At 34.7% G+C, this 144,179-nt stretch overlaps 1 protein-coding gene across 8 annotated transcripts; it reads right to left on the bottom strand.

The window, feature by feature from the left end:
- Nucleotides 1–34,599: 34,599 nt before the first annotated feature.
- Nucleotides 34,600–124,706, bottom strand: PKIA (cAMP-dependent protein kinase inhibitor alpha). Of its 8 annotated transcripts, none has more exons than XM_036998259.2 (4): nt 124,230–124,391; nt 65,252–65,381; nt 38,071–38,248; nt 34,600–35,199 (listed from the first exon to the last, which is right to left on the bottom strand). In XM_036998259.2, exons 3-4 carry the CDS (start codon nt 38,219–38,221, stop codon nt 35,120–35,122), a joined length of 231 nt encoding a protein of 76 aa, XP_036854154.2. In that variant the 5' UTR covers nt 38,222–38,248; nt 65,252–65,381; nt 124,230–124,391; the 3' UTR covers nt 34,600–35,119. The 8 variants fall into 8 exon arrangements, 3 of the variants coding, with proteins under 3 accessions (XP_036854154.2, XP_017518809.3, XP_073085841.1); XR_012128275.1 differs by lacking the exons at nt 34,600–35,199; nt 38,071–38,248 and adding exons at nt 114,866–114,938; nt 124,006–124,149 and having other exon boundaries at nt 65,258–65,381; nt 124,230–124,632; XR_012128276.1 differs by lacking the exons at nt 34,600–35,199; nt 38,071–38,248; nt 65,252–65,381 and adding exons at nt 111,510–114,396; nt 114,866–114,938; nt 124,006–124,149 and having other exon boundaries at nt 124,230–124,632.
- Nucleotides 124,707–144,179: the final 19,473 nt, after the last annotated feature.

Below are 144,179 nucleotides of genomic sequence, written 5' to 3'. Positions count from 1 at the left end.
TAGAACTGGGAGAATAAAGCCAAGATTAGTCAACATAAAAAACATGGTGAAACTCAAGAAATTGCAAAGGGAAAGTCACTAAATAGACACCAACTCTGAGACAACCAGAATTTGAAAATAATCGAAGGCTTGAAAGCAGCTACTATAAACATGCCCTCAAAACTAAGGAAAAGTACTGTTGAATAGAAAGACAGAAAGTCTCAGTAGAGAGATAGACACTATAGAAAATAATCAAATGGGCATTTTATAAGAGAAAAATGAAATAAATCATAATCAGACTGCTGAAAACTAGACTTTTAAGAAAGAATCTTGAAAGCAGCCAGAGAAAAAGAACTGCATATAGGAGAATAATAATTTGAATGACAGTGAATTTCTTATCACTGCATAAATCATGGCAGTCATAAGGCAGAAGAAAACAATTTAAAAAGTGCTAAAAGAAGTGACCTTTCAACCTAAAATTCTATATTCAACAAAAGTAATCTATTCAGGAGCAAAGGAAAAGTAAAAACATTCATAAGTAAAGGGAAACTAAGAGAATTTGTTGCCAACAGACCTGGTCTAAAAGAGATGCTAAAGGAAGTTTTTGGGTGGAAGAAAAAGATATCAGAAAGAAAGTTGAAAGATCAAGAATGCATAAAAAGCAATAGATGAGATAAGTACCTGGGTAAATATAATAGAGCAATTTTCTTCTCTTAATTAAAGTATATATAATGATAAGAACCAAAAAAATTTGACAGGGTCTTCAATGTTTATAGGTGTAATTCATTTGACAACCACAAAATAAAGTGGGTAAGAGTTAAGGGATTCTATAAGTGGTAAGATTTTTACATTCTACTTGAAATTAAAATATTAATTTGAAGTATAATTCCAAAAAGTAAGTATATACATTATTATTCTTAGAAAAACAACTAAAATAACTATACAAATAGTAATAGTCAAACCCAAGGATAAATTAAAATCGATTTCCAAAAAATATTCAAGTAATCCAAAAGAAAGCAGGAAATGGAAAACAGAGGAGACAAATGTAAAATAAATAATATAATTTGTTTTGGACATAAATCCCAACATAATCACATTAAATGGAAATGGTTTCAACACACCAATTAAAAGACTTAAAATCGATTAAAAAAAGAGAATGAACTATATGCTGCTTATAAGAAATCCACTTTAATTATAATGATGGGTAGTTTAAAAGTAGATGGATGGGAAAAGATAAACCATGCCAACACATACTTGAGTGCTTTGTTAATAACAGGCAAAACAAACTTCACTGTAGAAAAATTACAAGGAATTGAGTGACATATATAATTGACATGCATATTGAGTGACTTTACATAATTATTAAGTCAGTTCACCAAGAAGACATAACAATTAGCTTGTGTAACCAACAACAGAGCTTCAAAATGCATGAAGCAAATACTGATAGAACTGAAAGAGGAAATACAGATAAATTAAAAATTAGAGCTTGAGATTTCAACTTTCTTCTGCTAATTAATAGAACAGGTAAACAAAACAATCATCAAATATGTTAAAAAATTAAATAATCATCAATTGAATCAGTCAACTGCAACTAATTGACATTTGTAGACACTCAACAATAGCAGAAATACAACTTCTTTTCAAGGTAGATGGAGCATTCACCAAGACAGATGACAGCATTAAGAAATTTAAAAGAATTAAAGTCATCAAAATGTATGTCTGACCATAATGAGATTAAATTAAAAATCAATAAAGAAAGGTACATGGAAAAATCTCCCCAAGTTGGAAATTTAACAACACATTTCTGAATAGTCCATGGAGCAAATGCATATAAAACCAGAGTGAGATTACTACATAATATTGTGTATCTCTTAGAATGCCTAAAAACAAAAACAAATAAAACAAGACACAGTACCAAGGGCTGACATGAATACAAAACTACTGAAAGTCTCATATTTGGTTGATGTAAATGCAAAATGCTATAGCCACTCTAAAACACAGTTTGACAGTCTCTTATAATTTTGAATACAGATTTAACCATTTGATGTAGCAATTCCACTCCTAAGTATTTCTGCTTGATAAATGAAAACTTATATTCTCTTGAAACTCTGTACATGAGTTTTAGAGCAGTTTTATTTATAATTGCCAAAAACTGGAAACAACTCAAAAGTCCTTCAACAGTCGAGAAGATCAAGAAACAATGACACATCCTTACAATGGAATACTACTCAGCAACACAAAAGAACAAGTATTGGTACACTCAACAACATGAGTGAATCTCAAAGGCATTATGCTTAGTGCAAAAAGCCAGTTTCAAAGGTTGCATTCTATATTATTTCATTTATGTGACAGAAAAGGCAAGCCTGCAGGGAGAGAGGATGGATTAGTGGTTGCTAGGGAGTAAAGGTGGAAGGGGAAAAGTATATGACTATAAAGGGTTAGCATAAGGGAGGTACTATGTTCTGTATCCTGATTTTTATGGTGGTTACATGGGTCTATACAAAGAACCATACATCAAAAAAAAAAAAGTTTTGACTGCATGTAACTTTAAAAAAATTATGATGGCAAACCAATATGCCAGTTTGTTATTTATTTACTGCATTAATTAGACAAGCAATAACTGGGAAACAGGCAGAGAAAAGATCAAAGATGAACTTGTTTCTTCAAGCAGGATGACAGACCTGTTTTGTTGGCCATTTGACAAAATGTTGGAATTAAGAATGCATTTTTTAAATGGTAGTGGTAAATCTGAAGACAAAAAAAAGTGAATAACGATAACATTTTTCTCTCTAGTGGTCACATTTGAGGCCTTTTGGTACATATGCTTTTCCCCTGTAACTGACATTATTTTATTAAAAATTTAGTAAGAATTTCTTTATAAATTCAAGGTTCCTTCCATAATAGTTTGGACTTGACTTTTTTAAAAATGTATGTCAGGAGGTTTAACATGAGTGATTTTGTTCCTTGTGAATTCTAGTACTTCTAGTTCAAGTTATGTCAGTTAAGTAGCCATGTAATTCTTGAACTGATCAATGAACATCTCTGCTTTCAGTTTCTTCTTTCATAGAACAAGGATTTTATACTAATTCTAGGACCCATTGCATATGCAAATATCAACATTTTGTGATTCTGGTAGTATTCTTTAGCTATTTACGTAAAGAATAGCTCTGGGTAGGTTTTGCTCCAACCAAAAATGTCTTGTTAAAGACCTACCTATCCATTGTCTGATTTATTGCTACATCAGGCGGTACAGAGCCATTCTCAAGTATTATCAGTAATACCCTGAATCTGACTCTTGAAACTGTTAAAGTAGGGAAGATTATCTACTTAAAATAGCCATTTTGATGAAATACTAAGTCTCTGGACAAGGACAGATCCATGTTAGAATCATAATCCTATTTCCTATCTCCATTGACTTTTGACAACTTCATTCAATCTCTCCATCTGTAAGCAGAGGTAGTAATAGCTCTTCAAAAGGTGCCATAAAGATTAAATAAAATAATAAATGAACATGCCTACCAGAATGCCTGGAACATAATAACTTACTATTATTAGACTCTTGTAAACTCCAATTTCTATTTTTTCTTGATATTAAGTAATTGAGATCTCAGAACAGTACTCTGTATTTTCAAAACATAGGAAAGATGAGCATAGCATACAAAGTTCATCAGGAAACACATGTACCACCACTGCTACATGTGCGGGAAGAGGGAACCTGGGCAAATGTATCTGTTAGAAATGTGATGGAACTGAGAAAAAGCAAGTGAACAAATCAACTGTCTTAAGTTGTGAAACTTAAGTCACAGTTCTGTCTGTTCTGCAGCTCAAACAGTGGACATAAAATTTAGAAGCACTTTGAGAAACTCAGCTGTCACTGGTACTTCAATTAGGTGATCTCTGTCCAACTGCAAAATTTTGCATTACTTAAGACATACATTTTTTTTTACATAAATCTTTCAGTTTCCTAGCTATAATCACTTATGTATTCTTTCTTGGAACTGTGATGATTGAAAGGAAGTCTCTCTGTATTAATTTCCTAGGGCTGCTGTAAAAGTTACCAGAAACTGAGTGGTTTACTACAACAGAAATTTAATTTTTTCCCCTTACAATAAAACATTTATATAATGTTATTATCTAAATAATATTGGTAACTAGAGCAAGAGAAGAAAAGGAAATGATGCTTGGTCACCCCCTAGTGGTTTTTCATTAGGAATAAGCTATGAGAAGCTGTACTAACATGGGTACCATGCAAAAAAGAAAAATACAATTTATATTTATATTTACTTGTATAAACAAATATTTATGTCAATTACATATATGTGTATAGACATGTGTAAAATGGTTACATTATATCTGCATCATATTCTGCAGGGATATCAGTAAATCACTGTAAAAACAGATAATCAGAACTTGAAAATTTGTCAAAAATAATTAAAATTTTCCTTTTAGAAAATAAAATACTTAACAGCTGCTCATAAAATGACATAATCTTATTCTAAACTTACAATTATTAGGGGATGTTTTACTTTACTTTTCTTATTAACTGTATACTTAGGATTTGCTATTTATATTTTAATAATGTAACCATTGTTAGTAGTGTCATTATTTCCTGAATCTGATTTTTTCATGAAAAAATATTTAATTTTCAGTGTAATTTTTTTTTTTACAGACCAACTTTGCATTTTAACTTTAACTTAAACATACAAATGTAATTCTTTACCCAACCTTTAAAATTTAGAATCAAGGTCTTTTTATTTATTTATTTATTTTTATTTTTATTTTATTTTATTTTTTTTTGAGAGGGCATCTCTCATATTTATTGATCAAATGGTTGTAAACAACAATAAAATTCTGTATAGGGGGGGTCAATGCTCAATGCACAATCATTAATCCATCTCAAGCCTAATTCTCGTCAGTCTCCAATCTTCTGAAGCATAACGAACAAGTTCTTACATGGTGAACGAATTCTTACATAGTGAATAAATTCTTACATGGTGAACAGTACAAGAGCATTCATCACAGAAACTTTCGGTTTTGATCACGCATTATGAACTATAAACAATCAGGTCAAATATGAATATTCATTTAATTTTTGTACTTGATTTATATGTTGATCCCACATTTCTCCCTTTATTATTATTATTATTTTTATTTTTAGTAAAATGCTGAAGTGGTAGGTAGATGCAAGATAAAGGTAGAAAACATAGTTTAGTGCTGTAAGAGGGCAAATGTAGATGATCAGATGATCAGGTGTGTGCCTATGGACTAAGTATTAATCCAAGCTAGACAAGGGCAGCAAAACATCCACGGATGCAGAAGATTTCTCTCAAAGCAGGGGGGGTGAGGTTCTGAGCCTCACCTCTGTTGATCCCCAAATTCTCACCTGATGGCCCCCCTGCGACTGTGCCTGTCTTAGGTTGTTCCTCCCTTGAGGAATCTTACCCGTCTCTGGCTAACCAGTCATCTTCTGGGGCCATACAGGGAAATGTAAAGTTGGTAAGTGAGAGAGAAGCCATATTGTTTGAAAAGGTTAGCTTTTTACTTCTTTGCAGATTTATGCCCTGTGGCTTCTATGCCCAGCACTTGTCTCAAGGTATCTTTACCACCTGGAGGAATTATGATACTCGGTAAATTTGATATGAGGCATGAATTCTGTTTAAGGGTTGTAATTAGGAAGGAAGAAGAAAAGCTATAGAGGTAGCATATGGAAGAAAACATGGGAGGATTGATTATTTCTTTGACATATCTTCTTGTAGAGTACCTTAAGTATGTATAGGTTTTAAACTACTAACTAATTTGCACACACATATTAACATAATAGGAATGCGGTGACATAAACAAAGCAAATCTATAATTACCATCCATCTCCAGTGAAGCCAAGAAAACCATTTAGGCACCCTAGGCATTTGTGAAAATTTGTCTATGATGTGATGGATATTGTCCAACTGTACTTGAACAGTCTGAGAGAAATCAGACAAATTAAAGCAACCCATTTCTGGGATCTGTTCACATCCCATATGTTCTTTTAACCGTAGATAGTCTATAGTCATAAGATTTTGGAGTCCTACAACTTGCACCCCTCCCAACTCCTGGTTGAGTTCCAACAATACAGATCCGGTCAAATTCGTTGTCTCACTGTATGCACATACCAGCCTAGACATCTCCCTCCTCATTCCAAGGGCAAGTCCAGGAAACGGTGGGGTAGATGCAGCCACAACCGCAGCATCATCCGATCCCTGTGGAGGCTTTTTGATGATCATCCCCCCGGCACAAGTCCTCCAGAGAGTGCTGATGCCGGAAGCTCCTCCTCATATCGTATCTTAGTTCATTTTCTGAGTATCCAAGCTAGGCCTTGATCTTCTGCATAGAAACAAACAGACCCTTTGCCCACACTTTGACATGCCCTCTATACCATTGTGTAGAACTCATTGGAGGTCAGCCCACAGGAACTGCTTTTTTTTTTTTTTATTAAGAGAAAGGAATATTATCAGAAAAGAGTACCTCCACAGCTGATCATCTGAGACCCTTTAAGTGATCAACATTAAGGATGTTTAAAGCATGTGTTGATCTTTGATTTACCAATAGTTTTATCCTATCAATTCAGTGTCATTTTATATGTATAAAATTTGAATTTCACACATCTTACATTTCCCATGTTTCTAATCAAAATATAAAACATAGCTAAAATAAATTTTTGTTTGAAAATGAAGTAAAAGCTATAGATGGCAATATGTATCTACTTAATATATTTATAACTATTGTATCTTCTAAGATGCAATACTTACATTTATCTATCACTTTATAGTTTCTGATAGGTTCACTTTATAGTTTCTGATTTTTGTGTGACAGTTAAAAGTAAGTTTGATTTTTAAATCTTGTTTTAGCTATTTACCAACATGCTTTGAGACAACTCTACTATATCTCTCTGTCTGTGTTCTCATCTGTGAAACAAAAATGCATCTCTTTAAGGAGAAGCAGATATAATAAAGGTCAAGTCTAGTACCTTGTACCTACCAGGTGCTCAAAAGATAATATTAATATTTTTTTCCTGAGTGTATTTCTTCCCATATTAGCATGAGCTTAGTTGTTTTTTTTTTAAAGCAAAGAGGTTTGTTTTGTTCTTAGAAGTCTTTAATTTTTTGATCTTCATTTTTTTTTTTAGAAGAGCAGGGTACAGGCTTTTATTTAGAAATAAAGTGGGAGGAAAGAGCTCCTGGCTCATGCCAGGAGGGGACAAGAGAGCCCCTTGATCTTTATTTTTAATTAGTATTATTTAGCCCACACCCAGAAAGGCATATGTATATGGATGAAAGACATATATAAAGTCAGCTTGTATTCTGCTACGATTTAGTTTCCAAGGTCCTTCAAGAATACTCTGTTGTTTCAAAGTCTGAGAACCAGCTATGAAATGAGTTGTTTTTGGGGTTTTATTTTTTGAGTGTTTGACGAAGAGTGGAGAATTACAGATGTCAGGAAAAGGTGGTAGAAATAGTATGTAACCTTTGCCAATATTTGTAATAAAATAAGGAAGGTGGGAAAGTGACTTAAATGCTCTGGTTAGAGCATTATTTTATTTGTTTTTGTTTACTTTAGAGCAAGAAAATTTGAGCATAGGGTTACCAAGAACATCGATAGATCTTGAAAAATATATTTCTGTACTTTATTTTTAGTACTGTAGAAATCCACTGGTGATACAGAAAATATTTAAGAAGTACAGTCTTTCAAACTTTACATATGCCCTGTATGTAAAGAGTAATCATAATACCAACATAGTTGTTAACAGAGCTCTGGGCATTCCCATTTCTGATGGCCTGTGGGACATTTTCTCTTGAATATTTTTTCTGATCCTAACAAAAAAGCACTTAAAATTAAGTGCACTGAGGACCCCCAAAAGTCTTTCTTCTTTCAGAGCTTCCCAGATTTCTGTGAGTGATTGGTTAATTCTTCAGGGCTAAAGGCCACAATCAACTTTGATACATTTTTTTTTTAACTTGTGGTAAAATTATTTTGAAAATAGCATTTCAAATTTTTGAAGGGTTTTGATTATGTGTTTTAAAAGTCCTACTTGACATAAACTTGCATTTATAACAAAAAGACCATTTGATTAAAAAAACATGTATAGCTGATCCTGTATGTGACATGGTTATTAGTAATAATTCAAGTTTCTAAGTAAATCAGTTTGAATTGCTAGGAAACACTATAACTAGCAGGAAAATTCATACTGGTAAAGGAAAGTTGCTTTTTCTACAGAGATAGTCAGTTACTATGTTAAAATTTTTTAAATAAAATTCCTAATTATGTTTCCATAATCCCTTTCTCCAAATGCATGGAGGAAAAACAGCAGGGCAGCATCATTTAGAATAATACAACAGAATTACAGCTTTTCCTCCCTACTGAAGTTTTCCCTCCCTTAATCATATATGCCATAAGCACGGCTCAGAGGATGCTTTCAAAAACTTTAATTCAAAGACATACCAGAAAAACTGAGTGGATTTGGGAGGTTCAATCTGAAAAGCCTAAGCAAGAGAAAGAAACAAAAAACCAAGGGCTGTGTTGGTAAAAGGGCTGTACAAAGGTATGAAAGGGCACACAGTATAGCTTCTAGGAGATTTTGATAAGGACAATAATGCTAATTTGAGTTCAGTTGCTTACATTTTAATATTTGCTTTATCCATAATATCTTTGGATAAAAATACCATTATTTTTTTGTCATTACATACAAGAAGTGAAGGTAAATCTGGCCCCTTGGTATATTTTATATGTGTGCGTGTATGTCAAAAGCAAAGTCTATAGTAACAATTTGATTTTGAAAATCAAATTTCATGTATCAATATGATGAAGAGAGATTTACTGTTCTAGGCTTAGACTAATAGCTAGTTTAGAGGCTCTTACTGTTTTTTAATGTACAGTCAGAACACATGAATATTCCTTGCATTATTCAGACCCCATTTCTTGTTGTGCTACAGAACCATCTCTTCACTTTCTTTATTGTCAAATGTGTCATTCTTGGGTAATGTCATATCTTCCATCACACACACAAAAAAATGTAATTGTTACAACAATGCCATGGCTCTTTGGAAACTACTGGAAAAATAATAGGTCTTCTTGCCTATGCTTTCCAAACACAATTTTAAAACAGCTACATCATTATTCATGGTGCTGCATCATCCAGTATGCTGCCCGTGAATGAATATTGGCTTCCCATATCTCTAATTTTGTTGCTATGCTTCATAGACAATGATACAAATTCAAGGCTTAATCAAAATATACAGGAAAATGCAAACAGGAAAATGCAAACCATATTCACATTCTGCTCACATTAAATTTACTCTTTTTAATTTTATATAATATATGCTGAACATCATGTCTTCCAACTCTTAAACTCTTCCGACTGAAATCACTGCATTCCTAGGATACAATCACTTTCAGTGTTGACCATACCTCTGCCTTCCAGTGGTGAACATGTTCAGATTTAGAAAAGCATTTTCATTTGAACACACAAAAAAGATCCATCCTTTTTCTGTCAGGGCTTGAGAACAAGTATGATGTCACATACTTGTCAGAGACAACAGAGGACATCAAAATGAGTAGAAAGTTTTCTTCAGTCCATATGTTACAGTCATTAAAATATGTATAAAGCTCACTTTCAAAACTGGAAGCAATAGAAACAAATACTAAATCATATTAGCTTTTCAAAGAGGGCTATTCCTGTAGTCTTACTGAATCAAATTAGATAAGTAAACATTAAAAGTAACATATATATGTGTGATTTTATATGTATATTTATTTACTTATATATGCCAAGTTTTTTTTTTTTCCCAGAAGAATACAAAATTAGATATAACAGTTGCTGCCTTCAAGGAAACTTACAGTTTGGGAAATGGATGTATATATAAATACATAAAGGAATAAACACATGGTAACAGCAGGAAGTGGAAGGAAGAGAAGAGAGTTTTAGTGGGGCTTTTTCCTATTATGCTTTAGACTATTAAAGCAAGATATATTAGCTATAAAAATCTGAATTCTTCATGGATAAGAAATAGATCATAAATTTGATATTATGTTAGTTTCCTATAGTCAGAATTATTGTTCTTTATGTCATGCTTAATCGTTCTCCTGGGATCTCTTGTTATTGGGGCTGTTATGAGACTTATGAAGGAATTGAGTTGAAACAATAACGATGCTAAAATAAACCTGATGTTTGTGCAACCATTATACCAAGGGTAGGGATAGCTGTTTTATGCCTTTCTTTGGAGCATGTGGAAGAATATTTCTAACAGAATGAACTGAATTTGAACTTGCACTAGGCCTTTGTTGTTGATAGTTTTGGAAGAAAGAGCTAATTTCTATGCAATTTAGTCTCCTCCAAAATGGAAGGGGATAAGACCATTGAACACTGGAGGCTGCTGTGAGGACCAGGTGCAGAGACCTTTAACACATTTGCCCTCCCCATGCTTCCTCACTTCTTAAATTTTGTTTTTAAAAGTTTTATTTTCTTAAAGTTGTCCTTGATGTTCCATTTTAGCCTAACTTTATCTGCATAATTTTAGAGGCTAAGAAGAGCATGCCCCATAATTTGTACAGCAACATACAGTGGACTGCAATTCTTAGAGCCAAATTTTACAGTCCAGAAAACTTGGGAAATATTTAATCTATGACAGTTTCAGAGCAGTATTTCAGGGTAAATTCAACCCCAATTGAAATAAAAATAATTGCCTTCAGACCTTTAATATTATTTTATCCCATATCCTCAGGATAGTAAATCTTTGGAGGCAACTGTAGATATGAGTTAATTTTCTAGGGGTAATGTTCTCTGTGGATTTGTAACAGAAGCTTCTTTACTAAAACTTACATTATTCTCAATCATGTGGTTTTTTTTTTTATGAAATAAATGTAGTCATTCTCAACTACAGTTAGGAAAGAATAGTAATTCTATTATTCTTTAAATTAAGCTGCTTTCTATTTGCAAAGCAAATAGCTTGTCTTAATAGGCAATCTGGGACATAAAGGGCCGTTTGGTGGTTTGTTTAACAAAGACAACTACAGGACAGCCAGGAGACAAATTGAAATTCTGTTAAGAATACCGGGAAGTACGTTGGTTCTCAGCAGTATAGTACTACTTGTGGTTTTGTTGAGCACACAAGGCAAGTCAGCTCAAGCCTGTGGATTTTTGGGTGAATGGAAACAACTCCTTTCTGTCCTTATTCTTCACTGGAATGCTGACATGTGCAATGCTTGAAAATTCAGATCATGTGTCAGAATCAGCCAGAGTTTACCCTGGCACTTGAAACGTTAAAGCTATTTCAATAGTACAGCGGTGTCCATTTTCATGTTAGCACATGCATATAATAATATTCAGAAATGTGAGATTTGCTGGTTAAGCTTTTAGGGAGACATAGTATAGTAGGGAAGGTGAAAAGAAGAGAAATCATGGTTAACTTCTATTTCTTAAACTTGGCAGAAATGATAGACAACAACAATCAAGAAACATTATCACTTGTATTAAAATTCTAGACTGTAGAGAACTTAACAGTCATTACGACTTTTCATACATTTCACTAGTACTCCACAAATCGGATCCTTTCCAATTCTGTGACTATGAATATGGTTTGGTCTTTGAAATGCTTATGGTTTCTATTTGTGTTGGCTCCATAGACACAAATGTTACCCATTGAAAAATCAAGTGGAAAAAGGATGTATAATTGGCAGAAAGATAAGAATAGAAAAGTATTGAGCACCCAGAAAGTGCTAAACAACTTACATTTAATCAGAATAGGGTTAGGGTCCATGGAAGACACTAAGCAGAATTGTGAATCCCACTCTAGAATCTCATTAGGGAAAGAAGTTGAATGTTGGAGTGAGAGGGGGTTACTTCTCAGAGAGGCTCCTTGAGCTCCACAGGTCTGTTTCGTTCTGCATGACTCACTGGTTTATTGCTACTGTGTTTTGTTTTGTTCAAAACCTGTGTCTTACTTATGTCTCAGGCTAGATTTTCCAGGAAGCAGGTACTATATTTTATTGTTTTGAGAAAATGTATACTTTCTGACTTCACATTAACTTTTAGAGGAATTTATTCTATAGGCCTATGTATGGGGACATTGCCTAATACTTTCAACTATGATTTTAGATAAAAGCATAAGAACATTTTTATTGTGATTGATTTCTTACACTGTTTTCTCAATGCCGAGAATTTAAAGACAATCCTAACTCTGAGAGGGCATTAAAAAAAATTGGTTCCAATATGTTGCATATTGAATATTAAATTTCACAAGCAGCCAAAGCTGTGTGTTCATAGGGAATGACTGTTTCAGTGAGGCCATGAAGCTGCCTATCCTGTATGCCTTATTTTTCAAGGAGGCTTTTCTCAAATGTTGAATCGTAATTTATTATTAATATACATTTATATTTGTGAAATGTGAAACACCAATATTCTTTAGAGTTTGAAATTGGATTTTTAGCTTTCCAAAACCAGTACCCCTGGAAGCAAAGTCTGGACACTGGAATCTTTCTCAAAACTGGAGGTGGGTAGGAAATTTTTCATATCAAAATCACTTGTCATCAAGGAAATGCAATTTATAAGAATAGTGAGGTAGAACTACACACCTATTGGAATGAGATTTCAAAAAACCCAATACCAAATGCTGGCGAGGCTGCAGGGCATCAGGAACTCTCATTCATTGCTGTTGGGAAGGCAAAATGGAGCAACCACTTTGAAGATAGTTTGGCAATTTCTTAGAAAGCTAGGCAGGGTCTTATATGTTTAGCCATATAATCTGACATTTAAGCTCTTAGGTATTTACCCAATTGAGATGAAAATTTCTGTCTATACAAAACCTGCCATAAATGTTTACAGGAATTTTATTCATAACTGTCAAAAATTGGAAGCAACCAAGATGTCCTTCAATAACTGAATGGATAAACTGGTACAAACATATGATAGAATTTTTTCAGTTATAAAAATAAATGAGCTACTTAGTCATGAAAAGGTGTGGATAAATGCTTAAATGCATATTGCTAAGTGAAAGAAGCCAGTCTGAAAAGTCTATATACTGTATAATTTCAGTTATCTATTATCCTGGAAAAGGCAAAACTATGGATACAGTGAAAACTTCAGTGGCTGTTTGGGGTTGGGGACTTGATAGATAAATTAGAGGTGATTTTTTACGTGGCAAACTATTCTCTATGATATTGTAAGAATGCATATATGACTTGATGTATTTGTAAAATTCCATAGAACTTTGTAGCACAAAAATTGAACTTTAATGTATGCAAATTTAAAACATATTACAAAGTTAGGTGATCCCAGGAAAGAATGCAGATCATGATAAAAGAATCTAGCTATATTAAAAATGTAGAAACAATCTCATGAAAGGTGGTGGATGAAATGGTGCTGACCTTAGTAACCTTGGAAATAAATGGAGTCTGTAAGACCAAAGGCAAAAGGAATTGCACATATAAGCACTATATTCTAGTTTATAAATGTGTATCCTATCCAAGTACTGGTTAACAATTCTGATACAGTTATACATGTAAACTGGAATGCAACAATTAAATAAATGGTAGGAGGTAGGTTTCTTACTTCTGAAATGGGAATTTAAGCCATGCGAGTAGACCAGAATGACTCATGTGGTACTATATTAGTTGGAGATATCAGTATGAACTAACATTTAATGAAATATACATACAGATGATTCCATATAGAAACATTCATAGATATGTATATATATATGCAGGTCAATACACACACACACACACACACACACACACACACACACACACACACACACATATTTCTTTGCTGTGTCAGCTGAGAAGGCTTAAAATAAATGAGACTCCAGTAACAATGAGTACTTTTAGCATCCAGATCTTGATTTTTAAACCTGTTCTCCAGTAAAGGAACCATGGTTCCTTGGAGAAATGGCTAATTCTTGCAACTGGGCAGAAAATATACAATATACTCCTAGATTATCTTGTAGCACCAGACAGTAAGAAAGTGCTCAAAAAAAAAATCCATAGGTGGGAATAAGTCAAAGGGGCACAGGAGCCAACTTGGGAGGCCCAATGGCCAAACCTAGAACTATTGGAGTAACAAAATAAAAAAGTAGTATTGTTTTGGAGTATAAATTCTATGTGGCACTGGACCATAAGTCAGAGTATAAAATAAATATATATGATTCATAAGTGACTGAATAACTATGTAAATGGGGAAAGAGACAAATCTCCATGAAGAGTTCCAAGTAAATTATGTAGTCACTCCACCCTTTAGCAGGGTTTGTTGCATAATTCTCCAGTCCTTAGTGAGGGCTGTGCATTACTTCTTCTTTCTAAAGGGTACAGTATGAAAAAGGAAAGAAAAATAATAATTTTACAAGGGAGAAACCTGAAAAAAAAACTTCTAAAAGATCAAGGTCAACATCAATATATACATCACTTGATTGTATGTATCTCTGATATGATGTGATGAAAATTGCACTTTACCTTTGCAGTCTTCTTCCCCAAAACCCATAACCTAGTCTAATCCTGAGAAAAACACCAGATAAATTTCAATTTAAGGATATTTTACAAAATTTCTGACCTAATACTCATAAAAACTATTAAGTCATTAAAAACAAAGAAATTCTGAAAAACTGACACAGGCAAGAAAAGCCTAAGGAGACATGATAATATATATATATATATACACACACACACATAATGTGATATCCTAAACAGAGAAAGGACATTAGGTAAAAACTAGGAAATCTGAATAAGAGATGAACTTTACTTAGCAATAATATATCAATATTAGATTATCAGTTCTAAAAAACGTACCATGAAAGTATAAGATGTTAATAATAAGGAGTAACTGTGCAAGTTGCATGTGGGATCTGCCTGTACTATCTGCTCAATTAATCTACAAATCTAAAACTGTTCTAAATAAGTATATTAATGAAAAATATAACAGACTTAATAATTATAGTTCATGGACCTATTATGAATCTAGATTCAAACCAACTGACTATAGAGTCATTTGTAAGACAATCATAAACTGAAACAGCAACTAAATATTTGATAATGACATTAGTTTTTTTCTTTAGTTGTGACAGTGCTACTGTGATAATATATAAAACAGTCTTTATCTTTTAGAGGTACAAACTGAAGTATTTAAAGTTAAAATGTTACAACATCTGGGCTTTCCTCAAAATAGTCTAGTAGGGATGTGGAATATAGAAGTGTAGATGAGACCAATTCCCCAAGAACTGATACTGTTGAAGCTGGATAATGACTGGATGGGAATTCATCTTACTGCTTTTTACTTGTATATGTTTTAAAATTTCTATTAATATTTTTAAATTAAAATTCATATTTGAGAGCCATAATAAGTGAACTAATGTTTGTCCTTTGTAGTGAAATAAATGATTTCTTCTTAGGAATTAATTGTTTCTTCAATTGTGTAAAAGGGCATTCAATGATAATACAACCCTTATTTTCAAACCAATAGTTAGAAAAAGACGTTTCTGAAGTTTAAAAAATATTTAACATGGATTCAAGATGGCGGTGTGAGAGGTGAGACAAAGAACTCCTCCCAAAACCACATATAATATGAAAATATAGTTAATACAATTAATTCTAAAAGAGGAACAGGAAAGAAGGCTGCACTAGACTGCATACACCTGGAGAACAGAGCAGACCTCATGAAATAGGGTAACATATCAAAGTCTTGATCCAGCGGGACCCAAGCCCATCTCCCACCCCAGCTCACCGGTGGAAGGAAGAGAAAAGGAGCAGGGGAGGGGGTGGAAGCCTAGTACTGCTGAACACTCAGCCCTAGAGATCTGCTTTGGGAGCACAAATGTACATTGAATGGTTCTCTGGAGATTAATGGGATTGGAAAGCTAAGACAGGTGGAATACTTGGAGAGACTAAGATTCCAGCCATTTGTGGAGGAAAGGGATCCTGCTGCTCTGGGACAAAGGAAAGGTGGGCAGTCTGAGAGATTTCCTAGCAGCTGAAGGGGCGGAGTTTGCATGGAGCTTGCTAAGTGGGAGAAGGGACAAGGTTGTCTGGGCCTGCTCTGCCCAGCAGGTTGGGAACTTTCAGGAGCTTCAGGTACTCCATCTCTATGGCTGGCTACTCAGCTCCAAGGCACCCCACTGTGATATGCAGCCTGCTGCGCCTTCCTCCTGGCCTGACAGCACCAGCATGCAAACTGACAGTCTCTGCCCTGGCATCAGCTCAGCTAGAGGGAGGCCCCATCTACAGTAGCTACAAACACAAAGCACAGAGGCTTACACCTGTGTGCTTGGCCCACTGGTTCTGAGAGTGGAGACAGGCACTGCAGCCAGGAAGCAGGAAGCAGCTCTTTCCTCCCCCCAGGCACTGCTCCCCTGCCATCCCCTACATCACTCCGGGGCTAAGCAGCTCCAGAGACTAGAGCTTCTGGGCACTAAAGGGCACCACATACAAATATGAAATATGAAAGGAACCTGGTTCAAACAAAAATTTCACAAACACCAGAAGAAGGACCAAATGAAACTGAACTCACCAATATTCTGGAAAGAGAGTTCAAAATAAAAATCATAAACATGCTCATGGAGGTACAGAAAAATATTCAAGAACTCAGGGATGAATTTGGAAGGAGATTCAATCATTAAGAAATTACGTATCTGAAATGAAACATACAATGGAGGGATTTAAAAGAAGATTAGATATAGTGGAAGAGACAATAAATGGAATAGAAATTAGAGAAGAGGAATACACAGAACCTGAGGCACAGAGAGAAAAAAGGATCTCTAAGAATGAGAGAATATTGAGAGAACTGTGCAACCAATCCAAATGGTACAATATTCACATTATAGGAGTACCAGAAGAAGAAGAGAGAGAAAAAGGGATAGAAAGTGTCTTTGAGTAGGTAATTGCTGAAACTTCCCCAATCTGGAGAAGGAAATAGTCTCTCAGGCCATGGAAGTGCACAGAACTCCCACCAAAAGGGACCCAAGGAGGACAACACCTAGACATATAATAATTAAAATGGCAAAGATCAAGGATAAGCACAGACTATTAAAAGAAGCCAGAGAGAGAAATAAGATCACATACAAAGGAAAACCCACCAGGCTATCATCAGACTTCCAGGCAGAAACCTTACAGGCCAGAAGGGGGTGGCATGATATATTTAATGCAATGAAGCAGAAGACCCTTGAACCAAGAATACTTTACCAGTATGATTGTCATTTAGATTTGAAGGAGGGAGTAAATAATTTTCAGATAAGCAAAAGCTGACAGAATTTGCCTCCCACAAACCACCTCCACAGTGCATTTTGGAGGAACTGCTATAGATGGAAGTATTCCTAAGGCTAAATAGCTGTCACCAGAGGAAATAAAGCCACAGAAAGAAAGTAGAACAATTAATTACTAAGCAGATGCAAAATCAAATCAACTACCCCCAAAGTCAGTCAAGGGATAAACAAAGAGTAGAGAATACGATACCTAATATATAAAGAATGGAGAAGGAAGAAAAAGGAGGAAAAAAAAGAACCTTTAGGTTGTGTTTGTAATAGCATACTAAGTGAGTGAAACTAGTCTTTTAAATAGTAAGGAAATTATCCTTGAATGTTTGGTAACTACAAATCTAAAGCCTGCAATGGCAATAAGTACATACCTATTGATAATCATCCTAAATGTAAATGGTCTGAATGCACCAATCAAAAGACGTAGAGTCACTCAATGGATGAAAAACAAGACCCATCTATATGCTGCCTACAAGAGACTCACTTCAAAGCCAAAAACATACACAGAGGGAAAGTTAAGGGATAGAAAAAGGTATTTCATGCAACTAGCAGGTAGAAAAAAGCAGGAGTTGAAGTACTTCTATCAGACAAAATAGACTTCAAAACAAAGAAAGGAAGAAGAGACAAAGAAGGACATTGCATAATGGTAAAGGGCTCAGTCCAACAAGAGGGCATAACTATTATAAATATCTATGCACCCAACACAGGAGCACCTACATAAGTGAAACAAATACTAACATAATTAAAGGGGGAAATAGAATGCAATGCATTCATTTTAGGAGACTTCAACACTTCACGCACTCTGAAGGACAGATCAACCAGACAGAAATAAAGTAAGGAGACAGAGGCACTGAAGAACGTATTAGAACAGATGGACCTAATGGACATCTACGGAACACTCCATAGAAAAGCAACAGGATAGACATTCTTCTCATGTGCACATGGAACATTTTCAAGAATAGATCATATACTAGGCCACAAAAAGATCTTCAGTAAATTAAAAAAGATTGAAATTGTACCAACCAGTTTCTCAGACCACAAAGGTATGAAACTGGAAATAAATTACATAAAGAAAATGAAAAAGCCCACAAACACATGGAGGCTTAACAACATGCTCCTAAATAATCAATGGAACAATGACCAAATAAAAACAGATCAAGCAATATATGGAGTCAAATGACAACAATATTCAACACTGCAAAAATCTGTGGGATGCAGCAAAGGCATGGTAAGATGGAAGTATATTGCAATGCAGGCCTACCTTAGGAAAGAAGAACAATCCCAAATGAACAGTCTAAAATCACCATTAATTAAACTAGGAAAGGAAGAACAAATGAGGCCCAAAGTCAGTAGAAGGAAGGGCATAATAAAGATAAGAGAAGAAATAAATAAAATCGAGAACAGAAAAACAATAGAATCAATGAAAGCATGAGATTTTTTTTTGAGATAATAAACAGGATAGATAAACCCCTAGCAAGACTTATCAAGAAAAAAAGGGAGTCTACACACATAAACAGAATCAGAAATGAGAAAGGAAAAATCACTATGGACACCACAGAAACACAAAGAATTATGAGAGAATACTATGAAAAATTATATGCCAACAAACTGGAATACCTAGAAGAAATGGACATCTAGAAAAATACAAAGTTTCCAAGCTGACCCAGGAAGAAACAAAATCTGAACAGACTAATTACCAGCAATGAAATTGAATTGGTAATCAAAAAACTACCTAAAAACAAAACCTCTGATCAAATGGTTTCCCTGCTGAATTTTATCAAACATTTAGTGAAGACCTAATACCCATCCTCCTTAAAATTTTCGAAAAAGTAGAACAGGAGGGAATACTCCCAAACTCATTCTACAAGGCCAACATCACTCTAATACCCAAACCAGGCAAAGATACCACAAAAAAAGAAAATTACAATCCAATATCCCTGATGAACATAGATGCAAAAATACTCAACAAAATATTAGAAAACTGAATTCAAAAATACATCAAAAAGATCATCCATCATGATAAAGTAGGATTTATATCAGCAATGCAAGGATGGTACAACATTAGAAAATCCATCAACACCATCCATAACGTTAACAAAAAGGACAAAAACTACATGATCATCTCCATAGATGCTGAAAAAGCATTTGACAAAATTCAACATCCATTCATGATAAAAATTCTCAACAAAATGAGTATAGAGGGCAAGTACCTCAACATAATAAAGGCCATATATGACAAACCCACAGCCAATATCATACTTACCAGTGAGAAGCTGCTTTTCCTTTAAAATCAGGAACAAGACAAGGTTACCCACTCTCCCCACTTTTATTCACCACAGCTCTGGAGGTCCTAGTCACAGCAATCAGACAACACAAAAGGCATCCAGATTGGCAAGGAATAAGTTAAACTGTACATGTTTGCAGATGACATGATATTGTACATAAAAAACCCTAAAGACTCCACTCCAAAACTACTAGACCTAATACTGAATACAGCAAAGTTACAGGATACAAAATTAATATACATAAGTCTGTTGCATTCCTATACACTAAGAATAAACTAGCAGAAAGAGAAATCAGGAAAACAATCCCATTCACAATTGCATGAAAAAGAATAAAATATCTAGGAATAAACCTAACCAAGGAAGTGAAAGACCTACACTCTGAAAACTATAAGACCCTCATGAGAGAAATTAAAGAATATACCAATAAATGGATACACATCCCTTGCTCATGAATAGGAAGAATTAATATTGTCAAAATGGCCATCCTGCCTAAAGCAATCTACAGATTCAATGCAAAATACCAACAGCATTCTTCAACAAACTAGAGCAAATAGTTCTAAAATTCATATGGAACCACAAACGACCCTGAATAGCTAAAGCAGTCCTGAAAAGGAAGAGTAAAATGGGGGGTGGGAGGCGGATTATGCTCCTTGACTTCAAGCTCTGCTACAAAGCCACAGTAATCAAGACAATTTGGTACTGGCACAAGAACAGACCCAGAGAGCAATGGAACAGACTAGAGAGCACAGATACAAACCCAAAAATGTATGGTCAATTAATGTATTATAAAGGAGCCATGGATATACAATGGAGAAATGACAGGGTCTTCAACAATTAGTGTTGGCAAAACTGGACAGCTACATTCAAGAGAATGAAACTGGATTGTTGTCTCACCCCATACACAAAAGTAAACTCAAAATGGATCACAGACCTGAATGTAAGTCATGAAACCATAAAACTCTTAGAAGAAAACATAGGTAAAAATCTCTTGAATATAAGCATGAGCAACCTTTTCCTGAACGCATGTCCTTGGGCAAGGGAAACAAAATAACAAATGAACAAATGGGACTACATCATGCTTAAAAGCTTCTGTACAGCAGAGGACACTATCAGCAGAACAAAAAGGTATCTGATAGTATGGGAGAATGTATTTGTAAATACATATCTGACAAGGGGTTAACATCCAAAATATATAAAGAACTCACACACCTCAACACCCAAAAAGCAAATAACCCTATTAAAAAATGGGTGGAGGATATGAATAGACACTTTTCCAAAGAAGAGATTCAGATGGCCAACAAGCACATGAAAAGATGCTCCACATCACTAATTATCAGGGAAATGCAAATTAAAACCACAAAGGATATCACCTCACACCAATTAGGATGGCCGAATAGGAAAAACAAATGCTGGCAAGAATGCGGAGAAAGGGGAACCCTCCTACATTGCTGGTGGGAATGTAAACTAGTTCAACCATTGTGGAAAGCAGTATGGAGGTTCCTCAAAAAACTAAAAATAGAAATACCATTTGACCCAGGAATTCCACTCCTAGGAATTTACCCTAAGAATGCAGGAGCCTAGTTTCAAAAAGATATATGCACCCCTATGTTTATCGCAGCACTACTTACAATAACCAAGAAATGGAAGCAACCTAAGTGTCCATCAGTAGATGAATGGATAAAGAAGATGTGGTATAAATACACAGTGGAAAATTATTCAGCCATAAGAAGAAACAAATCCTACCATCTGCAACAACATGGATGGAACTAGAGGGTACTATGCTTAGTGAAATAGCCAGGCAGAGAAAGTCAAGTACCAAATGATTTCACTCATCTGTTGAGTGTAAGAACAAAGCAAAATCTGAAGGAGCAAAACAGCAGCAGACTCACAGAACCCAAGAATGGAGTAACAGTTGCCAAAGGCAAAGGGACTGGGGAAGGTGGGTGGGAAGGGAGGGAGAAAGGGAATAAGGGGCATTATGATTAGCACATATAATGTAGAGGGGTGGCACAGTGAAGGCATAATAGCACAAAGAAAACAAGTAGTGACTCTATATCATCTAACTGTGGTGATGGACAGTGACTGTAATGGGGTATGTGGTGGGGACTTCATAATGGGAGGAATTTAGTAGCCACAATGTTGCTCATGTGATTGTATATTAATGATACCATAAAAAAATTCCAAAAAAGAAAATATTTAATATACATGTATGTTTAGTGATTTGGGTTCAGTTAAATTGATTATTATGTTTATTGCTTACATTAATATGATATCCATTCAATTCTTTCCCTTCTGAAGACCAGCATTAATCAAAGGGACATTGTGAGATAACTGGAGTAAATCACAGATATTTTCTATATCACTTTCCCTATCAAATCTTCATATTGCAATCAAAAGTGTTTTAGGTGCTTACTTAGTTAATTCGTCTAACACATTCAAAATTACAGATTTTCACAAAGTAATTTTAGCTTCTAAGACTGTCTATTGAAACATGTTCCTTCTGTTCAAAAACTATTCTGTCATAAGATTCTAAGTACTTAAGTTAAATACTTATTAGTGACATAACATACAATATAATTTTCTATTATTTCTACCAAGGCAACACTTCAAAAATTGACTTAAATTTTGATAAATCATTAGTTTAAATATCACCTCAGTAAACTATTATTTTGACAAAATCTCCTGCATTTCTAACATATAGTTTTAGTAAGCAATGCTATCTTCGTGTCAAGGCATGTTTAAGACTTCCCAAAGTTTTATTCTTATTGCCAAGTAAAGAGGCACTTAACCAAATAAAGAAGCATATATTTCTTTGGCTGTGTCTGATTGACACAAGAGACCTAACATCAAGAAAATGTACATGAAGAATATTCCATTTCTTTAAAGGTTAAAAAGGCAAATTGTATTGTAACTTTAGGACTTAGAGACTTTAGGGAAGATATTTTTAAGAAACATATTAGAATTACCAAGTAAACATTATTCAGCTTTATCAAACCCAGTTTTCCTGAGGCTTCTTTGGAGTGTTTGTGGGTATATTTATGGCTTACCAAGCAGCTGAGTGAAAAGGGGAAGTGTGTCACTGTCCTTGGAAGGCTCTCAGGGTGGCTGCCACTGTTGACTTTTTCTCTTCTTGATACCAAGCCTACTTACCTTGCTTTCCAGAGTTAATAGCTTTCTAAACAAAATTCTAAATCAAAATATCTTTGTTGTGTTCTAAGAGAGTATTTTTTCTTTTAGAACTGCATATGACCACCAGGAGGCATATATCTATTACTTCATGTTTATCCCTATTTACAGAAATACAGATTAGAAAATAACAGTGTGGAAAAATGTAGAAACATAGAAAATTATAGTTATATTTTTATCGTTCACTTGAGATATGTGAAAGACTAGTTATATTGTTAAATAACTTGATTTTCCTATTTGAGAAATGTGCCTTATTTAGTACAGAAATTCTTATTCAAGGACAGTTATAGTAAATATATGGTTAACCAGAATATTTATTATATAGAATTTGCTTAGGATTAAAAGGAAAATTTATTTTTATTTTAAAATTATTATTTATAACAATAAAATTTTAAAAGTCAGCTTTTCTGCCTGAGTAAATAGACTGATAAGCTTCATTGCCCTTATATATGGTAGTTGAAATTATGAAGGATTCAGGACCATTTTTTTACTAATCAACAAGAAAATACTTCTCTGGTATGCATGAATAATGTATAAGTCTTATGTTAATCATATATGTAATACTGTATGGTAGAAGTAGATACTTATTTAAAGATAGCTTTCGTGATGTATCTAACTAGTGGAAGAGGAGTCTCTTAGTTTAGGAAGTAGAATAGAAGAGTCTATAGATGAAAAAGGAGAATTTTCCAGCATTCTCACGAGGATCTCATGAGTAATGCAGGAGCATAGAGGTTGTGGACCGAAGTTAACTAGATTAAAAATGAGAAACCTTCCTTGAGTAAGCCAATCAATCTATATTCTATTTTTTCTCTTTTCTGTCTCCTTGGTGTTTCCCAGACTCTTTGCCTGGTCTCAGTTTTACTGTGGGGAGCCAATAGAATGGGATTTTTTCCTGCACTTTAATCAGAAGACTAAAAAAACAGCTCTCAGAGGTCCCAGTAAGAGATGACAGAGGAAATCACTGTCATCAAATGACTGAGCCTGCCCAATGATCCTCCTTATTCCTCTAGTGCTAATTCCTGATGGCTTTGTATTTTATTTCATTATGAGAACTTATGTCTCCTACTACTATCTAGTAACATTGTGAAATTACAAAGCTAACTATTGTAAAAAAAAGAGATCCACTTGCACTGATATTAAAACCATCTTGAAGTAGTTTCGCTCTTTATTTCCTTCCAATTCAAATTTTGCTCCTCAAAATTTGACTTTCCTACAGTAGTCTAGAGGAGACATTCTAAGTATTTCATTTTCTAGGATCCAGTTAAAGCAAATTTTACTAGTCTGTGAGCTTCATGTGGTCAGAGATCATCCTCTGGTTACACCATTGTATAGTGAGCATCCTGAAAATACCTGGCACATAGAAAGAACTCATTGGTATTTCTTCAGTAAGTAGATAAGTAAAACCTCTGTGCCACTGGATGGCACTACTCATTAAGAAGTAAAAGCCATTTGATTATGCCTTCTGAGTTACCTAAGACAATAAATACATATCTCATACAAAAATGCAACAACAACATACTAAGTGCCAGGTGTTTTTCTCAGTGCTCTAGATGTATTAACTAATCTCAATCTTTTAAAATTCTTCTTACCCACTATTATTTAATATTCTTGAGGTGTTATTATTTAGTTTTGCAGAAAAGAAACTGATACTGATACTAAGTAAATTGGGATTTATTTATTTAACTTCAGTAGGTTAGTAAGGGCTCTGAGTTCTGAGCCCACACTACTAAAATCAGTTTCTCCTAAGTATATTTTCTAAGTATTTCCTAAGATTATCAGTCACTTGGAGTTTCACTGAATGGACAGATGAAAAATCAAGGCATCTCTTTGATATTTGTGGAATTTGTTGAAGTTCTGACTTCTGGTGGTGGTAGCAGTTCGTGGTACTTGGTCTCCTCTACCACTTTTCCCATAGTTGATAAATGGCTTAGTGGCAATTAGTAGTGATAGAGGAGAAAATTATTCTTGCTACCCATGTTCTTTATACATTTTTCCCCTTTACTTTCCCTTTTGTCCTTTTGCTCCCTAATTAGGCATTATTTACATACTTTAAGTAAAGTTTAGCTTGATTTTAGAAGCTTAGTTATGGAGCTCCTTCCCTTTTTTTTTCTTTCTCCAACACAATGTCAGTCATAGTTGAGTAGATTGCAAAGTGCCACGTAGAGGGATTGAGCAAAAAGCTTGAGATTGAGGATGGAGAAGGAAAGGAATTGATTTGGTATTCTTGAGGGTTATAAGAACCATGAAGCAATAAAATGGAGGGAAGTAGTGATATGTCAGTAGGAGGAGGGAAGTGTGGAGAGACATAATGTCAGTTCAGAAGCTCAAGTGGGACACTGGTGAAATGAGGCAGGTGGGGCAAGTAGGATGGAGTCAAGGAGGAAGACAGCTGTGTGAGGATATTGTCAGATTGAACCATGAAGAGAGAGAACAGATGGTAATGTTTTCCTATTTTCAGCTGCAAATGCTGTCTTTGCATAGTCAGACTCATTCAAAATATTCTTGCATGGGCTGGAAGAACAACAAGACACTGTTCTGAGAGCAGGGAAAAAAACCAACACTGTGAAGCAATTGTAGTTCTAACAAATGACAGGCCTAATATTGCTGGGTATTAAATTCATTGAGAAGTTGTTTACTCAGGACTACTGTAGCATGAGACACCAGGATTCAATCCACTTTTATGTTTGCCTTAGGCTGGTTAGAGTTTCAAAATGTCTTAATTGATGTTTTCTCCTGCTTAAGTCAATGAAGGAACAGTTATTGAAGACACAAAGTTTGAATTTTCTTAGAATGTATGTTAAATCACTTGAATCTGAGGAAGGTAAAGGACCAATAGGAAAAACAAAACTGTTTCCAAATAATTGCATTTATAGGACCAGAGGCCCTGTGTGGTCATGAGGAGGGCTGGAGCAAAAGGTTGGGGGAGTTAGGTAAAGGTGTAAGCCTGGGACGTACAGTAAAGCCTGTTCAGCAGGAAATAGAAAACTGTTTACAGGATTCAAAAAGTTCTTATCCATTTGATCTGTTGATAATGAAGGTGAAACACAGGTGAGAAAATAGGTGGATCCTCCAGGAGTGGTAGGGAGAAGACTAATTCCCTGGGATCATGCAGCTAAGAAGGGCTGAATGAAGACAGCCAGAGGTTCAGGGCTGAATGGAGATTGGACTTGCGTGGACCACAGGATATAGTGGTTTGAAGTACCTGTGTTTTCTCAGGTGGAGATTCTCTATAAGATGGTTAGGTTGGCATGTGGTTTATTATTTCTGGAGCTGCAGATTGACTTGGGAAAACTGAGAATAGAACCCTGTAGAAGAGCAGCCTGCAATGGACATTAATATATTAGGTGATAGTTCTGGGCTGAGCTTTAGGGCTTTCTCTGTAAGAGCAGACAGAGATTCACCATTTTATCAGTCTCAGGGGATGAAGCCCTTTGCAGGAGGTGTTAACCAGAAGTGAACCTGACAGGGGCTTCTAGGTCGTTACAATATTCTGATCCTTGATCTGGATGCTGGTTGCCTGAGTGCGTTCATTTTATGAATTGAAATATGTGCAAAACAGACAGTGCAAAACAAAAAAAGAATAAATCATCATTTTTGTATTGATTATATATTAATGGCAGTATTTTAGATCTGTTGGGTTATTTTACTGCTTTTTATTTTAATGTGGTTACTAGAAGATGTAAAATTACATGTTTGACTTGTATCATTGTTCTCTTGAGCAGCCCTGGTGTAGTAAAAGAGCACAGGTGTTATCATCACAGAAGATGGACATAGGTTTCAGTCCTGGCATTGCAACACAAAAACATCATGGCCTTGGACAAGCCACTTAACCGCTCTATGCCTTAAGTTGCTCATTTATAAAGAGATAAGTTACTCATATTTCAGAGTATGAGTGAGAAATAGAGGTAATATAATCAAGCATCCAATACATGTTCAGAACCTGATAGTCATTACCCTGAGAAAAGGCCAAGGAGTTTGTTCCTTTCCTATGGTGCTATATAAAAAAAACCCTTTTCTCTTTAACTTGCACTGCATGTTTTCAGCAGAGAAGGATGGTACCTTTAAAAAGTGAGGAGTGCATCAGGGCAAGGGTGGAAAGCATGGATAAAGGACAGCAGCCATTGCTTCATCAGGCAGATCTTCCCTATGCCTGGGTCGTATGCATTTCTGCCGCTTCCCATCTTCCCTGACATTTGGCTTTTACAGCTGCTGGACTCTTTACCTTGGAATAGGTCCTTATGTCTACTTTCATCCCAAAGTCTTTAGCCTACCTTCAAAAACTTAAGTGTCACTTTCAGAATTCTTTTGTTTTTAGGTTAGTCCCCCTGGCTTGGACTCCATCTGTATCTCAGTGTCTTGTGCCTGGGGCATGCACTGATGCCTACACTTGTCCCACTGAGTGATCCTGTGAAGCTGATTTGCCAGCTCCTGCTGAGCTATGTGAGGCACACCCTTGAGCCCTCAGTGACTTTTATCAGCTTCTGGGGCTTCTAGATCCTCCTCCTTAGGGTTTCAGATTTCTATTCCTCCACCTGTCCCAGGGTCTCACTTCAGACTTAACACACATACTGTGCTCTAGCTAACTTGGATTATTTAAAATATATGTAGATCTGTATTTTCTTACCTGTGTACCTCAGTTTATGTAATTTCTTCCCCGTGTAGAATGTGTAATCTTTCTTCATGAAATAATCTCAAAAAATCATTTCAGTGCATCCTTCTCCCTAATCTTTCCTTTGAGTGATATTTACCCCACAGAATCTACAAGAGATGTTCCATATTCATCTATCATTGCTCCTCATATTCAGACATTTATTGTAGATATATATGTACTTGTCTTACTATTACTATTAAATGAGTATGCTTTAATAAACCACAGGGTCTCATGTGGCCCTATCTTTAAGTGGGGTCACAGTCAAAAAAGTCTCATTTAAAAAACCAGTAAATTGACAGGTATTCCCAATATTTACATGTATCTCTTTAAGAACATTAAAGAAAGTCTAGTTCACAACCTATGAAAATGCTGTTTCTCCTTCCCAAGTTACTTTATTTCCTCATTGAACTCTCTTGTTAACTCTCAAAAACTTTCTTTTAGAAACCCGTTTCATTTCTTTTCTAATCCTCCAATCTTAGCTCTTTATTATGCAAATTGTCTTAAACATGTTAGCTTGAAAAAATTGTCTGCTTCAATCATAACTTGGTTTATCCCCAACAAAGAATAACTCTCGTATTGATTCTTCATGAAAAAAATATTTTTTCCTCTTATCATTCTAACTTCTAGATCTGTTCTCCCAATTCTGTCACAAAGGCCCAGGAATCAGCTGTGTAAAAAATAATTCTCATTACACAGAGGAATTGTGGAAAAATTCCTGATAATGAGGGATGGAGTGGTGATGGGCAAGGCTGGGAATACTGATAGAAAAGCTATCATTGCTACCACGTATTTCAGTTCCCATTGGTCACAGATTTTGTGACCTTTTAAAAAATTTCACTCTTTACTGCACCTAACACAGAGACTTAAACTTATTAAATGCTCAATAAATATTTCCTAAATAAATTTGATGATTTACTATATTTTATTTAGGGCCATCTTGGGAGGTAGTTTCTGTTTTAAGTTGTCACTTCCTAGCTATAGCTATTTTTACATAACCTCTTGCTCTTAAAATTCACGGCTATGTATTGTTTGATGGATTCCAAAGAATGTGTGGGATAAAAGAAAACTTAATTCAACACAAAAGTAATAATAGTCACACCATCCTTCTCAAGTGAAATGTGTAAACTGAATCATGGCAGCCAAAGTGCAAACGTGTTCTGTTAGGAGTGACTTATGTCACTACTTTGGCCATTCTTATTTCTTAGTTTCAGAGTCAAGAGTACACAATACTTCTTTAGTCCTGTTAGATTTTCAGTGTTAATTTGATTGCTACTATTTTCCTGTGTTTTCCCAAGGATACAATATTCAGGAAAAAAACTGTAAGGTTCCATTCATATGTATCAGTGTCCTTTCTTCTTGAGTATATAAAAATGTGTTTCTTAGTCCCTTTGTATTATTTTCCCCTTCTTTTCAATGAATTCCTGCCATTTTGAAGTTCATCATATTCCATTGGAACTGCCATTTCTTTAGGCTGTTAGAGTATTTTGGAGTATATTTCTACAAAGCATATTCTTGGAAACGCCAGTGTCCCCTTCCAGGACCACAAAAGTCTCCTCAGAAACCTTCCTCTCTGACGAATATTTTGCTTATACCAGAAGATTAAGAAATAGCCTCCTTCTTTTAGCTATTCCCAATTCCAGCAACTGGAAGGTAATTCATACTACAGATTGCCAAGAAATACCTTTACCAGGGTCACTGTTTAGTTGGATGGCTTAACCAAGATTTGCTCATTTATTTATACATTATTCTGTTGGATATCTCATCTCTGTAAGTCACATCATATCTTTGTGTTTGTATTAATGTCCAGCATACAGTTTGAGAATCAAATTTAAAATTATTCTATTGCAAAAATGAGAAAAAATCGATATAAATCATTTTTATCTTCTGTAATTCAATATTATGCAGCCTTCACTATTTTCAACTGTTTGCTTTATCTCTGAGTTGCATTTTTCCCCAATCTGTGTGTAAATTCTGTCTCTGCTATACTGAGGGCTTCAGGAGGGTGGACATTCATTTACAAATATTAATACTTAACAGTGAGGATGTAAAGATGCATAAAAGAGGGCTACTTCTCTTAAAGAGCTCAACATTCTGGTTGGAGAGAGACACATGTAATAACTATGATCTAGTGAGATATATTTGCAGATCAAGTGTTAGGGGAATACAGAACAGCTTATTTCCCTAGCGTAGGACTTGGGAATGTGGATGCAAGTCAAAAGGCTCTAAAGAAAAGGGTGAAGTGGGGTGTAGTCTGAAAGGATCAATGATAATTTGCTGACAAGCATGAAGAACATCTTAGGAACAGGAAAACAGCTAACAAAGCAGAGTGAATATAAAAATAAAATGTGACATTTATATCAAAAAGTTTTGTCTGGCTAAATTTAAGGATTTTTTTAAATTAGGGGAATGACACAATCAAACTTATTAGAAAGATACAACTAGTTGCAAGATGGATAGAAAGAGTGCTGGAGGAGGCAGGTCCTGGTGAACAGGTTACTGCCTTATATTAGGTAAGTGATGGCAGAAAGGTTACAGTGCAGACAAAAAGAAGTGGGATGTTTTCATAAATAGTTAAGAATTAATGGACCGGAAAACAAACTGGAAGGAGAAGAGTTAAGAGAATTGTAAAAATTTTTATTTAAGGTTGCTGGGAAACCCATGCTACCATTATATGAGATCTAGACCATATGAAGAACAGCAGGTTTGGGAATAGGGTCCTACACTGGATTTGGTGCTGGAATGTTGAACTTTAAGATGCTTTTAGGAAATTCACATTATGCTATCCAATAAACCAGGTGAACAGGATTAAATGCCACAAGGTAGGCTAATAAAACACACATAAGTTATATGTATCCATTATATTTGACAACAGGAATTGATTTGTTTAGAGCTAATTCGAAGAACTAGAGTGGGACTGGATACAAAGAAGTTGAGTATTTTTGTTTGTATGTGGCTGTAGTTGGGAGGAGCTAGTGTTGGTACTGGCAAGTCATCCCAGAGTAAAATGGAACACAGAACTATGAAGTACAAGATAATCTTGCCCATCTCTGAATGGCCAGTGTCTAGGTTAGTGCCTATATTTGTGGCAACCACTCCTATGAAGAAATGAGGACTGGATAATTAACATACTTCCTCTTAACATCAGAAGGAAAATGGTTTAAAAATCTCAGATGAAGGAACAAATTTTAGATGAAGGTGGAAATGTCCTTTGTCCCTGGAGACGTAAAAAAAAAAAGCTGTACAGCATTTATGTCTAAACTGAGGTTGCAGGCAATGAATAAGCATTGTTATAAATGTTTTACAGTTATTCCAAAGGCAAGATGGCAGAAAGATAAGGAAGGATGCTGGGGAAACATCTGTCTTGATATGATCTGTAAATAGATGTGGTGCAACTTAGAAAGTGGGTTATAGTCAGATAGGTTTGTTAATTTAAACTTTATAATGAGAGGTAGCCAGAATCCCAATTCCCCATATCCTGGACTAGACAGATGTAAATAATATCTGAGAAGAAGTTCACCAGAGGTAACATAAGCTTGTTGCACTGGTAAGTATTTTGTCCCCATATCCCATGTAGTGTCTTCTCATTATGACCTGAGTAAGATGAACTTAAATATGTACATCCTCTTTTGCCCCTTCAGCTTAAGACCTTCCTTGGACTCAGGCTGAATGCTATGTGATGCTTCTTTCTCTTGAGTCCCACGTTAGTTTCTGCTTGGTCTTCACTGACTGTATGTGGTAAACATATGATGAAAAGAGAGGAACACCAAGATAAGAGAAGGTAAACTCTGTTTACTCCTCTACCCCAAGATGTTACCCTTAAAATAGTAAAACCATGGATGTCTGTGAGCACTCCATGTTGTTATTGACTCATTTTAAAGTTTTTCAGGAGTTAACAGGGAAAATGCATTTGCAAACCTTGCACATCTTCTACATCAATGGCGCTCAAGTTGTGGGGGTGAGGGTGGGAGGAAAAAAAGACACCGAAGTAGCATAGAGAGTGTTTTCAAAGAGAAGAGAGTGTTTGTGTGTGAATGTATCTGTGTGTGTACCCGGAGAGGAGGGAGTGTTGTAAAAAACTTGCAGAGGATTCTGATAAACACCTGTCTTCCTTCTGATTGAAAAATCACTGCCCTGAAGATGAGCAAAAACCACAGGAGGAGTGATAATTGGGATTTATGATTTAAGAGTTGGCTGTGGTAAGTGATGAAGTCCAGAAAGTGGGCTACCAGAGTGGAATGGAGGTGAAAATTGCTGGAGTCAAAGCCAGGAAAAAGTGAGGCTGGAATACTAGTAAGTCCACCACAGGATGGGTGAGGCTTTGGATTTCTCCTTTATCACCCATAGCGCTTTCTTGAACATCAACTACATAATGTGTATTCAATAAATACTCTTAATAGACTGTGTACATTTCAGAAAAATGTATTACTTTTAATATCAATTATGTGAGCATGCAACATTGCTAAATACAAAAGTCATACAAGCTCACGAATGACTTCAGAGACTGCCACTTTAAAGAGCAATTTAGTGCCTCTTAAGACATCATAAATCATGGAGCCTCTCCTGTTATCACTTGATGACTCTACATTTTCTCCCTATTAGTACAGACTTACTTTACTCAGAAGTTTTGATGCCCATCAGTTATATTTCCTTACCCATTATTGCTTCTCTGGAGAGAAAGAACAGAATTATTCACCTCATAAAATAGTGCTTTTCCACTGTATCTGCATAAGACTCAAGTGTAGGGCATTTACAGTGCGCAGTTCTGGGAGTATTGCCTAAAATTGAAGGCTGACTGTTACCTATTGGAAAAACATTTTTATGAATTCATGATAACAATGTATTGGCATAGGATACTTACAACTAATAAAATGTAAATGTGACAAGTTCACACTCGTTGCAATTGAGTAGAAAAAGAGAGTGTCTTATTTTAAGTTAATTAAACAAAATGAGAAGCATGGAACATAAAATATCTGAACTATGCTAAATTTACTACATGCCAGAAAAATATCTTTTGGGAAATACAACATACAAAATAATTCTAATTGAATTTTTTTCTAAAGTGTACTTTCTATGATATAGTGACATCTGTGTCACTACTTATCTGGGTAATCTTGGGAAAGGCAATTCTCCTTTCTGGGACTCAGTTTCTTTCTCTAAAAACGGAGGCTGAACCAGTTTATCTCTAAATGTTCCCTTACAGATAAACATGCTCTGAAATTGGCTTTAGTCTTATGGCATGTGCAGTAGAAATCTCCTTGAAAACAAGGATAGGTTCAAATCTTAAGTTTATCATTTATTAGCCTTTTAAACTTGGAAAACTTATACTTTATTGAGCCTTAATTTCCTAATCTGTGAGATGAGGTAATGCTACCTCTTTAATGAAACTGTTCCAGGGTTAAATGGGAGACTCTGTGTTGGGAAGTGATTAGCATAAGGTCAGTTGGTTGATAGGCATTCAGTGCTTATTATCAAATCAGTGCCTTAGTTTTCTGCCCTTTTCTTCTCTCCTTAAAAATTAAGTTCCATATGTAATATTGACTTGCAAGTAAAAGATATTACAATAAAACTTGGAAGATACTGTGAACTTTTGCTGAGCAACATTTGTAAGATGTGGACATTTTGGAAAGTATATTTTTATCTTCCAGCTTGAGAATCCCTCTGGGTTTGAATATAGCAGACAAAGTAGCAGTAAGAGGTCAAAAATAATTCAAAAGCTCCATATGACTTTGCAATTTAGCACTATTATATATTCAAAGACAAGCATGACATCACATGCATAATAATAGTATATCACACAGGGATATTAAATCCTCCACATATACTCAGCACTAGTTCTAAACTTTATAAACCACATAAAATCAGTTTGGAATTCCACAGTTTTAAGGAGAAAAGAACTTTACTCAGAACTTTACAAAGCTATGGAGATAGTAAATGAGGATATTGAAAAAGTGATTTTATGGATTTAAACAGACCACCAGAGGTTGTCTAAAATAGTGTTAAGAACTTCTTTTGCCACTTGTAAGTCTATTAAGAAGTGCATTTGTTTAAATTTTAAGTGGATATTTTGGGCCCTATTGGTTAGATAGAAAGAAGTCCTCTAAAATTTAATCTTTCCTCTTTCTATTTTCTGAGATTCATTTTGTTAACGTTTTTTTCTAGTAATATATGATCAAGGACCAAGTGGTACCCATGCCCTTATCCCACTCATTTGAAATGAACTGTAAAGGGAGATGAGAGCAGACTTACCTTCCACCCTGTATGCAACTACAAAGGAGGTCTGTGTACCTGGTCTGTCCACAGAGATTACCTTCACGGTACTATATCTAAACCTCAAGGACAGTTAAGTGGGCTCTTTATTGTATGGGTTTTTCCTATAGTCTGCTATTTTTCCAGTGATTCATAACCCACTGGCATATTACTGGTTCCTTATTACCACTGATAAATGACTTAGTAATACTGACCAGAGGGATTACACAGCAACTTTCCACATAAGAATTATGATGTCAAAACACAGCAGAGGCCATCAACATTATTAATGAGGATTTTGTCAGCTTCTAATGATTATTATTGTATCAGAAAGCAATTCACACTAATTATTAGTAAAGTTTACAAACATTAAAAAGTGCTTAATAACGTAGATTTGATAGGGCTGAAAAAGACATGAAAAACACAACACAAGGGATCACTTTTGTGATTGGTGTCCACATGATTACATGGAGAAATTATTTTTCATCTTTTGCAGCTCCTCTAAATTTAAATAGTAGCATACAACATTATGAGAAATTTGATCCCATTTAAGAACTAAATATTTCCAATTCTTTGTATTATCTTGGCTTTCTTTCCCACCTTCCCAATTATCCCAAATCCTCCTAATTTAAAATAAAATATTTGTTGGGAAAAATTATCTATTTTGAAATAAAACAAAATTTGCAGATTGAATTCTGGCCTGTGTAGACACCAAACAGACCGAATTCAGGTAATATTCACATTAATGGATATTTTTTAATGTCTGTGTAATAAAGCAAAGGAGTCTTGATTAATTAATCTGACTTAATTAATCAACAGTGAATCAAGGGGGAAGACTGAGTTAAAAAGAAAGTGTGTTCTATCCTGTGTACACCATCACCCCATGGAGATGGAAAAAAAGGCAGCCCTTTTAAAAATGAGTGGTATAAAAATTCACAGTAATGTACATCATTTTTGTTTTTCATAAGCAATCAGAGAAAGGGGCAGTGCTGAGCATCTATATTGTACAATATAAAACTGTAAATAACACAGCAGGGACACACAAATACATGATGCCAAAAACAGTGCTTTCTGGATGGTTCTTTTACTGGGTAAATACTTGGACCAGAGATATTTAAACTCTGGGGCTCAACCAACCCATTGCAAATAGACACAATTAAATCCTCTGACATTGTGAAGGGCCAGATGCTACAGGAAGAATCGTCATCTAGGTCGGTGCTACTTTCTGCAAGCATTTCATCATATGGTCAAGTGAAAGGACCCATACAAAAATGACATCCAAACACAAGCCACATGCTGTCAACCATTGCTAATGACAGAGGTAGAGAAAAGTCTGTCTGCACCCACAGCCTCTGCCCCCATTTTTAACATGATAACGAACAGTTTCCTACAATGCAACACAACCATTTTCTTTTTCCCCTTTTTACTCTTGGAAACAAATGTATTCCAGCCAGGCCTAGAGATTTGAGACATTGTCAGATGCTGTTGAAGATCAAAGTGGGGTGTTAGCTTTCAGATTTTGCTGCTTCCCCCTGGGCTTCCCCACTTTGCTCTGTCGAATTTCGCTGTCCATCTTCTTCACCTTCTGTAAAAGACAATGAAAAAAGGATAAAGACAAAATAAGAAACCATTATGTATATTTTCCAACTCTTAATGTATCATATTGGAAATTTCAGAAATACTCATAAAGTCTGAAATTCTTAGAGAGACAAGCATATTCTTGGTAATTCCCCATCAAGAAAATAGTATGTTTCAAGGGTTGGGTAATTGTGATTATGTGGACTTAGAACAGCATGGCTCAAAAGCAAAATAACTGAGGGTCACAGTACTTGGTATCATCTATGCTGTTGATAAATAGCTGGAAATTTCATGCCCTTATGGCATTTAAATATTGTTTCACAAGTTGCAGAAATTAGAAGTGGAGAGCACATTTACCTTTGTACTCCTGACAGTCTTATTTTAAGAACTATTTTAAAATCACATTTTATAGTATTTATAGCACCTGATGATAGCCCACTTAGTTTCTCAGAGGTTTAATTACTTAAAATTAAAAGCAACAGTGGAAGAGGAAAGGACATTATGTCAGCTGGTTAGTCCCTTGTCATATAGTTATGATGGCCTCTGGTTTGCCCTTAGAAAACACATGCACAGCTCCAATAAAACCATTGTCATAACTGGACCTTCAGCAGCAATCTCAGCTAGTGATAGAGCAAACAGTGAAATTAAACAATGCTGTCTCTTCATATTAGGTCACTTTACTTAGCGCAAGCGGCAAGCAAACCTTGACTCAGATTCATCTATTTGCATGTGTTAGTACATTGCTAAGCAACCAGTGGACAAAATATTTTAGGGTATTGCAACAACGTAAATTATATCAATGTTTGCTAAGAGTTTGTAACAGTAATTCAAATGGATAGAGTGTAAGCGAGCTGATCCATTCTTCAGATGGAAATGTTGAAAGATAATTTCTCCTTTACTCTTAAAAAGTACACATAAAACATCTCACTGTATATTATACTTTAAGGAAATTAAAAGTTCTACATAATCAAAAGTTTGTTCTAAAGGGGTTCCAAAGGTAACACCAGACATTATGTATCATTTTCATAAACTACTTTTATTATCTGAGCAAGGAACAGGCTCCCAAAATGTGCAGATGGCCTGAATCTGAGATGTGTAGATTAGCACGCAGTAAGAATTTGATAAACAGAAGTTCTTGGTAACCAAAGGAATGAAGTCAAATTGAGGTAGATGCAAAACAGTAGAATATTCAAGGATGAACACGACTGCATACATACAAGATGAGGAAGTTGACTCACATGTGACTTGGAACTTTCTAAGTGTATGGGGGCACTTCTCAGGGTTTAGCATAATGCTACAAACACAAAGCCCTGGCTAAATAGATACTCACTAACAAATCAATTTAACCAGGGGACAGAAATATTGTTGATTATAAACTAAAAAGAAGCTGAAACACTCAGGAATTATAAAAAGCCCCTCATGATTCTCAGCTGGTGATGTTTCATTAGTCATTTTACATTTGTCAGTATTGTAATTATTATTATTTTTAGTTCTTTATACTTAAAATAACACAGCCAGTGCTGTTTATATTTTGCTTAGTTTAGGGCTTTATGATTTCAAAACAGAAAAATTTTAAGGCCTAGGAAAACTACAATTAATATGTAGAAACCTTTAAAAAAAGACATTTAATAATAATATAATTAATATAAAATTACTCTATTGTATTAATATAAACTACTGTCTTATAAATTATTACATAATAATTTAATGTATTCTCTTGTATAAGTCTTAGGGCTGAGTCTCAATTTCAGTGAAGAAAGAAAAAATTAAACTCTACTATGAATAAAAATGACCTACTATTGAGTCATTAGAATTAATGCAGATTATTTAAAATAGATATTAATATAACAAAATGTAAATCTTATGAAAGAAATTAGCAAATTCTCAATTGCTGAAAAAAAAAATTACTTACCTCATGCCATCAAATTGGATAATTCCCTATATAGCCTTTCTCAGAGCTGCTTTGAGAAGTAACTCCTGGTGGTAATAATGAAGAAACAACACAACCTAAAATATATATAGGTCTATATATTCCAAGGTGGTGATGTTAAAGTTTTATTTTCAATCTGAATTTGAAAAGACCAACTGACCTGCTGACCTACAGCCATTGAAGAAGAACTGTCCCTTGGTATTTTAAGGTAATGTTGTTAAGCTGTGTCATTAACATAGACTCTGACTCTGTTTTCCAGTAACTGGAAGGCTTTGCCAAAAAAATTCTAATAGCAAAAAAGTACTGAGTGATTACCATGACTCAGAAACTAAGTGCTTTTTTCATATACACAACACTTTAGTTCTTAAATCATGAACTCCTTTTTACTTTGAAAGGTTATTTTTTTGTAGTTTTCTCAAGGGAAATACACTCAGCTTTGGTATTTGCAAAAGCTACAGATGTAATAACTATCAGGCTTCATTCACATACTCAGAAGTACTGTGACATCAAACTTGTTTTACTTTTTCATGGGTAAAGTTAGACTCCTTGGTAAGTTTGAGGCTCAATAATAAGACAAACTTTTCACAAACCCATTTTATCATGACAGAAAGACAAAAATTCTTTATCTAAGACTTATTTATGTCTACATAAGAAATTCTAGAACTTTGTATTATAGGGATTAGGATTTTAAAAACCCATGTGTTTTAAAATTGATTGTATTAGTAAAATCAGATTAAGTCCTCTATATTTGAATGGAAAAACCCTGTGAAGAGAAGTCATTGAAAACAAGTGGGAATGATTAATATAGCCTCTGATTTTTTAAATCTTGCTTTAGACTGTTTACAACTCTATTAGGTTTTCAAAGGTGGTTTTCATGCCTGCCTCCTATTTAATGAAATCCTGCAAATCAATCTGGGTTCATAGAAAGATGTGTATCAAACAACTCACCTGTCTTGTTGATATCAAGACCTGCTAATTTCAAGGCTAATTCATTGCTATTGCCGCTTGCAGAGGAAACCAGGATATCATGTATTGCATTTCTTCTACCTGTTCTTCCTGAAGCAATAAAATCTGCATATGTAGTTTCCACATCAGTCATTGCTAACAAATATCCACATAGCAGGGACTACAAAGAGAGGAAAATTTGTAGGTAAATAAAATATTGGTCAATGGTAAACATTTAACAAAGACAACTGTTAAATTACTGCTCCACAATATGAATGTGAAGTAATTGTTTTGCTTACATGTCAACAAAGTAAGTTATGCTTTGATTCTTGATCCAAGGTCAGATAACTTCTTCTGTAAAAGGCCTGATAGTAAATATTTTAGGCTTTGAGGGCCATAAGGTCTCTATCCCAACTTCTCAACACTGGTTGTAGTGCAAAAGTAGTCAAAGTTAAGCAAAGGTAATAAAAAAATTGTATTCACAAAATAGTCATAAGCCAGGTTTGGCCTCCATACCACAGTCTTCAGACACTGCTTTAGATCGTAGTTTGTCTTTCTGTAACACCATTTTAGTCAATCTTCAACTTGACATTAGTAGCAAATCAAGGTGGGGGTAGGGTAGAAGTGGTTCCTCTTAGAGGTAAGCAGTAAGCAAGTGCATTGTCTGCAGAGTCTAAGAACAATAACAAAATCGACCAACACCCAGATTTTCTTTTTAATATCACGATGCACCAGTATTCTAAGCAATGTCAGCAATCAAATGCTGCTGCCAATCCAGGAGGACAACTCCCTTGTGGCCCTCTTAGTAAGTCATCACTTGAAAGGATTAAGTCTTTCTTGATTGAATCTTCAAAATAAAATTTTTAAAGTTACAAAAGAGTCAATGAAAGTGAGTTTTCCTAAACAAACTTGGTGATACACATACTTAATTAAGAACTTAATGAAGAAAAATATTTTCAAGGTAAAATATGAGTTATGTGTATTAACAGAAGATCACGAAATGCAAATCTTACATTCTGTGTTTAAATTTACATCCTTCCCTGAAGGTCAAGAGAGGGATGAATGCTAAGATATGAGTAACAAATTTCTGCTTGGTTAATTTGCTTAAACGGAACTTTAAAATACAACTTCCCTTCTATTTCTAAACATTTCAATTACATTTTACTGTAGTTTAAAAACTCATTCCAATAATCAAGAGAAACTAGTTTTTTATAACCATAAGAAATATTAAGAAAGCTAAAATGGTGGAACCAATATATCACCATGGGTGTGAACACTAGCACTGAAATAACTTGATGCCATTTACAGTGCACTTTAGGATGGCAGCCAGTAGCACATTCTTTAGGCTTAGTTCTTTTCCCAATGCATGTTGAAGAGAGAGCTGTTAATTCAACCTGGAGAAAACTTTTATATTATCTATTCTTTGAGAGGAAGCCGAAACAGGAAAGAGGAATACCATAATACAAGTTTTGAAATAGGAAATATATGTATACTGTATGTTTTACTGTGGCTATATAATGGATAAGATTGGTTTCTATTCACTTGACTATATCTACCATTCTTTTTTAAGGTTATAGGATTTAATGACTATCATTTTATTTAAAATTCCAAAATGCCCCTCAGAAGATTCTGGGTTTAGTCCTGTCTCTGGCACTGGATCATGGAGTAACTTTTGGAAAACATTTGACTACCTGGTCTTTCACTTTATAATAAGTGAGACAGCTGGATGACCTGAACATTAATGGCACTTCAAGTGAAGGTGTAAAAACAATCATCAGTCAAAACTATCTCATTTTAAACTCTTAAATTTCAAAATCCCCTTCTGTGGCTGTAACCACCTATTCTTTTTCTTTTTCCCTTACTCTTAATAAATCTGTTCTTCACACTGGTTGTATCTTTAATTCCTTTAACCATTTTTATTTTAATGTCCTCTAGGTCCAGTCTGGATCAATTGACCATCACTTCCTATAGCTTCTTCTTATCATCAAGAAGTTCCCATGATATGTTGTCACCTCAACTTTCCTAAGTCTCACCTGGGAAAATAGCATGGTGCATTTTTTCTGATCTTACTACTGGGTGGTTGAGAGTTACCAGAAAAAGTCACAAAATTGTGCCAATTGGCTCAACTAGAAAATTTTTACTCTATTATTAGTATATGATGAGTTGTTTGGAAATTCTTTTGTTCACCTCTAGTTGACTCTTGCTTATGTTTTTCTCTGTGGGAAGGATTCCAAACATTTCCCAGTTCACACAATTGGATAACCACCTGCCTTACGAGATGACTTTGCATCTTCCTTCTCTGAGAAGATAAAGGAAAAGGTCTCTTAAATTTCTTCCTCTCTAACACATTTCTCTGTAAATCACTATTCTTTCTTTTCTAGATGAATTAACCTTTTTCTTTTCAAAGAATGCTATTGATTCTATTTCCTATCACTTTGTGTAGAACTTTGCTCCATCATTATATTTTTTCCCTCAATTATTTGAATCTCCTTTCTCCTCCAGATTTTTCAAGTTTATCTGCATGTTCAAGTCTTCTGTTAATAAAGAAAATGAACAGGCGATTCAACGAAATAGGCTTTCCTCAACTTTTATGCATCTTTGCACTACCATTTCTTTCCTTCATCAAACTCAGAAAGGTCCAGCTACTTTTATTTTCTCACTTTCTTTGAACAGACCTTTAGAGTTTTTGTATTCCATTGGCTTTTATGTAGTATATTTTATGAAGACGACTTTCTTATAGATCACTGAAATGATCTGTATTAATATTCACTGCTTAATATTAAAGTTTTTTGTGAGTGTCCGCCCTGTTTGAGCTACCTACAGTACATAGCACTCCCAGTTACACTCTCCGTGAAAGTCTCCCCTAGCACATCTAGCAAGTTATAGAGGCAAGGTTACTATAGGACATAGACCTATCTGTATCTGAATCTAACTTTTCCATTTCCTCATTGTGCTATGTCTAATCTCTCTACTAGGTTCTTCATCTACATATATAAATTATGATAACTATACTTAGTTCTCAAGATGGCTATAAGAATTTATTTGGATTATGTATCTAAAGAACCTACCGTAATGCTTACTTAGCACATGGTGGTCAGGTGCTGATAAAAAAGCTAGCTGTCACTTTCTTAGCTCCATGACACCTTACTATCCAGGCTGCCTCCTATTTGACCTTAGTATGCTTCAAGATTTCTCTTCCTAGGGTCATTTGCTGAAATAAGAGCACATTTTGTTGGAATTTAGGATCAGTCCTTGACATTCTTTACTTTCTGACATGAATAACTCATCTTTCCATGGCTTCTAACCGCTGAAGAACAACTGCCTGCTGAATAGCTATTTCTACTTGGTTCTGTACAAACATTTCAAATTCAATAACACAAAATAAGACCACCACAAAACACGTTAATAAAGAAAACTGGCCTCATAAATATGCTATGTTGGAGCATATTTTTACTAATTTCTCTCGCCTGATGTCCATGTCTAATCACTTGCCAGGTCATGTTGATTTTTATTTGATGTCACTCATATTTATTCCCTGTAAAACAGGAAAAGCTCTTACCAGAATTACTGCTGAGTTTTTCCAGAATCTGTAAAGAACCCACTTTGGCTGCTTCAACTTCAACTTCTCACTCTGATACTTGGTATGTTGCAAAATATTGCTCAATATTTTTCCAAAGCCTCTCTGCTGGTATATTTGCTTAAGTCTGTTATTCCACCTGGAATACCTTCTTGTAACAAACTTGCTTGTCGAAATGGATTTACCCCTCAAAATTCAGCCAAATGCCACCTTTTCTTGAGTCTTCTTTTTCCTGTCTCTTAGGTAGCCCTCGCACTTGTCCTTGTACAGTGCACTTAAATTCTAATGAGCATTATGGTTACCTCTCCTCCAGACAGATCACTAGCTCTGACAGACAGGAACTGCATTTTGTTACTGTTTTAATTATATACAATTCTTAGCAGAGTCCTTTGTACACAGTCAATGCTAAATAAAAATATGTTGAATAGAACTGAACAATAAGATACATATTAACCATCTTTCATTAGTAGCCAGAGAGAGCTTTCCTATTCTCTAGTTACACTAAATTACCAAATTCTAAAACTCCAGAAGTTTTTACAGGTGAAGAATCTGAGGACCAGACAGTTCAAGTGACCTGTTCATTTACACATAGTTAATTACGTGTTAGTAACAAAAGTCTGCAAAGTCCCAGACCACTCTCTTTGTTTTACCATGTCTGTCTGTGACTAACGGTTTTTACTTTGGAGTAATTCAGTGCTATTACTAATAAAGATATTTTCATTACCTAATCAACCCCCAGTATTTAGTCTCTATATTACTTTAAAGATTTAGAAATGGACATGAACATAAACCTAGCAAATGTATCTCAGAGAAATTTAGGGGGAAGTGGAGTTACACGAATAAGCTCATCTCACAATCATTGTTATTGTCCTTCACTCACTTTCTCAATGGCTTTTTAAAACATAGGCTTTTAAAGAACACAACTGCTATTATCTTTCATCTGATAACAATGCTATGAAGTAGGAAAAATATCCTATTTACAGATGAAGAAAATAAGTCTCAAAAATTTTAAGTGACTGCTAAACAATACACAGAACTATGACTTAAACCATGTCTATGGCTTTTGCATAAAGAGCATTGTGTTTTGCAATAAAGATCCTTGGTTTTTTGTCACTATCATTTTTCTATGTAGACTCTCATAATATGTGTTCTTGCCAGGGTTTACATATAATTCACTTTACTAATAATAGTTTTAAGGAGATATGAAATACCAAGAATGAGACAGAAAATAGTGATGATATTGTCCATGAGAAGATATGAATTAAAAGAAGATGTATTATGTTATGACCTATATATCTGGGAATTTTTAAAAGATCCTGGTGGTAATTCTACTTATAAAAGCGGAGCCAACAACTTAATTTGAATTTTCACTTAATGTACTACTGAATAACAAGCACATGGAAGAAGAAACAGGGTTATGAAAGATGTAAATGTATATCATGTTCACCTTTAAAATGTGTATATGTAGCTTTCAACTGGACTGAGTAAAAGACAATAGTGATGATTGTGAGAAGAGCTTATTCCTGTAAACTTCTCCTCCCCAAGCATTTATGAAATATATTTGCTAGGTTTATGTGCACCCAATCTTAAACCTTTAAAGTAACACAGAAACTAAGTATACTGAGAATTCAATTATGGTAGCCATTAAAATTGTTATTATAATAATAGTTACTATAAAAGTAGTATTTCATTTTATTACATTTTCCTTCCCACACAATAGACTTATTTTTCAGTAAAAAGAACAATATCTGACAATAGCACAAACCTAAATATATGAAGGATGCAATTATATTTTTAAAATATATAGATGCTGAGAACTTTATTTTTTTCTCTCCAAGATTATTGTTCTTTTAGTGAATTCCCATTAGGTGCTCAAAAATAGTTATTTTTACATGCATGGCAGCTATATTATTTTTCTTCCAGTTAAACACTTAGAAACAGCTCTTCAATTTAGGAATGTGACTATCAGAGATGAGACGTATCTTTTACACCAAATATACCACTGTGTGGTGGTGACTTGTAGTTTTGCTTAGAAATTCTGGGGAAACTGTTGTCAAATTATTATGTCTGATATTCACTAAAAGTGAAAAAAAAAGCTTTAAAAAAGTCTAATAAATATCAGCTGCTGGTAGAGGTTTAATAGAGTAGAAATTAGCACACATTCTGGCCTTATAAATATAAACTAATTAGAATAAAACCTGGAAAATTTACCAGAAGTGGGCTTTATTCTTCACTAGTTCCCTGTTTATGTTGCTATAATCAGAATTTTCTAGACATGACAAAATTGTAGTATTAGATATAAACTAGATATAAGGGTGGTTTTTCTTTGCATCCAGTTATTCAAAAGAGCAATTATACAAATATTCAAAGTCTGATTAGACAAGACAAAAATGCATTTTATTATCTAAGTACTATGCCATTTGTAGTTACATTTTAAAACATAAATCTCTATTGATATAAAAAATCCAGTGAAAATTCATGACTAAGTTATAAGCTTGCTCTTTCATTTCCCCTTCTTAAAAAAGCCTCTTTCTCAGTCTTAACAAAAGCAGCAGTATATTGCTATTCTAAAAATTCTTCATTTGTATAATGGATTTCTAAACTGAGATTGATGATTCATGTTGGTCTTTTCCTTGTTTATGCTCTTTACTTTCTAAAATATTATATACACAAATTATTTGAGAAAATAAACCAGAAGATTTTTACCCTAGTAGAATTTACAGATTTAGATATATTGCAAGAGTCTAAGAAAAACGTGTACTTACGTCTCCTATATTAAACAAATTGAAGCATGGGCCTATGAGACTGCTAAAGTGATTTTTATAGTGACATTGAGTCATGAGCCAAATGGTGACTGGATAGCATGCTAATTTTACTCCTGTAAATGGGGACACATGAAATGAGACTCACAGACTTGGAAGAAAGAATGGAGAGAATGCCATCACTAGGCCCTAAAATATTCTCTCTAATATGAGTGGTATGATTTCTTTTGAGTTAAAAGAGAAGGAAAATGCTTCACCCCATTTTTATAAGTGCAATTATACAACTTCTCAGTTGTTACCTTATGAAATCATGTGAAGTGTGTTTAACGCCCTTGAGTAGTTTACTGCATGCTTAGGTTTTGATCTACATTAGTATTTCTGAAATGTTCAGGTCTCAGATATCCATTACATTCTCAAAAATTATTGAGAACTCCCATAAGCTTTTGCTTATGTGGTTATATCTGCCAATATTTACCATATGAGAAACTAAAACTGAAAAAAACTTAAGTATTTATCAATTCATTTAAAATATAGATAAACCCATAATGTAGTTCCATAAATAATATGTTTTTAATGAAATGAAATATATTTTCTAAAGCAAAAACAAAAGTGACAAGAATGGCATTGTTTTACATTTTGCAGTTCTCTGGCTAAATTTTGCAAGTGTCTGGCTTAATAAAGACATCTGGTTTCTCCAATCTGCTTCTGCATTCAATCTGTCTCAATATGTTGTTGTAGTTGAAGTGTATGAAGAAAATCTGGCCTCACACAGATTTTTTTTAGTTGGGAAAGTGAGGAGAATTTTAATAGCCTTTTCAGATAATTATGGATTTTTAAATATTTTTGCAATATGTAATCTAAAACCATATTAATATGCTTTCCATACTCTTTTTTACTAAAATATATTGTCTACTTCGTACCTCAAATGGATATTTTGCACATGCATATATGTATTTTTTTTGGGGGGGGATGGTAGTTCTATTTTTAATTTTTTGAGGAACACTCATACCATTTTCAATAGTGGTGATACCAATTTACATTCCCACCAGAAGTGTATGAGGGTTCCCTCTTCTCCACATCCTCACCAACATTTCTTATCTATTGTCTTTTTGTTTGTTTGTTTTTTCTTTTTTTTTTTGAGAGGGCATCCCTCATATTTATTGATTGAATGGTTGTTAACAACAATAAAATTCTGTATAGGGGACTCAATGCACAATCATTAATCAACCCCAAGCCTAATTCTCAATCTTCCGAAGCATAACGAACAAGTTCTTACATGGTGAACAAGTTCTTACATAGTGAATAAGTTCTTACATGGTGAACAGTGCAAGGGCAGTCATATCACAGAAACTTTCAGTTTTGATCACACATTATGAACTATAAACAATCAGGTCAAATATGAATATTCATTTGATTTTTATACTTGATTTATATGTGAATCCCACATTTCTCCCTTATTATTATTGTTATTGTTATTATTATTATTATTTTTAAAAAATGCTAAAGTGGTAGGTAGATGCAAGATAAAGGTAGAAAACATAGTTTAGTGCTGTAAGAGGGCAAATGTAGATGATCAGGTGTGTGCCTATAGACTAAGTATTAATCCAAGCTAGACAAGGGCAACAAAACATCCACGGATGAAGAAGATTTCTCTCAAAACAGGGGGGGTGGGGTTGTAAGCCTCACCTCTGTTGATCCCCAATTTCTCACCTGATGGCCCCCCTGTGACTGTGCCTGTCTTAGGTTGTTCCTCCCTTGAGGAATCTTACCCGTCTCTGGCTAACCAGTCATCTTCCGGGGCCATACAGGGAAATGTAAAGTTGGTAAGTGAGAGAGAAGCAATATTGTTTGAAAAGGTTAGCTTTTTACTTCTTTGCAGATTTATGCCCTGTGGCTTTTATGCCCAGCATTTGTCTTGAGGTATCTTTACCACTTGGAAGAATTATGATACTCAGTAATTTCGTTATGAGGCAGGAATTCTACTTAAGGGTTGTAATTAGGAAGGAAGAAGAAAAGCTATATAAGTAGCAGACGGAAGAAAACATGGGAAGATTGATATATCTTCTTGTAGAGTAACATAAGCATGTATAGGTTTTAAACTACTAATTAAATTGCACACACACATTAACATAGTAGGAATACAGCTATGTAACCAAAGCAGCCATCAATTACCAGCCATCTCCAGTGAAACCAAGAAAACCAGTTAGGCACCCTAGGCATTTGTGAAAACTTATCAATGATATGATGGATATTGTCTAACTGAATTTGAATAGTTTGAGATGCATATATGTATTTTTTAAATCATGCATTTGTCATCTGGAAAATACTGGTTCAACTGGGTGATCAAGATTTCCAAACTGTACCATACTTCATTATACAGTATCACATTTGTTAGTAATGCTACCTAGCTCATCAGAAGTCTTTAAGAACTGGGAAACTGACAAGTTCATAGGGTCAGAAAATAAATTTTCCAAAATTGTAATTTTTGTTTGAAAGCTCAGATTTTGTCATTGGCAACAGATATAGTTGGAGTTTGCTTCCTTTGAAGTGACAAGCTCACTTTGTTCATTTGCAAGGAAATCTCTGCCAAATATCCAAGTTTGAAAAACCAGTCTGCCTGTCAGTTGTTCTTTCAAGTAAAAATGGTAATTTAGAGAAAAAACGGCTAGTTCTCTCAACCCAATTAGTCCCTCAGATCCTTTACTTGAGACAATCATGCAGTTCAGCATTTGGAGAGTGCTTCGTGTGACTCCCCATTTCACCGCAGAGAATATTAAAGAGACCTGTACTCAAGGACATAGATTTGACAGAATTAAATATTTTTCTCATGCTTCAGCAAATACATTCTTAGGTAAGTCTTGCATTTTTAAAATGCTGAGTATGTGGTAGTGAAGAATACCAAGGTTACTAGCACAGTCTGGTGCCACTGATGTTATTAGCATCATATGAAGTGGCAGAAGGTTTTCCCACCATGGTTTTGCACCAGTGCAAATGTCATCCAAGTGAAAAAGGCATATAACGTCAGTATTATTACAAAAACTATTTTGAATGTGAACTTACTGAAAGTATCTCAGGGACTGACTGAAAGTTTTGAGGACATGCAGGAGCCCAGGAGCCAATTTTTGAGAACCACTGATCTAAATGGTAATAGGAAGGTATGCAATAGACACTAAAAATTATAGAAATGACACTTTTGTAAAGAACTTAACAAAACCAACTTTTGATTCCTAAAATACTCTGGGAATATCAGCTGCTCTATTTCTATGCTAAGTACTATCCATCTTTTTCTCTTTTCATTTTCAGCCTACGGATACTACTTATTTATCTAATTGAAGCTTAAAAGCAATCTAGTAGCTTTTTTTTAATGGGCATATTTTCATATTTTTAATAAATTCATAACCTAATCAATTGTATCATTAATTAATTTCTTCTCTAAAACTTTCTTTAGCCCAGATTCAAATCCTTTTATTTTCTTTCCACAATGCTTAACAAATCAAAGCTTTGTAATGAGTAATCTAAATTAAAAAATGTTATAAAGTGAGAAGTACAGGCTCTCTTCTTTAGGAAATATTCTCACTGTCTTATTAGGCACAAATGACCTCAAAGCTACTCCTAAGTACCTTTGCTCATTTCTTGCCGATCTCTGTTCACCATCCCTAACAATAGAAATTTCTTTATTTTTTTTTATCTTTTAACAATGTCTTACTTACAATTCATTTTCTTACTCTCCACAGAAAATCTTCTGTAATAACTTCATGGAGAAGATCAAGGTCATCGTACATAAATTTCCTCAGTTCCCCTTTCTTCTTATCCTCACATCAAAGTATCCATTCTCTTTATACAAGAGTACTTTTGCCCAACAGGAATCCTAGACTGGTGCTCTTGATTCTATCTTCTTTCCCATCATTGTTTCTTCAATTCTGCCTTGTGCTTCTGGAGTCTCTTTTCTTCCCTATTTCTCCAGTGCCTATAAAATTGCTTACAGTTTACTTGTTATAAAATACATTTCATCTTCTAACTTTGTATAGTCTTTGAGACATCTGTTTTACTTTCATTTACTCCCAAATTTACAAGAAAAGAGGTAGATACTAATTTTTACTGTTTCCTTTACCTCGTTTTATTTTTATTTCCTTTGCAACTTGGTTTACATATCCATCAATTTACTAGAATTGTTTTGTTAAAGAAAAAACATTACAGATTAGTCACAAAATTGAATGGACTTTTCACAGTAATCATCTGTATCAAATTTAGTGTATCCTGTTTTACATTGCTGTTCATCTCTTCTCGAATATTTTTTCTTCCTTGGCTACCACAGTGACTGTACTCTTGGTTCCCCCATAATCTTCTTGTTTTTTTTTCTTGTTCTTTCCTCCAAGTGAAGGAAACATATTCAATAATATTTATTTTCTTTTTTGTTTTTTATGTTCTGTTTAATAATTCCATTTACTTTCATCTAATAGTTTTAACTGCCACCTGTATATAGATGTCTATCAAATTTATAATTTGGGGGACTAATATTTTTCTGAAGTGTAGCTTGAGAGTTTTTACTGCCTACTAAATATTCCACCATGGTTGCCCTTAAAAACTCAAATTTAGTAAGTTCAAATTCAGTAAGTTGCAGGAATCTCTTTGCTGCATCACCACTTATATCCCCACAACTATTCATTCTCGTTATTTTAGTGTATATTACCACTATTTTCTCAGGCACCTATGATAGAAATCTTAAAATTGTCTTCAATTACTCCATTTCACTAATTCTTTACATCCAATCATTTTTCATATCTCATTATTTTAATTCTATCTATTCAACATCTCTTTAGTATTCTTATTCTTTATTTCCATTCTTTCTCTGGTTACTAACTTCACCACTTCTTTCTTGACTATTGCAATTGTAGGCTAACTATTTATTTATCTAAAATGATTCTTCTCCAACTTAACCCTTTGTACAATCACCAGAATTAATTTTATAAAACATAAACTACTCAGAAATCTTCAGTGGCTCCTGGGCACCACAAAACATAATTCAGTTTTTTTGTATGGCCCTCTAGAGTTTAAAGCCAACTTACCTTAGTAGCCTCTTCTGCTACACTCTCTCTCCTGTGCATACTAAGGTGCAATAATAGCTAACATTTGGAGTATCTTGTTGCTCTTATTGTTTTTCTTATGCTGTTTTCTCAACCTAGAATGCCCTGACAACAAAATTCTCATCTTTCAAGCCTGGTTTATAAGCTATATCACCTCCTCATCTCCAGGTATAATGAATAAGTCCATTGTAGTTTATTTACTTTAGCATGGTGAAATAGTTATTTTCATGTTGTTCTTCTCCTTATATTTTCTGTGAGATCTGAGTTTTGCTTTTTTGAGTCCCTTACAATGCTTGGCACAAGATTTTGTATGTTGTTACATCTACAAAAGGTATTTTGCAGATTTGCTTTTAATCATCTTATTCAAGATCTTTTGTAATTAGGTAAATTTGTGAAGGTTATATCATTGTCAATAGTAAAAGTAGGCTGAGAAATCATGTTTCCTTATTTTTATTCAGTTCATTTTCCTGTCTCATAGGACTCTTCATCAGTTTAAGGTGAACTATAATCACCTCCTTGAATACACTTTTTCTTCTGTATATTTTTAATTATAAGAGGATTAAAAAAATAACAGCAACAAAAAGTACTCTAGAATTCCTTGTAATCTATCCCATTTTCACTTTATTCAGGGCTGCCTCTTTTTAAGTTTTTTAAGTTATATATACTATAAAATATATATGACTAAATTAGCAAGTTAATGAATGGAATGATTTGTTCTGTTCTCTTATATAAGACTTTTGACATCATTTATTTAGTATTTCAAAGGGCTTATCTTTCAGCTAATATTTGCAACATCCTTGCTGAGTCAGTCAATTAGCTGAAGAAGTACTGCTGGTTGGCAAGTGACAAGTAATATTACTTGCACACAACAGATGAAGAAACAAAAGCAGAGAGTGGTTAATTGACTTGACCATGTCTTGCACAGTCAGTGGTAGTACTGATGTCAGAATGGGCACCTGGAGTTACTCACATAGAAATCACAAAACCATTAAGAGCCCGGAGCTGATGCTGTTCTTAGATAAACATTTTCTAAATCCTTTGTCTTGTCCTTTCCTTTTTTGACTCCGTATGAGTATAAGGAGGAAATATACTTTTAAAATCTATGCCTTCTCATTAAACTAAGGCTATTTTTTACATCAAATAAATATTTAGAAAGGATGGTAGAACACACACATTTCTTCTCAAATAACTTGCTGTTAACTTTTCCCCTTCAAAATCACAATGAAAGGTCAAATCACACTTAGTAGTTTTTTCTGGTCTGTTCTAATTTGTAGCAATGACCATAAGAATAACAGAACAGCTATTGTTTACAGCAGCAAAAATATTAAATATTTCCCACACATGACACTTAGATGTTTATGTGAATTATATAATTTAAGTTTCTCAACAACTCCATCAAATAAGTATTGTCTTTATTTCAGTTTTAAAAATGAAATAACAAAGGTTTAGAAATATTATGATGTGGAACTGGTAGGTTATTTAACCACTTACAAAAACCAATAGTCATTTTACAACATTTGTTTTGGAGCATACTAAACTTCATTTTCTTTTGATGTTTTGTCATTGATATTCCTTTTTCACTATGTAAATAGTGCACATACTGTTTTGAGACATTACTGTGTAGAGTGATATTTAACTGACATCCCTACAGAACCTGGCTTTTTAATATTACCATCTGCACATATAATATTAGTTAACACTACCATCTCTGCCTTGATTTCTGTATTTGTTCTATAGACACTTTGCATTCCAACTCCCACATATCTGACCTATTTATCCAGATAGTCCTCATCTTCAGACATCTCACTCTCAGGGCTGTTCACCCCTGTGAAGTAAAAGCACATGCACTAAGGCCTACCAGTTTGAGAGGACTTAAAAAATTATTTGGCACCTGTAAAAATGGTTCCAAAATATGAAAAAAAGATCTGCAAAATGAAGATTAAAAACTTGTTTAGTGAATATTTTCAACATGAATATTAGTACAACTCATTAACTGCAATGTTACTCAGCTCTCATATAGTTAGTTGCCTATAAATTACATTGTGTGATTTGGGACATTTTAATATATTTGATAAGATGTGGTATGAAGCTTCCAAAAATGCAGTTGCCTAGAACTGAGGAAGGTTAGAAGTGACTTCTATTAGAAGGCTGGGGCAGAGATGCTGAGGCTGGAGAGTGAGAGCAGGTACACATCAGAGAGCTGTCTGGTACAGGAGACCAAGAATTTGTGACTTACTGAGTGTGGAGCAGCAAATAGGGGACACTAAGATGAAATCCTCAGATTGCTCCTAGATTTCTAATTTGGATGAATGACAGGATGGCATTCTTTGGTGACGATTAAAGGAACAGCAATAGCAGCAGAAGTCTAAGAACAGCATTTTAACAAATCACGGTTTAAAGTAAATCTGGCATTCTTTTCCTTTCTGAATGAATGAAAATGCATTAATTAAAACACACACATTCACACACATGCTAATATCTACTCTTCTGCAATCAAGTAGTTTGTACACAGTGTCTAAATATCTATTCCAATATGTCACTTTTCATCCAAAAAGAAAAGCAGTTGCTGTTACTATTTCAGCATATTTTAAACACATGTATAATCATAGCCAGTATATCTGCATTGCAGATACTAGTTTCCTATATAGTATTTAGGATCTCCATTTATTGAAAATGTCATTAATCAAATTAATGATTTTTCTTTATTTGTCAATGTTAGAATTATTGATTAATCTCTGTATTTATGGAATAATCTTTAGCACAATGTTTAATACTTTTCTTCTGTACCATCATTATATGTTATTTTAAAGATTCTCCAGACATTCACTGTAAGTGAGATTTTCAGCCGAAAATTTTTATAAGGTGAGAAGGAAAATAACAAATGCAGTTTCATTCAGGAGACAAGCTGTTATTTGGAAAACCTCCTGACATTTTGTAGATTATCAAAATCACTTTACAATTAATATTGAGCACCTCTACTATCAACTCTATTATCAGTATTGGAATTTATCATTATGACTATTTCAATATCAGGAGAATTCAAGAAACTATTTAAAGTGCTAAACATCGGTTTTAAGGAGTAAAAAAAAACAACTCCTCCGATGAAAAAGTTACAATGAACTGGGAAATTAAAAGCTCTCAGAGATAATTCACTGAATACAATATAAACTACTTTATGGTGGAGACTTTCTGTTTTTCTTGTCTGCCCTCCAAAATATCAGAAAAGGGTTACATGGACAGTGCAGAGTACAAAGTAAGTATTTAACAAATAAAAATTCTTGAATTCATTACTTTGTGGCAAAAATTTCTTTTGTACTGACTTAACTAGAAGATTTTCATTTCAGCACTACAAATTATTAATGTTTTTATCTAATTCCCATAATGTTTATATCAACAAGAATTTGAGTGATAATTAGAAGACTTCTTGCTTATCATATCTTCTATGCTTACATTTTTGCATGTCACTTCATTAATCCACACCAACCTTTGGTATTTTTATAGCATAACCAGAGAGTATAAAAACACTTAGAACAAGCACTTACCAAAGGACTCTAAATAAAATGGGTCTCAGATATGAAATTACAGCCATGCTTGGTTACTAATATCTAAGTGCTTCATGTGAAGACAGACTTGCCATCCTGCTGCTTGTCATCTAGGGTGACTTCTAAACTTAAAAGTGGTTGGTACCACTGTCATGTCTGATTTTTGTCTAGATGATAATTTTTTGATTGAGAACTTTATCTTGCTGGTTGAAAAAGCAGTGTATTCAATAGCAAATGTGTGTATGTATGTGAACATGTGCATATGCACACACACACATTCTCTAGTGACTTTAAAAATTGAGGGATGGGGTTAATCATAAGTATTGAGTTTAAATGCCACTTATCAATTTATTAAAGTGCAAGCAAGCAGGAAAATAGTATTTTTTTTATTCATTAAAAAATGCCTTTTAGGAATCTTTAGGCAATTAATAAAAATGTTAGAATACAAAAATCTTACTGTCTTGCTTACTCTCCAGTCTGTGGCAATACAAACAATAGAAATTAAGCTGGAATTAAAATTAAGGCAGGCTATAGGGTATTAGGTATAGGCAAATATTATCTAACTTGCCATTCTTTTTTTATTTTTATCAAATCACATTTCTGTTCTTTTTCCTCTCTCCCCCCCACCTCCCTTTAAGGTATGTCCACGCTACCCCCGACCTTGTGGCCCTCAATACTTACCTCCCCTACTAAAATATGTTCCTGTACTTGTTATTAAATAATAATTCAACATTAAAATATTATAAATTCAGGCAGAGGTGTTTCAAGAGGAAGGAAAATGCCATTTATCCATTTTAAACATAGAAATATCATTTCAAAAATGGAGCTACAAAACAGCAAAATTAAAAAAAAAATTACAGCTGACGTTTGCAGATACTATTATTGTCCCTCTTAAAGAGGCAAGAGGAATAAGGTATAGAAGGAAAATAAGCATTTATTGCTATCTATTAATGCCATGTTCAATGGATTTAGAAGACAGGTTTAAATGCCATCATAATTACTTGTTTGCCATTTGATGCTGGGAAAAATTTATTTTCATTTCATTAGTTTAATTTCATTAGGCTTTGGTTTTCATGCCTTCAATGTGTGGGTTTCCAGACTAAGAAAATATTTCTAATCTTTTCTAGGTCTGAGAGTCGCTGCCCTTAGTGCCCATGTGCCCTTTATAAAGGCCAAATTTTCACAAAAGACAGTATTCTTCTAAAAGCCTTTAGAGAAAGGAAAAGCTATATTTAGAAAGTCCATTCAGTGTCCAGGGTTGTTCTCAGTCTTACTGCTATTTATAACCATGTGTAGCACAGGAGAACAACTCATGTGTTTTAAATAGTAATTGCCCAGGTTTCTTGAAGTTAAAGATATTTTTTTTTCATTATTCTAAGTGTCAAGAAATTGTTGAAAACAGGAATTGTTTTAATTTACTTACTGAATTGCCCAGTTGTCACATGGATTGACATGAAATTGATTTAAAACATTTCCATTTGGACATACAGTCTTCATCCTGCTGTTTTGTCACAGACATCTTAAAGTACAAACATGCAACTGTTTTGAGTTCCTGAGTGTAAGTGTTCCTTACAGACTTTTTTTCTTATGAATTTCATGCCAATTTACTCCAGTTAAATGCAGGCAGAAATTTATAAACTTCTCCATAACTTATTTTCATTCTTATGAATCTTGTTGATTTCATTTTAATACAAAAGACTTTATCAAATTCATAGACATTTGTTAGAGTTAAAAACAAAATAAAAGCATTAGGGAAAAAAACTCAAATAAAAAATGACATACGCCAGAATTATATGATGTTAGTGAGAGATATTAGCACAAACAGACTGACAAGCCAACTAACTTTGTAAACTGAGCTTTTAACTCTGCTAGTCACGAGGAGAGGGAGGATTACCTGACTCAAGGGTCTTTTCCTTTTTGTTTGTAATTATTTAAATCAAACTCAACATTTACAGAAATGACAATAAAGATAACTGGTTTCCCAAACCATTTAAGAGTAATGCACTATTGCCCCCAAATACTTCAGTATTTCCTACATGTATCTAAATATAATCATGAAAATTAGAAAATTAACACTGATGCCTCACTACACTGCTCTCTAATCATAAGCCCCTTTCAAGTTGTGTTAATTATCCCAGTCATGTCCTTTATAATAAAAGGATAAGTCCAGGATCATATATTGTATTTAGTGGTCCTCTTTAGTTTTTTAATTTGGAAAATTTTCTTGGGCTTTCTTTGAATGTCATGACCTTGAAAATTTCAAAGATTACAAATCAGTTATTTTGTAGGATATAGTTGGTTGTGTTTGTCTCATGATAGATTCAGGATATGTGTAGTTGGCAGGAATATCATAGTAGTGAAGCTCTGTTCTCATTGCATCCTATCAAATAATTTTGGCAAACTTACTGGGACATTAAATACCCTTACAGGGACATTAATTTTAATCATTTGATTAAGGGGTGTTATCCAGTCTTCTCCACAGTAATTTTTTTTTATCTTTCATCATTAACTAGTTTTTTGGTTAGGTATATTGTGATTATGTAAATACACTGTTCCTCATCAAACTCATAATTTATTCAATTATCCTATTGGTGTCAGTATCAATGCATAGATTCCTATTTTTTTCCTATTTTTTTCAATCGACTATAATCTATTTTTATCAATATTTATTTTGAGGCTTAGATTGTTCAAGATTTGCCTGGAGGAAAGCACTTCAATTAGGCTTATATATCCTTTGATGTTTCTCGACTGTTCTTTGATACCTTCCTTACTTATTATGGAAATATTGAAATAATAATATCTTCTAGGATCATCTTATACTTACCTTGACCTAGCTCTGGAATCTCCCATTTCTCCAAAGAAGGTTTACTTCCTTCATTTGGGAAACTATGTTTAGACCAAGATCTGGACACTAGTTGTATCCACTGCTATTGGGAAGTAGTGGCCATGGGTACTCTTGACAGATAGCACTAGAGGATTTATGTACATAGACACATATAAAAACACATATTCAAAAGATGGCGGCGTGAGAGGAGAGACAGAGGCTTCCTCCTAAAACTGGATACAATTAGAAAATTTAATTGGTGCAACTAATTCTGAGAGAACAACAGGAAAGAGGACGGCGTCAGACTGCACACACCTGGAGAAAAGAGCAGACCTCAGCAAACGGGGTAACGTACCAGAGCTGTGGCTCCGCGGGACCCGAGCCCCTCCCCCACCCCAGCTCACCGGTGGGAGGAAGACAAATGGAGCAGGGAGGGAGTGGAAGGTCTGGGACTGCTGAATACCTAGCTCCGGAGATCTGCTCTGGGAGCACAAACCTACATTTCATGGTGCTTTCATGAGACTTGCATGACTACTGGGTTGGAAAGTTAATACAGGCAGAGATCCTGGGGAGACTGGGATTCCAGCTGCTTGTGGAAAGCAGGGATCCATATCTGGCTGCTCTGGGACAAAAGCTTATACCTGTGTGATGGGCCCACTGGCTCAGGCAGAGGAGACAGGCACAGCAGCCAGGAGGCGGGGAACAGCTCTTTCCTACCCCCGGTACCACTCCCCTGCAACGCCCGACATTGCTTCAGGGGCTCAGCAGCTCCAGAATAGAGCTTCTGGACACTAGAGGGTGCCACATACAAACATGAAACGCCAAAGGAACCTTGTCCAGAGTAAAATTGTTAATACAACTCCCAAGAAAGATTTAAATGATATGGACCTCATGACTCTTCCTGAAAGGGAGTTCAAAGTAAAAATCATCAATATCCTAATGGAGGTACGGAAAGACATCAAGAACTCAGGAATGAATTCAGGTCAGAGATCCAATCGTTAAAGAATACCATGGAGGGTATTAAAAACAGGTTGGATACGGTGGAGGAGACAATAAATGCAATAGAAACTAGAGAAGAGGAATACAAAGAAGCTGAGGCACAGAGAGAAAAATGGATCTCTAAAAATGAAAGAATATTGAGAGAACTGTGTGAACAATCCAAGCAGAAAAATATTTGCATTATAGGGATACCAGAAGAAGAAGGAAGAGAGAAAGGGATAGAAAGTGTCTTTGAGGAGGTAGTTACTGAAAACTTCCCCAATCTGGGGAAGGACATAGTCTGTCAGGCCATGGAGATCCCCCAACACAAGGGACCCAAGGAAGACAAGAGCAAGACACACAGTAATTAAAATGGGAAAGATTAAGGATAAGGATAGACTGTTAAAAGCAGCCAGAGGCAGAAATAAGATCACACACAAAGGAAAGCCCATCAGACTAACATCAGACTTCTCAGCAGATACCTTACAGGCCAGAAGGGAGTGACATGATGTATTTAATGCCACAAAGCAGAAGGGCCTAGAACCAAGATTCCTTTATCCGGCAAGATTATCATTTAAATTTGAAGGAGGGATTAAACAATTTTTAGATAAGCAAAAGCTGACAGAGTTTACCTCCCACAAACCATCTCTGCAATCTATTTTGGAGGGACTGCTATAGATGGAAGTGTTCCTAGGGTTGGATAGCTGTCACCAGAGGTAGTAAAATCACGGTACGGAGGGTGGAGCAGCTGATTGCTAGGCAAATGCAAAATTAAATTGACTATCCCCAAAGTCAATCAAGGGATAGACAAAAAGTACAGAATTTGATACCTAATATATAAAGAATGAAGGAGGAAGAAAAAGGAGGAGAAATAGAAAAGAACTTTTAGATTGCATTTGTAAGTAAGTTAGACTCTAAGATAGTAAGGAAAGTAACCTGGAACCATTGGTAACTATGAATCTAAAGCCTGAAATGGCAATAAGTACATACCTATCGATAATCACGGTAAATGTAAATGGACTGAATGCACCAATCAAAAGAAACAGAGGCATTGAATGGATAAAAAAACAAGACCCATCTATGTGCTGCTTACAGACTCACCTCAAACCCAAAGACATGCACAGACTAAAAGTCAAGGGATGGAAAAAGATATTTCATGCAAACAATAGGGAGAAAAAGCAGGTGTTGCAGTACTAGTATCAGACAAAATAAACTTCAAAACAAAGAAAGTAACAAGAGATAAAAAAGGACATTACATAATGATAAAGGGCTCAGTCCAACAAGAGGATATAACCATTATAAATATATATGCACCCAACACAGGAGCACCAACATATGTAAAACAAATACTAACAGAACTTAAGGAGGAAATAGACTGCAATGCATTCATTTTAGGAGACTTCAACACACCATTCACTCCAAAGGACAGATCCACCAGACAGAAAATAAGTAAGGACACAGAGGCACTGAACAACACACTAGAACAGATGGACCTAATAGACATCTATAGAACTCTACACCCAAAAGCAACAGCATACACATTCTTCTCAAGTGCACATGGAACATTCTCCAGAATAGACCACATACAAGGCCACAAAAAGAGCCTCAGTAAATTCAAAAAGATTGAAATGCTACCAACCAACTTTTCAGACCACAAAGGTAAAAAATTGGATATAAATTGTACCAAGAAAGCAAAAAGGCTCACAAACACATGGAGGCTTAACAACACGCTTCTAAATAGTCAATGGATCAACGACCAAAGTAAAATGGAGATCCAGCAATATATGGAAATAAATGACAACAACAATACAAAGCCCCAACTTCTGTGGGACGCAGCGAAAGCAGTCTTAGGAGGAAAGTATATAGCAATCCAGGCATATTTAAAGAAGGAAGAACAAATGCAAATGATTAGTCTAATGTCACAATTATCAAAATTGGAAAAAGAAGAACAAATGAGGCCTAAAGTCAGCAGAAGGTGGGACATAATAAAGATCAGAGAAGAAATAAACAAAATTGAGAAGAATAAAATAATAGAAAAAATCAATGAAACCAAGAGCTGGTTCTTTGAGAAAATAAACAAAATAGATAAGCCTCTAGCCAGACTTATTAAGAGAAAAAGAGAATCAACACACATCAACAGAATCAGAAATGAGAAAGGAAACATCACGCGGACCCAACAGAAATACAAAGAATTATTAGAGACTACTATGAAAACCTATATGCTAAGAAGCTGGAAAACCTAGAAGAAATGGACAACCTCCTAGAAAAATACAACCTTCCAAAACTGACCAAGGAAGAAACACAAAATCTAAAACCAATTACCAGCAAAGAAACTGAAGCAGTTATCAAAAAACTACCCAAGAAAAAAAACACCTGGGCCAGATGGATTTACCTTGGAATTTTATCAGACATACAGAGAAGATATAATACCCATTCTCCTTAAAGTTTTTCAAAAAATAGAAGAGGAGGGAACACTCCCAAACTCATTCTATGAAGCCAACATCACCCTAATACCAAATCCAGGCAAAGACCCCACCAAAAAAGAAAATTACAGACCAATATACCTGATGAACGTAGATGCAAAAATACTCAATAAAATATTAGCAAAGCAAATTCAAAAATATATCAAAAGGATCATACACCACGACCTAGTGGAATTCATCCCAGGGATGCAAGGATGGTACAACATTCGAAAATCCATCAACATCATCCACCATATAAACAAAAAGAAAGACAAAAATCACATGATCATCTCCATAGATGCTGAAAAAGCATTAGACAAAATTCAACATTCATTCATGATAAAAACTCTCAGCAAAATGGATACAGAGGGCAAGTACCTCAACATAATAAAGGCCATATACGATAAACCCACAGCCAACATCATACTTAACAGCGAGAAGCTGAAAGCTTTTCCTCTACGATCAGGAACAAGACAGGGATGCCCACTTTCCCCACTGTTATTTAACATAGTACTGGAGGTCCTAGCCACGGCAATTAGACAAAACAAAGAAATATAAGGAATCCAGATTGGTAAAGAAGAAGTTAAACTGTCACTATTTGCAGATGACATGATATTGTACATAAAAAACCCTAAAGACTCTACACCAAAACTACTAGAACTGATATTGGAATACAGTAAAGTTGCAGGATACAAAATTCACACACAGAAATCTGTGGCTTTCCTATACACTAACAATGAGCCAATAGAAAGAGAAATAAGGAAAACAGTTCCATTCAAAATTGCATCAAAAAGAATAAAATACATAGGAATAAACCTAACCAAAGAAGTGAAAGACCTATACCCTGAAAACTATAAGTCACTCTTAAGAGAAATTAAAGAGGACACTAACAAATGGGAACTCATCCCATGGTCTTGGCTAGGAAGAGTTAATATTGTCAAAATGGCCATCCTGCCCAAAGCAATATACAGATTTGATGTAATCCCTATCAAATTACCAGCAACATTCTTCAATGATCTGGAACAAATAGTTCAAAAATTCATATGGAAACACCAAAGACCCCGAATAGCCAAAGCAATCCTGAGAAAGAAGAATAAAGTGGCGGGGATCTCACTCCCCAACTTCAAGCTCTACTACAAAGCCATAGTAATCAAGACAATGTAGTACTGGCACAAGAACAGAGCCACAGACCAGTGGAACAGATTAGAGACTCCAGACATTAACCCAAACATATATGGTCAATTAATATTCAATAAAGGAGCCATGGACATACAATGGGGAAATGACAGTCTCTTCAACAGATGGTGCTGGCAAAACTGGACAGCTACATGTAGGAGAATGAAACTGGATCACTGTCTAACCCCATACACAAAAGTAAATTCAAAATGGATCAAAGACCTGAATATAAGTCATGAAACCATAAAACTCTTAGAAAAAAGCATAGGCAAAAATCTCTTGGATGTGAACATTAGCAACTTCTTCATGAATATATCTCCCTGGGCAAGGAAAACAAAAGCAAAAATGAACAAGTGGGACTATATCAAGCTGAAAAGCTTCTGTACAGGAAAGGACACCATCAACAGAACAAAAAGGTACCCTACAGTATGGGAGAATATATTCATAAATAACAGATTCGATAAAGGCTTGACATCCAAAATATATAAAGAGCTCATGCACCTCAACAAACAAAAAGCAAAAAATCCAATTAAAAAATGGTCAGAGGAACTGACCAGACAGTTCTCCAAAGAAGAAATTCAGATGGCTAACAGACACATGAAAAGATGCTCCACATTGCTAGTTATCAGAGAAATGAAAATTAAAACAATAATGAGATATCACCTCACACCAGTAAGGATGGCTGCCATCCAGAAGACAAACAACAACAAATGTTGCTGAGGTTGTGGAGAAAGGGGAACCCTCCTACACTGCTGGTGGGAATGTAAATTAGTTCAACCATTGTGGAAAGTCATATGGAGGTTCCTCAAAATGCTCAAAATAGACTTACCATTTGACCCAGGAATTCCACTTCTAGGAATTTACCCTAAGGATGCAGCACTCCAGTTTGAAAAAGACAGATGCACCCCTATGTTTATCGCAGCACTATTTACAATAGCCAAGAAATGGAAGCAACCTAAGTGTCCATCAGTAGATGAATGGATAAAGAAGATGTGGTACATATACACAATGGAATATTATTCACCCATAAGAAGAAAACAAATCCTACCATTTGCAACAACATGGATGGAGCTAGAGGGTATTATGCTCAGTGAAATATGCCAAGCAGAGAAAGACAAATACCAAATGATTTCACTCATCTGTGGAGTATAAGAACAAAAGTAAAACTGAAGGAACAAAACAGCAGCAGAATCACAGAACCCAAGAATGGACTAACAGTTACCAAAGGGAAAGAGACTAGGAAGAATGGGAGGGTAGGGAGGGATAAGGGCAGGGAAGAAGAAAGGGGGTATATGATTAGCATGTATAATGTGGGGGCTGGGGGAAAGTGGAGGGCTTTGCAACACAGAGAAGGCAAGTAGTGATTCTACTACATCTTACTATGCTGATGGACAGTGACTGTGTGACTGTAATGGGTTTGTGGGGGGGACTTGGGGTAGGGGAGAGCCTAGTAAACATAATGTTCTTCATGTAATTGTAGATTAATGATAACAAAATAAAATAAATAAAAGAAAAAAAAACACATATTCATAAACATACATATTATATTTATTTCTGTATCTCCCTATATATTGAAAATCATGAGTTCATATTAATGTCCCCCATTAATATTGTATTCAACACCACAGAGTTCATTCTAATTTTTGCCTTCTTCATATTTTAACTTCCCAGACATTGGGAAGCACTGATTACCATATCCTTAATATCTTTACTTTTTTGATAAATCTCCCTGTATTTATGCAGATTCTTGTAGCTGCCACCCTCCTAACACACACATTGTCTCCACCGAGTACATATTGTAATTGTCAGTAATGAGTTACAACTACTGTGCCACTTGCTCATGTGGCTGCCCTGCTCATGCCTAGCAGACTTCAACACTCCATACTAGGCTCCCTTGTGCAGATATCCTCCTCCCTGTTCTCAGACTCTGAGACCCAATACCAAGCCATGGTGGTTCCCTGCATGCCCACTGTCCTCATACTGACAAGGCTTTACTTAACTTCATCTAATGGCTTTTGGATTAAATTGTTCAAGAAAGGAACATGCTCCTGTGTTAAATTACTTGATTTTGGATTTTTAGATTCCAGAACTGTGAGAAGACAAATTTCTGTTTTGTAAGTCACCCAGTTTGTGGTACTTTGTTAGGGCAATGCTAGCAGACTAATTCTTATACTGACTAGACTGGTCATTCTCACTGGTGAGGCTGTAGAGAAAACAGACTGCAACTGAGTCCTTAAACTTAGAAACATGTTGGCATTATCTTTTGAAATTGAATATTTGAATTCCCTATGATTCAGCCATTCTACTCTTAGTTACATATGCTAAAGTAAATCTTGCACATATATACAAGGGAACATTAAAATAAATGTTCATGGAATTACTATTCATACTAGGTCCAAAACAACACAAATAGCATGAATAAGATAATAAAAAATGCATTTTCTTATATTTACACAATGAAATATTATATAGTAGTGAAAATGAATAAGCACTGGTCAAATCAAAATGCATAAACCTTAGAAACATAATGTTGAGTGAAAAAAAGCAAGTACAGAAGACCTCATGAAGTATGGTATCAATTTCATTAAACTCAATAAAAATCACATATATAGTAAAAAATTGCAGAAAAATTAGGTGAATGTTAACCATAAAGCCAAAATCAGAGTTATTTTTTTGATGAAAGAAGGAGAGTGGAATCAGGGTAAAGCACAAAGAGAAAATTCAGAAGTTTTGATTGTAGTTCTTAGTTTGGGTGACATGTTTGCAAGAGTTGATTATTGTATTTTATAATTTACTTAAATTTGGGCATATTTTGTCATATATATATCAATTATTATATATAATATTTTAAAAATCAAAATCCCCTGGATACTAAAGATAAACCCTAGGCATTAATTATAGAGAAGAGAGTCCACTTTCAAACAACATACAAATTTACTCATATATATCTTTTGTTAAGTTGAAACTTTTAAGCTATGAAATTTCCTCCTTCGTATGAGGACTTTATGTTCCATAATGAAGCCTCTTACTTTGGTATAACTTGTCATCTTTAAGTGATATGAGTGCTTTTGCCACCTAGAAATTTTAAAAACAACTGATAACTGCACCTCCTGCCTGTGAGAGAATACAGGAAAACGAAGGAGCAGGGGAGGCAATCTCATCCATTATTGATAAATATATACAAAGACAAAAATGGTGCTATTTTCTCATCTAGCAACTCAGAATTTTATTAATAAGTACATCTGAATATCACACATTAATAAAAAGAATAAAACAATCAAGTGTGAGTGGATTTCCTCTTATTTTGCAGTGGGTTCCAAGGTGCTATTTAGATTATTATTTCATATCTTTGTATCTGAGAGTGTGTATGCATATATGTGTGTGTGTGTGTGTGTGTGTGTGTGTGTGTGTGTGTGTTGCTTTTGTGGACACAGCATTATGCTAAATTTTACATTTCTTCCTTCAGTTAAATGGCTTTTTGTTTTCCTTGGAATGCAGAAAATAGCAACAGCAGATTACAGAGAAACAGTTGCTGCAGTTCTATTGCTCTACTCCTTACCTGTGGATAAGTGCAAATGGCAATTTTAGCAGCTAGTGATTCTGATTTTGCCCTTTATCACAAAAATGCTCCAAAAATCTTTTGCAAATAATATGGCATGGAAGCTTATCAGGGGATTTTTTATCCATATTCAAGTCATTTAATAGTATGTAGGTACTATGGCTAAATGTAATGAGATGATATGTAATTGATTAAAACTTAGATAAATTCTGTCAGCATCAGTAGTCTGAGATCCAGGCTTTCATCTCATAGATACTTCTACCAAAGACCCCAGCAAATATGGGGTCTATACTGATCATGGGGACTCATTCTGTTAACAAAATATTGCTTGCATTTCATATGTCAGTTACAGTGCTGGTCCTGAGAATACAGAAGTGAAGACACATGGAAATACAAGGGTTAAACAAATTTTCTATCATATCAACTTCATTTTTCATTCTTTTATCCATAAGTCATTCACCATGTGTCTTCATATTGCATACTGATTACGGTCAAGTGTTGTGGTAAATGCTGAGTATATATAACTGTGAGTGAGAGTGATAGGCCCTGATTTTGATGTCACCACTGTCTTTTATCTTGACATACAATGGGACACCTTCATTATTCCCTTTGCCCTAAGTTTTGTCCTCAAATTGTAATGAAAGTACAATTGTTAGTGGATCTTGACATGCAAGAGTAAATGAAAAGATATTATTTGCCCCCATTTTCCTATTTTCCTCTCTTCTAACTCCTTTTGTGCACTTTCTGTGTCAAGATCAAGCCTAGATGTGCCCCAGCAAGAACCAAGCTGATTTGCTCACACCAGAACACACCTAACTGGGGCTGTTCCTCACTTAGAAGATTTGGTATCATGACCCTTAATTTTGGTAAGCAACTAGATCATGGAGAAAAACCTATGAAAATGATCTGTTTTAGGAGATAATACAAAAAGGGTTAATCTGCTGTTCCACCTGCTAATCTCCTGGGATTAAATCACAAGCATCAAGATCACTAAGTGTACTTGGTAACAGTGAGCTAAAAATGGAAAAAAAAAACATCAAACTGTTATTGTATTTGTTTTCCTCCAAGGTACTCCTGATAAACACCACAACCTCCAAGGGAATTGTGAACAGCTTCCTTATAGAGTAGGCAATATATTCATCTTTTTCCAAGTAGTCATATCATATCCAGCTATCAGCACACTTTAAGGTAGTTGAATGTGTAAAAATAAGTTTTCCTACCTGATTGGAAACCTTCTGTCCTTAATTAATTGGCTATAATGGAATCTTTTTTTTTCTTGGATCAGACCTCAGACTTCTTCAGAGAAGTTGCTCCTTTGGGAAAACCAGGCCTTTCCAGAAACTCAGGAAACTGAAATGGAGATAGCAAGAGAGAAGGAAATTATTTGTACATATATATAGATCTCATTTTTTTAAGTTTTAAGTAAATATTCAAGCATACTCTTCTTAACAGAAAAACAATTCAAGGAAAATTCACAATATATGTTTGAATACTCACAAAGTGAACACATTATGACAAAAGTACAAGTTACAGTATGGGCCTTTCAGCCAAGCAAAGACTTAAAAAAAAAAAAGCCCAATTATCCTTTGTTCTTTAAGACACAAAGTAAGGGCATAAAAGGCAAGTTTTCTGTCTTTTTCTTTAAAATTTACATCCTCTTTCAGTCTTCACCTAGAACTTCAAGAAATTATTAATTTGACTAAGCTTAATTATTCAAAAAGTAAACATAGGAACTCGCAGATGGATATTTCACAGAGACTTTTAACATACAATATCCATTGCATACATGCACCATGAACTTTTTGCAAGCACTGTCACACAAAGCATGTGTGTGTGTGTGTGTGTGTGTGTGCGCGCGCGCACATGCACATGTCTCTTTCAGTGACGGGGTGATGGGAAGAAAAACTCTTGACTGTTAGTGATTTTAGAATGACAGGGTAAAGGGAAAGGCTACAGCAAATGAAGTCCCAAGGATGTGCTCCCAAAATAGCAGTTGTCTAGTAACTAAGGGAACAGTCTCCTCAAATTATAGTCACACCTATAACAGACTATCTGCCCATAAATCCCACACCATTATTAATGGAAAACAAATCGCATTCTCTCTCTCTCTCTCTCTTCTCTTTATCCATTGTCCATTCTCATGTAAATTATTTTTCACTTCAAGGTCATGCTCTTTCCTATCAGTTTAGAAAATTAGGGTCTAGGAGAGTGACCCATAAGGTGCCATGCTTTGGTATTTGTACTAGTGATGGCTCTGTAAGGATCATCAAATTATTAGGTGACTATAAACTGGGATTGTATTAGGTTGAGTTCCCCTAGAAGCAGAACCTGAGACTAGAATTTGAATTCAAACTGTTTATCTGAGGTGGTCGCAGGAAATTCAAGTGGAGTGGGAACTGAGAATGGAAACATGGAAGGAAGCCAACAGAGGTTTGTTACTGAACAGATTACTCCTATGAGGAACTTTTGTCTGTCCTTCAGGAGAGTTCTGTGTGACTTTATAGAACTTGCCTCTGGTTATCCCCATAATAGGTGAGAAATCTGAAGCATTCATCTTCCAACCCACCTAAAGTATGCCATGCGTTAAGCTAGGCATCAGTGTTACCATTATTAAAAACATTATCTTACCATCTAGAATTCAGTCTATTGGGACAGTCAGATAGCGAATCCATAATTACAATACAAATTATTACAGAGTGTTATAGGAAGACACAGCAGTGGACTATCTACATGGAATATCAGCAGGGCTTCCTGTAGAAGGCAAAACTTGAGATGGATAAGTAACATCAAGGAGGGGTGACTTTTTGAGGCAAATAGAAAAGAAATCCATGACAAGAATAAGAATGGTTAAGGATCATACCAGAAAGGAGGTCCATATACAGTTAGTATAAAGTGGGCTCATCAGAGTGTTAAGAAAAGAAGACACTGGAGAAGGTGGTAGAAGCCAGCTCATGAATGGTTCATGTATATATAGTAAGTGCTATGGTCTGAATGTTTATCCACTGCCCCAAAATCTGTATGTTTAAATCCTACTCCCCAAAGGTGATAGTATTAGGTCAGGCCTTTGAGCGGTGATTAGGTTATGATGTTGGACTTCTCATGAATGGGATTAGTGCTTTCATCAAAGAGGCCCCACAGAGCTCCCTAGTCCCTCCTGCAAGGGGAGGAAACAGTAAGTCTGTGACACAGAAGGCCCTTGTCCAACCATCCTGACATCCTGATCTTGGATTTCTAGCCTCCAGGAGTGTAAGAAATAAATTTCTGTTGTCATAAGCCATTCAGCCTATAGTATTTTGTTATAGTAGCCCAAACAGACTAAATTAGATTTTATCCTAAGGGAGATGGCATTCCATTCAAGGATTTTAACTGAAAGTGAATACAATTTGTGTATTTGTGGTTGCCATTTCATTTCTTTAGTACTCGAAAAATATTATGCCAATGCTTCTAGTTCTACAGTTTCAGATTAGAAATATGCTGTCATTGGCATTGGTGTTTCTCCATAAGTAATGCATTGTTTCTCCCTGTCTACTTTCAGGAATTATTTTTGTCTTAATTTTTCAGAAGTTTAATTATGATGTGTCTTGGTATGGTTATCTTGTGTTTACTTTTTTGGGGTTTGTTCAAGCTCTTGAATCTGGAAGTTTATGTCTTTCAAAAATCTAGGAACTTTTTTGTCAGTATTTCTTTGAATACTTTGTCAGTCCCCCTTGCTCTCTTTTCATTCCAGGACTTTGATGATATGAATGTTAGCTCTTTTGTTGTTTTCCACAGGTTCTTAAGACCTGTCCTTTCCCCACCGCCACCCCCTGAGTCTACTTTTCCTATTTACTGAAACAATTATGTAATAGCTTACTTAAAATTCTTGTCAGGTAATTCCAATACCTGACTTATCTCCAGTGTTGGTGTAAATTGACTGTCTTTTCTCATTCATTTTGTGATTTCCTCATTCTTGGTATGATGAGTAATTTTTTATTACATTTTGAACATTATGGGTATTATATGACTCTGAATCCTATTTCATCTTATTACTTTTGGCAAGAAGTCCCCCTACACTGTAGCATGAGCTGTGGCATGAGGGTTGGTGGAGTGTGTATGTACAGCTTTCCACTGGGCCCTGCTGACAATACTCCAGCAAAAGTGGGCACTTATTCACACTGTCCTACTTCAGACAGATGGGATGTAAGTTCAGCTCTCTTCTGGGTCTTGCTAAAATCTTTCCCCAAATAGTGGAACCACTCATATTATCCTGTTGCCTGTAAGTAGGATTGGAGGTTCAGCATCCCAGTAGGTACCCTGATATTTAGGGAGAGGGAAATGAAGTGTTAACTGCCCTTCACACTACCTCATTCCATCCTGTTGGTAATGGTTGAGGTAGAGGCTCAGCTCCCTTCTGGGCCCCACTGACACCAAGGTGGAAGAAAGAGAACTGCCAACTAGCCCTGCATTGTGACACCTGTATTATTGCTTCAAGATGGGTAGTGGGATTTAGTGCCCTACTGAGTCTCATTGACACCAGGTGTCAGGAGAAAGTAGAGTGCCTACTTTACAACTTGCAACATCCTATTATTATTGATGTCAGGTAGAGGTGGAGGCTAATTTCTCACACTGGACCCTATGACTGTATGGGGGCAGCTCATTAGTAACTAGTCTCGTCAGGCCCCACCTTTTTAAGTCTCTTTGCTAATGGACATGGGTTGAAGCTCAGCTGACCACTGGACCACACTGAAGCAACCGTGGTGGGAGAATCTGAGTGCTGCCTGCTTCTGGAGGGCAGGAGTGAGTGGTGTGGGAGATCAATTCCTTACTTTTGTTCTACTGAAACCACAGAACACAGGAGATAAGTGCAGGTTTTCCATTGGTATTTTGCACTGATATCCCAGCATATGTATTGCCAAAATGGCTTTCTGTTGCTAGCAACCCCTTTCTTCATACTTTGGCTAAGGGGACTGGGTTTTTGTTGAAGCTTTTTTTTCTGTTTTTCTGATGGTGATTATGAATTGGAGGCTCCTGTAGTCCATGTCATTCCTCAAGTCCCAAGGTCTTATTTTCACCTTTAGTGTCTTCCTATGCAGGTTTGTTATGTTCATGGTTTTAGTTTTAAGCAAGAGGACCTGGAGAAACAGGCTACTCCATTTTGTCAGAAGCAAACAGCTAGAGGTATTTCGATGCTGAAAAGTACTGATTTCTGTAAATTAAAGTTTGACAATGTACACCTTGTCCTTTAAGTATTATTCTGTCTGATAATGTGGCTTCCTAAAGTTACTACAATTTGATTTTCACACTTTTAAAAATCATGTGTTTTGTTGGAGCTGAAATTTTAAGGTACGCAAGGGACAAGGCTAATGATCTATTTGGTAATAGATCTGAGTTGGAAACATCAATAAACATTCAGGCTTAGCTTAATCTGATACAAATGGTTGCATATAGAAATATTTATAGATATGTATATATACATGGCATACACATATAGATCTCTTTGCACAGTCAGCTGAGAAGACCCAGAAGCAATGACACCTCAGCATTAATGAGCACACCTTCCACTTAGATCTTGGTGTCTAATACCTTCTCTAATAAAATGATCTAGGGCTCCTTGGAAAAGCAGGTGATTCTAGGCCTGGGGCAGTAAATGCCTAAAATGAACCTAGACCATCTTATGATATCAAAAAGAAGGAGGTGTTATGAAAAATAAACCCATATGGATGGGGACATATCAAAGAAGCACAAGAGCCAACTTAAAGAGTTTGTAATGATCACAACTGAAACCACTTAATGACAAAGTAAATCAAGTAGCACTAGACAAAAACCCAAAGTGTAAGCTAAAAATCCATGAATTCTTACTGATATAAATAATAATTGGACACTCCTTAGCTGTGAGCTGAGTATAGTGACTTCCTCCTAAAAAAGTACAGTATAGAAAGGGGTAAAAGACTAACTTTATATTGGAGAAACCTGAAAAACACCACTTCAGCCAGGTGATCAAGGCTCACTTCACGAGTTGTAAGTCACATGGCTAGTATATATTCCTGATGTGACCTGACAATGGTCCTGGTCCTTTACTCTGTGGTTGCTTCCTCCCCAAAACACAGTAATCCTAATTTTATCATGAGGAATGATCAAACAAATTCCAATAGTGGGTGTCCTACAAGAACCTGAATACTACTACTAAAAATTGTCAAGCTCACTAAAGACAAAGTGGGAAACTATCAAAACCAAGAGCCTAAGGAGACATGGCAACTAAACATAATGTTGTATTCTGAATGGAACCCTGAAACAGAAAAAGGGCATTAGGATAAAAATAAGGAAATTCAATGTACTTTAGTAAGTAATAATGTATATGTATTAATATTTGTTAATAATCTACTAAATACTGTCAACTAAATACTACTACTAAAAATTGTCAAGCTCACCAAAGACAAAGTGAGAAACTATCAAAACCAAGAGCCTAAGGAGACATGGCAACTAAACATAATGTTGTGTTCTGAATGGAACCCTGAAACAGAAAAAGGGCATTAGGATAAAAATTCAATGTACAAAAGGAAATTCAATGTACTTTAGTAAGTAATAATGTATTAATATTTTTTAATAATCATAACAAATTTAACATATTAATAAGTTGTTAATAATGGGAGAAAATGGGTATAATGTATGTGGAAACACTCTATTTTTAACTTTTCTATAAGAAGAAAAGTCTGTAATAAGTTGTGTTTTGTTTTATGACTATGTGCCTATATTTCTTAATGAATATGAAAATTTGCTTTACCTTCATTGATATCAATATTGAAGAAAGAAGTAAGTAACTCTGAAAGGATTTGTAAATCCAATTCAATAAGAAATAATTCTTGGTATCATCTTTATGGAAGAATCCACTGACTAAATCAATGCAGTTTATCTTTAAGTGCTGAATTTCTTTTCAGCATTTCATCTCTTATATGATTAAGGCATACCATAGCATGATTCCACTTCAGAGGGCAGAGATTATCACAAAAATCAATTGTAGGAATGTCTAGATTATAGTGAAATATGAATACAAGACATTATAATAACTTTAATTATTTTATGTTTTTAAAATGATGTATTGTTATTTCAGTCTATAAAGTCATCCAACATTTATATATTTCTGTTCCACCTTTTCCCAAAAACCTCACAAGGAAATCATATTATCATTTGATAGTATCTCCATCAATTGAAATTGGAGTTTGTTAACACTTCTGGTTGCCAGTGTTATTTTTACAAATCCCTTCCATAGAAAAATCTGATTTTTATAGGGGGAATCTTTGACATAGAAGGTGCCTAAAAGCCATATGCAATATAGCTCTGTACCTAAATTGCCATCCATTTTACTTAGAGGCACAACAGAATGTAGAAAAGGCCATTTTTCTCTCTGTCTTTTGCTACTCAAAGGTCACTCACCATCTTTTTTTATTTGTTTTATTTATTTTATTTTGGTATCATTAATCTACAATTACATGAAGGACTTATGTTTACTAGGCTCCTCCTTTCACCAAGTCCCCCCCACATCCCCGTGCACAGTCACTGTCCATCAACATAGTAAGATGCTGTAAAATCACTACTTGTCTTCTCTGTGTTGCACAGCCCTTCCCGTGCCCCCCCCAACACTATACATGCTAATAGTAATGCCCCCTTTCTTTTATTCCTGCCCTTATCCCTCCCTTCCCACCCATCCTCCCCAGTCCCTTTCCCTTTGGTAACTATTAGTCCATTCTTGGGTTCTGCACTCACCATCTTTTTATCTGCCTCAGAAATGTTCATAAATTAGACATATATATAATGTCATTTGCTGTGATTGTAGCTCAATATCCTATCTTTACTGTGGCTAATCCCACATTATTTTTATTGGTGCCATATATGGAAATCATCAGGAATTTTGTGCTTAACTTTAAAAAATAATTAAAATGTTATACAACACATTTTCTTTACTGTTTTTCAAAATGGAGCAATTCTTCCTAGGTTGACCCTGGATAAGTTGGCCATTTTTTCCATGAATCCTTTTCTCATCTGTTCTACTATATCATATTTATTCTATCTTCTCAAAAGTAGCATTTAACCACTCATCCATATACTCATTTATTCATTCATTTACTTATTAAATCAATCTTTACTGAATATCTACCTAAGGCAAAATAAACAAGGCAGAGAACTAATCTGGCCTGCACTGGGAAGTTGTGAGCTCAGGTAACACCTTTGCTGGTAATAATCCAACTTACTGGAAATTTCATTTAATTATGGGGACTCACAGACTCAGGGAATATCAAACCATAAATTACAAAGTTGTAAAAATACTAGTCATATACTGAGGGTCTGCTTTGCACCCAACTCTGTAAAAAAATTCTGAAATCATTAGGGATATTTTGAAGATTGTCTGCTATAATTGCAATATCCATTTTACAGATGAAAATAACAAGGCTCAGAGATATAACATTACTTGCATAAAATGAAATGGCCCAGAAACAGCAGAACTGGAATTTTAGACTTTATAATGCCATCGTCTATGATCTTAATCACGATATTAGAGTTTGCACGTGTGCGCACACACACATGCGAAAAGCAAGGAGGATGGAGTTTAATAGAGAACTTCTGAGATATGCCAAGAATACTGCCAGGTATTCATCGACCAGTAATTTAGGAGCTCCAAACTATGCAAATGATTGTTAGTTATATGGTTGAATCTAGGATCTCTCATAAACTAAGGAAATCAGAAGGCTTCCAGAAATTGAGTCCAAAGTTAACACTTAAAAGATTACAGCAGGCTAAAGTATAATTTAGTAACAGAAGGACTCTGAAAATACTGGAAGCATTCATCTGAGCACTTTCACATAATGTGAATAATAAGGGATTTAAGAAATTGGCAGATGCACCTGTAGACTCATTTGCTTTTGTTACTGTGAAGGGCAAGATAAATGAATAAAAATGAAAAAAAATGAAAACAAATGGCTAGCAATTTTAGGTAGCTTGCCTAATCTCCATGTAAGGAAAGACTAAGCAAAAAAAAAAAATCTTGAAAAGATATTTTTAAACAACTTACAAATGAATATAGTCTTGTTATATCAAATAACATGGAAGTATAAATTAATAAGTCTAAACTCTGATGCAGAATTGTTGACTTTATTTGAAAGTATGAAATGTAGTGTGATATAATAATCAAAAAATCTTAAGAGAAGAAAGAGAAGAAAGCCTTTATTACTTTTCTTAAAAAGCAGAATTATAAAAAAGCACAATGTTAAAGGATATTCTGAAACAAATAGAAAATTACCATTACTGTTACAGCGCTTTTACATTTTCATTTTAGTATAATTTTAAATAAATATTCATATGTTTACATGTCATTGTTATAAGGTAAACACAATTTTGAAATTGGCTTTCTTCATTCTTTCTTCAGTAAGCATTATTCTATTCTGCTGCACAGTCTTATAATTATAATAACAATATAATTTTCTAAGTGGATAGACTTTACTACAACATTTTCCTATTGTTGACTATTAAAGGTATTTCACTTTTTTGTTAGAAATGATATGACAATGAACACCTCATATATATAATAATTTTATAAATATAAATTCTTGATTAGAGTAAGTTTACAGAATTACAATTACTGTGTAAAAAACTATAAATGTTTTTACCTTGCTAGACATTGCCAAATGGCTTTTCAAAAGATCAAAACAAATATTTCCAAGAATTTTTCCAACATAAGACTTAATATAATTTTTGATTTTTCTAAATTAATAAACATCATGTTCCATTTCTTTGAATTTTTGATAATTATTGTGGTTGAACATTTTATATATATATATATATATATATATATATATATATATATATATATATTCAAAACACTAATTTTATTTTCTCTTGATTGTCATTTCTTACTCTTTTCTGTCCCTGTGTAACTTATGTCCAACTAGTTGGAGAAAATGTAACATAAATTAATGAATACCAACTTCAAATGGGTTTTCAAGACTGGAAATATTGCTCTGACTTACCAGTAAGTTCTTTCTAATTCTCCTTTAGGACTATTTTTTTGCAAACCATTCTCACTCTCCTCAAATTTCACTTTATCCTTTCTACTTCCATCACAGCTAATGAATTGCCTCATAAAGAAAACAGAAGTCAGTAAATGGCCTACTCTCAAATTTATTAATTTGTTAGCATTTGAACTGATCTTTTCATTCCCTTTTATTGTAAGTCTTAAAGTTAGAAGGCTATTTGCTCTACATATAGTAGGAATTATATTTTCTCTCATCTTCTCAAGTACTTCATTCACAGCACTGCATTCTCTATAACCTATCTACTCCTTATGAGTTATTCCTATCAAAATTCAAACTTATTCTAAACTAGTAACTCCTACTTAAAATGCTAAAAGAATATGTACACAACATAAAATCCTCACTTGATCCCTGTATATCTTCTTTATCCAATTCATATATTGCTTCCATTTCATGTCCCATTTAATCTATAATTTACTTCCATATGGCTTCTCTTACCACAAAATTTTTGCTCATTGCCTTGAAATTTTATTTATATGTAGAAGATCATCAGCAATCTTCATGTCCACATAACCAATGGGATAGTTTTTATTCTTATATTTCTAGGTTCTTTTCTTCTTTAAAAAAGAAATAAAAAAACAAATAAAACTTTGTTTTTTATGCTTTTATACCCTCATAATCTACCTTGGTATATTTTACTGGTTTCCCTTTTTTAATATGATTTCTAAATATTTTATTAGTTTTATTTACCTTCAGTGGAATATATACAACCATATGAAGGTTTATACTCAACATTTGGTTTTCATAGTAACAATACTAATAGTCAACACAAAGAAATAAAAGGCATACATATTGGCAAGGAAGAAGTTAAACTATCTCTGTTTGCAGATGACATGGTATTGTACATAAAAAACCCTAAAGAATCCACTCCAAAACTACTACATCTAATATCTGAATTCAGCAAAGTTGCAGGATACAAAATTAATAAACAGAAATCTGTTGCATTCCTATATACTAACAATGAACTAGCCTAGCAGAAAGAGAAATCAGGAAAACAATTCCATTCATGATTACATCAAAAAGAATAAAATACCTAGGAATAAACCTAACCAAGGAAGTGAAAGACCTATACTCTGAAAACTACAAGACACTCATGTGAGAAATTAAAGAAGATACCAGTAAATGGAAAAACATCCCATGCTCATGGATAGGAAGAATTAATATTGTCAAAATGGCCATCCTGTCTAAAGCAATCTACAGGTTCAATGCAATCCCTATCAAAATACCAACAGCATTCTTCAACAAACTAGAGCAAATAGTTCTAAAATTCATATGGAACCACAAAAGACCCCAAATAGTCAAAGCAATCCTGAGAAGGAAGAATAAAGCTGGGAGGATTATGCTCCCCGACTTCAAGCTCTACTACAAAGCCACAGTAATCAAGACAATTTGGTACTGGCACAAGAACAGACCCATAGACCAATGGAACAGACTAGAGAGCCCAGATATAAACCCAATCATATATGGTCAATTAATATATGATACAGGAGCCATGGATATACAATGGGGAAATGACAGCCTCTTCAACAGCTGGTGTTGGCAAAACTGGACAGCTACATGCAAGAGAATGAAACTGGATTATTGTCTAACCGCATACACAAAAGTAAACTTAAAATGGATCGAAGACCTGAATGTAAGTCATGAAACTATAAAACTCTTAGAAGAAGACATAGGCAAAAACTCTTGAATATAAGCATGAGCAACTTTTTCCTGAACACATCTCCTCAGGCAAGGGAAACAAAATAAAAAATGAACAAATGGGACTGCATCATGCTAAAAAGCTTCTGTACAGCAAAGGACACTATCAGCAGAACAAAAAGGCATCCTACAGTATGGGAGAATATATATGTAAATGACATTTCCGACAAGGGGTTAACATCCAAAATGTAATAAAGAACTCACATGCCACAACACCCAAAAAGCAAATAACCCTATTAAAAAATGGGTGGAGGATGTGAACAGACACTTCGCCAAAGAAGAAATTCAGATGGCCAACAAGCATATGAAAAGATGCTCCACATTGCTAATTATCAGGGAAATCCAAATTAAAACCACAGTGAGATATCACCTCATACCAATTAGGATGGCCAATATAGAATAGGAAAAACAAATGCTGGCAAGGATGAGGAGAAAGGGGAACCCTCCTACACTGCTGGTGGGAATGTAAACTAGTTCAACCATTGGGGAAAGCAGTATGGAGGTTTTCCTCAAAAAACTAAAAACAGAAATACCATTTGACCCAGGAATTCCACTCCTAGGAATTTACCCTAAGAATGCAGGAGCTCAGTTTGAAAAAGACATATGCACCCCTGTGTTTATTACAGCACTACTTACAATAGCCAAGAAATGGAAGCAACCTAAGTGTCCATCAGTAGATGAATGGATAAAGAAGATGTGGTATATATACACAATGGAGTATTATTCAGCCTTAAGAAGAAACAAATCCTACCATCTGCAACAACATGGATGGGGCTAGAGGGTATTATGCTCAGTGAAATAAGCCAGGCAAAGAAAGACAAGTACCAAATGATTTCACTCATCTGTCAAGTGTAAGAACAAAGCAAAAATTGAAGGAGCAAAACAGCAGAAGACTCACAGAACCCAAAATGGTCTAACAGTTGCCAAAGGGAAAGGGACTGTAGTGGGGAGGTGGATGGGAAGGGAGGGAGAAGGGGAATAAGTGGCATTACGATTAGCACACATAATGTAGTGGAGGACATGGAGAAGGCAGTATAGCATAGAGAAGATAAGTAGTGACTATATCATCTTACTACACTGATGGACAGTGACTGTAATGGGGTATGTGGTGGGGACTTGATAAGGGGGGGAATCTAGTAAACACAGTGTTGCTCATGTAATTGTACATTACTGATAGCAAAATTAAAAAAAGAGGAAAAGAAAACAGTACCAATAGTTAATACTTCCATAATACTTGCCATGTGCTGGACACAATTCTAAGACACTGTTTTGGTTATCATTCTCATAAACCTGTGAGATAAGCCTTATTATTATTCCCATATTACAAATGAGAAAACTGCGAGACTGAGAGGTTAAGTGTAATTTACCCAAGGTCACATGATCACTAAGTGGCGATTTCCCTAGTCGAGTTAATGATGAAACTTAGAATATGCAAGTTAAATAATGTCTCACAGATTGGCCTTAAAGTGGGCAAAATTTAATTTATGACTTGTGAAGTACCAGAAAACACCGGAACAATTTGCATTGAATGCAAACTACTAAGTCAGGTATAGTAACTAAGTATGATTGATTAATATTGAATTAAGTTTTTCATTATTCTGTTCTTTGAAAGATAAATATTCTTGTTGGGCATTTCACCTTTTTTTTCATTCAGTCACATATACAGTCTTATATTTAATAACATTTCCTGAGCACCTTCCATGTACCAGTCTCTGTTGAAAACTTTGGAAGAAGTGATCAAGAAAGCACAAAGTCCTTGCTCTTAGCAAATATCCCAGAGGTGGGGGGTAGCAGAGTACACAGGTAAAGAAATTCCAGGTAGTGACAGAAATACAACTGGATAATGGGATAAAGAGGCACTGAGGAAGCAAGTCTCTGTGACGAAGACAGTGGTAGCATTTGAACTGAGACCTTAAGGATCAAAAGAAATTGATCTAGGTAGAAGGATCAACAAATACAAACTGTGAGATAGCTTGAGGGCTTGAAAAGGCAAATGTGTCTGAAACTTGGTGAAGGTTGGAGAAAGATGGAGGAAGTGGTCAGAGCACATGATGCCTGGAAGTCTTGCTAAGTAGTCTATACTTTAGTGCCTTCACAATAGATAGCCTTTAAGAGGTTAGAAGCAGGCCAATAGTATCTGTATTGTACTTTTTAAAAGATTACCTTGACTGTTGAGTCTCCTACAAAAAAAAAAAATAGCTGTGCCTCTATGAAGTGTGGATAATAAATTTTAAAAAGTCCAACAAGCTCATAAACAGTGGATTCATGAATTACCATTTGTCTCAACTAGACTGCATTAATATAAGCTTGGTGACCCTGGTGTCCGGGGATAATATTAGATCAGGGAAATGCAACTCTTTTCAAATAGTGTGATTTGAAAAACTCTCAAATGTGTTGGGGTTCAGGAACATTATTTTATTAATGAGAGCTGGATGAGAGGTTTAGAGTAAGAAAAGAGGATGTGATCAAGTTGGCTTCTGTCTTTTCTCCTTTTCAGTGGGAGAAGTAATGGGTGAGGAGTGACTAGTTTTTTGCTGACACATTGCTTAAATTTCAGAATTAGTTCAACCTAGTAAATACTTGCTGGAAAACTCCTGTATGTTAGACACCTAGCTGAGACTGTGAATATAAAGTGAGTAATTAGTAAGAGCGGCTACTACTAATAAGAGCCAAGCATTGTGATGATGCTTAATGTGCACCAACCCATATTGTATTAATTTACACATTAACTCTATGGAGCAGGTGCATTTATTATCCCATTTTCCATGATGAGAAATCTAATGCTTTTAAATGGCTTAGCTGATTTCGCTAGGGGTGTAGGCAGCTGATATTAGTGCCAACCATCATGCTTTACTGTCTGCCAGGTCCCCACTTAGAAAGTTCAAAATTATACATATATGTCTGCAATTGACCTTAACACTGCCTGGCACAAATTAACTGCTTGTAAGATGCACTTGGAGTGGAGAATATTGTGAAAGAGGGTCACAAAAACATGCTCTCTGTACTAGGGAGCAATAGAATTGAGAAAGAATTAGCCTCAGGCAGTAGTGTCGACTAGCAGCATGGTGTTGAGGAACAAGAAGCAGTGTCTTTTTTCTTATAATTTTAAATTATGTCTACTTAATAATATCAGAAACAAGTCATAGTATAATGGGCAGTTTGTGGACACATCTTAGCTTGAATCTTGGCAGACAGAATATATAGTACAAAACCGGCACCTAGGTATAGTTAGCTTTCATTTTTCTTTAGCCTTAAAGCAAATAGTTTTCTGATATGGTGATTTAGGAAAGTCGTCAGAGAAAGTATTTAGAGCACACTATCTCAGAGGAAAACACTTTTGCAAAAGATCTACCAACAGAAACAAGCCCAAGCACACCCATCTTTTAATGAGGTCTGTACTGATAGATCATTTCTCATGTTGTTTCTTTATATGTTTGTCTGGATGAAGGCTTAAAGAGTTCATCAATACTCAGAGATAAAGACCCACACTGATGTGGCAGAAAGAGCTTTGCTCTGGCATATCAGTTTATATTTTTCTACTTACTGGAATTAGGTAACAGTCTTTCTGTGCCTATTTCCTATCTGCAAACAGAGATAACACTGTTAGAGAGGACTGCGGTTAAATTAAATGACACATATAAATGCTATATATCCTTCCAGACTGTGAGAACATGCCTGGTGAATGTTAAGTGATCTGCAAATACTCTACTTCCTCGAAATGGATAAGATATGTATTCATGTTCTTCATACTATCTCTGAGCCAATGGTCTAAATATTGAGGCAATATCTAGTTAAAAATTATTCATGTTCTTTTACTGTACATCTGCATTCCCAAAATATTCTCCTTGATGAATTGTCTCAATATTAGTAATATTTATCATTTAAGCTATGATAAACATGAGATAAATGTGATATTTCAATGTGAGATAAATCCTTACTCAAAGGGATGTCTAAGGTGACTTTGTCAAGGATTTCGATGACATAAATATATCTTAATCGGAATTAGCTTTCAAAGAAGAGGAGAGCAATGATTCAAGAAAGGCTTTTCTTTTTGTATAAAATGTTATTTTCATTTGCTCTGCAGGACAAAGAAAAAAGGCAGCTTAAAGTTAGTCTAATTTACATTTGATGATTGAAAGTGTCACAAAAATTTAGAATTATAAATAAATTAGTTTCCTTTAATCAGTAATGAAGATTTACAAATATCCTTTTCTGAAAGTGCCAAAGGAAGCACTCTTTTGCCTGAAAGTTCCCAGACTCTGTTCTGCTAAAGATAATAACTCTAAAATGCAAACAAAATCAGTATTCCACATGTGACAATCAGGAAATGATTTGTGTTCCAGCTATTTTAACAAAAGGCTTGGAAACACAATAAATGAATAGAGTGAAAGTCAAACTGATATAAAACAGCTACATACAAAAGAATGAAACTTTCTTATACTGTACAAAAATATAAATTTGAAGTGTCTTAAAGAACTAAATGTAAGACCTGAAACCATAACTCGTAAAAGAAAACACAGTCAATAGTTTTGTAAAATCTTTTTATGTTGACAGATAGTAACTATGCTGGTTGGGGGTGAAGATTTAATAATGTATGTAACTGCTGAATTACTATATTATGTATGTACAGTCAATATAATATTGTAAATCAACTATACTTCAGTTAAAAATATTTTTTAAAAAACAGTAAACTCTCAGGCATTGACCTTAGCGATTTTTTTCTGGATATGTCTTCCCTTTCCCAAAAGGGAAACAAAAACAAAAATAAACAATTAGGATTACATCAAACTAAAAGACTTTTGCACAGTGAAGGAATCCATCAACAAAACAAAAAGGCAACCTACTACAGAATGGGAGAACATGTTGGCCAATGACATATTAATTAATGGTTTAATATCCAAAACATAAAGAGCTCATACAACTCAACACCGTCACCCCCCATACACAATAATCCAGTAAAAAAAATGGGCAGAAACAACTCATCTGATAAGGGGTTAACATCCAAAATATATAAAGAAGTTATATGCCACAACACTCAAAAACCTAATAACCTGATTAAAAAATGGGTGGAGGACCTGAACTGATGCTTCTCCAAAGAAGAAATATTGATGGCAACGGGTTCATGAAAAGATGTTCCACATTGCTAATCATCAGTGAAATGCAAATAAAAATCACAATGAGATATCACCTCACACCAGTTAGGATGGTCACTTTCCAAAAGACAAGAAATGTTTTAGCAAGGATAGCAAGGATGTGGAGAAAAGGGGACCCTCCTACACTGTTGGTGGGAATGTAAATTGATTCAACTGCCGTGGAAAGCAATATGGAGGTTTCTTGAAAACCTAAAAATAGAAATACCATTTGACCCAGTAATCTACTCCTAGGAATTTGCCCAAAGAAAACAAAACCTCTGTCTCAAAAAGACATATGCACCAGTATGTTTATTGCTGCACTATTTACAATAGCCAAGATGTAGAAGCAACCTAAATGTCCATCAATAAATGAATAGATAAAGGAGATATGGTACTTATACACAATGTAATATTATTTAGCGATAAGAAGAAGAGAAATCCTGTCACTTGCAACAACGTGGATGGATCTAGAGGGTATTATGCTCAGTGAAAGGAGTTAAGTGGAAAAAGACAAGTACCAAATGATTTCACTCATTTGTGGAGTATAACAACAAAGCAAAACTGAAAGAACAAAACAGTAGCAGACTCACAAACTCTAAGAGGGGACTAGCAGTTAACAAAGGGAAGGGACTAGGGAAGGTTGTAGGGAGAGAAGGGGATTAAGGGGCACTATAATTAGCAATCACAACAAAAGTAGGTCACTGGGATGGTAGTATAGCAGAGAGAATACAATTAATGACTCTCTAACATCTTACTACATTAATAGACAGTGACTGCATGGAGGGGTGAGGTCTTGATAATATGGATGAATGCTGAACCAGTGTTTTGTGTATGTGAAATCATCATAATATTGTACATCAAAACTACTTTAATAAAAAAAGAGAAAGAGTATGGAGGATTCTCAAAAAATTAAAAATTGAAATACTATATTTCTCCTGGGTATTTACCTGAAGAAAATGAAAACAGTAATTCAAAAAGACATATGCACCCCTATGTTTACTGCAGCATTATGACAATAGCCAAGATATGGAAATAACCTTGGAGTGTCCATGGAGAGGTAAGTGGAAAATGAAGATGTTGTACATGGATGCAATGGAATATTATTCAGCTTTAAAAGAATGAAATCTTGTGATTTATAACAGGGATAACCTACAGGATATTATGCTAAATAAATAAGTCACACATAAAAAGACTGATAACATATGATTTCACATATATGTGGACTCTAAAAAACAAAAACAGAAACAAATTCATAAATAAGAGAACTGATGGTTGCAGTGGAGAGGGGAGTAGGAAGATGAACAAAATAAGTGAAGGGGTTTAGCAGTTACAAACTTCCAATGATGAAATAAATAAGTCACAGGCATTGTCATGCCTGTTATAATTGTGTAATAGCTTTGTATGGTGACTTATTGGCTGCACAGTGTGGTAAGAATTTTGTAGTATATATGGTTGTCAAGTCACCGTGTCATACACCTGAAACTAATGTGTTGTTATGTATAAACTATTGTTCAATTAAAAATACAAGCAAATGAAACCAAACTGATGCCAAATGTGTGTGCCAGCTGATAATACAGAATTATAAATTATCTCTGAGGATTAATTACTATATTCCTTCAGAAAGTTGCACGTGACTTATTTAAATGGAGAACATAGCAGGTGATCTAGGTGAGCATGTTGATACTGTAATACTATCAAAAATTTTCACTTGCTAATATATGCGGTAGGAATGAAAATAATTTTACAGTAAGAACTAATTAAATAGAGTAAGATTTCCTTTATATTTTGGCATAAATATGTCAAGATGGGTTTTCTTGAATAGATTAACAGTAACCATAAATGAAAGGAAATTAAGTTTTTTTTGTTAGTTGTTTATCCAGTGTGTGAAACACTAAAGAAAGTATGGGGAGGAAGGTGAATATATTTATGGACTTGGGAAAACTGCTCCATGGACTCTACCTCTGCGATATAGATATTTATTCCAGATCTGAAAGAGAACTTGGATCAGTCATTTCAACAAATCTGCAAAACAGTCATGTTCAAACCTGAAGAGATGAATAGATACTAGTTCATATTTTTTCAAACTGCAGGAAGAAACCTCTGTTCAGTTTTCATCAGAACCTCAGTTTTCAGATTACCAGGGTCCATAGTTCTTAAGCAAGCAATACAATGCTTCCATTTATGCTTTCTCCCTACTATGAATAGCTTTACAGTCTCCTCATAGGTGCTGTCCCTTCTTGCCTTAATTATCATAACTGTTTATCAAAATTCAACCATCAGCCCAGAAAATTCTTTCCCAGTTTACATTGCTGGTACCTGATCACATTATTCTGACCACTTTAGCACAATTATCCTACCTACTTCCTAGGGGAGGTAATATATATGTGAGACCTAAATAGAAGAATTACTATTAAGCACTTAATGCTTAACTCCTAGGACAATATGAATGCACAGTAACTGCTAACTAGCATGATTACCATGTAATTAACATTAAAATCTGTACTAGTTCAGTTATTGCTTTACGATTCTACATTTCTATCACACACATGTGGTCTTTGTGCCCAACTGGGGTACAGGAGTAAAGAAGTAAATGAACATTGGTTATCTACTGAGAGGTAGTGCAGAGTATAGAATTAGTGGTGCTCAAGATGATTTTCATTCCTATTGAGATAGGGACCATGGGCTTAGACAGAGTAGGGTGAGGGCCTCTGGAAAAAACAAAGCAAAATAATCCATTGGGATTTGCTTTGGCCTGCTGAGGGACCCAGCTTATTTTCTGACTTTACCCAGGTGCTGCTTTACCCAGGTGCCCTAGTCAAGTGATTTGCCACCTGGGCAATTTAACAAGCAAGCTCAAAACAAACAGGAAGGATTCCATCTTGAAAATAAGATTGCATTTTAAAATCCAATTTGTTAAAAAGTAACTTTCCTAACACATTCTTTAAAAAATAGACAATAACTCAGTCCACCTTGGGAGCAAAGCATGCAGTCTTGGGTGATATGCTCCCAGACCAGGAAGTTGCTATCTTGGGAGGAAATCAGAGTAGTAAATTTCTTGTAAATAAACAGGAAGACTAATAAGAAACTTAATGTCTTTTCAAAGATAAATATTTTGGGACCACTTAGCAGGTGTACATCCCTAGCCCTTTGTCTCTCAACTGCCTGTAAAACCCCGAGACAACGCACCACTCCCGGGACTCTCTTGTTCCCTCCTGGCATGCACCAGAAGCTCTGTCCTTTTGCTTTATCTCTAAATAAAAGCCTCTGCCTTGCTCTCCTACCTGAGTGTTTGTGAACTTCATTTTTCAACTCCGCAAACCAGAACCCTGGCATCACTATCACTTACTTGGACTTTTCTATCTCTCAGTTCCCTTACTGTTAATTGGATACAACAGGTATTTTGGAGACATTGTAAGGATTAAAAGTAATTATAACAGAAAAGAACATATGGGATGTGAACAGTTCCCAGGAATGTGTTGTTTTAATTTGTCTGATTTTTCTCAAAATATTCAAATTCAGTTAGACAATAACCATCATATCATTGGTAAGTTTTCACAATGCCTAGGGTGCCTAACTGGTTTTCTTGGTTTCACTGGATATGGCTGGTAATTGTAGGTCCACTTTGGTTATGTAGCTGTATTCCTATTATGTTAATGTGTGCACGCAATCTAATGAGTAATTTAAAACCTATACACGCTTATGTTACAGTGCAAGATGATATGTCAAAGAAATAATCAATCTTTCCATGTTTTCTTCCATCTGCTACTTCTATAGCTTCTCTTCTTCCTTCATAATTACAACCCCTAAGTAGAATTCGTGCCTCATATCGAAATTACCAAGTATCATAATTCTTCCAAGTGGTAAAGATACCTCAAGACAAATGCTGGGCATAGAAGCGACACGGAATAAATCTGCAAAGAAGTAAAAAGCTAACCTTTTCAAACAATATGGCTTCTCTCTCACTTACCAACTTTACATTTCCCTGTATGGCCCCGGAAGATGACTGGTTAGCCAGAGACGGGTAAGATTCCTCAAGGGAGGAACAACCTAAGACAAGCACAGTCGCAGGGGGGCCATCAGGTGAGAAATTGGGGATCAACAGAGGTGAGGCTTAGAACCCCACACCCCCTGTTTTGAGAGAAATCTTCTTCATCCGTGGATGTTTTGTTGCCCTTGTCTAGCTTGGATTAATACTTAGTCTATAGACACACACCTGATCATCTACATTGGCCCTCTTACAGCACTAAACTATGTTTTCTACCTTTATCTTGCATCTACCTACCACTTCAGCATTTTATTAAAAATAATAATAACAATAATAATAAGGGAGAAATGTGGGATTCACATATAAATCAAGTATAAAAATCAAACAAATAATCATAATTGACCTGATTGTTTATAGTTCATGATGCGTGATCAAAACCGAAAGTTTCTGTGATGACTGCTCTTGCACTGTTCACCATGTAAGAACTTATTCACTATGTAAGAATTTGTTCACCATGTAAAAACTTGTTCATTATGCTTCAGAAGATTGGAGACTGTTGAGAATTAGGCTTGGGGTTGATTAATGATTGTGCATTGAGTCCCCTATACAGAATTTTATTGTTGTTAACAACCACATGATCAATATATGAGAGATGCCCTCTCAAAAAAAAAGTAATTATAACAGTGTTTAGATCCAGAACACGCATTCACTACTTCATTTAACGTAAACTATTAGATAATTTGATTAAGTTTTGAGAATCTGATAACAGCTCTGTGTCCCTTCCCTATAAAAAAAATAAATAGCTATTGACAGCATTTTGCAAATAATTTCAGTGCTATGTTAATATAAAAAAACAATCCAGGCTTTTAGTTGGCACAAACAATTCAGAAAAACTGTTACAGGAGAAAGAATTTTAGTTCTTGAAACACAGACTACCATCTTGGGGAAGGACAAGCAACATTTTAATGTGGTCAAAATTTGGGTCAAAAGTATGTGCTTTCATAATGGTGTCTCCAACAGGTCTTGACTTTAATGAGACTGAAATTGTTGACATGACTGTTTCTATCACAGGCTTGAAAATATGGGAGATAAGCAAGTGCAGCCTGTAGTTGGAGAGCCTCAGTTGCTTGTCTGTAAAATGGGCATGTTAATACCATCATGAGAAGGGCATTATGAATATTAAAAGAACACAAACTCTCTTAGCACCTGACAGTCAAATAATAAATCTTTCAGCTCTTTATTTCTCTTTTTTCATATTGCTTTACTTATTTCCTTCCTTGCTCTGAGTTCTCATTTTGTTTCATATCCCGTAATGTTGAAGTCATGTAATGCTCTTACTCAATAATCTCATAGAACTTCTAGCATGATAAACGAAGCCCAAGAAATTGAGGTAAATAGTGCCATTATTACTTCATTTTGATAACCTCTATCCAGAAATGTAACTTTTTGATTCTCCTTTACTACTAGCTATTCGTTATCTATGGGCACAAAGTATATGTGCATCAAATATATTAAAGCTCTGGAAAATTTTATCTGATGCCATTTTGGGTTCTATTTATATACTGTAGCTTTCCTGAAACTAATCTACTGTAATTTCTACCCATCTTGTGTTTCAATGTCCTCAAAACATGCCTTTAATTAAATAGTTATTATAATTCATATTATCTTCATTCTTCTTTGCTTTTCTCTGATTATAACAAGAATCACCCAACTCTTAAATTAATGAAACGGGCTTTCTGAATATGAGGAAGGTTGAGGAGGAAAATAGGATGATTAGGGTAAGATATTCATACACATAATTAATGGAAGCATTAGTAGTAACAAAACTAGTGAAATTATGGTTAATTAGTAGGCAGGTAAATTTGTCCTGTGTTGCCATTAATTGACCAACTAGAATAATTAGGCTCATAAACAATAAAAAGCAAAGATTGGAAATATCTACTATTCCTGGCAACTTCTGCTTGTTATCAGAGAAATTTACTTCTAGTTTTCAAAACAATAACAATTTGTGTTGGAATTTAAATGTCATCAATGTAAGATATGGAGATGTGTGAAGCCCACTATAATTTCTTCATAAGTTTACTACTACAGCATCATAAAGTCCACAGTAGAAATGACTTAGGAGAAATGTAAAATTCATGTAAAGTACAATAATTTTTTAACATCAAAAGAACTAAAATAGATTGCTGACTACGTCTTGGCACACTTTTCTTTGTAGAATGTTAGAGCCAGCCTTTTTTTGAATAATAGCTACTGTACTACAGAGAAAGCCTCTATTCACATTCATAATCATAAGGCAAACCAAGAAGCTGACATGCTTAAGATCAGTAAGTGCTTTTTTCCCTCACTTCTTCACAAAGAACTGAACATCTGATAAGGAAAATAAAATCCCATTTTTGTTCAAAAAATAGTAAATGATGGAATGTTAGAAAATTAATTTTTTGATTTCCATGAATAATGACCAGTAACTACAAAATGCTGGCCTATGTAAATTAAACAGTCTTTTACTATCTGTTTCTGATTATGAAATGCATCCATACTCAGGAATCATTTCAAAGCCAATATTTTTGGTAAATGAATCACTATAATGAGTATTAAGATTAGTTTGTTTTAATTTACATAACTACTAAATATAAAACAATACAATTTCGATTTTTTTTTACTTTTTTAACTTTGTATATGAGAAAAAAAACTGTACTTTCTATCATATTTAGTTTTTGATCAACTACTGCTGCCAAAATTCTTGACAGATACTATTACCTGTTTGTGTCCTTGCATAGCGGTGCCATAAAAAAAAAATCATAAGCCTTAGGAGACCTTTCAAGGAAGTCATTGCAATTGATGCATCCCTCAAATATGACCCATTTAGCAATAGTTGATTTTGATGTTTACAGTTTCTTAATAACTTTGGAAGGTTTAAATGTATTTTCCTAGATAACAGAAGTGTACTCTATACGACACACATGGACACATACATACATACATATCATCTTGATATCCACTTTCCATCTGTAATCCCACACTGAATTTTCCCTGCCATTCACCAATTCCTTCCCTTCCCCCTGTGAGTTCAGGAAACAGGGAGCAATTTCTGGTCCTTTTTAGTTAAACTACATCCTATTTATGAACTAAGAAGAAATGGTTTTTATTTTTGTTTTCTGGTATCTTGAGCCTTTCAAACAATTACTTCTCTCCAACTATATGCCCTGAAGGAGTAGCCTTATGATTGGAGATAAAAGATACTATGCCTAAAAATGTCTTCCCAACTATAAATGATGCGTGACAGTTACTCATCCTTTTACTGTCAAACCTCAACCCTCTAGCTTAAATCTTTCTTTCCAATTGAAATTAAAATACCCATTGTACTTTAAGATCTTAGTCATTTTTTCTTCAGCTTGAATGAATCAAAAGCAAGTTTTTATTATGCAGAGGAGGGAAGAGAACTGAGGTCATAACGTTTCTGCAGAAGGTATAAGATAACAGAGGATAGAGTAATAAATAGACTCACAGGGCAAAGAAACTCAGAAAGTGGATATTGAGGAAACCAAAGCAAACATTACAGTTTTGCCTAAGGTCTATTCTAATAGGTGAAAGGAAAGTTCTAAAGGTGACTGCTATTCCTGTGTACAGGTTTGCCTGGAAAGCATAACTTATGAATGCTTTGTAAACCTGTGATATTATAGCATGTCTAACATGACTCAAACTGTTCAAAGAACAAGCAGATTCCCACATGGTTTCAGCCATGCACCATTTTGCAGCCTGCCCACTATGAACATTAGAAACTGGATTTTAGAAATCTGACTTGTCTTATTTTAAATTTTTTTCCTCAAATTTTAAACAATTTTTATTTAAAAATTGGGCTCCTTAAAAAGACCACAAGACTATAAAATTATTCATTAAAAATATCCGAACATTTACTACTGTAATGTATCATGTAAAATTTGATTGCTTCTCCTAAGTATATATTTATGTATTCCATAAATTCAAATTTATATTAGATACAACTATGACATTAGTCTGATGTCAACCATAAAATCCTCTCTTGCAAAGTTGGTGAAATTCTTTGCTACAAAAATATGGCTCTGCCTTGTATCACTGTTTTATATTAGTGGCATCCACATTCCCCAACAGGTAACTTTTCATCTTGCTGAACTTCTAAGAGGCCACTTCCTTGAATCATGGGTAAAATACAAATTGCAAAAAATTCTACAATTGTGTTCATAATTTTTAAAAATTTCCACTAAAAATGTAAAGTCTTTACTGAGGATTTCTGTAGCTTATTCTCTTCCTAAATCTACTTGTTTATATGTCAATATCAAGTTTCTGGATTTAAATATGTGTGATTCTCCTCTAATGTGTTCTCTGTTAATGGTTTTCTCTCTCTTTAGAATTATTAGAAGAAATGGTATTTTTGTGGGAAGAAAAGAGCATCTTTCTACTACTTAGCTGTCAGTACATTAGGACTACATCCTCAGTTGCATAAGCAAAACCCTGGCCTGGCATCAACCAATGGAATTAAAAACCATTTTTTCACTTCTTCGCAATTAAAATATTTACATCAATTTCTCTTTGTGGCATATAGAACCCAGTATGGGTTCTATATGCCACAATCATGATTCTGCTTCTTTTACTTACCATCTTAGACTTGTCACTTCCCATTTCCCTATAAAGGCACCCTTTATCAATTCATGGGGTCCAGGTTGGTTTGCTGCTGCTAGCTCCTAACAGTTTAATATTATGTGGTATCTCTTGACACCATTTCTTTGCTATGTCTACAAAGTATTTTTCTGTACTACCCAGTCCCAATTCTTGTGTTCTGCCGCCTATTTAAACTTCACATCTGTAAACAGTCCACTGGGTTTGTTTTGTTATAGTAGACTGGCTTGTTTGCCAAGATTTCATTGTTGACCTTGTCTGATGGTTTAAGGATAACCTTTGGAGATGTTATAAAACTACTCAAGAAAAGGAAAACAGATGTGCTCATCTAACCCCCTTCTAAACACTGAAAAAAAACAGCTGTTTTAAGACAGAATCGCTTGATGTAAAGGGCTGCAGAATATTCCATCTGCATATGCATGTTTTCAGCTTCCAGACCTAAAAGTCAACTCAGCAACATATAATCAGACCCAAAGGAAGACCAAAAAGAAGCCAGTAATGAAAATTTTCTGCCTCATACTTGAACAGTATCGCTACTTCTAACACTCACATAACAACAGTAACCATATTACCAGTTCAATAAAGCAACCAGTTTTTCCATGAGAAAAAAAAAGAATGATGTACTTAGAGTTGATGTATATGGATTTCAGCAGTATTAGACCTGGAAAAAATCTTGAAGGTCTCCTTGTATAGTGGAAGAATATGAGTTCTAGAATGGTTGAGTAATTTGAAGCCAGAGATGGGAGTAGGACTGAGTTGGGACTTTCTGCATCCCCATCAAGGACCTGAGCTTATTCTTTGACTGAGTTTGTTGAGTGTTTACACATTACAGCAAGAGAGCCCACATTACTGGAATTGTTTCCCTTGTTACTAATAGCAGCAAGTCAGTGTTTTTATAGGTATAGTAGTATAAAATCAGCAAATTCAGTCAAACTAGCCAAAAATTAGTCAAACTAGTATTCCCAAAGAGACAGTGTTTTGTAGACTTTTTTTTAAACCGGAAATGGGAATTAGATAAATAATATATGTTTGTGTGTGTGTGTGTGTGTAGTTCAAATTAAAAAGATCAGAATATAATTTTTGAGTTTTTATTGTCTAATATATGATCATAAAATAGAACACTCGCAGTTAATCAAACATATTTGTAGAATTTCCTTATAAGTACCTACCTTTTTCTGTGTATCTCCAGTTTAAGATAATTAATGGGACAACATAGAAATGTTCACCTTCAAGCTAACCCTGACAAATAATCCTTTGTACATGCCCTAAATTATGTAGACTAAAAGTACCATTGTTCTAATTCTAAGGAAAGTGGTTCATGTTTAGCTATGAAATAATGTTGCATGAGTATTAGGGAACAATTATTTGATTAAACAACTCCCAAAGATACATAGTCTTTTCACATGAGTTAGTTCAAAAGATGTAACTTTTTAAGGTTTTGATCACTTTTCACCATTGTTTCCATGCAAGTTCTTGTTAAGGGTGACTAATTCTGTTGCTAAGCAACCTTGCAGTCTTGTTGGGGCATGATGATGAACTAATCATTATGTTAAACACGCCTGTTTGGATATGGTCCCTTAAAGAATATTCTGATACTTTTGTTTAAAAAGCTTTTGTTTGAGAAGCTACGTAAGAGTGTTCTTCATTGCAACTCACAGTCCTATAGAAATATAAATGATAGAATAGTTTTCTCCCTAAAAGTCGGACGAAGACCAATAGCACACTAAAGCACTAGTCTTACTTCCACTGGAAAGGGATAAAATCGTCCAGATGACAAGGCAAGGAATTCACCGAAGGATTTCAGAAACATGTGAGGAACATAGATATTCTTTTTAAAATTTTTTTGGACTAGACAAAATGATATTTTTCCTTTTTATCACAGATTCTTAGAAAAATTGGCAAGCCTTATTATTCTGAAAAACAAGTTCCATATAAGCCCGACATAGGTATTTTAATTTTTTCAGGCTTTTGGATCAAACTAAACTTAGTTAAATTCTCTCCACCTTGTCTTCTCTTGTCCTGGACAGCCCTCCCCAGTTCAGAAGTATCCTTCTCTAAACAGTTATTTAGCTAGATAGGAAAGGCACCAGGCCTTAATATTTTCTGTCCTGCTATATGGAAATATTTAAGGAGACTATCAGTACATCTCTAGCACACAGTGAGAGTTAATAAATAACATTCCAGTGTGCATCTGAAAAAACAGAAAGGTTGTTTCTTTAAGGAATCTTTTTCAGTGATAATGGAATAAAAAAAACAAAGGTATGTCATTCCTAAAGAATTACAGAGACCTTCCTGTGTATGAGAGGAGAGTCACACTAATGCTACCTCCAGTAAATCCAACCCAGTAGTGTACAGCCGACAGTACTGCCAAGAAACAGTCTCCTTGTAGACACCATGTTTCAAAGTTTAGGAAGATACGCCCAAATACCACCTGTTTTTTTTTTATAACCATCCTTGTCTCTAACATTTAGAAATATAGCTAATACCTTCTAGACATATAGCTCTACCTTCTAGGAATACACGGCCTCTGATTATATTCCCTTACAACCTTCATTTTACCAAACTAAAGGCCATTAATTCTTTCATAATTCCCACATTCTTATTTCCTCTCTTAGTTACCTTTCTCTAAATTTTTTTGACTTCCATTTATTTTACCAAGCATTAATTGAGTCACTATGGGGTGAGGAGCATTACATTAGATCCTGAGGCTACAAATGTAAACAGAATCCCTATTCTCAGTAAGGGTACATTCTAGTGTCAAGAATAAACAGACAAAAAGTTGTAATTTGACCTGATAAGTTCTGTGATATTGGCAAGACTGTGCCACCATGAGAACACTTATGCGAAATAACCAAATCAAACTGGGGAGGAAGGGAGATAGGGGAGCTTCCTATTCTTGTAGGCTTTTCTTGAGTTGGCAAACAGATCTGTATGTGTTCCAGAGCTGAATTGACCAAGAAGGCTGTATCAGCTTTGCTAAACTCACCTTGACTAAACTTTACACAGGTTTCTTCCTAACTATAGGCCTCTGACCTCCCCTTACATACATTTACTTTAAAAACTTGAAACTATAAATTCTTTCTCTGCCCATTTGGCATGTAAATCTTCCATCCTCTTGCCAGTTTTACAGCCAAGGAATTTCCTTCTCAAGAACCTGGGTGCCATCTTTTTGAAATGTAATCGTCAAAAAATATAGTACTACCTTTTTCTGTGGGAGGGTAAGAACCTAACTTCACTAACTTTCAGTAAATTACAAATGTAGATGGCCTAATCACACTGACCAGTCTCCCCACTAATGTCCTCTAGTAACCTTCTGCTAGTTTACCCCAGTGCTGGAAAATGTTCTCATTTCAGCAGAATTGAGTCCAGTCTTTCTCCCCTATTGATAGCCTTGAATAAAGGATGCATCCAGGCTTTGTACAGGCGAAAACTGATTTTTGCCCAGTTTCTACTCATGGATGCCTAGCACTAGGTGAACCTTTGTAATTGCTGATTAAAATAAGCCCATCATGTCAATGTCTAAATGGAAATTTCTTTAATGGTTTTAAATTCTTTCAGCAATAAATGAATCCTGAGTTAACCATCTTCTCAATTATAAGTAGAGTTATTTTTCTACAGTGTATTTCTTTATACTTATGTACAAAAGGTGCCTTTGCTTCAAAGAGACTGAGTATGTTAAAGTGTTCACTCTTCCTAGTAGCTTTATGCTCATTTTTTCAGTATTTCAATGATTTCAAGGGTTCAGACTCATGAGCAAAGTTGGAGGCAATTCATCATTTTTAAACTACTCAATAAAGATTCTCCTTGTGTTATCCATGAAGCTCACTATCGGATCCACTCAGGCACCAGTGTTATGAGTGGTCTAGACAGAGAAGATTTCAAATAACTGGTGGTTTCAACCAAAATTTTGAATTCTAAATATGAATGGAAATTTCTAAATAGATTATCATAAATTATGAATTATCTTCAATAAAGACTTCATAATAAAATAAAAGACTTCTAAAAATTGCTATAGAAGTTAAGCTTAAATTCAAGTTCAATTTTAAGGTAAAAAATATTTAATCTATTTTGATACCTTTTTTCATTATAAACTTTATAAGACCAAAATTTTCCTTCTAATTTGCACATTTGCTATACTGGCTCTTTCTCTTTCAAAAAAAAGTTTTACTGAAAGTTTATCATGTATCATATGGTACCTTAGACTTAAGGAAATATGGGAGAATGATTTTGATTACCTCCTCATGCCACATGAAAATTGATTATTTCGAGCTTTCTTGGACAATTTTTTAAGAAGATGTCAGTCATCTAACTCACACAAACACCCATATACATCCTTCTTGTACATAGGTGTTTATATACAAGAGGTGTTCTATAAAGGAATAGACTTAAATTGGTGTAAATAAGTGATAATTAAAGTTAGTGTGTTAATATTATGTGTTTATAATTAAAGATACAGTAAAGATGTGCTTTTTATGTAAGTGTGTATTTTTTAAATGTACTGGAGACTCATACAACCATTTCACAGTGCATATGTTTGTCCATTATATGAGGTTTAGAATATATACATTGCTACTTCAATTAATTAGTATGATATTTTATAAATAGGACTTTGCTTTTATTATCTATTTTGGATGTAGTCTTTGGTCAGAAACATATCCCTTACATTATAATTATATCATTATTTGAAAATGCAATATTCTTTTAATATGTAATTTAACATGAACCTAGGACAGATTTTAGCAAAAGAAGGGAACTGCATATATTTGGCTTTTATTGGCAGGTTTGTTTCTCCCCAGTAATTACCCAGTCTTTATACACACACTACAGTTGAGATATTTTAAGGAAATCTGACTTTCCTTGTTCTTTAATTTTTTCCTCCCATAAAATACTTGGGAAACATGTAGGTATTAGCTTGATACAAAATGGTTGTGCATATCAAAATTTCTTCACAAGTCCACTTAACTAAGGTACCAGGTAATTTGTCCAGAATCCAAAACAAATCAATTGTAGAGCTAAGCATGCAAAAAATCCTATAACAAATTGTATTCCAATGAGCTGCAGTTTTTGTTAACCTTATTTCACTTAGATAGCTCGCAGTTGGTCTTTATGTTGAGTTTCCTGAATTGACAAATGCTTAAGAGCACACTTTAAATGCAGTTACAAAATGAGACCATGATAAGAATGCAACAGGAATAAAGGCAAAGAAAAACAAAAATAAAACTTTACTCACATATGCCCTGATTATTTTCTGCTAGAGAGAATCTCAACTCCATAATGAGGTTACTAATGTTTCTGATACTAAGTTCTTGTTTTTTAGAGAAAGCATTAAACAGTATATCATTGCAGTTTAATTTGAGATGTACCTTAAGAAGTAATACATTGTTGCTATAATAGTTTGAGAAACGTCAGCTGTTTCAGAGGTATTTATCTCAATATTCATATCAGAGAATTATGAAAGCATTTTGTTGATTTTATGAAGACATTTTAGTAACAATTTAGTCTAGAATTTTAGGAAAAAAATCGACTAATAATGGTACTTCTCCCAGTTTAAATTGTGCAAATGAAAATTCTGAAGTTAAGTAAATTGAACAAAGTATGTTGTTGTTTAGTAATTTAAGGAAACTAAATTTAGATGACCCTGGTTCTCTTATCACATTTTAAATTCATTTGGATTAATCTGGAAAGTTTCATTAAGAGGTTTACTAATATTTGAAGGTGAGTAATTTTATACTGACTGGCTGATTTTTAAAAGAGTGATGAGGACAATGTTACATAAATCAAATTACGGCAAACAACATCCTGGCTAGTCCATCTCTGTCACTTTCCTAAATCTCAAGGTTATTAATTACTCATCTTATGACTTTAAATTTAGAAAGCCTCAAATTAGCAACAAGTTTTCATATGACTCAAAGCAGTAGATGTTATACAGAATGATTTTGTTAGGTTAATTTTTCCTCAATTGAGACAGAGATTAAGATACATATTAAATAATTGAGAAGTTATATATTTTTCAATGGAGAAAGTCTTTCCTTCTGTGCTCCCTATTACAATTTGTGTGCAAAATTTAAAAAATATTGGTTCAACGTTTTTTTTCCTATTTCAAAACTTCAGTATGAGTGATTATCAGTGTATAACTAACTAGACAGTAAGCTCCTCAAGCATTGTTTAACCCACTAGTACCATCTTTTATATGAAGCAGAACTTCAGTAAGTAATTGTTGAAAAAATGAGTGGACAGATCCCATGCACACATTATCATGACTGAATTCTTCTTTAAGAATCTGAGGTTTAAATTTGTAGTCAAATGCTTAAAAATGAAAATAAAGTTAATACTTGTGTTTGATTATAACATGACCTCTGTCTTCAGTAGATGGTTAAAAAAGTTAGTTGTATTAATGGTTTCAGAAAACATATTAAACAGGTAAGAAGAACCAAGATATTTATGGTATATATTTAATTAGTTTGAGAAGAGAGTGAATAGGTATTATTTGTAAGGACAATCAGGTGCCAATGATAAAGACTAAACTGCATGAGTTTCAAACTTAGCCTCACACTTTAATTTTGGCTTCATTCTTCCCAATGCTGCCACACACCCCTTATTTTGAGGTAATAGGTGATTTGACTGTGTGTGTGTGTGTGTGTGTGTGTGTGTGTGTGTGTGTGTGTGTGTGTGTTTGTGTGTGTGTTTCAATGTTACATAGGAAGCTAGGGTGAAAAATCTGTATTATGAGAAATATGATATATTGGCATATGGCTATTTATAATAAACCCATATTTATATAAGCTTACCTTACAATGAAACAAAATGATGATTAAAATTTTCCTCTTAAGTGTATCTATTGACAATTTCTTCCTCCTTAACCATGTGACTCTGTGTCTAGGCTGTTTGTTTTTGTGAGCTACCAAAGTTGTTACCACTGGAGTATGCCATCAAAGAGTAGATTTTCCAAATGAAGTCAAGAAACCACTTGTGGTTTTAGCATAATCATAAAATTAGAAGTTTTAGTGCATTAATAGCTATATTAGACAAAGCCATGATAACATTCACTATTCAGGAAACCACTATAAAAAGAACCACTGTATGGCCAGTGGGCTGGAACAGCTTTTGCATACTAAAACAAACCTGGGTTCATAAAATAATCTAAGGGGAATTCTTGATCTAAGCTCAAATGGAATGGGATATAATATAAATCCTTGTAGGAAGCTTGGACAACAAAAAGATTTGTCACCTAGGAGGCAATGCAGCTTAACAAATGAGGCAATGAGACTAATGGAATATGCCCTTTTCAAGAAAGAATTTACACTAATTTCTATTGATGCTATCAGTATTTTCACAGGTCTCTGTTTCCAGAAGATATACAGTGTCACAGAACAATGAAAACACATCATTGAGTCTTTATAAAGAATCAGAAAAATATATTGAATCTCTCTTGACAAGAACTAGGCTATTTTATTGACAATAACCATTATTTCATTATAGCATTATCACACGGATTATTATTATTTTATTATTAAATAATTATCACACACAGGGAAGACAGATTGGCATCACATCAAGGCAACATCATGAAAACCTAATTAGTATACAAAATATGCTAAGCGTACACTAAGGATTCTCACTTTTGATCTTAAAGTTATTTTAGTTATCCCAATTTTTCAGCAAATCTCTTTATCAAACTTACTGTATCTTACCCCTCACTATATCAGAACTATTTCATAAAGGATCTTGTTAGTCATCTCCATAAAAAAAAAAAATCCAAGCCATGCTTTTTCTATGAAATATTTGGAGGTTGCTATGACAGTGGTATTTCTAGCTCAGCCCCACAATTCGTTGTTCTTCAGTTCTTAACCAAAGTAACCTGGTTCTACTTGCTAGGTGTCACCTTCTAAGATTCCAAAAGATATTCCCACAATTTTCTCCAGAGATTGGAATTGGGAAAGCAATAGCATTATTAAATGCTGAACTTAAAAAAATTAGTTTCTATTTTGAGCACCCTAATATAGCTATCTTCATTTTGCATATTTCTTTTTTTATCAGGATGCACATTTTTACATGGTTGCAATTATAACAAACATACAGTTTTGCCTGTATTCCTTTACTATTTCTAGTAGTGAAAACATATTTCATGTAAGTCATTAGATGTTTTAATATTGAAGAACATATGACATTTGGTGGACATAATCCATATTTAATGCAATCAGGTCCATATTGCTATTTGTGTCCATTTCTTTATTTATTAGAAATAACTTCACAAGGAACATTCTTATGAATATGTATTTTTTCTAAAGAATTATTTCTTTAGAACAATTTAATAAGAATAAGATAGTTATGGCTTCTTTGTCATGTATTTATATGACAAACATTTTTTTTCTATTTTTTATATGAAACACTTTCTTATACAAAAACATTTTAATAGTATTTATACAAAGTATGAATCTGAATATATTCCGGTGAGGCATGTATAGTAGCCTCAACTCTCCATTGCCTTCCCTCAAGCCACACTGTACATTTATATTATTTGCATAACCCCTAAAAGCATTCAAATTTTTGACTTCTGAATTATTGGGTCAAAGGTATATGTATTTTTATTATTTTGAATAACTATTATCATTTAAATCATCAAAACCAGTTATATGTCATGTCAACATCACCGCCTTTTACTCATTTGAGTGATTTCTATAGGCACTGTGGATATAATGATGAAGTAAGACAACGTTCAGTTACAATGCAGTGTGATGTAACACAACTTGGAATAGGGTGTTAGGGTAACCTATAAAAAGGGCAGAAATCAGTATTCCCTAAATAGAATCATTACATGGGAAGAGGTGGCAGATGGGTGAAATATGAAAGAAGGAGAGAATTACAAGCGTAGAGTGCCATACACAATGGCCTAGAAAACATAAAGCAAAGAACATTTTAAGTATTATGAGAACATAGAGGGTGATGTTAGGTGTTAAAGGGCATGAATATATATGCCAGTTTTATAATAACATAGTCATCATTAGGTGTCATTTAATAATATTTTTATGTTTAATTTATTAACTGTATTAGCATGTCTTTAATATGCATTGCATATGAAAAAATAAAATTCCTGGCACAATCAATATAATGAAAAGTGGCATGAAGATTAGGAAACTCATCAATAGTTGCGAGAAGAGAGGCTTGTGCAATTCGATGGAAGCATGGGCCTATGTGTAGGAGAAGAAGAGGTGATGGAGCTGTAATGCTATGCTAGAACAGCTGAAGTTCCTGGACTGCCAGGCTAAGGAGCTTACTTTAGATTTATTCAGTGGCCAATGAAATTACATAGACATTTTAGAGGAAACAAAATATAATGAAAGGAAACACTAATTCCCTTAATTAAAAAGCAAACTTCAGACCATCCTGGTTTTAGCACTAGAAAACAATCTTCAGGTAATTGAAGGAGGAAATCTGCATCCGTTTAGGGGTTCTCTCATTTTAATTATCACTGGCACTACCACGCCAGCCTTTAGTTCCCCATTTTAACAGTTTTGTGTAGGTATGGACATACACACATACAAAATATTGCTTTGTTAACTTTAATACAAATGATATAGAAGGAATATCAAAAGATTTTATGAAATGTTGAGAGACTGGGAAACATAAAAAGTGAGAAATACACAAACAGTCTGGTTTACAAAGAACCAGCTTATTCTTTATAGAACATTGTTAGCCTGGAGTACATGAAACTCTATATTGGACTCCAAATATCTGTTAATCCTGTGAGATAATATTAAGATATTTGTATAGTCTGTGTATTAAAGATGTGATGGAAAAGGACCTTTACCAATAGAAAGAAAAGAAATTCTTGTAACTGTCTGTTATGCAAGCCCAAAGTAGAAGGGGCTATTTGGAAGAAACAATACTATAAATGATACAGTTTGGTCCAAGTACACAGCTCTCTATATTGCATTATTCAAGAGTACATTTTAGAATGCCTGGAATCAGAGTTCTTTCCCTAGTGTTTGAGACATGTAGGGTTTCTGAAATCACACTGAAAATTTGTATACATATGCATATGTATGTATGCATATGTACACAAATATGATATTAGGTGTTAAAGGGCATGAATATATATGCCAGTTTTATAATAACAGTCATTTTTTTGGAAATTGTATATATATATATATATATATATAATTTATATATAGGAAGTCATTAAAAGATTCCTAAGTCATTCTATGGCATTTCCTCATTCTACTCCTGTGCTCGGTCTTCAGCCTCTGAGACCTGTGCATAAGTCAACAGTGGGTAACAGCTCTCCCCTCCAACACTTTGCATCTTTGAAATGTCCTTAAGTAAAGCAAGCAGCCATCTAGTTCACACTGAATGTTCACACCATTCCTCACAATTGTTATTACTGTATTTCAGAAAATTAACAGATGGGGAAGAAATGGAAGTGAGTAGACAAAAGACAGACTATTATAAGGGCCAAGGTGAAAAGTAACAAAATCTAAACTATGATGCTATGTTTGGGAATACAAAAGTGAGGGCTAGCAAGAGGGACATCCTGGTATTCGGTATTGTTAAAAATGGAGACAAAAGGCCCCAAATGGAGTCACTTGTGCTAAGCCCCACATCAGCAAACCAAGACTTAATATCCTAACCTAATTGCATTTTAAGCCTTTCCTAGGCATGTAATCTTTACCAGTCAATCTGGAATTTCCTGGCTAGCACTAGTAAGGTATCATCTGATAGACCTCTGCCCTCCCCAAAGGAAGGTGACCTTGCCTGAAATAATCCTTTCTTTTATGACTTCCTTGCCCTACCCTCTTTATGCCTTTAGAAAACTTGCCTTTTCTGCAGCACTTTGGAGCTCCTTTCTGTTTGCTAAGTGGATACTCATTTATGACTCATTGAATAAAACCAATTAGATCTTCAAATTCACTCAACTGAATTTTGTTTTTTAACAATACATATCACAGTTTTTTTTTTTATTAACCAAGTATCATTCAGTGTTTGGAAACAATTTTTTAAAAAATTATTTTAAAATCATTAAAAAAAATTGCCACTAATTGGGGAAAAAAATGAAACTGAAGAGTTGATCAGTGCCTGGCATATAATAAGAACATTATAAACTTTGAAAAGAAGTAGACTACAATGGTGAAACTACAGATTTTAGTATTAGCCATATATTAATTTGCACAACAGATAATAGTTGGGCTTTTATATTTCTAATGTTTGTAAAAATTTAACTTCTGTTCATCTCATAAATTCACTAGACCCCTTATTATGCTTACAGTAGAGCTCTCCACATTTGAATTTTGAGATGTGGATGAGAAATAAGACCATGGCACAGATGAAGATGGTAAGACACTTAGTGAGTTGTAGCTGACATTCAGAAGGTATAAGTGGACACTAGTTCTACCGGACACATATTTCCCTTTCCCACCATATTTTCTGTTATATTTAGTTCACTTAAACTATTCACAGTTTTAAGGCCCACTAAAACACCACCTCTACCTTTTCAATACTTACCATATTTCTTTGCACTTTGTCATCTATTATTTTTGCTTCAAATTTCCCATCTTTAAAAGTCCACTTGTATACTCAGAGATACAACAGAGAGAGGGCAAGCACTACTTTCTGGCATTAAATTAAAATTAGGGAAGTACAGGGATGGCAAAATAATAATCAGAAAGTAGTATAAATGTAAAGAGCAGACTGGTTCTTCTAGAGAAAAAGAAAGCTAAATTTCTGGTAGAGAAGGTAGGTGAATCATTTTTAAAAAATCCCGATTTCAGTGAACTGAAGAGGTCAGAAAATATTAAGGATAAAGGCAGCTTAGGTTATTCATTAGGAACATGGAAGCTAGAACTAGTAAAAATCAGTGTTAAAACATGGCTTTTCCACTCATTACAACTTGAATAATTCTGGGCTGGTCAGAAAAAAATATGAACTAAGTGCACATTAAGTCAATGCTGAAAAATGTGATATACTTATTTGAAGTACAATTCTGGTAATATTTTGCAATGTTTTACCAAAAGTTCACATGTATATAAATTATACAATTACAAAACTATCTACTCATTTAAAAGAAATAGTATTATTCCTTCTCACAAAGTTCTGAAATCAAATAATATGAAAATATAAATTAAATTATTCACTGAAGTTTCTGAAATAATCAGAAAGTTTGAATCTAAATAAAATTATGTTTAACAAGGATGTGTCATTAATTAAATCGTTAAAGAAATAGAAAAGTTCAGTGGAAGTATTTTTCCTTTAAACTTTCCCCTTTAGGAGCTTTTATAAAAAAGAGAGCCAGTATCTGCCCCTCATTTCCCTTGAATAGGGTTAACTTCTATGAGGATATGATTTCATAGTTAAGAGCATAGCCTTTGGGGTTGAACCTTTTGTGACTGAATCCTAGACCTGCTACTTCCTAACTGCGACTTTGGGCAAATTTACCATCTCTAATTCTCTTTATCTTTATTGCAAAATGTGGATAACACTTAAGAGGATTAAGTGCCACTGAAAAGAAGTAATTGGTATATATTTAAGTGCTCAATAAATGGTGATAGAATAGAATTTGTCTCTCAGGATGAGTTTGAAGGTAAATGGAGGTAGTAGATATATGCATAGGGGAAATGCAGGGATTTGAGGTTGAGCTGAATTGGGTTAGAATGGATAGTTTCAAGGACAATACAGCAGTAAAGCGCCCTCTCTCCTCTACAGCTGACAAAAAAAAAAAAAAAGGGAGTTATGGTTAACAGGGAAGAGAGAACAGGTTGAAAACTAGTGACTTCTAAGTGCTTTATTTCTTTGCCTTTCATTTAATATATTTTAATTCTGTTAGGAAGGGTACAGTCTCTCCAGTTTGCCCCAGCTGTCTTCCTACTCTCTTGCCTTTGACTTGGCCCAGTTTACTTGACCTTGTGGGCATCTGAGTAAGGGAAGCATGTTTGACATGTTCTACACACAAAAACAGAGGAAGCTAAATACTGCTATCCAAAACGGATATGGATATATATTTATGTATGTCTGTGGGTCTGTTTGTACAATGGCTCTCTTGAGAAGTCAGCAAGAGGTTTGAAGATAGATTTCCAATCCTTCCTGACACTTGTTTGAGGCAGGGACAACAGCAGGCATAGCAGGAAAATTGGAGGGAAAGGAATCCTACCAATCTACCCACGCCCACGAGGACCTCTATAAACATTCTTACTTCCCTCCTAGCAGCAGAGCGCTCCAAGAAGTGATTTATATCGTTTCATTGCCTTGTTCATTCTCTCAATGCAGCTCCCACAGTCAGGCTTTCTGTTTTACTTTTTTTTTTTTACGTTGTTTTCTTCTGTGATGTCATTTGAAAAAATGAAGTGAATTTGCCTCAATCCTCTTTCTTCTTTATTCTAATGAGCTATAAAACTGGTAAATATCTTTTTCCTTTTCCTTTTATCTAACAATCCACCCTTTAGGGTATAAGACAAAGTTGTTCTCTCATAATATCAAACTGTATATATAAACTTTCACATTCATTATTTTATTATATTCATTTATATATTTAAAATGAATGTGAATATTAATGTTATCCCTTTAAATATAAGCCCTTCAGTTACTATTTTTGTCTTTGTGGGTTACAGAGGTCTTTATCACTCTGCTTTCTTTTTTTTTTCCTTTTCTCTTCTTACAACCTTCTAAAAATGTAATAACCATTCTTAACTCAAGAATGGATTTAGACCATAGGCCATAGTTTGTAACTGATGCTTTAAAATACAAAGAAGTTTGAGTTCAAGAAAAACACAACAAAATTAATTAACCAGTTACTGATGTTGAATATTCTACATTTTAATGCAGGTGAGATATACGTACAGTGATGACAATAAACTTACCAGCTCCCAAGAAATACAAGGAACTGAAGTATGTTGAGTCCAGTTGTTTTTGAATAAACCAGGCAGGTTCTTTTCTCTTGGTTCCTGCTTCTGACTCTCCCTTTTCGTGTTCTATACAAACCGTCATGTCCTTACAGTGAGTCCTTGCACTGAGATAGAGTTCTTGTTTTCACTTTAGATATAGCCATATGACAAATTACTGTGCTCATTTTCCCAATCTCTTATCACATGCTGCTTTTTTCTTTGCTAAAGTGAAAATGTTACTGTTGAGAAAATTTTCTTTTGCCTATTAAGATGATCTCATCAACTTTTCCCTCCTTATTTTCTGTTACATTTAATTCACTTAAACTACTCACAATTTTCAGGCCCACTAACACACCACCTCTACCTTTTTAATACCATATTTCTCTGCACTTTTTCTGTCTATTGTTTTTGCTTCAGATTTCCCATCTTTAAAAGTCCGCTTGTAATATCATGCACAATACTCTCACAGATACAGAAGAAATGGACGTAACACCATTTTACCAAGGCAAGCACTCTTACAAAGTCCAGCTGCTTTTTCTCAGCTGTACGCAGGAGCTCCCTGCTGGGATGGGTTGTCATCATCTTCAAACAAGCAAGATTAAGCCACACATACTACCTTAACATCTTCACATTCTGCTTGTCTCCCAGGCTGTAAACGTTAGAATAAGCATAGATTCGTAAGCATCTGCTATGGACTGAAGGTCTCCACAGACCCTGGCAAATTCTTATGTTGAAATTCTAATGTCCAATGAGATGGTGTTAGTAGGTAGGACCTTTGAGAGGTGCTTAAGTCAGCAGTGTAGAGCCAACATGAATGGGGTTAGAGCCTTATAAAAGAGGCTCTAGAGAGATCTCTTACCCTTCCACCACAGGAGGGAATAAGGAGAAGGCGCCAGCTCATGATTCCCAAAGAGGATCCTCAAGACAAGGCAACCATGCTACTAGCACTTTGATCCTAGACTTCCCAGCTCCCAGGAATGTGAGCAAAAAATATCTGTTGTTTATCAGCTACCCAGCTGGTGGTATTATCCACAAAGTTGGACCATGGCAAACATCTTTTTCCCTTAGGGGGACAGTTTATAGACTAATTACATATTATTACCTTGCACACAGCACATGATGCCAGGTGAAGTAAGTCCAGAAACAAAGTTTCTGAAGAGTTTTATCATGATCTGCTACCACACACCTGAGAGATACCACACACTTCGCTTAGGATTTAGAAGCTTCATAGAGCAGTGGTTTCTTCACAGTAGTATATGGACACCAGCATCTTGCTACCCACAGGGGAGACTGAATGTCTCTCACCTCTTCCTGTGTGACAATTATTCTGGTTTTGAGACTTGACCTTGGTTAATCTTCAAACTGGTTATTTTCATAAGTGTCTATTTTCTTGAGTTTCAGGAACATTCCTTATTACTCTCATATCCCCAGGGCAATTTTAGAAGTGTAGAGCATTGAAGAGTAGCTATCATGATGAGAAAGAAAAATAAGGTGATTGTCGTTCATTTATTCAACATCTACAAGTAGTTATCATATGCCAGACATTCAGGTATGGTGTTTTTGACGTCAGAAATAGCGAACAGTCCCTGACTTCAGGTGGTTCATAGCAAAGCTGGGATGACTTTCAACTAGACAGAATAGTATAAAGAATAGCTTAAGTGGCAAGAGAGGGTGTTAGGATAGAAGGGAGATACAGAGAAAAAAACAAGTTTATTATGAAACACTTTGGGAGAACAGCACACCTGATTCATGTTTTGAAGAAAACTTCATAGTGTGAGAAACAACAAAAAAGTTTGAGAATGAATGTTCTAAGGTAGAGGCAATAGCATGATTTAAAGCAAGAGGCATAATGAGCAATCATGGTTCTAGAGAACTGCCAGTGGTTAAGTACGACTGCAGTATAAGATCTATTTGAGCAAGGATCACAAGAGATGCCAAAATGTGCAGTGGATAATCTACCATAAGAATATATCACCTTTCTTTTATTGTAGTGAGTGGCTCTTATATGTCAATTATTTTTGTAGGTTCAGCAATGCAAAAAGAGCAATGAAAAAACCAAGACTCTACTCTCACAGATTTGCATTCTAGCTGTGGAGTATACAGAAAATAAATGAACACAAAATATATTGTTTGTCAAATGGAGACAAATTATGCAGAAAAACCTATCAGGGATGGGATATAGTATGTGTGTGTCAGGGTAAATGTGTGCCCCTGCATAATTATATGCAAAAGTTATTTTTTATAGGATGTTCAAGACCTCACTGATGAGGTGACATTTGACTAGAGACTTGGAGGAAGTTTTAATATATTATCATATACTCCATTATAAAATTCTATTTGTATGCATATGGATTACTTTTCCAGAACATTTCCAGCTGATACAATCATAAATGCAAGGGCCTTGGGATGGGAAACTGCTCCATGTTCAAAGCACAGCAAGGAGGCTGGTATTCCTGATGTGGAAAGCATGAGAAATAGTGGATGAAGTGGAGAGAGAGTTGCTGGTGGTGGAGGGGCAGCAGAGTAGATTAAGGCTTTTAAGTCTCTTTAGGTACTTGTATCCTTCTTGCTTCCCACTTCTTAAACAGAACCAAGGAAATGTCCAGTCCCAGGCAATAGAGAACAAGTATTTGGTATCTTCAGCTACATAATTGAGCTTAAAAGCCTGAATCTTAATGAAGAGAGATTTTGATAAATTTTCATGTCTCTTCTTTACTACATCAGATAAGAATGGATGGGTACAACCAAATAATATCCTATAGAGGGAAAGTACCGTCATGATTTGTTTTTGCTATGTCTGGTTTTTTCTTTTTTCATAACAAAAGAGAACTTACCATTACTATTTTGAAACTGAGAATGACTGGGGCAAAGAGAAGTTAAATGGTTCATTAAATGTGACCCTGGGTTTAAGAGTGGGAAGGGTGGGAGTGTTCTCTATCTGCTGGCCTAGGCCAATCACTCACTGGATGAGGGCCATTTACTTTCTATAGCTCCCCAGGGCAACAGTAGTTAGTTTCCCAATAGCTTGGACAGCTCTGTGAGTTAGGTCAGAGGATGGCTTCAGCTTTCCATAGCTCTCTCATTCCATTTACCAGATCCCCACATCAGTTAATAAAATATGTATCAACAGCAAAAGTATTTCCTAGAAATTTGTTAGAAATGCAAATTCCCAGGTGGAACTACCAAAATCACTGTTTTGACAAGCCTTCTGATTATATACTAACTCATGAGACCCATTGCTTTCCTTCTGGTGAGAGAGAGAGAGAGAGAATGACCAAGAAAGTATGCTTCAAAGTAAATTTGAATAGCTTCTTATATTGGGTTTTTACTGTGGTAATTCACAAATGATTAGAAACAACCGCAAGTTGAAACACGTAATTACTTTAAGGTCTCTTTAGCAGAAATCAATCTTTTACCATGGCAGTTCGTACGTGCTCCAGTTTATTACTTAATAGGTCATTTCCTTACAGAGGTGACTAACAGCAATTCAACAGAAAATGCTCTTTATATTTAAACAGCACTTTGTCTAATGCTTGACAAGTAGTGAAATGCAGCTCAGTAATTTTCTCAAGCTCAGGAAAGTAAATAGCCTGCATATACCATCACTGCTATTTGCTGGTTATTTCTTGGTGGTAACAATTGAAGTGATTAGCTGTGTCTGTTGAAAGTCAATGACTAAAGGAGAAAATACCATTCATTTTGGTTCCCATAGGGCTGTTGTTGATGAATTACTACTGACTTCAATTATTGAATCTCTAGGATAGGTAACTATTCTTACTGAGGGAAAATCTCAAAGAATGTTCTTTTGCTTTCTTTGATTAAACTTGATTTTTGAAAAATCATCCAGCCCAATCTACATTTAATTAAGGTACAAAAGCTACTTAACTTCTGCTACTTTTGTTTGCATAGGATTGATGCACTTGAAGAGTAAGAAGCAAAAGGCTCATTATATTGGAGGGTTTATTGAGAACCAAGACTATGTCTTAGTCATATTTGACTCCCCAGTGCTCAGCATGGTATCTGGGATAGTATATGTGATCAGTAGCTATTTTTTGAATGTATGGTGCCTAAATATGAATAGGTCAAGACACTTTTAGAGTTGGAGGCAACCTGTCATTGAGCAGAAAAGGTAGTTTAAAAACTACTAAATTCTCAAAACCTAGTGCTGGACTGAAGATAACGTGACCATGTCCTCTGTCACTGTCTATTGTGTAATACCAACACTTACTAACTAATCAAAGCAAGAGTTTCAGAATTCAACTTTGGGAATATTTACAAGATAAGGATTCTTCACCTACCATTTCTTATGATAACTTGGAACCCTAGAATTAGGAGACAATATACCAGTTTGTGATTTAAAATTGGAAATTTATCATCAAATTTTGGAGGCACAAATTAAAATTAATAGATAAATATTGGATTTTTTGTCAATGAAAAACCTAACTTCCAAAATGCTAAAGGTTAGTTTCTTGAAATATTAAAATTACATGTCAAACCAAAGCACCTTCAAAGGACTAGAAAGTTGCATGACTACTGTCAATGATTTTTTAATTTGTTTTTAAAAAAAGTTGCTTGTTTTAAATAAAACAAAGTTCAACTGAAGTGATTATACATCATTAATCTTGTAAAACTTCCTGTTAGATTTTTTCTATCTCCAAAATGTCAATCATGCATATTATACTGAGATTTGCTTTTTGCATATGATTTCTGTACACATTTCCTGTTTGAATTTTAATGCTGAGTACCCTCTCTTAACAATGTTATTGAAAACTGGAGTATGATTTACAACTACTCTGTTTAACACTCTATTTACCAGTACCTATGAGACAGGGACTGTGGGCTTAGACAGAGTAGAGTGCAGTCCTCTGGAAAAAGCAAGGCAAGATAATTAGAGTCAGAGTGATGTAACTTATGCAAAGAAACCCCCTTCCAAAACTCTGTGCTAAACATTAAGCTCTAGAGTCATTCTTCAGTGAGATCAGTTAATATTTTCCAGATAAAGGAAAGTATCTCAGCATAGCCCATGTTTTTATTATGCTAATCATTTGTAATCATGTGTAAGATTCACTTTAGCATGCTAAAATGTCCATGCCTATGTGCTGTTTTTCCTTCTTCAGACTTGATCAAGTGATTTGCAACCTGGGCAATTAATAATGGCAAGCAAGCCCAGCCATAAACATCATAGTAAAAGCAAGAAAGATTCCATCTTAGATTGCCTTTTAAACTGTTTAGTAAACAGACAGTAACTCAGCCCACCTTGAGGGCCGGGCAGGCAGTCTTAATTGATGATTGATATGCTCCCAGACCAAGAAGCTGCTATTCTGGGAAAGAAATCTGCAGTAAATTTCTTATGTTAATTTTGCAGAATTATCTGGAAGACTGATGAATAAAGAGACTTAATGTCTCCTCAAGGGTGGACATTCTAAAACCACTCAACAGGTCCACACCCCTACACCCTTTATCACATTCCTAAAAATCTTCAATGCCTACAAATCCCTTAGACAATGCACAACTATGGGCTCTCTTGTCCCCTCCTGGCATGAGCCAGAAGCTCTGTCCTCTCACTTAATCTCTAAATAAAAGCCTCTCCCTGGCTCTCCTACCTTGAGAGTCTGCTAAATTCATTCTTTGACTCTGCAGATAAGAACCCTGGCATCACCTAGACAGTGCTTGGTGCACAACAAACCCGTAATAGAATCCCTAAATTGTCTTGAATAAAATCCGTATTTATCTCCTAGCTTACTTAAGCACTTGGTGACAGATATAGGTTCTAATTTGATAAAAACATGTGAATAATCCAGAGTAAATGTTAACTCTCAGTACAAATTATCTGTTAAAATACAGAAAATGTCTCATATTTGGAATTACTTCCTGATAACCATAAATTCAGAGCTGTGTAAAGGCTTATTTGGGGGCATGTTACCATTTTCTCAGTTCATACTGAAGGAGTAAATTGACAAGAGAGAACACAAGATTTTCCAGCTCCAAATGAAGCTTGACTCATCTGTGTGGATACATCCAGTGAAAGACAGAAGGATCCATTGTTCTGTTGGATTAGCCCACATTAATGGAAAGATTAAGCTTTTCATTTCTGGTGCACAGGAAGAAAGAGAAAGACGAGACTGAGGTCTAGGTTTCAAGGAGCTTCACTCCACTTTTTCCTGCCCTCATAGGATCAGGCAATAGGCAAGAAAGAGTGTGAGAAACATTGCTGTGTACCTTTAAACACACAATAACCCTAGGTAACAGAAATTGTGGTTCAGGAAATGTTCAGTTAAATCTGGCCTGTCAAAAGAATTCCTCCTCTCTTGGTGGAGTAGCTTGGGGTGGAAAGGAGACTGAACATTTTTCGTTTTTCTATGATTTAAATCCAGCTTAAAACCTCACTAAAATGTATGGTTTTCTTCAAATAGGAAGGAACTAAAATTAAATAAGCTGAAAATGTTGAGGGTCAATAAAAATTGGATAATAATTTAAAAGAAAGAATTGTTGCTTTCAAAATCACCATAATTGCTTTTGCTCCAATTAGGAGACTGCTATTGCACTTTGAATATGATTATAAATAAACAGAAATTCACTTGCTGTCTCCATCTGATAATATTATCAGAGATGTCATTTGAGGAAATTTAAAATTATTTACTCTACTGAAATCTCTGTAAGTCCTTAAAGTGAACTTTGTATGTTACAGCACAGTGTCAACAAGCTGGCAGAATTTTGACATCTCTCCTGACTTCTTTTCTCTTCTTTTTTCTTTTTCCTTCCCTCTCTCATTTTTCTCCCTCCTTCTCCTTCTTTCCAAAATGAGTAAGTGGGCATGTAAACAAATAGTAGTGATCAAAACCTTTACATTCATTATTAGGGTTGGGAATGTGGGCTTTTACAATAACAGGTTTTAAATACTGTAAACTAGTTTTAAAATACTCTTATCTATGCCTTACTAGCTATGTGAACAAATCAATTATTCAATGGTTCTGTGCATGAGTTGGCCCATGTATAAAACAGGTAATAATAAAAATAGCGCCTACCTCTTAGAATTGTTGTAAGGGGTAATCCATTTGGTTTTAGAAAAGCATTTAGCACAGAGTAGGCATAATAAGTATTATTTTTTCACTTCTCTGAATATGTAAAACATTTAGTATTTGGATTCATATTCTTAAAATCTAACATCCACTGGTGTGAATCTCTGATTAGCTAAATGGAGAAAAAAAGTTGCTTTAGAAATTATTCCTTTAGTTTCTCATTTAATTTTTTTTTCTGAAAACCAGAATCACTATTTCCTGGCAGTGTCTATTATCAATAAACAATCCAAAACTGTAATATTATTTTGAGAAGGCACTGATTATTTGAAATGGAGGGAACTAAGAAATAGTAGAAAATAACTTTTTCAATTTTACTAATCCCAAGTGGTAGATGAAATGAATGGTGATATATGTGAAACTTTGTAGAAAAGTCATACAGAAAGAAGCACAAGTACTTACTGAACACTTGAAATTCAAATGACAGCAAATGACTAACTCTTAAATAAAGAAGCCGTCACTAAAATTAAAAATATAAATGCTTTTTCTTGCTTTCTTGTGGGAGGTGAAAGAGTACTTGGTAGGTGTAAGATTATTTTAAAAAGGGTACAGTGGTGATATTTTCAGAAGCATAAAAATACCCAGGCAGATTTTATAAATGGCCTGTTTAAAATAATTGTATGCTTAACAGAAACTTAGTAGAATTTATTAAAATTGTCCAGTGTACTTACTGGAAAGAATTTACTGTGAATATTAGTTATTTCCTTTAAAAATGATAGATTATAAGGCCTGGTGTTCCAATTAGGTTACAAATTACATAAATAATGTTCTAGTATGGGGGAAAATTTACTACTAAACTTAGTCCTACAAAATGTGCATACATGTATAAATAAAATTATATAATCTTACAAATGTAAGCACACACCAATGCAATCCTTTAGTATTCTAACTCAAAAAATCAAGTTGTGAAAATGCTTTATTTACTATTTAACATTCTTCTTTTCTCACTTAACATTCTACAGAAAGAATTTTTAATTTACTAGTTTCTATATTGTTTCCTTCTCTAGAGAAGTTGATAGTCACAAAGATACACAAACTGGAATATGGTGAAAAAACAGGCAATATAGATTTAAATGTGAGAACTTGTTTAATATGTCCACCTCTTTGTGTTGATGAAAGTAAGCCATATAGATTTTCCTGATTCAGGCTCTAGTGAGGTCTATGGGCAAATCTGTAACTAGGGGTAGATCCAGGCCTGTTTCCATTTTTGTGCTTACCCCTTAAGCATGTCCAATTCCTACAGCATAGAGGGAAACACTAGGTTGGCCATGTCCATGAAACAGGTCTGCATTACGGCCCTGCCACTTAATAACTCTGCTTACTGCTTAAGTGAGCAAATTGCTAAACTGCATGAGCTTCAATTTTCATTTCATTTTTCACAAAATGAGGATATTCCTTGATCCTACAATTTTAGAAAGTTGGGTTAGTCCAATGAAGAGATAGATATAAAATGTTTTGAAAATTATAAAATGCTTTAAAAATTTAATTTATCACTGTTATTTCAGGATGGGAGAAAACTCCCTTTCCCCTTATGTAGTATTTTTACAGCCGGCCTACATCTTCCAGATTTATATAAAAATTGAACACTTTAGCAACACTTGACAATGTTTAGATGTTAATATACATATCCAAACAGGCACATTTCCTCTTAAATAGTCTTAAAAGTAATACATACACATTGCAATGAATTTGGAAATACAGAATGAGATTAAAGGGAAGTCAAGGTCGATCTCTCTACTTCCTGAGGATTTTTAAATTTTCTTTAGGTCTTTTCTTCTATGTATGTGATATTTAAAACCAAGTTGTGAATATGCTTTATTTATTACATAACATTCTTCTCTTCTCACTTAACATTTCACAAAATGATTTTTTTATTAGTTTCTATGTCATTTCCTACCCTAAACATCTTAAAATTCTTAATAGTGTACATTAACAGTGAGCTATTATGTAGATGAATAAAATAAAAATCAGCATAATCTAAATATATCAGAAATTCATATGCTTTCAAGGATATTCCTTTTTTTGTGTGTGTGAGCACTTTGCTTTACAGATTATCCAATATTTATATTTAATTAAAGACCATGTAAAGTTTTATTTAGTGCTTTTAAATGAAAAATGTTAAAGACTGCTCCACTTGAAAGCCGATAAAATGCTCCAAATAGCTTCCTTGTACTTAAATGAGGTGGTAGATATAGGAGCACTATGGAAATATAGATTACACTTGCATTTAAATAAAAATCTAATAAATACTATAGAATTGTTGCCTACTCAATATTCTGTTAACAATTGGTAATAGGCATATCATAGAGAATGATTAAACATTAATAGTCATCTGTCAATTATTAAAATCACATTTGTATGGTACAATGAATTTTCAGAAGTGGAATAGCAAGTATATTTTATTGTTAAAGGTTGCTGCCAACTGGTAAATTATTTCATAGGCTATAGTCTAAAATGTATCACTTTACTGATATCCAAGAGACATCTTAGTATGTAATTAATAGGGCAGAAACTCTAAGCCAGGGATATTTTTGTCTTTATAGTACACTTGAGACACCAGTTATTAGAAACCAGAATAACATTAATAACCTTCAAATTAATTTTGACCCTTAAGTGTAGCAATTTTAAAAAGTTAGTATGTTTGAATACCAAATTAAAATTCTTAAACTAGTATTATAATTCATACAGTGTTTATGTGAAATATTACATGTATAATACTTCAATAAATTAATAAAAATTATCATAAATATCTGTGTCCCAGAAAAGATTGAGAGAGAACTTCTGGTAGTGTCCATTAATGTGTGATTAATCACTGTTACTTTTATTTATAAAGCACCCAAACATACACATATATCTATACATATTTATAAGAATATATATCTTTAAGAAAAATATATTCCAGAATTAATTTTAAAACATTGCTCTTTTGTGCTTATATTTTCTAATTCAGAGGTCTGGTCTTTAGGAAAAACTTACTCTTACTAATGATTTACACTTTTTACTTGAAAGAATAAAGTTATTTTTTCCAGATACACATGAATAAATTCTACCAATCAAGTAATTTATTGCAAATTTGGCTGTAGTTGTTAATCACCACAAAATTCTGACTTGTGAACATTGTGCCTTACATTTTAAATGTAAGGCTACAGACAGTTTGTGTACTAATTCCTTAAGCCAAAGGGTCCCATATCAACAATAAAAGCCATATAAGAAAAAATGTAAGGTCATGTGTTTTTCAAGTGCAGAAAAAATTATCATCATACTAAAGAAAATGTGTGTGTACTAACAATGCGGCTTTTATAGGCTGATGTTTTTTCTGTTACTAAAATTTTCACATTAATTGAGGCTCTATTTTTTATTTCAGTTTAAAGGTATTGCTATTGATCAAATTTAATCAATATAACCTAGTAATGAACAAGGCCCTAAATATTGAAATGCTTACATGTTTGTTCTAAGTTCTCTGAGCTTCAGTAAAAAGAAAGGTATCATATACAAAAGGGTCCTTTCTATATAATGTACAACAGAATTACAGGTTAATTTTCCATTTTTGACAACTTAATGATATTGATTAACCATAAGAAACTTCTTCAAGAGATACACACTTAAAAAAATATTTGGGTTAAAAGTCAAGACAATTAGCAGGATCTTCAAAGGCTTTTGTTAGAGGTAGTGAGTGTTAACAACTCTCTATAAATTAAAGTTGCCCTGTTACAGGAACTTTCACACTGTACTATGAAAAAAAAAAGAAGTCCACTGTTGGTTTTAAGTAATGTTGTATTCCCATTTTATATGACACTTGTTTCTGAAATCAACACCCTTATTCAACAACCTTACTATCATTTCTGATTGTGAGTCTGTGAAAAGGTGATTAGACATATGGTACAATCTGAAAGAAAGAAAGAAAGATGCAGAATTACTAGCCTGTTGACTTAACCAGGCCATCCAATTAACTATGTGCAGTTAAAAATAGAACTAAGTCCAATTCCCACAGCTACTGCCAGATCAGAGCCTGACAACTTTGCTTTTTTGTGGCCTCAACCTCTCGTACCACTGGCATTACCTCTGTTGAGACATTCTCCTGTGAGGTTAGGAGTCATTTCAAGGCTTAGTTAAACTAACATGAGGGGAGATAGGAAAAGAATTCATAAACATTCAGGAAAATTGTGGTAATGAGGTCCGGTTGTAAATTGCCCATGAGAATAAAAATGATAAAAATTGAAAACATTTATTAATCATTCTGATGTTTCAGACATTCCACTAAGTTCTCTTATATGTTATCTTTTTTAATCTTCACAACAGCCCTGTAATTTTCTTGTTTTAACCATCACAAAACTCACAGAGGTTAAGTAACTTACCCTAAATCACACAGCTAGTAAATGGTAGAGGTGGGATTCAAACTAGTTGGGATTCAGAGTTCAAATGCACTTCCTGAAAGACATGATTTGGATGTAAGTGATAGTAAAACCTCCCCCACCTCCAAAAAAAATAAAAAATAAAAACAGGCAGAAAAAGGAAAGGGGAAGTCCAGTGGCCAGCATACTTTGAAGATAATGTTTAGAACTTCTTGAATGATTTTAAAAATGACCAAAAGTTGCTAGAGAGCTCTAGGAATAAAATTATTATCAATTTAAACAAAAACAACTAATTTTAGTCAAACATTTTGAGATTGACCCAATTGCTCTGCTTTCATAACACGTACTGCCATTTTATTTCATTTTCCATTTTGTTTATTAAGGGGAAATTTGAACACTTAAATATTGTGCCTTCGTGATTTTTTTTCTAATGATAACCAAGATACCAATCTTTCTCTCCTTATTCCATGAACTGTGTAGTGTCAGACTATTTTAGTAACACATTTGATTTTTGTGGTGAAATAGTGACTTCATGAAGTCTTGTGAAGATGTTACAGGTCCACTATCTCAAACCTGTATGCAGGTGGAAAAAGTTTTCAATTGAGACTTTATTTTTCCTATGATTGTGCTCTTTATGATAAAGAAGACTGAAAAAATCATGGAGATAAGAGAACACTGACTAATATTTTATTATTAAAATCTGTATCCTGCATTTTGAATTTTCTAAAAGTCTAAATTCGTTATAGTTGAAGAAAGAGGGTAATGTCATGTTTTCCTGTCCTGGGTAAATGGGACTGTATTTGGCTCAGTGTATTGAACTGCTTAGTAAATATAACTCCAACTTTAACATGCATCAATTCTAATTCCCACCTTTCCAAAACCTGAGAGGCAAGAGAATATGGTTTGGCAAGAAATAGGTGAGAAGGTTGTCTCATCCATAATTTATCTTTAGCACAACTACAAAAATAATCACAATGAAGTTGTGCAGAATACCAATTATTTTGTATTTGGAGAGCAGCTTTCAAAACTAAATGGTATTGAATCATTTTGTTGTTCAACAAATATTTTGTAAAGCCAAATACCAAACTAACCTTTTGAGTTGCAGTAATTTTTTATGCTCTTGATATTTTACTGTTTTAAAACAACAGTTTGCATTTATTAACTGTTTACCATACTATATGATACTGATAGGCACCCTAGAAATCCAGACATTTGTAAAAAAGCATACCTCATGCTATCGTCTCTTGCTTTGCTTTCAGATCCTAGGTTGCTCTCTCATATGGTGATGTAAGAAATGTAATTTAGATTTCTCTTTTATAGGCTCATCAGCCCCATCTCAACTAACTTTTATCAATGGACAGTCTCAGTAGGCCTTATCTGTTTATAGTAAAACCCTTTGTGCTGATCATTAGGTAATTCTAGTAAATATGGGTTTGTCACAATAGTTAAGAATGTCAGCCCCATTTCATTTCAGCTTGATCCACTGCAGGAAAGCAGAAATCAAATGACAGCAGTTGCCCCAAGAACAAGTCACTTCTTTGAGATGAGAGATTAACTTGGATAAACAATGATCTGTCACAATTTATTTTTAAAGGTAGTGGTGAAGAAAAGTGTTAATGCAGTCTTTTCAGAATGAATCCTTCTAAAAATGCACTGTTCTCCAGTGAGCTTACCTTATAAGTAAAAAGCCATACATATAATTGTACTTTTCTAAAGTTTCCACATATTACCATATACACCAAATTAAAAAATCTTTAAATCTTTTCAATCTTTAAAATTTGATGATCTTTAAATCTGAATTTGGATTTGGTAAATCTGACCGTTTATTCTCAGTGACTCCGTTGGGTATTAACCAATTCAGATTCAACATTATTTCTTCAAGTTCTAGCAGGATTAAGTTTTGTGAATGGATCGAGGGTGTTAACACCCAGGCTGTTTTTCACTACATTTCAATTATCAGAGAACCTGAGTGTGAAAGATCATGGAGAGGAGTGTAAGAAATGGCATTAAAGGTATTACTGACTTCTCTTACTTTTATTCAGTCAGATACTGCAAATACACGACAGAAGGAAAAAAAGCAGGTTGTGGTACCATTACTATTGCAATGACCAAAAAACTGACGCCTCTATCCTCGGTCTCACAGCTGCTGCACTGCACTGATTAAGATGTGGGCTTGTTGCTTATTCAAGTAAAGGTCAAAACACTTACTTGTTTTATGTCTGCTTTTTAATGAGCCCTTCAACAGACAGCAGTGAAGACAAAAGTAAATAATAGGAGAAATGATTATTAATAGGTCCTTCCTCCTACTTATCCAAAGAAAAGGCATACCTAAATACTGTTGGGAAATGTCTAGCGTGTGTCTGTCCATGTGCTTGCAACCCTTCAGTTTTAAGTAGCTTTACAAAAATATGTTATAAATGTGTTGCTTCATCCTTGCTATTTTATCATGTTAATGTCTCATTCAAATAAACCATGATGCAATCCCCAGCATTTTCCCAACAGTATTTAGGTATGCCTTTTCTTTGGATAAGTAGGAGGAAGGACCTATTAATAATCATTTCTCCTATTATTTACTTTTGTCTTCACTGCTGTCTGTTGAAGGGCTCATTAAAAAGCAGACATAAAACAAGTCTCTGTTTCTCCTGTCTTGGACAGTGTAAATCAAGACAATCTTCCTCTGTGGAGGGTATTTAAGTCATGCCAATTCTGTTTATACTTCATATATGCTAGTATTCTGTACTTTAGCTTAAATAAGACATTCTCATCACTGGGCTTCAATTACCCTGTTCCAGGATAATTAAAAATGACATATTTAAGTGAAACTAAGAAAAAGAAAAACCAACAAAATAAGAGATTTACCAAAATATGGGTATATAAATTTGAACTAAAAAACAGACCAAATTTTTAGGCTGGATACAAATGAACCAATGCTAGAGGGTTTTTTTTTAACTAGCTATAGATATTTCTAGTTTTCTACATTTTTGCTATAAGATTTGATGGATATCTGTGATGTACACCATAATATTTTGAAATGATGAAATGTGCGACTGAGAGACTTGAAATCTTTTGATACTTATGTGCAGTATTTTTCCTCCATGAACTAGAAGTGAAAAAAGTGAGACTATTTCCTTGCTCAAATCATGTTAAATAGATTCCCATTATTACTTGCATTCATTTTTAAGATAGTAAAAATGGTTACAGAGAAATACAGAAATACTATCTGTTGAAGTTTATGATTTTATAGTCAATGATATTCAAATTATGCTTGTGTATAATCTCAGACTGAACAATACCACGTCATATCACCCCAAGAATTCTTCCATCAAAACTAAAAACAGCAAGATATAAACACATGTACCTCTATGTCCATTAACACACAGCTTGATATAAAATAATTTGAACTTAATAAATGTTTATTAGTAGGTTTTGATTCATAAAAATTATGGCATACTCATTATACACATTAGGCATCTACTAAAGGTAATATGGTAGTGTTATATCTAGATATTGTTAATATAACAGAAAGGCAAAGTACTGAAAGTGTTTCGTAACTAAAAATTACTACATGTGATACATGTAGACAATGGAGTATCACTCAGCCTAAAAAAAGGAATGAAATTCTGATACATGCTATAACATGGATGAATTTTGAAAACATTATGCTAAGAGAAAGAAGCCAGACACAAAGGACAAATATTATATAATTCTTCTCATATGAAGTGTCTAGAATAGGCAAATTCATAGACAAGAAAGCAGAATAGAGTTTACCAGAGGTTGAAAGGAAGGAAGAATGAGGGGAGGGGAGAATGAGGGGTCATTTTTTTTAATGAGTACAGTTTCTACAAGGGATGATGAGAAAGTTTTTAAATGGATTGTGGTGATGGTTACTTAACATTGTGAATATATTTAATGCCAGTGAATTGTACACTAAAAAAATGTTGAAATGGTAAATTATATGTTATATATATTTTGCCACAATTAAAAAATAAAAATCTATAAAATATAACACAGTCACCTCATATTAGGCATATTTTGAGGTTTCTATAAAATGGCACTTATTTTAGGAGCTTATACAATTATAATCATATTTGTAAGTGTAAAGAAAGCAACAGCTTAAGTTGTCCCCTTGAGAGTTTTCTATCTCTCCATCTCTCCATCTCTGTTTTTTCTAGATTAATGTTATTGTCATACCTTCTTTGAATACTAGCATCATCAGCAAAAACCATGCTATCATTATCTAGCACCTGTGTCCTCACATATCAGCTAAGAATTTCAATGCATTTGAATACTTGCCATTGTTTTAGAACCTTGGAGGGATAAACATAAGTTGTCATTTCTCCCTTAACTTGGCAAAAGCAAATATATTAATATTACTTCAGACAGCATTACCAGAAAGAAATACTAACTTTGAGGCCGACATTCATCCATCCTAAGAAAACTGAATATATTCCAGAACAGACTACATCACTCAACTGCTGGCAAGTCTAGAACTGTTTCTTTTTGTAAAAATGATTGGAAAGCCCTACATAAATCATTCGGAATGTGTAACATTCAGAGCTCCTTCTGGGATTCCTTTTCTATGAATCAAGGTTCTTGAATCACTCTTCTCACTGGCATTTGCTTCCAAGTCATCTCGGCTGCCTTCGTGCCAACTCTAGTGAATAATTCTTGTTTTAGGTCTTGAAGCAGGAAGAACAATAGAAGGAGAATTTCATTTCAAGTACCAGAAATGTCTGGGCTAGTAAAGGGCATACATACTGTCACAGTGAGTCCACAATACATGTTCTTAAACTATTTGTGAAGGAGAGCTTTCCGGGGTCCTTAAATACTAAAAACATTGTATGCAAAATTCTGTGTGTGTGTTTGTGTATGTACTTGGGGAGTGGATGCATAACCTATTGAATCATCAAAGGAGATATTAGACCCCATTTCCTCAATGTAAAATTTTCTTATAATAGAACTGAAATTAGATACCACATATGAAATACTGACGAGCAGACTTTGAAAGTAGACAAGTGCTCATATATGTAACATACCTTCTCCTCCTTAGTTTTTTTCAATAGAATGCAAGCATACTGAAAGCAGGTACAGTATCATGTTTAAAGTTTTGTTTTGTTGTGCTTACCATGCTTTTAATATGGAGGAGCTAATAAACATTTAATGGCATGTAAATTCACAATAATGTTTGTTCAATCTAATTACTTGAATATACTGTCACTTTATTTATTATTATATAAATATTTTTTAAAACCAAAACTAGGACTTGCAAATATATTGAGGGCTTCATTCACTAACAGAGAAGAGCAGGTAGATAAATACTTCTGGGAAATAATAATATCTTCACTAAAATCAAATTGCTGAGTATGTACTATGCATATGCAGATGGTCCCTAACTGAGCATGATTAAATTGGAGATGTTCTGACTTCAGGATGGTGCAAAAGCAATACACATTCAGTAGAAACCATACTTCAGATTCTGAATGTTGATATTTCCCGACCTACTGAAGTGCAGTACTCCATTCTGTCATGACGCTGGGTAGTGGCAGTGAGCTGCAGCAGTTGTGAGGTTAAACAGCTGATAAATTTACAACTCTTCTGTATCCATACAACCATTCTGTTCTTCACTTTCAGGACAGTATTCAGTAAATCACATGAGCTATTCAACACTTCGTTATAAAATAGGCTTTGTGTTGGGTGCCTAACCTGGGCTAATGTAAGTGTTCTGACCATATTTTAGGTAGGCAAAGTTATGATGTTTGGTAGGTTAAGTGTATTAAATGCATTTTCAACTTATGATATTTTCAATTTATGTTGGGTTTAACAGGACATAACCCCATGGTAAGTCGAGGAAGATTTATACATACCTAGGCACTAGGTACTATGAGTTGCAGATAACAAAAATTTGTCAATCACAGGCCATGCTCTCATAAGCTATTTTAGAAGAACCCCCGAAGTACGGTCACACAAAAGGATAGACTGAGACAAAGTGTCATAAGAATTTAGACAATGGAGAACACCCATCTAATGTGAGAAGGAATATAGGTATGGGGAAGGCTTCATGGAAGAAGTAATGTCTGATGTGAACAAGGTTTCACCATGTAGCACAGTGAGTCAAAGGAACAAATGAAGACATATAGGCATGTGGTCTTGGGGCACAAACTATAAATACAGACCACTGGATCTAGGCTAGACATGTGGTACTTTAAGGGGATTAGTGAGAAATTAGATGAAGAGAGATCTGTGTCTGATACATATTACTTTTTAATAATATTTTTAAACACAAGTATATAATAAAAACAGAACATAAAAGAGAACTTGAAAATAAGTTATAATGAACAGGGTGAAATATTACAGAAATCTGGCAATTATGAGGTCACTGACAACTTTCAAAATAGCACTTTTCCTACCCATTCTTAGTGAAAGCACTGGTTGAATAGAAATGCATTTCTTCTTCAGCCTCATTATTCTCACTCCCCCCATCCCCATTTTCCATAATATCAAGATAAGGATATTTCTATTGTAACTAGTGGCAGTAATGCAGCACCAGAAAATGTCTTTTGTTATGTGACTCTCAAATTTGTACTCTCTAAGTTACTGATAACACTGACCATCCATCATAATAAATTTTTTTATGTGATTGGAAAGCAAGAGATTGACTTTAATTCTCTCTTGTCAAACCTACAAAAATGCCTGTAGTTCATTTAGCATCTAATAGTGCACATCTTTCTATTTTTCACTCCTCAACTTCTTGAACAATAGGCAATTAATTTTCTTTCCCTAGGAAATGTTTAAAAAAAGGAAAGTCATAAATTAGATGCAGTCATGAAATCATACATATATTTCTTTGTAGGGCTCTGAATTTAAAAACTTTCCTCAGAAAAGTTTCTTTGTGTAAACTTAACAATCCAAATTCAGAAATCCCTTAGATTTAATTATCTTCCTCAGCTCCACTGAAATGAAAAATTAAGTTTTCTAATTTGTTTTCTTTATTCCCAAAAAGGCTTCTCCAATTCAGGTCCATAACTTAGTGGGTTATCTACCTGTAAAATCACTAGCAGGTATGAGGCCCACTTAAGCAGCACCAGCCCCCTAATTCTGACCTATTTCTTACCAATTAATTCAGTTTTTCTTCAGAAACCAAGTAGTGGACACTTTCAATTTCTAACCATCATTAGGATATTCTCATGCACTGCTGTTTAACATAAAGATGCCTCAAAATTACAAAAATTTTTTTGTACTTAAGATCAATTGCACTCATCTCTACTTCATATGCCTTGAGCTAATATCTTAAAAATGAATTATCTTAATATTTGTTATCACTTATTCAGAATCATTATTTATATAATTAAATATTTTAAGATTAGGAAAGAAAGGTGGTAGAATAAGGGCTTTGTTGTTCTTGTTCTTTGTTTCCTCTTCCACTTGGTATGACTGAGATAAAATACTAGAATCTTGAAAATTTAGTATTTCAAATCCAAACCACACTCAACACATAATTATATCAACAACAAAAAATAGGATGAAAACAAAAAACAGAGCTGAGGTTTCCATGATCCAGGGGAACAGTTCTGGAGTGAACCACTTGGAGCAGGATTTGCCCACCCTCTACTCCCTCTGCCTTAAATACTGAAGGTGGAGACAAAGAAACCAACTCAAATTTTTCTCAAGTGTATTTTATAAAAAGAGAATTTTTAATCAGAAAAGCACTAATGATATATATATATAGTAGAATTAACCTGATTTCACAGAACCAGTATCTCTGTCTAAAAGTAGTATTTAAAAAGGAAAATTAGCAGAGGTAAATTTTTTAGCTATAAATCCTGCCCCTCTTTTTCACTGACCCCCTATTAATTTGCTACAATAAAATTACATGTTGCATCAGACTGTCCCTCTAATTTCAAATGTAAAGAAAACAGATACCCTTTTAAATAGAATACTGGGACACAGATACCCTACAATCTGCCTTACTGCAACAATTCTGTTGATGATAAGGCACATTTGCAATCATCATTACAGCCATCTTAACCATTTCAGAACATTCAAATGTACATCCCTAGGTGGCAACGGGAATAGGCACCTGGCTCAGCAGCAAGGGGTTCATGGGGAAGTCCTAGGACAGGTGTTCAGAAACCCTAAATGGGGAGACTACATATAAATTTGAAGATGCTCAAATAACCTGAGCCTTAGACTGGCCAGATCCACTGGCTTTCTGGCTGCCTGCGGGGAGAGCCTCTCCAGATACTCTTGTGAGTTTACTGGGGAATCCTAGGACAATCGCACTGCTTCCTTTTTGGGATGGATTGGCTCTAAAAGCCCTACCCAGGTAGATGTCTCACAATCCAGATGGACTAAAAAATGCTTCAAGAAAAACAGGACAGACTGACATTCACATTTCTACTTCTACCTATGCCTAGGCACCGGAAACAAAATATGTAGATATGGCCCTTTTTCTCACATCCCAATAAGTTCTGCATCCTCAAAACCTTTTGATAAGCCCCAGTAACTACAGTGAAGGGAGTTATTGGAAACCACGTTGGTACTGGGCTAAACGCAGGGTTTTCCATGCCATGTATTTGGGAGAAGGATACACATAATAGTACATAGAGAGAATATGAAAACTGGTGTAGCGCAATGCCCTTTCTGGGTCCTTGACAACATCAGTCATGAACAGAGGTGGTGGATAGAAGCTGACAAGAGTTGACCTGTGAACAGGCACAGCACCCTCCTTCCCTCCCCACACCTGCAACAACAAAAAAAAATCAATGAAATGATTGACAGAGAAGATGATAAATGGAGAATGGAGACAAGTCTGCTCAACCCAAGCTGAACTCCAGAAGATAACAGAAATTTCTCCTCTAATTTGGGACTTTTTCTAAAGATTCAGTACTGAAGTAGGTGTTTTACATTGGATTGCACACAGACCCATTCTGAAAACTGGGAAGGGAGAGGACAGAGGAAGGTAGGAAAAGAGGAAAGATTTCTGATTACTTTCCGAGGTTGCTGCCAAGGACCTGCTGCTCCAAAACCAGAAAATGACCAAGTGAAGGTTGAAGGTAGAACGTTAAACGTGCAACTCAAAATTATTTCACATTTTGAATACTCGTCAATGTCTAAGCGAATCTGGTAATGAAATGGTAGGTTACCTTTAAGAGTATAGAGGCTAACCGTCTTTGTTTGCCCAGTAACACCGCTCCTCCAATCTCACACTTGGCTGATGAACATTTCAATTCCAGTTGTTGCTGCTTTTCCCTTCGCAGAATGCAGCAAGGATATTCCCTTTCTTCCCTCTGTATGGGAAACCCCATTCTTAACCGAGCGGAAAGCACCGCGCAGTGTGGCCACGGCTAATAATAGCTGGGCTGCTTACCTTCTCCGGATCGAGTCAGCACCTGTCCCGGGCGGCGCCCTGGGGCCGCAGTGCCGCCGCGAGGGGCCGTGTGCCCGGTCAGCTCCGCCGGCCCCCAACCCACCTGCCAGCTGCAGCAGCTGCTCCCGCCGCCCGGCTCCGGCCTCATGAAGTCATCCCCCGCCCCGGACCGGATCACCACATTCCTTGCCAGCCGCGGGGGGAGAGGCACCTCTCCGCCGTGGGGAAGGGCGCCTGGAAACTGCACCCGACAATTGCTACTCCTCTGGGTTTTAGGTTTATTTTCCATTAATGCTTTTACAGAGGAAGCGTCGCCGGATTGTGGATCGAGAGAGAAGAGACGGAGAGGCTTTGTCTGCATAGCACCTTTCCTCCAAGCGCTCCCCTGTCACGTCCGCTGCATGGACAGCCCCATTCGACTGTGTGGGTTTCCCACCCTCTTCATTTTCCTTATCATATTGTTCATTTAGCTGAATTTGAGATTGGCATTTTATTTTAAACTGAACAGTCAAACATGTAGAAAATGTTTTAAATTGTCAATCTTTCTAAGCCTGTTGTAGTGTGCTCCACTTTCCTCAGTACACACGAAGCCACACATGTACACACACAGCCAAACCACTCAATTATGAAAGCTGGGACATCTGGCCCTCCAGCCTAAGGTAAAGGGACTGGAAACTCCCAAAGGAGTGGAGAAGTAGGATCGACCAGAGAAAGCACTCAACGAAACAGAGAGGGGTCGCTCCAGGATTGTGTTGCTCTTGTGGTGCACTTACTAGACAGATGTTCCCTCTAGCACCCCTGCCGTCAATTGGGCTGGCTGCTCTGGTGACAGCTATAACATTTGGAAACCAAGAAGCAAAATCCACATTAACAGATGGCTGTAACTCTTTTTTTTCCACAAAAGATTTATCAGAATTGGCTTTAGGAATAATGCACATATACACAGAAACCCCTCCCTGACCCCTGACCTCACAATTTTCTCCTTCCCTCTTTCCCTACCTCTCTGAACTTTTTCCTCCTTTTCTCCCTCTCTGCTGAACTGCTCAGCCTGCTGAGGGTTTAAGGGATAAAAGAACCAAAGATTTGCTCTATTTACGGGTTTCCTTTCCCACTGTTGAGCCATTCCCAAGTAGAGAGGCTTTTTGACACTAGGGTTCTGTGTGAGTGGAGCTGCCTCATTCAACTTGCTTTTGCAATTGCTCATCACTAGGCCCAGGCCAGCTTTACCCTGTGAATATGTCCAGCAGTCTAAACAGTGAATTGCACAAGGCCAAGGAAGCACATCTGATGCACGAAGAATTCCTATACCCTGTTTATTAATTCCAAAATTGGGAGGTAATGTAGTAAACAGAGTTGTAACAAAAATCAGTAAGAATTCTTGGACCTAAAATGTATGCTTTTTAAAATCTGGGACACCTAATTCATCCCTCTGTGCCCCACTTTCACAAAATTAGGCCATTAATATCACTATAGAACAGGGGGTTCTTAATCTTTATCAAAGGGTATGTGGGGTCTGGATAGGAATATTATGTCTTTAGTTTCACAAACCTCTAACTGAAATTTAGCATTTAGCACTTTCTTGAAATATAAACGCAGACAAACAAAGTATAATAATAGAAGTACCTGTGACTTTGTCATCAGTACAGGTTAGAGATAATGTTCTATTGCAGTTTTATAGATACCTCAAAATATCACTACTTTCATGTCATTATAATCAAATCATTACTTTTTTATTTAACAGACTTTTTTTTAGAATGGTTTTAGATATACAGAAAAAATTAAAGAGATAATACAGAGTTCCCAAATATTGGTATATTACATATTAACTTAAATCTATACTTTATTCAGATGTTCTTGGGATTTACCTAATGTCTTTAATTCTGTTCCAGGCTTTCATCCAGACACCATATTATATTTAGTTGTCATGTCCCCTTAGGATCCTCTGGGCTGTGCTTTTTTTCAGACTTTTCTTGTTTGTGATGACCTTGACAGTTTTGAGGAGGATTTGTCAAGTATTTTGTAGTATCTCTCACTATTGTAATGTCTGATAAATTTTTTTCATAAGACAGGTTATATTGGGCAGACAACCACAGAGACAAAATGCCACTTTCATAACATCAAGGGTATATACAATCAATGTAATTTATGACTGTTGATGCTGTTCTTGATCACCTTAATAAAGTAGTGTCTCAGATCCACCCCTTCTGTACTGTACTTGTTGGAACAAGTCACCATGTGAAGCCCACACGTAAGGAACAGACAGTTATGCTCCACCTCCTTGAAGGCAGAGTATGTACATAAAGTATTTATAATTTTTCTGCACAGATTTGTCTATTATCCCCCAAATATGAATTTATTAAATTATTTATGTATATCAGTATAGACTCATGGATATTTATTTTATACTTGGGGTTATAATCCAATAGTACTTTGTTTTATTGTTCAGATTGTTCCAGCTTTGGCTATTGGGGGCTGTTTCTGCTGTCTCCTAGGCTCCTTTTATTTCTGGCATTACAAGATACTTAAGACTCATCTTGTTTATTTTGTGCCCCAATCCTAAAATCAGCTATTTCTCTAAGGATTCCTGATTCCTTTTATTGTATGTAATGGTAATAGAAACCAATATCTGGGCTCTAAGCATGCTGGTTGCTAGTGGGGTATCATTTGTTTAAGCTGTCTTGGATGAAAGAGCAAAACAAATATGTGTATACTAATCCATATGTTACATATATCTATAAATATTTCTATATGTAACTGTATATATTGAGCTAAAAATGAGTGCATACCAATGTCTCCAACTTTAATCCACTAATGCATAGATGGTTTTATCTTCCTCCTTTTGCTTATCTGGGAATTCCTACTCTAAAAGTGAGAAATGTGGCCTCCACCATTCACCATCCATTTATTTAATTGTTCAGTGCATAGTATAACAGTATCAGTCCTGTTAATGCATTCCCCCAATATCACTATTTTTAAGTATAGTAGGTAATAGAATTACTTTTACCTCTTGTCATTTAATAAGTGAAATGCCCTTACATTTCTATATCCCAAATATGATTTTTAAAATATTTTAATGACTGCATTTTAAAATTGGTTTAATTAGTTTCCTTTGGAATTATACATATTTTATTAATTTGAAAGTGTTATTTTATCAAGAGTTACATAAGATGATCCAGATTGTCAAAGCGATCCATGGTAAAAAGAAACTTAGGATCTCAACCATGGAAGATTATTGTGAGGTTATGAGATGATGTGAAGTTGCTTGGTGCAGACTTCACGGGGAGCTCATGCTTGACTAGAGTTACCCTTGCCCACTTGGGCAGGCTTCTCTCTCCTTTTAAAGTTCTAAATGCCTTTGAGGAGAGAACATGCTAAACCTTATGGTTAATAATTTATAATTTAGTTAAAGGATTTGTTAGGCATCAGGTGATTGATGTAGAGATTCATATAAAGTTAAGGGGAGGGAGCATAAGAAGGTGAAGGGAATGAGAAGGCTGAGATCACTCTGAAGGTCAAGTATTTTGTAGTTGAACAGACCTGGGCTGCGATCCTTCCTCTTACAGCTTGACTTTGTCTCATTTCTGAAATAAGGAGAACAGTGGCTGTTACCCAGGCTTGTCCTTAGGAGTGGAAGTAGATATTTGATCTTTTCCTTCAACTTGTCTGATGCAGTAGAGACCAAGTGTGGTGACTTGGGACAGGCCCAGAACATATTTTATTCTCCTTCCTGGTCCAATTTCCTTTCTATGAAGCCAAACTCACTGGAGGTATAGACAGTTTCTCATGAGAATTTAGGCTCCTTCATCTGTAAAAGTACTCTTACAAATATACTTTTGTCAAGTGCTTTATGCTCATGGAAGAGAATCTGTGTTGATGGTGCTATGGAAAAAATAAAAATTAAAGAGGTTAAATGTCAGGATTTAACTGTTTCAGATACTATACCATGGCAAGAGGCATAGGGAAACTATAAAGAAAAGAAAAAAGAAAAAAGAAATGTCTTATGTCAACATATAGGATTTGAATCTGTCTTCTTGGAACTTGACATGCTCCAGTATGCCAGATAATTTAGTTCGAGTAGAGCCTAGAATGAGGTGAAAGAGATCAATTTTTTACTCTATGACTTTTCATTGCACAACCCTTTTAAAAAACTAGTCTTTGATCATCACTTTGAAGTCTGTAATGCTTTCTTTCTGATAGTCAGGAATTAGAGATCAAATGGATGAATGATATCATGAGTCTCACCCAGGGACAATTTGAAACCAGAGGCAGAGGCTCTGTGTGTGTGAAGCTGTCAGCACTAGAACGACTGTTTTGGGTTCCTGAGTCCTTCCAGAAGGAGCTCATTTAAATGCAACTACATTATCAGGAGGGGTAACTGAGTATGGAGTATCTCATTAGCAGCTATTAACAATTTTGCAGAGATTAGCTCCTCAGATTTATTATGGAGAGAAGCTGTCAGGGTGATTTGGTCCCAGCATCTGTCACCCACTGACTGCCAGGTCTCCTGCTTTCCTCACTTCATAGGGGTTTTCCTAAAGCTGGCAACTTGGTTCACTAGGAAATAATTGGGCACATAGTGAATGATGACCAATATTATTTTACATAATTTTGATTTTATGCAAAAAGGTAGGGAGAGAATTTCTTTAATAATAGTACATTTGTGTGTGTGGCTTAGGTTGATCAATCATGCTCTACAGAAATCTTACAATTTTATAATAAACCACTGTTCTTTCAATGAGTTTAGAAAGTATATAGTGTAAAATATGTACAAGTACCATTTAGGGATGGTAAAGTTATAGTAATAGAAATAGAGTTGCAGTCAAGTAATTACAAATAAACTAAGAATTCCTGGATTGCTATGAAAGCACTGATACAAGAGTACCAGAAACAATCATTCATATGATTATTAGTATTTAATACTGAATAGTATCAGCAGATATAAAAGAAATAGGGCTATGAAAGAAGAAGTGACTACAAACAAAACAGAAACTGTTTCTTTAGACAGTGCTAAGAATTTGCCTTATTTTTACTGGTAAAAATACAGTATGTAGTATACTATGACATATAATAACAGATCTCTATAATATAGGTAGTATTCTGTAATTGGAACCCTATACTTGATTTCAAAATGTGTATTTGTTTACATGAAATGCTTAGAAGCAGCATATAATTTGTTCAGTAGTGTCGTGTAAGTAATTCTCAAAAATATAGTCAATTAAAAAAGTCATCATTATGAAGTCATGAAGTAATATAATATAGATGGGCAATAATCTTTAATTTTTTTAACCTTGGGTCTTTTAAAGAACCTGATGAAACCAATAAATTCCTTCAGCAGAAAAGTGTACTTTCATGAAAACTTTTCTATTGTAATGAACATATTATTAAATAGTATTTATAAAGAATTATGTGCCTATAATTCTTCATTTTTTACTGAAAGAGAAATATTCAATTCTTAAAATCTAGTTTAGGCTAAAAAAAGGAAATTTAAATTTGACTAAAAAATAAGTTTCAATGAAGTGTTTGGTCATCAAGCAAACTGATATTCATTCACTCAGCAGGTATTGATGGAGTGGCTAGTAATTATTGTTATTCTAGGCACTGTAGATACATGAGTGAACAAGTAAATCTCTTCTTCATGGATCTTATATTCCAGTGGAAGGAGAGGACCTAAATACATAAATAGAGCTTATTTGTTGGTGGGAAGGGCCATGAAGGAATAGTGCTATGCAAGGGTGCAGAAAATTATAAGGGGTGGGCAAGGGAAATTTGAACAGAGATTTAAAAGAAGGGTGGAAACAAGCCACATGAATACATTGGAAAAAAAGCTTTGGCATATGCAGTTAGGTGGGCTTATTCCTTATGTTTTCCAGAGACTGGAAGTTTAGTTTGTTTGTAGTGAAATGATCAAAGGGGAAAATTGTTAGAAGTTGAGTTTGGAAAGTCAGGTCATTGAAAAATCATTTTGGGCCTTATAACTCTGGAAGAAAATATGTTCCTAACCCAGGACAAATAAACCTTTGAAGCCAAAATCAGTCAAAGGGAGAAATAAAGTGGGAGAAATCATTTATTGCTTGCAAGCAGTCATCTACTCCTGCTCGCCCTATCTCTCATGACTGGGCTGCAAAGGTCCTACAAAACCTCTCTGGTCTAGGTGTGCACTTGCTTTCTACCCACCTTGTATCCACCTATTGATATGGGTATGGACTACTCTCTCCACTCCTTGGAAACACCTATTGATATGGAGATGTACTAAGGCCAGGTGAGAGATTCTGGAAATAGTGCAATTTTACCCACAACTGTTGAGGCAGTGGTCAAGAGAAAGTTTTAAGGAATTAGGAGTTTACTTTTGGACATGCTGAATTTGTGATGCCTGTCAGATCTTTGTGGAGATGTGAAGTGGACAACTAGATATACTAGTCTGAAATTCAGGAGAAAAAGAAATGTCATGGCTGTAGATGAAATGTTGTGACACATCATAGTATTTAAAGTCTTAGACCAGATGAAATTACTTTGGAAGTAAGTGTAGGCAGAAAATAGTTGATGTTGGAGGACCAAGCCATGGACGCTCCAGTATGTAGAGGATCTGGCAAAGGGTATAAGTAGTAAGGAGATAAAAATTGTTCCAGAAGCCAAATGGAAAGGTGTTAAAAGGAAGAGAGAGAGATTATTTGTCCTATGATAAATAGATGGAGTAAGATGAAAACTGGCAATTTAGTATAGGATTTGGCAACATGGATAGCTAACAACTTTGACAAGAATAGTTTCTGTGTAGGGACAGAAACAGTAGGGACAAAAATCAGTAAATGGCAGAAAAGAAAGTAGAAATATTAACTAGAGCTATCTTTTTTGAGTAGTTTTAGTATGAAGAGCAACAGCACAATGAGGCCACAATTTGAACAGGATATGGGATTGTGGGAAGGATTGCTTTACTTTAAAATGGGAGGCATTGCATCTTTGTATGCTGAGGGCAACATCTAGTAGAGAGCAAATAATTAATGATGCAGGACAGAGGAGATACAGTTGAAGAGAAATCCTTGTCAGGTAAGAAGAGAGAGAGAGATCCAGTGCAGAGTAGAGAGTTTGGTCTTAGATCAGAGGACAAACTTTACTGCCAAAGGAGGGAAAGCAGAGCATGTGGTTTCAGATAGACCGAGTGTAGGCTGGTAAACTTAATGTTTGGAGCTTATGGAGATTCTGTTCTGATCTCGTCTGTATTCTTAAGGAAAAGAAAAGCATCTGAGAATTTAAAGGAAGAGATGTTTGAGATGTAAAAGAGAAGTTATGAAATCATTACCTAGTACTTAAAAGTACTAAGAGTTCACATAGGGGTAATGATTATTAATTTAAATGAGACCAATAATCAGAGTTGTTCATCTTCCTCCTGTCATGTTTAGCTGCTTGGCACAGGTGCTGAATTAGCATTAAGTTCTATTTCACTAAAATTGGCATTTTGCAAGTTCAATACAACTGAGAGTGGAGGGCCAAGACACTTCACAGAGTCTGCACACAAGAGCGATTATAATGAGGGACCACGGACACTAACTAGGATAAGCAGGGAACTGAGGAATTCAACCTTTAGCACTGCACTTGAATTTAAATGAATATCAGATCATGAGAACTGAAAATCCTGACTCCATGGTATGTTAAAAGCATATATAACTAGAACCTCATAGTTTACTCTATTATACAGGAATTCATGCTTCAGCTGAATCCCATCTGTAATATTTTTATTTTTGTGTTTTTGTCTGTATTACATATAGAATTCCTGTATGTAATTTTCTGGCCCTTAAATCAATGATCATCTGAAATAAGGTATATGCATTTTTCATAAAGTCTTTCAGAAATTCACTTTACAAAACTACTTTTTAACTTTAAAGTTTGTAGAATAGAAATAAGTATAGCAGAGCTTAGAATGTTTTAAGTGCTTTGCTTGTATCTAAAGAGACATTTGCCTGACTCTTAAACCTGGCTCCAACTTTCAGATGTACTTTCTCAGGAAGTGAAAATAGGAATAAAATATAGAAATTAAACAAACATCTTATCTTCAGAGAAATATGTAGCAAAATTTTCTTTCTAATATGGGCCAAATAACACTGTTGAATGTATTTTATTTTTTTCTCCAATTTAACTAATTTATTACTGCTATTGTCCCTTATTCTATATGAAGCATGTTTGCCCCCTCGTGGATGATTCCAGAACTGTCACCATGAATTTTTTCTAGTTTTTAGTAGGAAAAAGCCTGAAAATGCAGATACTGGAATCAATGGGAATTATTTTTCAAAAAATATTGAGACTGACATAAATGGGTTGAAATCACTAGATGTTTAACCCTTTTTATTAGTTTCAGAACTTGGCATGATGTTAAGAACCACATTCTGACTGAATCTGGAAGATGATCATCCAAGAAGTTAACATCTTGACATTCTTTTTAAATATGAGAGTACAGAATTAGGAAAGAAGGGTATTCTCACACTTATTTAAATATTAAAACCCTTAATGTTTGTAACTTAAGTGAAGAGAATGAAGTGGCTTTCTTAAATTAGTTTATGGTTGTATAAATATAAATAAAGGAAAGCCTGCCATGGATTAATCTTCACTTGCTGCATTTGGAATTACACAAGTTATGAAAAAGTGTATTCTTAAGATTGTGTGCATATCAGTGAGTTTGACTTTTCTTTAAGAGTTTTTTATAACCAACTAGAAAAAATAACTTCAATATGCTTAATGAAACATTTCTTTATGACTGAACTCCTGGAGGGAAAAGAGTATCTTCTAACTATCATTCCTTCTTTTATTCACAAATTCATATACATTAAAAAAAAACTAGTGAGTAGTTAGTTACTATGCGCTTATTCAAAGTTGATTGTTTCCTGTGCCATACTTTATGAATAGTTGGGATTTATCCTATGTAAATGCTATCTCCTCCATTAAATTAGTAATATTCCTAAATAAGGAGCTTTCTTTCATGAGGAAAGGAAAAAGTCTCAACAATGTCCAGCTTTTGCAAAACGATGTTATCAACTTTAGTGTACCAAAAAACTTTAAACATGGCAGCGTGAGTTCCCATATACCCTTTACTCAGCTTCACCAAATGTCAACATTTTATATTATCAATTATTGAAACCAGAAAGTTTACATTGACCGATACTAGTAACTAATTTATAGACTCATATTCAAATATTATCTACTGTCCCATGGTCCTGGTTTAAATTTAGTACCCCGTACTACATTTACTTGCCATTTCTCCTCATTCTTTTCCAATCTAAGGCGGTTCCTCAGTCTTTCTTCATCTTTCATGACTTGAACTAATGCAAAATCCTCACCAGTTAATTTTTAGGATGTTTCTCAATTAGGGTTTCCTGATTCTTTCTCATGATTAGACTAAAGTCATGCATTTCTTGAAAAGAACACCACAGTAGTGATGTTACATCCTTTTCAGTGCACCGTATCGGGAGAGACAAGAATTCCATTTGTCTCATTACTAGTGACTCCAACTTTGATGCCTTGGTTAAGATGATAGCTGCAAAGTTACTATTTTTCCCTTTGTAATTATTTGATTTTATTTAAATATTCTGCTTCTTGTTTCATTTTCCTAATTTTATCTTCCATCAATAATTCCTGGATCCAACAATATTCAACAAACAGTGTTTGATGAATATTCATTTTTATTTCCATTTTTCCTTCTACTTTACTATCTATAATATGACTATAAGGAAAGCTGTTCCTTCTCTTTCATTTATGTTTTTATTTGTATGCTATATTATATACATATATATCAGCATGAACTTATGGATATTTCTTTTATTTTATGAGTTAAAAACCATTATTATCATTCATTATTTTGTTTCTCAAATTGTTCCTGATTTGGTCATTGATACTCATTCAAGCTGTCTTCCATGTTTTTTCTAAACGACCATACAGTTTTTTGAACACTACCTTATCATCTGGCTCTACAAAATGTTCCAGACCCATTATTTACTTTCCTGTCCCAGCTTTGAATGAGTCATTCCTCGCTGAAGTTTTTGTTCCTTTTATTAAATAATGGTATTTAGAAACCAGAATCTTGGTATGAAGTGTACTCACTACTACCCAAGCTATCCCATTGCCCTTTCAGCAGACAGCTGAGAACATATATACAAACACTTACACATGTACAAATATTTTTTTATATTTATGTGTGTAGGTACACACACACACAAACAGACATACATGAATTCATATAGATACATGAGTTCAAACTGATAACTAGATTCCAATCCAACACCAGAGGGTTTATTTTAGTCTCCCCTATCCTTCCTTATTTGTATCTCCTTTCCTTAACAATTATAAACCCAATTCTTATTATCTACAATCTATTTACTTGCTCAATTCTTGAATACTCATAAAATATTTAAAAATCATTAAACTCTACCCTGTGAAAACTAAATGTACTTACTAACAAGTTCAATATTTGTGTACAGTGCTTTTTTTGTCTTTAGCCTTATAGTGTAGGTTAAGTGTATGGTAAATTACAGTATATTAAAATACTGTTTTCCAAAGTTATTTAGGCTAGTTCTTCTCCATCTCTTTCAGTGTGATTTTTTTTATTTGTTTATACTAAAATTAGGTTCATTTGTTACTGTTTGGTTCCATATTTGGATATTTCCAAGTCCTGCTTGACTTTAATTATATATGTACTAGCATATGTGAAAAATCTTCATAGTTTTGGGTGGAACTGTACAAAAAGGTATACTCAAGTGATACCTCCTTATACACCATTCCCATTCTTTTTTTCTGCCCATTTCCTATCTGCTCACTTTAGATAATTAATTTGAACTAGTTTCTGGTTTATGCTTCCTACATTTCTTTTCGCACAGATGAATAGATACATGTGTATTTTCTTATAGTCTATTCTTTCTTACATAAGAAGTAGCATATTATAGATACCCTTTTGACCTTTGCCTTTAGTGTGTGCTGGAAATCACTTAATATCAGTTGATAGAAATCTTCATTCTTTTCTTTTTTCATAGCAGCATAGTACCCATGGGGTGTGAAAAAAATCCAATATTTGGTGCACCATTCAGACTTTCTGAAGCAGAATTTCTAGCAGGAAAACTGATAATCTATGTATGTAAAAAATTCCCCAGATGATTCTTTCCATTGAGGAAGTTTGGGAAACACTGGCTCACAACTCTACAATTTAGATGTCTAAAATGCAAACTTCAATTATTTCTTCTTCCAAACTGTTCCATCCTGCAAATCTTTCCTTCCTCAATGCATGGCACCATGACCCACAAACTAACTCAGAGCAAAAACCTAGGGATGGTCCTTGATGTCTTATTTTACTTCACTTTCTGCAAAGGCTGCATCAGTAAGTCCTCTAGAATCTATCTCCATATATATATATATCCATATATATTTAAGCTATTTCTCTTCATATTCATTGCTACCATTGGTCTAAGCCACTATCATTTCTCTCTTCTACTTGAAAAGCCTACTATCTCACATGAATCTGATAATTTCAACTATCTTCTCAAAGCCATTTAATGGCTTTCACTCGCATCTAAGATAAAATCAAAATCCTTAGTCTTGTAGATTCTGGCCTTTATCAATCTGCCCAACTGTGTCTTATGTCTGTCTGTTCGCAATGGTCTTCAATCATTTACCAAGGCACACTAAAAGGTTCACCATTACAGGACCTTTAAGCAGATAGTTTCTTCTTGCACTGTTGTTATTCTTCCACTTTATCTGGTTTGTTTTTTCTAATGCTTGTAAATAAGGAAATGTAGATTAAACATACATTTTTTTAATATCAGAATTTAACAAGTCTTTTTTTAATGGTTCCAGTGAGAGCATTATATGTTAATTTTTCTGAACTATTCGCTAATTTAAGCAGGGAATAATGGAATGATTTTTTTTGTTTTTTACATTAAAATGAGCTCAAGCTCCTCTTTGCTGTATCACCATATAAGCCAACATCCTCTTGTGGAAACTGCCCCTCAAATGAGCCTAATACTGGGTTTTTTGCAGTTCACGGGGGTAAAAGTCCAACATCTACCTACATGAACAAGCATGGACTCTGATTAGTTTCTTCTGGTCATTGATTTTTGGTGCCACATTTGGTAGCTATAGATACTGATCCCACACAGAAATTGGATAATGCTGGCCCACTGTTGTTCCAGAGCCTTGGGTACCACCTGGAGCTTCTAGGATGTTGCTAATCCTTATTGACTGATCAAGAATAATTGGACTGCCAGAATTGCAATTATCAGTGCTCAGGTCACTTCTAAAGACAACCATTGTCCATTGCTCCACTAGTCTAAGGAATCAGAGATGTTTCAGAAATTTGCTTCTCTGGATCAAGAGCCATTGACTGTTTTCTTTGTGTTGGTATATAAACAACTAGTACTTTGAAACTTTTTTTCTCAACATTTGACATACACCTTCATGAGGACTTAGATTACACCTAGGAGTTATTAAAAACTATGTCTCTAAAAATTATTTTTAACATAAGAATTAAAACTTCACATCTAATATGAACCAAAAAATTTTAATGTCATTTTGAAAATATGTAGAAATATAAAATTTTAATGTCATCTCAATATAAATATATATTTACAAAGTATATGTACGTATATGTATATATTAATATATGATATATATGCACAAATATATGTATATGATGGAGATAACACATATTGTGGATATCAAGAAATAATTTTTATTTTTATTAAAAAAATATTTGGTAAGTTTTCTAAATGAACATCTACATTTTTAAAGTCTCTAAAATAAACATGCTTTCCTCAATTAAAATGCAGTAATTTTTAAATATACTCAACTTGATTCATAACAAATGGGAAATGGTGTTAATTGCAGTGGAAACTATTGACCTTCAGTGTATTTACTATTTGTATAAATACACATTGCACCTTGCATTTTCTTGTAAATTGTATTTTCACATTCATAAACACACACACTTACACAGATATAGTTAGCATTATTAGTTTAGTCTTTGCTTTTCCCTCCCAACCTAAGAAAATTAGGAAACAGTTAAACTAAAAGTACTAAACCTTAAAAATAAAAATAAATTTGAATAGTATCCTTGCCTTCCAGAACATTCCTTTAGAGTTATATTATCATTAATGGCAGTACATACCAGATTTTTTCCTTAGATATGGAGCATGGTGAAGAAGACTCACTAAAAAGTGGAGTCTAAGCTTACAGAGTCAAATTCCAACTTACTTTTCTGCAGTGTCCAATAATGATTAAAACATGGGAGTCAGAATCAGATCTGGGTTGAGTATAACCTTGTCCCTTATAAGCTTTGTACCTTAGGCAAGTCATTTATATCTCTCTGCCTCAATTTCTTCAATTACAAATAGAGATGTTAAAAGTATTGATGTTCATGATTAATTAAAAAAATGTGTTTAAGTCCTGCACTGGGCACTTAAAAAATGGCCAGTTAGCATTAATTGATATTGTAATTACATTTTTTCTGCATATAGGCATATTTTGTTGATTTTCTCATTATAAGGTATAAAATATATCTATGTTAAAGATGAGCTTTAAAATTAATCCTCTGATGTTAATAAGGCAATTTAAAATATGTTTGAAAATTGTTTACTTTTAATTCAAATATATGCTTTATATTCACCATCATGAATAAAAACCTATTAGTAAGGATATCAAATGTGTCACCAAGACATTTTTGTTCATTGCCTTTCATTGAACCCTAAATCCTAAGAAATCTTTTTGATGCAGTGAGGAATCAAAATTTTATACTATCAGAGAACTAATGCCATAGCTATTTGATATTTCTAATTAAGGTGAAATGTTTCTGTTTACTTCCTAATGGAATGGCCTGGAATGAGACAAATTATTCTTTTGGTTGAAAAAAGGATGAAGAGGAATGCTGATGAGAGGAGAAAGACAAAGAAGAATAGGGAAAGCAGGATTAATTCTTCTTTCAAAAGAGGGACAAGATGCCAGAGCTTTCCATAGGGAAACTGAAGCATACCTTTTTGAAATTTGAAAGGCGGAAATGCCCTACATTTAAATATCTAGAGTAAATCTTCGATTTAAAAATGAACTTAGCTAATCTTCTAGGAAGAAGAGAGTAAAATAGCCTGTGAACAAGTCCTTTATGTGGTTTTTAAATAAAACTAATTATAATGAATCTCACGTATCTAATGAGTTTAGAAATTCCCCCTGGAAAACTGGTCTGTCCTTTACAAAAATCTAGAGTCCAAGTGAGTTATTTGCATATAGCAGGGCAGCTCTCTTAAGGCCTAAAACCACACTCATTTAAAGTCCTGTTCAAAGCCTGTCACAATTTTTTCACTCTGTAATTATATAAGTGTAATATATAGCTATATATATGTATATAATGCCAACAAGAAATCCTACCTACAGTTCTTAGATTAGGCTTCTTGTAGTGACATATTTCCTCTTCCTTTCCAAATACTGAGTGGTGATAATTACATATTTCACTGAAGTGAAAAACTGATTGTGAATATTACATTACTCTTGACATACTTAGAGGAATATTAGAAAATCAGAATTTAGGATCATGATTGCTTATTGGTTTTCTTCATGAAATCATTAACATTACTTATCACTATTACTTGTATTTCTGAGTATTGACTGGGTTTTTGTGATATTTAAGTAGATTGCATTAATGATTTTCTAATTTTAAGAATTAGAAATTGATATTCTTTCTCAGTATTGGCACATGTATTTTTTTAATTCCAGTAAACAATAGTTTTATTTTAAATATATGGAATTTTTGAAGTTATGTTTTGAATACATGATGCCATTAGGTTTAAGGATTGACCTATTTTTCACTACTCTTGTTAGTTAGTGCTGTTTGTCCAAATCATCCCCATTATGCTACAAGGCAAGGTCTCTTTTTTTTCTATTTTTAAGGGTACTGTTTAGAAAGTTTCCATGGGATTGATGGCCATTCTCTGAGAAACAAGGAGCCTAAGGACCTACTTTGATAAGAAGCATTTCTCATCAGTGTCATTCATGGTTATCTCTTTGCTAAACCCAACCTTCAGTTCTCAGAACTCATTCTGCAACCTGTTGTGAGCATTTGACAAGGTCCATCTCTCCCTCCTTAAAGCATTTGCTACTTATGGTTTCAATGCCACCACCCTCTCCTAGTTTTCCTCTGACCTCACTAACCATTCATCTTGGGTTGCCTGTGTTGGACATTCCCCCTCTTTTGTTATTAGACTTCTCTTTATCCAGAAGCCCTGTTTATGTAACCCAATAAGTCTGCTGAAAAGTTGGTGATATTTGCTAGGCCAAGGCAAAATTATTGGTAAAACTATTGTTTCCAATATTTTGAAGGACAGCCATGAGCTGACTTAACTCACATTTCCTGTATGGAAGGAAATATTCAGCTGCTGTATTGCTGCCTCTTACTGCTTTCAGTATACTTTTTAGAAGGGAGATAAACTCAGGTTAGAATTAGCCAACTTGTAAACAGAGATGAAAAGAAATATTGTTTTGATAAGGGAAGTACTATCTGCCTACAGCTTGAAATCTAAACTGATAGAGAGTATGAGTTAGAACTGTGCAGGGTAGAAAAACCAACTATTTCTATACCAGAAATGGAGGCAGTTGCAAGACACAGCTGCAGAGCAGAAGCTTTTGCAGGAAATTTGACTATGGCCTCAAGTCTTTTACAAGCATTTTCCTTTAAAAGTTAAGGCAAGACAATGGGAGCCAATCTAGCAGCAAGAAAAAATTAAAGAGAATACATTCCCCCTACACAGTTACCTCCTGTACACTGTCTCACCTCCTTTCAACTTCACTTTTGATTCTAGCCACAACTATAGTGAAAACTCCTGTGTAGTCTTTAACTCTCTTTGCCCAACTGTACCTCAAAGCTTGGCATGGCACCCCAGTGGCAGTCCTCTCAGCACTGCATAACTCATGGAAATTGGAGTGACCCTCAACTAAAAGGGGATGTAAGTCAATGGCTGAATGCCTCTCCTTGTCTCCTCAGCCCAGAAAGTTGTAGAAACATTTCTTTGGGAATATTTTGGGTTATACTGCAAACCAGTCAGTCATTTGCCGTGCGCTTGTTGAAACTACTTTCCTTCCTTCCCAAATCAATCTCCAAGTCCTATGTAAGCTCCCTGCCAACAGACTCCCAAAGAAACTGCTTGCACACACAAAACATCTTGGGATCTGTGTTAGGTGTAGGGGAGCTGTTGGCTAAAACACAACCCAAACCCATACTTTTGAGAGGGCCTCTAGAGAGTTAAGTTGATATAGAGTGGCTTGAGCCAAACACAGGGTTCAGTAGGTGCAATACCAGAGCCTTGAGGGTGAAAAGTTGTGGCTGGAGGGGAATTTTGGCTGTGGTAACTCACACATGGAACTGATGGGAAATAGACTCTACCTTGCCTTTACCAAATTTCGGAAGGGTTTGTTTTGCAAAAAATTTGCAAGCCTGTTTTGGACAATGTCTGGTCCCTACATTTGCACCTGCAGGAAATGGTCTGTAAAAGTCTCTAGGGATACCATTATTTTTAAAGTCCATGTCAAATATGACCATGGTGGATAATGGACAAAGAATTCTCTGTATAAGATAAAAAATGACAGCTTTCAGATTGGCTAAGGAAGGAATTGATTCTACTTACAGAAAAGGCATGTTTGCTGGTTCTGCCCAGCAGTATGTGAAAGTTTCTTTGGAACTTTCCAAATGTGAGCTCTTACTGTATATTATTTCTTTTAAAAGCAGATAACTTTATACATTACAGGCCCACAAGGAGCTACATTTGCATCCTGGGGAGAGGACTGAGTCACTGAGGAATTCTGATTTCTTGCTGAATGCACTGATGTGGTGCGACTCAGTACTTGTCTCTCAGGAAGAGAGTGAAATGTTATATTTTTGTTTTGTTTTGTAGACAGAAGGATGCATATTTATATTTAGATGGACAAAGGGGAAGATTAGGTGAGATTAATAATTTTCCTACAATTTCTATTCTCTTCTTATACATTAATAGAATTTCCAGTTTTTGCCCAGACACAAAAATACTCAGAATAAAGATATTTTTCATTGCTACTCTTCCTAGTTAGATATGGCCATGTAACTGTGTCCTGACCAACAGCACATAAACAGAAGTGCTTTGTGCAAGTTCTGGGACATGTACAAAGTGAGGGTCAGAATCTTTCCTCTCCACTTTCTCTTTCCTGATGCACTGTTGGTATGAAGGCTGGAGTGTCATCTTGAGGATTAGAGTCACATTCTAGGCACAGGACAATAAAAAGCTGAACTAGTCTCTGTCTTGTACAACATTAGAGCCACTGTACTGTCTTGAACTGTCTACATCAAGTGGGAGAGTAAAAAAAGTCTGTCTTTAGAGACAACATAAATTTGGGTCTGTTATATGCAGCCTAATTTACTGAAATAGGTTAAGACTAAATACTGTCCAACACGACATGAAGGGCTATCTGGTAAGGGTTCTCTGGGGAAAAGATATTCCCTCCCAACACAGCTTCCAGAGGAGACACTCCCCCATCCTACCACCCACGTTTGTATTTTATTTTTTTCTGTTAACACTGTCATATCTGGATTGATGCCTGGAATGGCTGTTGTCATCTTGCTCCCTCCTAAGGACATAGTCATTATTAAAGTTGGCTGTATCAGTCAGAATCCAGACAGAAAAATGGAAGGAACTCTAGGTTTTCAAACAGAGGAGAATTTATATAGGAAATTAATTATAAAGTAATTGGAAGGGCTAAAATATCAAAGAAAGAAAGAGTAAGGCTGGAGAAGCAAAGGAAAGAAGAGAATATAAACACACATCAGAATGCTGCTTCCACCCTTGGATTGGAGAGCTTGACCCTACTACACTTGGCAGCCATTTGCTGAAGGCAGTACTACTGCCACAGGAGCCTGCACTACTGCCCATGCTGTAGAAAGCCTGAAATTGTCTGCCACCATCTGCTGTCTTCCAATGTCACTCACTGATGATGCTGCAGCAAAAACCATCCCCGGAAAAAATAAGATAATTTATTTCTCTCTCCATATTAGAGTTTCCCACCAGGGTTTAAATGGCATGGGTACATTGGAAATGTAGTTTGAGGCTTCTAGCCACCTGTGACACAGAGAAAAGTACAGAGCTGGGAATGGAGCTGACAGTCAATTAGACAACTGGCTGAACATCAGAGTGAAAAAATGCAAAGAACCACATACTTTCATCACATTGTTAACCCATTGTCAGTCAAATTAGAATTCTGCCTTATTTTTAGATTTCCTCTTATGTAAAATAATTGATTTCCTTGTAGTTTAATGTATCTTGAGTTGAGATTTCTATACTTTGTGGCTAAAACTATACTAAATTTCATATAGAAATATATTAAAGTATATGAAGTTTATTACCTCCATAGTTTCACTAATATTTTCAGTTGCTATTAGGCATTTTCCATACCATTAAAATTATTAACACTGTTTTATTATAGTTTAAGGAGCTTTTATATCTTTCTGAAATAAATATTTTTAAGAAATCCATGATATAAATCTAATTTATCAAAATCTTGTACTCACCTGAAGAATTTTATTATCTCTCCCTACCCTTTTTTCTAGTTCTAGAGAGTTACTACAGTGTGATTTTAGGACATGTTAGGATGTCTCAATAAATCTTTAATTGAATGCATTTCTGTACTTCAGTGTTCTACAGTGTCATTAACAGGACTTGGCACATAATAAATGAATGGCTGGTAAAAAGAATTAGCGACTATGAATACACGAAACACGGGACTTTCTATTTAAAAATATTTGAGTAATGTTCTATCCTCACTAATGGAATGAAAACACAAACTCCCATTACTTGACTACTGTAAGTCAGGTGTTTGATAAACAATACTTATTTGTTTAATTGAAGTATTGTTGACATACAATTTTATATTAGTTTCAAATTTACAACAGTAGCTCAACAGCTACCCATATTATTAAATCCTCACCCTCACTAGTGTGGTTACTATTTGTCAACATAAAAAGATGTTACAGAATTATTGACTATAGTCTCCATGCTGTACTATTATCCCTGTGACCAACTTATATTATGACTGAGAATTTTTGCGCTCCTTTATGCCCTTCACACTTCCCACTAACCCACCCCAACCCCTCCCCCATGGTAACCACTAGTCACTTCTCAGTGTCTATGAGTCTACTGCTGTTTTGTTCATTCTATTTTGCTTTGTTTTATATTCTACAAATAAGTGAGATCATACGATATTTGTCTTTCTCCACCTGGTTTATTTCACTGAGCATAATACCTTTAGATCCATCCATGTTGAAAATAGCAGAATTTCTTTTCTTTTCATGGCTGAATAATATTTCATTGAATATATACTTACCACTTCTTCTTTATCCATTCATCTATTGATGGACACTTTGGTTGCTTTCAAATCTTGGCTATTGCAAACCATGCAATGATAAACATAGGGGTTCATATACCATTTTGATTAGGGATTTTGTTTTCTTGAGGTAAATTCCTAGAAACAGAATTACTGAGTCTAATGGTGTTTCTAGTTTAGTTTTTTGAGGAAACTTCATACTGTTTTCCATAGGACTTGTACCAATTTACATTCCCACCAGTAATGTTGGAAGGTTCCCTTTTCTCCACATCCGTGCTATCACTTGTTATTTCTTGTCTTTTGGTTAGTGGTCATTCTAACTGGCATGAGTTGGTATTTCATTGTAATTCTGATTTGCATTTCCATCATGATTAGTAATGTGAAGCATCTTTCATGTGCCTATTGGCCATTTGTATTTCTTCTTTAGAGAAAGGTCTGTTCAAATCCTCCACCCATTTTTTAACTGAGTTATTTTTTTTGAGGGGGTTTGAGGTGTATGAGTTCTTTAATAATTTTGGATGTTAACCCCTTACTGGGTGAATCTTTTATGACTATATCCTCCCATATTGTAGGTTGTCTTTTTGTTCTGCTGGT

The sequence above is a fragment of the Manis javanica genome, chromosome 2, assembly GCF_040802235.1.
Source record: "Manis javanica isolate MJ-LG chromosome 2, MJ_LKY, whole genome shotgun sequence".
NCBI classification, from domain to species: Eukaryota; Metazoa; Chordata; class Mammalia; order Pholidota; family Manidae; genus Manis; species Manis javanica.
This window is presented reverse-complemented; position numbering and strand designations above follow the sequence as displayed.

What these genes read in the sequence shown, in the direction of transcription:
- PKIA (XM_073229740.1), bottom strand. Translation starts at nt 124,590, where the DNA reads ATGCAGACAAAGCCTCTCCGTCTCTTCTCTCTCGATCCACAATCCGGC.